This window comes from Ammospiza caudacuta, chromosome Z (genome assembly GCF_027887145.1).
Source record: "Ammospiza caudacuta isolate bAmmCau1 chromosome Z, bAmmCau1.pri, whole genome shotgun sequence".
Classification (NCBI taxonomy): Eukaryota; Metazoa; Chordata; class Aves; order Passeriformes; family Passerellidae; genus Ammospiza; species Ammospiza caudacuta.
Genome location: NC_080632.1, coordinates 31026553 through 31170731, shown reverse-complemented (window position 1 = coordinate 31170731; position 144179 = coordinate 31026553). Strand labels below are relative to the sequence as shown.

The 144179-nt window shown below is 38.5% G+C and overlaps 1 protein-coding gene across 2 annotated transcripts; it reads right to left on the bottom strand.

The window, feature by feature from the left end:
* Nucleotides 1–71021: 71021 nt before the first annotated feature.
* Nucleotides 71022–126558, bottom strand: AGTPBP1 (ATP/GTP binding carboxypeptidase 1). 2 transcript variants are annotated; one of them, XM_058823388.1, is made up of 25 exons: nt 126488–126558; nt 119155–119285; nt 118579–118646; nt 118095–118158; nt 117580–117726; nt 117185–117316; nt 115252–115345; nt 113594–113631; nt 111874–112082; nt 111289–111466; nt 109791–109888; nt 108668–108784; nt 107360–108072; nt 103840–103923; nt 103496–103582; nt 103262–103410; nt 101761–101848; nt 100893–101037; nt 98027–98180; nt 97086–97266; nt 95615–95744; nt 95124–95255; nt 93286–93462; nt 87878–88038; nt 71022–74471 (listed from the first exon to the last, which is right to left on the bottom strand). In XM_058823388.1, exons 1-25 carry the CDS (start codon nt 126517–126519, stop codon nt 74297–74299), a joined length of 3684 nt encoding a protein of 1227 aa, XP_058679371.1. In that variant the 5' UTR covers nt 126520–126558; the 3' UTR covers nt 71022–74296. The 2 variants fall into 2 exon arrangements, with proteins under 2 accessions (XP_058679371.1, XP_058679369.1); XM_058823386.1 differs by having other exon boundaries at nt 119155–119273; nt 126488–126552.
* Nucleotides 126559–144179: the final 17621 nt, after the last annotated feature.

Genomic DNA, 144179 nt, shown 5'->3' with positions numbered 1-144179 from the left:
TGTCAGGCCAGGTGACCTCTGCTGATATTTGAGCACTCTCTGAGTGCGATGGAATGCTGAATGTTGAAACCACACAGGGACTATTTCTCACTATTCCTTTTCCTCCTAGACAACACAATGTACCCTTTTTTGTGTGTTAGCCATGTTATTTACCAGTTCTTTTATAAAGAAAAGAAGTGTCTTGAGCTAGAAACATGGATGTGAGTTTGCAACAGAAGGTGCTATATTCACCCTGATGAGATTCCTTCCTACTTTGTCTGTTATCCCTACATTAATTACTATCAGCCTTCTATGTCCTATGCTGCCTCTTCAAGGCCCTTCACAGTCTTAAAGAAGGCTTGACCCATGTGTTTTGAAGACTGCGTCCCCAACATTTAATTACAGAATTTTCTTTTTCAGAAGAACATAGACCTGGATTGGACATGGATCCCAGATGAAGAAGGATGTGCTGTCCATTACCTTTACTCCCAGTCTGAGAGAGAGATGGCTGTTTATTGGTTTGGAAGATAGGACATGAATTTAGAGATAGACACCAGAACAAACAGTTCAAGGGTCATCTTCCACTCATAGTCTTGCCCAACTCCTATAAGTAGCAGATGAAAATATTTCATTTTTTTCACTCCTAAGGCAAAATGATAGAGGGAAAGCCTTTATGCAAGCCACATATCCTGTTAAAGTTCTTAGGTAATAGAATAAATAAGAAAATTTCACCTATAATTTCAGGGATGTCAACATAATACAGGATTTCTAACTGACAATTTTTCTAATTCATAACTTAATTCATAAATTAATTCATAAATTCCTTGAGTGTCTTAAATGTTTCTCTTTGTAATAGTCACCCTTCCTATCATCCATTCCCCTCAGTTTAAGAATGTTCCTCTCAAATCAAGCTTGTTTTCAAAAGATTTCTTTAACATGAGAAGTGCATTAAAAATTACCATCATTGGGAGCAATACAAATACATTGTGATATATTTCAGCCTTGAAACCACGTGTGGTGGGAGATGTTTTACAGTAAACTGTTTTTTCTCTAGGGTTCCTGTGTGCATTTCAAGTCCACACCTTTCTTCAAGGCAAGTATACGAAATATATCCTACAGAAATAGAAATCTAATTATTTCTAAACAATGCCAGTCTATCCAGAGTAGAGCCAGTATACTGGACCCTGAAAATCTCCAGTTAATACCATTGACATCAAATCTTTTAAAAGAAATAAGTCCTGTGTTTCTTCTAAAATGTGCTTCTTTTGCTGTCTTCCTCTCATGAAAGCAGAAACATTAAAAGAGATTCTTTATTTTACAGTCTTCAAAGCCTTGAAAATAAATGTAATTCCAGATGATTATGGAGCAAACAGGTAATTCCAATAAACTTAGAACACCTCTGACTAATAAAGGCATCTGATTAATAAAGGCAGCCAGGATAACTTCTTGTGAAGCCAGACATTCCTCAAAATTCTACCCGATGCAAACAGAATGCATTAATGCAGAATCTCTTTAATTAATGAGTCACAATTCACAATAAATCTGAGATCTGCCATTAAAGGACCTTGGGAAGAATTTTCTTTTTTTTTGTGTTGTCTGAAAGGCATCGATCCATGGAGATGTGCGAAGAATGAAGATGTTGCAGATAAGTCCATAATGGCTCAGAGTTTGGAGAAATTATAAAAAACAAGAAAGATATTGCTAAAGATACTGCAAATAGCACTGGGAAACAAGTCCACCACCTAAAGACAAATGAAGAATTTATATCTAACAATTAAAAATCCAAGTTTGTATTAATGGCCAAAACCTTTATACTGGGAAATTTGGAATATGTTTTAGATAACCTCACAGCAATGTTTTTTTATCAAGATTTGGTATCTGTTTAAAAGTTTTCATTCTACCTTTACTCATTAGGCATAATTGGGCATAATGAAGGAATGACTGAATGAAATTTTAGGATAATTAGAAAAGGTTTGATCAGGGAACAACTAGTCCCTTCTAACTCCAAAAATTGATGATATTACATAAGTTAAATACTCTGCATAAAAAGCTTCATTGTTTCAAAACAGCGTATTTAGTTAAGAAAGTCTGTTACAGGAGTCACACAGTAATTACATCTTCTCGGAGTGTCCAGCTGTGAGGCAAACAAAATTACTGCAAGGAGATTCTCCTACAAAAACAAACAAACCACCAAACTTAGGTCCAAAACATAGTGAGAGAGGTAATGAAGACAGTTTTACCAAAAAAGCTCTGTAAACATACTTTAAAAAACCATATTGACTACAGACATAATTTTATTCTGCAGAAGCAAAACAACCAAAGATTAGGCCTTATTCTGCAAGCTTGAATCAATTTGATTTCAAATGCCATTTAATCTTTTAGTATTAAATATGTTCAACTTTAACATGAAGAAATCATAATATTTGAAAACTTTTCAAGATTCTACTCTCTCCCAGTTATCTTCAATTGAAAGAATACTACAGAAATACTACAGAAAAAGCGACTGCTTCCCTGCAGTCAAATCAAATTGTGTTTTGTGGAAGCAGAAAATAAACAAGTTGCCATTTTTTTACTCCAGAGCCTATTTGAAATTGATTGGCCAACCAAGTTGTCACTCTTCCTTTAATCAAAAGTAACTCCTTGCATCATCTGGTTTGCCTTAAGGGCAAAGCAGAAGCTTTTAAAGTGGCTAAGTAGAGCTGAAAAGGTGTCATCCATTGCTTGCCATTTGAGACCTTTGATCACCAAGAGACAATGAATTCAAGATGAGGGTCACCTACATGTCCCAAGTGCACTTTCCCAAAACTTTCCCCTTGTCTCCAGCAGGGCTAGAGGCAGCAGAGTCCATTCCTTCAGGCAGTGCAGCCAGCATCCTTGCTTTACACAGAGCATACCATCTCTCCTTGACAAGTCAGTACATTGCAACACACAGGCCCTACAGACTTGTTTCTGAGGGTTCCCAAAAAGTGACTGAGATAATCATAAGGAAGACAAAGCATTACATAGAATTACAAAATACTTTTATCAATGTATTTTTCTAAGAGAATGGTCTATGTTTTGAAAAAAACTATAAACAAATGATTAAAAATGTAACCACAAAAAAACCCCAACAGAGCAGCCAAGCCATCTGCCCGTAAAGCGGTTGGGAAGAGAAAAGGAGTTTGTTTCCATCTTCTTCCATTATACTAGCAATAAGAAAGTTCTTGTTTATCAGATGAAGATTCTTAATTTTACCCTTTCATCAAAGCATTATCTTCCAGCAAGGCTGTAGAAAAAGCAGATATTGTTGCTTCAATTAACCTGAAGTCAGGGAAACCATCATTGCAGCTTGGAGGACGGTAAAGGAGTGGCATTAATTTGCATTGAAATACAGTTTTATAGTTGCTATCAACCACCAGAGTGAATTGAGGTCTTTGATCTTTGTTCCTCTTCTAATTGAGAGAGATGACCAGGAAATCAGTTTTGTTGTGCTCCCTGAAAATCAGAGAGAACATGGCTTGACAATTCAGCCAAAGACATAACGGGCACACTACTCCACTGGACTTTGCTGAATGTGGAGATAGGTTCTGGCAAATACAGCTCCTGATTTAGGCTCCTAATTTGTGCCCAACACCAGCTATAAGTAATTTTGACCTTACATCCTGAATCATGCATATTCTGTACTTAATTTTGTTTAGGGACTCCTATATCTCTCCCAGGATGGACTCAAATAACTCGTGTCTTAGTTTCTAAAGCCATAAAATGTTGTTCTATATTTCTCTAAGTTCAGAAAATACCAGAGAAAAGAGAGTTACAGATGGATATGCTAAATTATTACAGGTAGAGGGCTAAATAAATGTTTTATTTTTAATTAATTGTTGCATTTCTCATTTTGCAAAGTCTGTTTCTGTTTAAATCATACTATTGCTTCTTTTCTTGCACCAAGCTCACTTAAATTAGAAATAGTTTGTTGCCATAGCAATGTTTTTCTCTTTGTAGTTCTGTTACTTCAGGTTCATTGCAAGCTACACTGCATAGCAGGAATTCAGACAAGGAAAAATGTTTCAAATCATCTCCATCCTTTGGACACCATACAGCTGGTGTTTAAACTGTGTATCACAGTTCATAGTTCATTCAAGATGTTATCTAGTGTCATCAGAAGTGATTAGAATTGCAGCCAATTTAATAAAGTGTTAAATAATACAGTTGAATATTTTTGTCACTACCCAAGCTGATTTTCAACTTTCCAGTTTTCCCTTTCAGCACAGATAAACAGTCTGCCCTAAAGAACTCCTACCCCACTTAAGTGTATTTATAGAAAACTAGTATGCTAAAAATGAGCTGTATAACTCTCCATCAGCTTACAGGATTTCTGTGCCTGCTATCAGATATTGTTCTTTGTTATCACCTCTGTTCTGCTTACTTGACTCATGCCACTGGAAGTCTGAGTGAAGATCTGGGCAAAACTTTTACATCTGGTTTAAATAAGTTTTTTTTTCATGTTCGCAGGAGGCAACCAGTATATAAATAAAAAGGCCAGAACAAGCTTAAACCTCCATTATAGAGAACAAAAAGGTGGAAATCAAATTAACTAATATATAAACAATAACAGGTGGGAGTAGCAATGACTGTAGTTATACTGCTTGGAGTCATTGTCCATTCTACAAGGAACAGTAGGAGTTTTTTCTAATTAAATGCATTTTCTCCACTTTTGTATTCCTACTCAAAGACACTTTGGGTTTTATGTAAATAACATGATGTTATTTACTGTGCAGTAAGCTTGAAACATAACATCATTGTCATTGCAGGAGCCAAAATCCACTAAAAGCTTTCTCCTCAGGGAAAGAGGAGAGTGCCTCACACAACAGACAGGCTGATTTGTTTTTCAGTCCTCAGAAGCTCAACTACCCCCTTCTTGTTTCCACTTTCTGTTCAATAAGTACCTTTTGAAACACGGTGTCAAACACACCAGCAAGGCTATTTCTACCAGAACAGGATGTCTGCATCTGAATCATAAATCACAAACAAAAACACAGTCTGGGGGCCTTGCAACATTTACCTCAGTTACTATTTTCCTCCCTTGGCTTCAGAAAGTGAGAAATCTCTAATAATAACCTTACAAACAACTTGGGCTTTAGAATGTCAGGGAGCTTGGCGGGCATAACACCGAGAAGACATTAGCTTTGTGAGTAGTGTGCTACACAGCTCATAGAGGGCACTTAAATCTCCCTGTTCTTTCTGTCACACCACGTTTTGAGCTACTTTGTTTAAAATAACAGTTTACTGTAACTCTCAAATACCATAATTCACATATATCGAAACACTGTTTTCCCTGTCACTTTTGTCTCCATTTTTAACACAAAATCTGTAGGTAGGAAAGGAATTACAGACGTCTGACACAGGCTCAGGCTGCTTAGCATGAAGAGGAGGACACAGTTCGCAGGACTTAACTCTCCAAAGCAAGTCCAAAAGACATCACTGGATAATTTGCAAGAATTCACCTGATGTGGTCAAAATATGGTTTTCTGCTTGTTTAGTGCTCCCATGTTAAAATATTGTCTCTTCTAATAAAGACAAAATCTTTGTATAAAATCTGAAAAATAAGCACAGTGGCAGTGCTCTGGAAGAACATCATTGTCATCACAGCTGAGCAACAGCCTTCAGTTCTGCATCAACACTGAAATCAAAGGATTCCATGCTGGCACAAACATCAAGTACTGTAACATCAGCTGAGGCTTTGCAGGCAATGATTGTAAAAACCTAATTTTCCCTATGAATTTCACCTTGAAGGGGAACTGAGACCCACACTTTAGTGTGGGTGCTTTGTAGGACCTTCATCTCTCCCACTCACGGTTAACTGGTTACTTTGGAGGGTTCATCTCAACCTGCTATTTTCTCCCTGTCACCATCGTGTTCATCATGAAAACACACTCTTTTCTCCTAAAACTTAAGTCTAAAATTCCTTTTTTATGTGAAGAAGATACTGAAAGATGATGACTTCTGAGTGTGAATAAAACAGCTAGTTTTGGAAACCCTTCAAATTCAGGCACATGCTTGAACTGCACCTCCTTTCCTTGTATGCATGCTGCCTGACTACCAGGTACAGGTCCTGGCAGAACCACACTTCCCAAGGGAAAGAAAGACGTTAAAAACCAAATATTCCCACAGACCACGCATCAATATTTAAATTTTGCTTGAAGAGTGATTTTCAGAAAAAGATTAATTGTGCAGATTATTACCATCCTCTTAGCAAAAACATTGAATCACAAAAATCAATGGTGTATGTGTAACATACTCCCACTCTGTTGAGATAAATTTCTTTTGCAACACAAACTCATTTTCCCTCATATTGGCTCATGGTGAAAGATGTTGATTGGTCAAGTTCTACCCTCAGAAATGTATATGCAATACTTACAGAAATCATACACAAGCATGTAAGAATACAATTTGACTTAAAGGTCAAAAATTGTGATTGCCTAAAGCTCTTCTGAACTGTGGCAGGAGGAGGGGCAAAAATGCTTTCTGTTTATTTAAACAAGGAATAAGGAAGCATTACTTTGCAGGTAGTTGAACAATGCAAAACCATCTGATGTTCAAGTATGGTGTATGTGTAGGAAGAGGTGCAGGACCAGGTATAAACTTGCACTTGATTATACCTAGAAAACAAAAGTGGAAAAGTTGATTAAAGATTACATAGTGAACTGGGCTCTTAAATATTTTGTCAGGAGAATAATTACATTCTTTCTAATGCAAAAAAAAAAAATTCTGTGGATCTCCTTTCCTAATTTTCCTGAAGTCCAGGAGAATGAGGGCAGATTGCTGCCATTATGTTTTTTGGGACAGAACTTACAAAAGGGCAGCAAAAAACACAACTGAAAGAATTTTCAAATGCCACTAAGACACATGCGTGGCAAACCTGTACTGACTGGTGTGGCTATTCTTCACAAATCCTGCTGAGCCACATGCTTGCAAGGCAATTCAAGGTGCTCTCACAGCACCTTGGGGCATGCAGCTGCACCTGGCAGCATCTCATTCCACTGTGCATGGAAAAAGGTTTTCTCCAGTGTTGCTCCTGAACAGCACCTTAATATACCTTGGAGGAACCTCAAAATCTCATCTCATAGCTCATCTGGGCTATGGTAGCTAATTGTTGCTCCCTGGTAATGAGATATATGCTCCAAATACTTTTGGGGCCTCAGCTAAAGCAAAAAGGCCTATTACTTCTTTTCTCACTTTGTTTCTCCAATTCCCTGACATATTGTTATAATCTGGCTGTCCTGCAGTGCTGTCCATGGATACTGTCCGGCTAGATATTGTACTACTGCACAACAATGGATTTCCATCCTTCCATACACATCTATTCAGGGCCTGATTTAAGTCATGACACAATAGATAGAAGGTGGATGTAATGAGGAGATGAGAAGAGCAGAACATTCTGGCAAGCCAACACAGATAAGCACAATAAAGCACAGTGCTCACCCCATACTGACCATTTGCATTGTCCTGTCATGTCTTTTATAGGGGTCACAATGGAGAGGAGTCTCAAGGAGGGGCCTAGCAGAATGTAGCATGGAGTGGGGTTGTCTTTGAAGGAGCATTCTCCATGCATGAAGTGCCTGGGGTAAAGCCTAGGGTGGTGTCTGCTGATGGTTATGTTAGTGCTCTGCTACTTGGTTGCTTAGTGTGAATGGCAGTCAAGTGTGTCTTTGCATATTTTTTTTCAATATCTAGAAAATTTCACATGTATGAGTCTTTATTAAGGAGAGTTTATCTTTTGTTTTCCCAGCAGAGAACATCCAGGTAAATAAATGCACACAGACACACACAAATGTGCAGATGTACACCCCCTTCAAACAATTGCAAAGACAACAGTATATGCAGAGTTAAAGCGCAGAAGTCAATATATGCCTCGGTGAAGTGCACATAGACTTGTTCCCTTGAAAACACATACTTAAGTAGCCACAAGCAGCTGTTGAAAAACAAGGATTTCAAAGAAATCAAATTGTCTTCAAGCATGTTGTCCTTTTATTCAAGTAGATAACCTTTTCAAGGCTCTTCAGCCTCGCTAGAAACTTGCTGTTGTGCTCTACTGCACAGGACATACTTGTTTCACTTCTAGTGGGAGATGACTGAGATTTTAAGTGCCTGCTTGTAGGTTGCACAAAAAAAAAATTGCCTGAGGTCTAATGATTTAATATTAAGCAGTAGTTCCAAGATGAATGTTGGAAACTGGAGAAATCCCTCTTCGGTATTTATGTGGTTTAAAGACTAAGTGAACTGCATATTTCTCTTTAGTAAATCTGTGGTCAACTTGATCACTTTAATATGGTAGCTAAGGTGGTTGGAGAGGAAGTGTGTATTGAAAAACCATCAGCCTAAATATGTATCAAACCACAGAAAGTCCCCACAGACTACTTCCAAAGTCCCCACAGACCACTTTTTCTGGCCATGGAGGTATTTTTTGGGGTTGTTGTTTCTTTTTCTTTCTCTTTTTTTTTTGTAACAAGTCTCGCTTAAATGATAAATGTAAGTGATAATAACAGCCAGCTGGTTCCCATAGAAAAGAAAGTGACTGACAGAGCAGCTGCCATCCTGCTTTCTCTCACTGCCCTTGTCAGAGCTTCAAAGCTCCTCTTTTATGTGAGCTACATTAACAGCACTGTTATGACTACAAGGCCCCAAATCCTCACAAGGAACTCTGCTGAGCAGAGATTTGAATGTGCTTTTTCAATGGAGTCATCAGCCAGTTTTCATCAGAACCATAGTGAGTGTTCCCCTGTCAGAAATTCATGATGTGACCTGCAGGGCATGCTTTTCTGCTTCTGATATGCACTTCCCAAAGTCTTAGCTGGTCACAGCTGAGAGTGTTTTCAGACCTCCCTGCACAGCACCCATACACGAGGCATCATGAGAAACCTCTGTGCAATTCAGAAAATCTGGTTCAAGTTTTGCAGAAAAGTTCTTCTGGAAGCTGGAAAAACACAGTATTGGTTGATGTTGCTTTCACTGACATTGCATTTGGGGATTGTTTTCTTAATAAAATCAACTTGAATGTTCAGGATTTGGGCACAGTTTCCACTAGTTTTCCTGGAAATTCTATACTGAAAATCCATGCATTGAAGAAAATCCAGGGATTCCTAATGATTTTGTTCAGGCTGTTCCTGCATGACTGACACCAACAGAATATTTACTCCTAGCTGGGATGAGGTTCTGAAGTAGAAGCTTCCATTTTCTAAGTATAAATTAATGTGATTTTCCCCATACCATGTTCTTACAGACATTGTTTATTTGGGTTTTCCCCCAGCTTTCTTTCTTTCTGACCTCTCCAAGAAGCTTTCTGACTTCTCCAAAAATATCATCATTACACTTTGATCATTGCAGCCTTTTAAGATGCAGAATTCTATGAAGGAAAGAGACCTAGGAGAAGAAGCACAGAAGACTTATGCAATCCCTAAAGCTGTCTCTGCTGGCACTGAGAGTTGGTGCAAGAAGCAAGAAAGCAGTTGCAGAATATGCAAAATTTCCTTATGGAAGCACAAGGAGTGGGAGCATGGCTTCATTTCTGGATTCACTCTGTAAATGTAACTCACAAGTGGGACTGAAGATCAGAAGAGGCTGCAGTGTGGAGGATTAGGATTTCCCCTGAGACTTCCACTGAAAGGAGTACCAAGAGCCTTCCTTACGTAACAATAATAACTTACTTATACTTACCTCCCCAGAGTGTTCTGAGGCTTAATTAGTTAATGTTTGTAAAGTGCTTTGCAGATGCAAAGAGTAATACATGTACCAAGTCTTATTAGCTTGCAGAAGACCTACATGTGTGAAGTCCTTACAGCCTATTAAGACTGAATTATTCAGCAAGTTACCTAAAAGCATGAAACAAGGGACCAAGAGCTCTCCCTCAAAAACACTAGAAGCCCACTTCCACACCTTCCCCATGTTCCACACCCCAGGATCATGGAATAAATATTGCCTTTGTTCCCTTGCCACTACACCCCAGGACAAGGCCCATGAGAGCCCTGGAGCAAAATGACCTGAACAGAGAGTTGCCTCTGCCCCACTGGGTTAAAGACAAAATTTCCATTTGTGACATGGGTTACAATTTGAATTGTAGACAAACACCTTTTGTGACCGTCTTCTCCTGATTGAGATGCATGGGACATCTGCTTCCAAGAGGGCCTGGAGCTGATTTGCCTAGGAATCCCAGAGTTTGCTACCCCAGACAACTGCAATTGCCAAAATGGAGCAATAAACTGCACTATGAATTACAGAATAATTACTGTGCTTTAATACTAATACATAGGAGGGATACTATGTACATGACTGACAAGCTGAAAATCTTCACTCAACAAAGAAAACCAAATAAAGCAACAGAAATGTTCCAGATATGGTTCTCCAAACACAATAGAGACAAGACATCATATGATATATCACTGTTTAGCTTAGCTGTTTAATTTCTGGCACAATGAGAATTGCTTGCGCAATTCTTGGCTACAACTAATTAATTTTTTTTATTCCTGCATTTTCCTGTCTTTCTTTTTTCCACATGCATACCAACTTTCCTGTTCAATTTTCAAGTTGACTATGTTCAGTAGTATTTCGTAATACCTTTACACTGAAACAGAAGTGTATTTTATGGCATCAGAAAAGTACAGTGATATAAAGATAGCTGAGAGTATTTTTCCTATCTTGTAGTCATCACAAACAACATGTGTGTCATTCAATGCTTGTGTTGCAGTTCAGCTCAATCCAGAGGTTATACTCAGAGGTACCCAAACTTTCCTGGTTCTCACTTGTGCCACAGACACACTAGTTGGCTTCACACTCTCTACTTTCTCGCATCCCTTGGGAAGAGCATACATTATTTCTGTCTGTCTCTAGGCATGGAAAACACCAACATAAACCTCACCTGCTGTTGCAAGTCCTTCAGCATGGAAGGTAGAAAAGTGTATACAGCCTGACTGTTGATAGGTAACACCACTGCGTATCGGGCACCTAACTCAGCCAAGTGCCCACAAACTGTACATAAATAAAATAAAGGCAAGTCTTAGGATGTTTCCCTAAAACTATGCTTACTAATTCAATGTTTCTAGTATCACATACATGGAAAAAAGTACTTATCTTGTACTCCTTCAGACTTAATAGCAAAAAATCTGCTTGAATTGTTTGAATAGTTGACTGATGACTGAAGAAACTATGCGATAATCATGCACTGGAACCAAAATCTGAAGGAATTTCAGAGACAAGTGTATTACAAAGTAGATATACAATGATTCAAGATTTTATTTGCCATGGCTGAGAAAAAATAAAAAGAGCAACAGGTTCCAAGAACACAGTATTTTTCTCCTGTCAACAAAGACTACGAGAGAGATGTGATCTTACCACAGGATCTGCATTAGCAATACAGTGAGAAGTACTTACTAGAGACAGAGAAAACAGCATATGTAAGGTATTTATTAGGTGGACTTTCTTCCTCAAACAGCTGTACACACTTCTGTCAAAAACCTATTGTTTGAAAACCACAATCTGAAAAGCTGCCACATTTCCCTTCAAGCACAAAGTCGTTTCTTGTGGCTTTCTCCGTTCCATCTCACCACAGATCAGCTGATGAAGGCTCATCTTGTAACCAAAATAAATACAACGAACATAAACACATTTTCCATGACACACTAAGATCATCTGTTATTACCAGGCCGTGTGGTAACAAACCCTTTTATGATGCATTTATTCAAGGTTTGTCATTCCCAAACTGTGGGGAATACTTAATTTGTTTTCTAAGCCGTACTTTGTGTAACTAAATAATTAATCGCATTGATATTCTATCAATACATCTTTCTTTAATGGTTAAACATATGTTAGTAATTCAAATATCTAGGGGTGACCTCTTTGCACTCCTGTGATTTTCAAAAACCCCAGTGCTCTTTGAAGGCACTCTATCATTATCATATGCAGCACAAGTTAAAAGCCTTTTGCTCTTTCTTTTCTTCTCTTTTTTTTCCTCTTTCACTAGTTGGTATCTTGCCAGGAGGGTCCTTTGGACCTTCAACAAGCTGGGGTTGGTTTTAGGTGAAACAGGAAAGTTCAAGTGTTTGGAACTGCTGATTCAGGTACAATACTTGAACACAGAGTAACTATACTGAGTGGGCAGAAGGGTGTTACACAGCACAGTCCTTTTTATACTCATCTGACAAAGATTTTAAATTGTAATTAAATTCATCAACAGAGTCTGAAAACCCCTGGATGTTTTCCTAATTTACAGGTTATGTAATTATAAGTTATTAGAGTCTAGCAGTCTAATGCTGTCAAATCCCAAAAGAACCTAACTGCCCTAAAATACAGCCTCTCTTAAAAAATTTTAGCATGTGCTGCCTACAGTGACAGCAGTGATGTTTCCAGGCAAAACGGAAATGTATTTAAAGGAGCTCAGAAACGGCAAATACAGAAGTCTCCTCTTATGTCCTGAAAGGCATTTATGGGCAAACAATTCCCTATATTCCAAATATAGGGAAAAGGTGCCTTACTGTTAAGTTTTCTACATTTTAGGGTGAAGAATAAAGCTAACTTCACAAAAGTTACAGTGGAATCTTATAGCAGAGACCATAAACTGCAACAGATAGTCTCTTCATTCCTGTCTACTGTTTTAACATGAAACACAGTTCCTTGTCAAAGATAAGCTGACATGCAGTAAGAATTTCTAATCACCCAGTGAATCTTCATGTGTACTTTTGCAGTCGTTTCCTCTCAAAGGGGATGTCAAAAATCTTGCTGCTTCATTGTACTGGTTTTGGTCCAGATAGCTGTCAGGGAGCAGAGCCTGGAGCTGTCTGGGTGTGGCTATGATGCTAATGATATTCCTTAGCATTTACCTTATTGCTAGGAGCTGGGGAAAGGGACTTTCTTTCGCATCTGAGAACAAAGGGTATTCCTCTTCCAGCAGTGCAAGACTGGCAGATGGAGTGGCAAGGTGACATTAGTCCTGACCAGAGGGATCAGTTTGGATGGTGTGGCTGCTGTTGGCTTGAGCTCTCCACCTTTTTTTCCCTTTCTTATTAATATTATTGCTGTTAGTGTTTGTTTTATCTTATTGCAGTTTCCTGTAAATCATTCTTGTCTCAGGCTGTGGTTTTTGCTTTTGTGTCTCCAGTTCTCCTCTCTGGCCATCTTCAGGTGGAAGTGGGAGAAGGGGAAGCCAGTGAGCAGTAAAGTGGTTTTGGAGTCTCAGTGCAGCAGGACAAGGCACCAAACTGGGGAACAGCATTACTAAGCCATGACACTCAGGGCTTCTGATTCACACAGTATGGAAAATAAAGCAGGTTTCTTAGGTAAATAAAGTTTGGAAACTAATTATGGGAATTACGGGAGGCTTTTCTTGGCCAGCAAAATTGTGAATTGCTCCTACCTTTTTTTCTCTTGCAAACTTGTGTGTAAAAAAAAAAGCAGAGACTGGCTTAGAATGGACACAACATGTGGACCAGATACTGGAACAGACTTAGTTCTCTTTGTGTGTGAGGAATTATTGTAAATAAATAAATACTTATAGAGGTAAGTGGGAAGTATATTTTTAAATAACACCACTTATGATATCAAAATCAGTCCTACTAGACATACCATAAGAACATGGGGTTTTTTTCCTCTGGAATCACCTCTTCTTAAAAGTGGGGAGTGGAATAATCTACAAAGTAACATAGGAACTTTTTGTTAATTTCTTTTGTCTTCAGCTCTGTCTGGAAAAAGAAAAATGCAACTGTTTTTAAAGAGCGCATATCAATTTACCCCATGTAGGCTACTATGTAGCATCCATATATTGGTACACACTGCTGTACCTTCAATTTTACGATAACACTGAGAAATATAGGTAGTTCTTCCAAATCCGAATTAAAACATTCATGTTTAAGAAAGCTATAAAACTGACATTTTACCCTTGTGCTACAGGTACCTGGTCTTATAACCAAGTACTTTCCCCCAGAATGGCTGGGTTTTAAGCCATGCTTGAACACCAAGACTCCTGTTGCAGGACTCTTTGTCCACAGGAAAAAAAACTTCAGAGGCATTCCCAATGAAGAGGTCCAGGCAAGTAGCAAAATGGTTACCTGTTGGAAACATTGTACAGGGGAACCTGTGCAAACCAAGAAAAGGCTTTGAAACAACAGCTCAGTATCAGGATAAGATTTGCTTGATGGCGCCAGATTCATCACAACAGCAATTCAGGACAAGCAAATACACACACACATATGCACACACACACACACAGAGGCAAAGTCCATGTGCTTTCCTGACATTTCCTCAAAGTGGCACACACCAGCAAGTCTGTTAAATCATGACCCTGTGCTCAGATGTCAGTCAGCCCATCACTTCTTTGCAAGAGAAATCATCCCAGGAATTACAGATCTTAGTTCTTCTAAAACAACTGAAGTCTGTGTCAGAGAGAGAGGGAAACCTTTTCTGAGAGCACCGTGTGGGCAAGCATTTCAACAGCATACACTGTGCCATGTGGTCAGATGACTTGTGGAAATCCTCCGGGTTTTCAGTCCCAAGGGAAAGTCCTATATCTCTAAATCCACACATGCTGGAAGAATGTATTCCAAAACAAAGGATAATTCAAAGTTCAGTTTTGAATGTTTATTGTTTTATCTGTGCCTGTTTTTAATATTTATACCTATCTCCATGGCAAAACAAAACCATTTTTCTTTTTTAAGGTAATTTTTACATTGTGGGAAATGTTATACAAGGAAACAAAGCCATATGTAACATCCATGGAGGTCAATGCAAAAACAAAACCAGACCCTTTGCATGCAAAAGTCTGGCCCAAAGGCACAAGCAATCCCAAAGTGTTGTTGAGGTTAGAAAAGATTTATGTCTATGAGGATGGCAGAGGTCCTTCTTGAAGAGCAAGGGATAGTGCTAACAACACTTCAATGAACTTTCACATAGTAATGACCAAGAATAATAACTCTTCAACTGCAGTTTTAAATTGTTTATGGCTTTGTAAAGCCCCTCAGAATAGCTGGCCACAGATTTAGAATTATATCCCCATGGACAGAACAAACTCTACCCTTTTTGTTGCACATTACAGTCAACCTGCTCCTTAAATATCATTTAATACAGGCATCAAATACAAGTAATCTACCATAATCTTCAGCTATACAAATACATACCCCAGTGACTATTACCAACAGCTGTCAACTTGCGACTAATTTAAAACCTTACCTCACAAAGTCACTAGGAGCTGTATTTCCTAACTAGCCAAGATCACAATCCTTTACATAGCTACTCCATCATTAAAATAAGCATTTTTTTCTCCTTTGTGTTTACTCTTTTTCATTGTTAATAATCTACATATTTAGGAACATGGTTTTATTCCCTGATCACTACTTCTATGGGGACACTGCTGTCACTCTGACTTGCTGGTGAACCATCTGAGGCACTGAAACGTGAATTAGCCAGTTGGAAACAGCACAAGGTAGTGAAAGAGCCAAAATTTTAACTAAGCATTTCCAGACATGATGCTCTGAGCTCTTTAGATGCCCCAAGTTCTTTGTGCAGGAATCTTGTTGGAAGAACCTGGTTGGATGAATCAGTTGAGCTAAAATAGGAACAATCTGATCCTTAATTTAATGTGGGGGTGGAGTTTTCTTTGTTTGTGTGTGTGTTTGTTTTGGGTTTGTGGGTTGTTGTGTTGTTTTTTTTTTTCTTACTGTCTGATCTCTGACTTGCCCAGGATCAAAAGTACAATCACACGATGACAACCACAGGAAAACACTTTTCTTCCCAGCCCTAAGCCAGAGTTTGTGGTAGCATCCTTTCTCCAGAGGCTGAGGTGGCTTTCTACATTGGCTCAGAATGTTTTGGGTCCTAACAGTGTCCCTTCCCCTCATATTGTGGCTGCGCTGACAGACGCCATCCAGGACCTGGTTGTCCCTGCCCTGTCTGGCCAATGATGGTGGCTCTCCTGCACAGTTAGCCTCTCTTTCCAATTTGTAGAATATACAGCAAATATTTTCTCATGGCTTGGCAACCTTGTGTAGATGAATGGGAATTTTGCAAAAGAAGATGACCTGGCTAAGAATCTCCATTCCTTGAAGTGCCAAGGAAACTCTCACTGCTTATCAAACAGCCTACAGTGTTGGATTCTGCTATAGAAAACATCAATTAGTTCTGGCTTTGTCCTTTGACAATATAATAAATATTTGATAGTCATAAGCTGCCTAATGGCAGGCAAGTTTCTAGGGAGGAGACACGATCAAATCAGCTGTTCACACACCTCACATCTTTGCAGTGGCATGGAGTCAGCACCAATCACTTGGGCCTGTTTGAGAAAAGAATTTGGCAGTTTGGATGTAGCTCATGGCCAACCAGCAGTCGAACGAAAAAAATCAGTGCTGGGTTGGCACAGATCTGAAACTTCTGTGTGATATATCCATTCCACATGCAAAAGGTCAGGCTTCCCCATTAGTTTGCAGAACCTCAGCAGATTCTGGATGTTTTTCCATTTTCAATTTTCTATGCACACAACAGAAGCAAGAACTGTGGTGTCTCTACCCTGTGATGAAAAAAAAATTACATCATGAAGAAAAATTTCCTCTTCTGGCAACTAATAAAGAATTAAAACCAACAGGAAGGATTTTTTAATGAACTCTGACAGTGGCTAATATTTTCCACTGTAACAGTTTCCTAGTGATAATGGGATCACACAGGCATTTTGTATTTTGGGGTACAGTGCTGGTATTTGCTGAGGTTACTGTTCTGATTTTTGTGATGGTAGATAAAATGTTTAAGAAAAAAATGTGTTGAATCAACATATGGAAGTAAACCTTGTGTTTCAAATTGTTATCTCAGCATTTCAGTATGATAAAATATAAGAATGCCATTACTTCAAAGCATGTCTTTTTGGTGCAATTTCCACATCGGCTTTTCAAAAACATATATTCTGAAACTTCCTGCTCCATAAAAGAGGAGAGAAAACGGCTAAACAAATGCATTTAGACATGTTTTTATTAAAATAACTATTGAAATATAACAGTCTTTGTGGCAAGAAAATCCCTCCTCTAAAGAACTACAAAGCATTATATTTCATAACAAATAACAATCATCAGGGATTTCAGTTCTTGCCCTGCCCATGTTCCAGGAAATTTTTTCTTCACGATGTATAGAAAAAGTAATTTGTTCCATGAAGACTCACTTTCCTGGTCATCATTCAAATAATCTAAGTGACTTATCAAAGAAAAATCTGCTTATATTAGAGCTGGGCATGATATAATTTGGATTGTGGTGTTGCTTTACAGGCCTGCTTTGTGGTTTACTGCTTTGCTCTGTCTGAAGAATATTCATTTGAAGCACAGTTCAAAGTTAGTCAAGCAGTTCTTCCAATAAATATATTTGCAAAATGTGTGGGGTGTTTCTTATTTTTTTTTGAAATGCAAAGTCCTGTTAATATTTAAGAATTTGCAGACATCATACCCTCCTACCAAAGCTGACTTTTATTAATAGTACAAAATCTACAATGCTGCCTATTCATCTTGTGCAAGAAAATGGAATCCACTCCAGATATTGTAGGACATGTTGTGAAGCTCACTCACTAGTCTTGGCCCTCCAGAATTATTCTCTTCTTGGCAGGATTACTCCAGCACCACAAAACAGACAGACCTTCAGTAAACCATGACCCATTAAGGGTTGGGTGGGAAAGCAGAAATTTATTGCTATTGAGGATGTTGTTCAACTTGAAAAGCTAGAGGTCTAATAGGAGGGCTTCTTAAGCATGTCTCACTTACCAGACCAGCAGTATGAATCCCAGATTACCTTTTTTTAAAATGTACATGAATGGGACCAAGGTAGAACTGCAACAATTCTCAAAGTAGATCTAGCACAAACCTGGTCCTGTTTGGAAAGGCTCTGGAAGGTTTCTGCAAATTCATCACTAGTTGCTAACAAACATAAAGAAGTTCTTATGGCACTGAATGCTGCCTTTTATCTTGAGTCTATCATTTGGCAATACAGCACAGCTGAGAATAAAGCAAAAGCCCTGGAACAGAGAAAGCTACTTTTCTTTTGAAAACAATGTCCATCTTGCCATGACAGTTGTGCTTTTTCTTTCTGTCATTTTGCTTTATTGCTTTTACTGTAAACCTGGGACTTGCTGAGAAACAATTGTCAATGTTTGCTTGAAGATCAGGATTCCTGTAGAGCCCAATGCAACAAAAGTTATGGTCCTACCTTCTGGGGAACAGTGTTTGGTTTTCTGGACAATAGAATGTAACATATTTGTTTCACTTCTCAGACCAAGAGATATTAATTGGTATACTTGCACATGGTGTATGTATTTCCCATAGTAAGGTCTGATCCCTGCTCATTGTACAGAGACCTTTCTGAATTACAGCTAAGGGGTGTGTACATTTCTACCAGTAGTTTGGTATGCTTTCATTTATGCTGCCTTGTGCTCAGAAGGCCTTTGAGCAGGAAATCCACAGTGAAAAGTCAGCATCCAAGCAAAGAACAGTTTTGCCTGTTTGTACTTCCCATCAGAATCCTGGAAAGGGCACTTCTGTACAGCCCTCCTTTACCTACCCAGTGAATATCGGGCATGCTGAGGCTTTTCTGCTACTGCTCTTGTCATCCAGTACTTGCTGAATGCCACAGATTGGGTTTTGTTGGCTGTTTTGGAGAAAGGAACAGGTGAGAATGAGAAATACCTAGCTGAAAGCCCTTGCAAAGGAATGAATCCTTTGTCCTTTCTGAAATGCATATGCAGTTCATGCCAGCTGAGCCCTATATAAACAATTTAAATCATGGAGATAGACTGACTTCCACCCGCTGAAGATCCCAGCCTGTATCCTGTTGGTACATTTTGGCATGGCCTTAGCCTTACAACTTTTTTTTGTGCAGATGGAGATATTTCATAGAGAATCTCTAAAGGATCAATTGAAAGAGAAAGACTGAGTTACATAAAGGTATATTCCTACTTGCATTATGCAATGATCTGACCCAAAGACATTAACAGTAAATTCTTGTGACATCTATGAGAAGCTCTTGTAGAAAAATTATTCTGTCATTAGAGTCATTCTGTCATTCTGTCTTTAGAGTCATGGGCCTTCTTCCTTTTTTGTTTTCTTTTCAGAAAATTATCTCAAAAATTAATGTTTTGAGTGGCTAGACTTCTCAGCAGATTCAGATGGGACATGCAGAGGACTTTCAGCTGAAATAAAAAGACACAATAGTTTGTGAATACTTAAGGTACCTCTTTGAGGGAAAAAAAGAATAGACACATTCTCAAATGCATTTTTAGGCACACAAAACATAAAGGAACTGTTCCACTATCACCTGCCAGGACAAAGTTCTCAGTGAAGCCCTGGCTTAAACCCTTCTCTCACCTGTGCTCTTTTGCTTCCAGCACAGCTCTGCTCACCCTTGACTGATTATTATTTTCCCTTTGTCATGGACAAAATCTTTCAACCGAGGAGGAAGAAAACATACCAAGGATTTGTACAAAGACCTCTACACACCCTGGAAGCTGGACATTGCATATCACACTACCCTTCTAACTGAGATGTACTATTAATGCTGATGAGTATTGCTAGAGCAATACCACAACTTCAATACTTCCACAAACTCTCAAACAATAGTGTCATTTCATTAGCTCACTGAACCAGTGGAACTGAAAGGGACCTCATGCAGCTTCCTTCTTCATCGTCTGCCCACATGCTTGTTAATGCCATGATTCTGAAGAATTGTCTGTGCCAAAGTCATGTTGGACAGAAATTGCACTCTGCAGCATCTCAGAGATGGATACTCAACAATCAGAACATCTATGCCTTTGCTGTTCTAACCCTTAGAAAATTTTGTCTCTGACTTTGTTCTTGTTATGGAGTGGGGTTCTTTTCTCTTTCCTGCAAACTTTCATATTTCTAGGGGCTATTACCTTTCACTATGTATGGGACTAACCATTTTCAGTACAGCCTCTCCAGGATTCATAACTATAACATGGTAGTGCGTTGACACTGGGCAAATGCCAGGCACCCAGCAAAGCCACTCTCTTACTCCCCTCCAGAGCTGGCCTGGGGAGTAATTTAAAAATTAACTAAGGGTTCATGGGTGAGGTAAGGACTGGGAGAGATCATGCATCAAATGCCATCATGGGCAAAACATGACCAACTTAGTGATACAAAGTGAATTTATTACTGACAAAATCAGAGCAGGACAATGAAAGTAAAATAAGCTCCTAAAACCACCTTCCTCCTCCACACCCCCACACCCCCTGGCCTCCTTCCCAGCTGTATCTCCTACCCCAGCAGCACAGGGAGACAGGGAATGGGGGTTATGGCCAGTTCATCACCCCAGGCTTCTCCCACTACTCAGGAACAAGAGTCATTCCCCTGCTGCACCATGGAGTCCCTCCCATTGCAGACAGTTCTCCATGAGCTTCTCCAACATGGGTCCATCTCATGAGCAGCAGCTCTCAGTGACCTGCTGCAGTGTGACTCCCTCCCATGGACACACAGGCCTCCCAAAACTGCTGCAGCCTGGGTCACTCTTTTACAGGGTGCAGTCTTGCAAGGACAAGCTGCTCCAGCATGGGAACTGGGCCCCTCTCTCCACAGGTCTTTCACAGGCTCACAACTTTCTCTAGGTATCCATCTGCTCCAGCTGCAGGTGGATCTCTGCATTCCCATGGATTTCCATGGGCTGCAGTGGCACAGCTGCCTCACCATGGGCTGCACCAGGGGCTGCAGGGGAACCTCAGCTCTGGCACTTGGGACACCTCCTGCCCCTCCTTTTCCACTGACCCTGGTGTCTGCAAGGTTGTTTCTCTCACATGTTCTCACCCCATCCTTCTTTGGCCACAATTACATCTGCACAATAACTTTTCTTTTTCTTTCTTCTTAAATCTGTTATCACAGAGGCACTGTTTCTAATTGGCCCAGCCTTGGTCAGCACAACATGTCTTTGGAGCTAGCAGGGATTGGCTCTGCTCCATTGGACATGGAGCTTCTCACAGAAGCCCTGTAGTCCCTCTGCTACCAAAACCAGGCCATGCATACCCAGTTCAAACATTTTGATGGATAAGACACCGTCTTTGGAAATGTGATTTTGATACATAGGTTACATATGTACAGGAGACTTCTAGCCACATGGCTTTAGGCAATTGTGAAGAGAAAGTCTTTTCACAATATGCAGAAGCCCTGTTATGAAATATATGATAACATTTCACTTTTGTGGAAAAATTAATTTAGAAAAATGCAAATTTAAAATTCAATTATATAACACCTGTAACCCATTCCATTCTAAGCACTATTGAAAGAGCTGACCTGTTGTTTCCTGAGATGAAAATCATATGTGCTACTTTGGGAAACCAGATTTTATGGTCAAGCTCAAACAAAATGTTTGTACTCTTGTTTTAGGACACAACCCAGTATCCTGTAATCTCTCTAATCACTGCAGGTTTGGGACATTATTGTTCAGCACCTCAATCAGACAAACACAGGGCCCTTCTCATTATATTCAGACATATTAACATCTCTGAAAACTCTTTAAGTTTTAAAAAGCTCAGGAAAAAGTAATTTCAATTATGAAAGTTAAAATCATTTTAGTCCTTATTTACAAATTCCTAAAATGTTCTTCGAAGAAAAAACTAAACTAAATCTTTTTTTCCAGAGGAACATTCACAATGATGGGCTACATTCTCATTTTATTCTCTGTCATGGCATACTATTCTTAAATTTAGAGGAGAACCACTCTGAATGACTCCTGAAAGAGAGATTGATATATTTTAAACAGGCTTTCTATACACAAGCAACACTGAAACACTATCTTTACCTCCATAAAGATTTGACTTCATTATACCAAATGCTAAAGACTGTCTCACTAGGCAATCTTACACTTTGAGCTCATTTCCTAAAAAGTGTTTTGATTTTCTAGTAGTGTAGCAGGCACCAGAAAAAGATATGCACTGTATTTTTCCTGTGTTTATTATTTTCTCTTCCTACAGGAGCTTTCTTTTTGCCTCGTTACATTTTTCCCATTGCAAGTTTTGGTCAGAGTCCAGGGGATTGCGGTGAGGTTCTGCAGGGAGTTTTTTCCTGGTTCTTTCTCTCCATGCATATTTCATGTGCCCATTACTTTAGGTGCCATAAACACAAATTAAAACCAGCATCATTTCTGCCAGAAAGGGCCATATTTCTCTACTCATTCATTATTTATATTGGTTCCTTAAGTGGTGTTCTTGCTTGTTTGTCCCTAATAGAGGATACAAATTATTTCACAGCCTTTGTTCATTACCAAGACTGGGCCGATCGGGAGGTCTACTGAACTATAAAAGCAAAGAGGCTCATCTCTGCTGATAGATAAATCCACGAACAATGTTTGCTGCTGAACAACCTGCCCCAGGCAGCCACAGAAACCACACTGAGCCTCACCTTTCACTGTGTGTCATGGTAGAGATGATTCCTGTGCTTTGGGCCCATTTGAGCACCGAGTATTTAACCTTTGCACCTAGAACGGTCTATGAACTCACATGGTGCATAACCAACCTCTGAACTGGAGTAAATACAGAGGTCTGCTGTACAGAGGTCACTGTCTGGTCTAGTGAACTTCACCTTCTTCTCAGGGACAAGTTCATTTAAAAATTCATATGATTTCCCTCTCCTGCTGTTTTGATAAGGACATCTCCAGATTCTCTGTAATTTTCTCAAAGCTTCGTATTTCATCCTGTATGGTCAGATTTGGTTCGCCTTTTCTTTTTTTGATGCCAGCAATATTACTTTCTGATTATGCAGTTCTTTCCACCACAGTGCACTACCAACGAATGTACCTTGAGGGAACAGCTGCTGAGTCTCAGACATTTCATTTTGTTATGCAAAAACGGGTCTGTAAAGCTGAAGCACAGACCACTCCACTAATCTTGACTACTGGTCATCTAAGGCTTGCAAAAATCATGACACTAAAGTGCTTTGCATTTTCCTGGGCAAATGGAGGGAGTTTGCTTCCTATAATCAAAGCCTCCAGTCTTCACATTTTTGATCTGTTCCACAAAAAGAGGAAAACCACACATTCCCTTAAAAAGAAGAGAAATGAGCTTCTCTGCATGTCATGTGAATGAAGACTGAAGCACTGAGAAGCACATCTAATCCTATGAAATTCAGAGTAAAATTGTAAGACTTGACCACACCACATTAATTCCACTTTATTTGATCAGAGTGGTCAGTAGGTCTGTGTCATCATGTGCTGCAAGATCATCAGTGAGCCCATCCTAAAGAGGTTCTAGAGGACTCTCATCTATTACCAGCAAAGTCAGACAGGACACTAAATAAATTCCCATTATACAGGCACAGGACATTTGAAAGACATTTTATTTCCCCTTCAACACCTGTGGTGCTATGGATATCTTGTTGAAGGAGAGGCAACAGATCACATCTAGTACAATCCTCATAATTTGGTGAATCCCTTCTGGGATTCAGAGCTTCATTTGAAAGCAATCTGTGGTTTCTATGGTGTCACTGACAGCTAGCCTTGCAATTAACCTGACTTTGAGCACCAGTTCTGCTGTCCTCTTGGAGAGCTGAAGGACAGTGGGTGTCCAAATGCCTTGACCGTGGGTGTTTGCTGTAAGCTAGTCTGTTTCCTTACTTTCAACATGTGCCAGCCGAGAGTGGGGAAGGTACAGCATTTCCCTTACAGCCTGCTTGGGAAGAAGGAAGGAGAAAGGAAAGGGAAGAAGGAAAACAAAAGAGAAAGAAAGGGGAGGAAGAGAGCAAAAAGTAGGGCCAGTCCATGAAAGTCAGTGCTTTCCCAGGCAAGAATTAAATACCAAGTATGTCCCTAAGACCTAACAACTGTTTTCCTTCTGCCCTATCCTTACTCTTAAGGGACTCTTGATAACAGAGATAACTATTCCTACAATATTTACAAACATTTTCACCCATTTCCAGAAACTTCTTTCCTCCCTTTCTCTTTAGGGAGTCCTTTGGACAGCAAAGAAAGCTCTAAAGCAGGAGAGCTCTATCAGAGTAAAGGAATAGTATTTAAAATTAATTAAGAAAACAATATTAGGCAGGTTATGAGCCCTGGGTTGTGGCGAGACATCACTCTCTCTTCATGTCTTCTGCAGGCAGCAGCACAGCATGGGCATCAGGGCTGCTGACAGGGCAGGAGAGCACTGCCACCAAGTGCAAATCCAGGTCCTCCACATCCTCCTGCCAGGAAAATGTTTTTTAAAAGCCCCTGTTCACACCCTATCTTCAGCCCTTCACCTTAATAAAACTGTCACAAGTCCCGCAGCTGGTCATATTGGGTTTTTTTATTTTGCAGGCTGTAATTAGGCCATCATTTAATCATTTTTAGTCTGTGAACTATTATCTTAGCCTGTTCTTTCACACCTTCTTTTTAATCATCAGTTTTTTTAAGTAACTCTGTATCAAAAAAACTGTTAATATCATTGACCTTTTAAAGAGCTTGTTATATTAACTGTGTGATGGCAGGGCTGGGAGCAATCTGGGAAGTACAGAAATAAGAAGTCTCCCAGCTGCACTGAGAAGAGATGGTAGAACTTGGCTTCAAGACTTAAAAGACAAGATTAGGTCTTTCCTACATGGGGAATACAGCTTCAAGACTTAGAAAACAAAATTAGGTCCTGGCAATGTGGGGATGCTGAGGAAAGGTAAGCTGAGATAATTTAAGGTGTAGATGTAAATTGGATCAGGCAAACTGCATTATATTGCAAAGAGAATTAAAAGAAACAGAATTAAGGCCTATTATAATTTTTTTAAGTTACCTGAGTGAGGTAATGCAATTTTACCAACACATTTAAAATAACATTTTATTAATTTTCCTACAAGTCCTGTCCAGGCACAGACTAGCCCCAGATCACAATGCAAGTGTAAAAGACTAGCCCCAGATCACAATGCAAGTGTAAACAGAAGTAGCTGTAAAATTGTTATATTCCCTCCTGTCATGCTCTCTGGCACTGGTTTTCTGAAATGAATTTCATTCTGCTCCCCATCAGTGTCAGAGAAAGCAGCCTGGCTCCTGTTTCCACTGTCTGAATGCAAGGCAAATATGCAATGATTCTGTCTCTGGTTCAGCCACCTGCAGAATGGGGAGGCTACTTTTCTTTAGAAAGGGTAAATTATGAAGAAAACTTTTGTGAAATACTCTTGTCTGTTTGGCACTAAAATATACAAGAATAAACAGAAAAAACCCCCATGCTCAATTGTCTAAGTAAGGACAGATGGGCCAGTTCTTTTACTTTCCTTTCCTCATTATACAATTAATTACAATATAAACGTTTGTGCTTAGCATTTAAATACTTGTACTACCAATGAAATTTAGCAAAATTCCCTATAAATAGAAGCAGTTGAAAATTTGAGCTCCAAAAACTTGTTTTCAGAATCAGTCGATATTTAGGAACTTCAGCTCAACTCTGCTCCACAGTCTTCAAAACCACGCTGTGCCTTGTTCCATCCTCTGGTAAAATTGTTCACAATTGCCATGAACAATACATTTAGCAAGGCTAATAAGCAGCTCCTTCCTGGCTCAGTCTCACATCACAGTTAAAAGTTAAGGAAATGTCCTGGTTTAGGGCAAATTTGGGAGAAAACCTCCAAAAGGGGCCCCTCCAGAAAGCAAACCCACACAGCCCCTCCCTCCAAGTAGTTCAAGTAGTATTCCTCAGAGAATACTCAGAGAGGAGTGGAAAGAACCTGTGTATTTAACAGGCAAAGCACTCCCCAGCACACAAAATGAACAATACCAGATGACAAAACTCTTTCACTGCTCTGAAGAGACTACAAATTCAGCAAGTCTCTCCGGTGAGTGGTCGCTCTGTTATCAGTCCCTCCAGTGCTGGGAAAGGCTGCAGAGTGGGCCCCAGCACGCTGCAAAGTGCAAGCTCGGTGTTTCCCCGGGTCCCAGTCTGGAGCTGGTTCAAAAGGTTCCAAGAAAAGGGAAAGAAAAACAGTCCAGGGAAAGGTTGGACTGCCTCAGGTAGCTAAACTAACAAATTAAAAAGCAAAAGGACCACGGTGTTCTGCCCCGTCTGTGCCCAGACAACAACAGTGTGCCAGCAGACTGTGGGGGAGTGAGCCCCAGTCCCTGATAACAAACTCTGTGCTGCTTCTTCTCCCCGCCTTCGCCCTCAGCCAGTCTTGAAGGTACAGAATATAATATCCAGTTTAAACAGAACACACAACTGGGGAAACAAGCATCATAACGTTACCCTAGGACAAGAAACAAAATTCAGGAAATGTTAAAGGCTGTTACTAAATATTGTATTTTATTCCCAGCTTCATAACAGTACAGTGGACTCTACTATTGATACCTTATCATCTCTTCCTTGATGATTGGCTGTCATACTACTACTTACTTTTAATAACTACATTCCCACTAGCATTCTTCATCATTTACATATCATACATCAATGAAAATAAAAGTTCTGAAAAATCTTTCTCTGCTTCTTCCTTCTATTTTCCTGCCCAACCCTGGGGAAAATTAAATGTAGGCTGGAAAAAACAGTGAAAACACGGAGAGCCATCTGACAAATCCCTTGCTTATTAAGAAACAAGTGACCTGGACAAGTGGTAACACATCAAAATGGGCAAGGCAGGAAGTTTCTCACAGTCTTGCTCTGACATGGCCACACGTTACTGCCATGCTTGAGCTTTGCTGAGCATCTGTGCCTCACTCAGAGCATGTAAATCCTGGCACCAGCCTGTTGTGGAGACCCTGCTAGCATTAATCATAACCAAGTTCTGTCTTGTGTGTTCATGGGAAGAAGCAAGGCCAGGCAGGGACAATGCTGCTGGGGCTGAGGAGGCATGGCAGAGAAAGTTGGTTTGGGTCTTTAGATGCCCTATCCTGGGGAGAGACTGGAAAGGTAAATAGCCTACATGTTCTTTTCAGAGCAAAACACATACACCCAAGGCACATGCTTTCAGGTCAAGTCATCCAAAGGGCTTTCAAATCCAGCCAGGATCTTCAAGCTGCAAATAAGAACAGGAAGAGATGGACAGTGACTGACCTAAAATCACTTTCAGAATAAACCTTGGCTGGATTTTGACACTAAGCCTTTCAGTGCTGTGAAGTGAAGCAGCCCACCCAGGCAGACAAATGAAGACAGGCAGGTGGCAAAAACACAACAATGCAATGGAAAAATGGGGGTAAAGGACCCCTCCCAAGTGTGAGGTCAAATGCTGGGCAGTCCTTCCAGGACAATACTTCCAGACATCAGCTTTTGGGATGGAAAATATAGTGAAGAACATTGTGCAGCTGCAGGGAGTATTTTTTTAAGTACAAAATTAATTAAGTCAGGGAAAAGATCCCAATTAAATATATTTTTTAACATATTCTGAGGATGAAAAATAATGCAGTAGTAAAGCAAAGATAAAGAGAAAGCCAGGTCATACAGGACATTTACATTAGGTGGGATAAGCCCTTGCAAATTTGCAGTAGGGATTAATTACACTATGGCAGAGATGGACTAGATGACTTACTGTAACAGTTCTGGAGGTAGCTAACAGCCAGAATAAGTCATCTTGAAAATGCAGCGAGGAAGCTTAGTGCCACAAAGATTCACAGCAGAAACTGCACAGTTCTTCTGCATGATAATAAGGAAAAGCATAAAGGGGTGAATTAAGGACAGAGGGTTGGTTTTGCATTTTAATTTCATGATTTTTGTCAGGTTATATTATAACTTAAACATTCCTAAGAGGTACGGCAATTTTGTTGACTGCAAAATTTGTATCTGTTTTATTTTTGCTTTTCCTTTTCTCCTTAGTAGGAGGGGGAAATATCTTGTGACAGATTATTAAATCCTAAGTGGCTGATGCAGCTTGGCAATAAGCCCTTTTACGGGGATGAATGCTGGAAATAAGTCTGTTTAGTGTGTGCACTACATGGTTATATCACAATTTTTTTTCAGGTAATCACCTTCTAAACAATACCTCAGCCTTTATATAAGAATGACTTTTTTACCCTAGAGACTCAAAAAGCTCTGAGGGAAATGTATATTTAGACATCTCCAAAAAGTTACTTATTTACCCTGTTCAATACACTAAATCTGGAGATTAGATGATTCACCTGACAGACATCAGGGCCTCCCCAGGAACTGTTTTGTTCTGATAAGCAAATGTGCATTTCATGCCTGCTCAATAGAGAAAAATAACTGTATTTGCACAATATCTTGTAATGACTCTAAAGAGGTATTTAAACATCACTAGCATTTTCAACCCCCTACCCAAAAAGCAAACAAACACAAAGACAGTCAATATTGTCCCTATACAGTGGGATATTCAGCTGTGCTGGGGCTTTGATTCAGGGTTGGTGAACATTTACATCTCTGAGACATCTGCTGTCTTCAGACAGGCAGTCATTTTGTCTTCAGACTGGAGCAGGCAGTGGAGAGTCTACAAAGAAAATGTGCTCCTTAAAAATGTAATTGAGTCCTCTCTCACTTAGGGTATTCTGACTGAGAGCACATGGCTGCTATTCATGTAAAGGAAAGCAATATTTCTACAAAAAAGAGTTGTTTATATAGGAAGAATACTATTCCAGACTGTCTTTTCAAGGTGGCTTGAAAAAATAATGTGAAGTGCAATAACTAAAGAGAAAGGAAAAATCAATGTCTTTGTTTAGCATGGGAGGCTAGATCAATCCTACAGCAAGAGCTTATATTTTTCCCAGATGGTTTTGTTTCCCCACAGGCAAACTCAGAATTGATTTTTTTTTTCCAGTCCTCTAGAATTTAGGAAAAGGGAAAGGGAGAATATAAGAATTCAGACAAGCCACCTAGATTCTCTTTTTTTCTCTTCATGTGCAAAGGGACAGTATCAAGAACAGTTTCCCAGCTGATGACTGTTCAATATCATTTAAATTATTAAGCTCTACTTTAGCCAGCACCAAGTTGACAGTCAATTGTTTTGGCATCTCCAGAAGAAGGATCAGGAGTTCCAGAGAATTTAAGTGGATTAACATAGAGCCTAATTTTAGAGATATATGAGATACTTTGGTGAGTAGCAACAGGGTGGCAATTTGCATCAGAGACTGACAATAATATTGATACTGTCACTTTCTGGAAATGGCAAACCATTTTTAGAATTCTAAGTGAAAACTATTCAATTTTTATTGAGCACATTATGAGATATTCAGTGCAGAGGCTGGAAATTCTAAAAGCTGCAGGAGAATCAAAGGAGTAAAAAAAGACAGGATCAAACCCAAAAAGCTAAGTAAAGATGCAAAGGATACGTTTCTATCAAATTTTCAACTCAACAAGGCTTCTCCTTTGGGACTGCAGAAGGGAGAATTTCACACATTGGGTAAACAGAGGCACTGGTATGAGAAAAGCCAGATTTTCAAACTGCGTTGAAATACAATGAAAAGAGGATAAAATAAAATCTTATGGTTTCCTTGGCTTTATGACTACAATAGTTGCAAGCTTTTCTCCACAAAAGGTACCCTGAATTACTCTGCTCATACAGGCTTAAATGTCCTTCCACTCCAGTGCACCTTCTCTCTTCCTTTTTTTCCTCTGCTTCAATCTCAGTAAAGATCACCAACTCATGACAGTGTCAATGTCCTCTTTCAGGCTTCTCAGTGCTGAGTGTTCCAGTTTTTCCACCATAGTTATAATGGATGTCCAAACACCAAATGTGGAGAAGAAAAGTCCCTACATTGAATTATGTTTTTCAGTCATCCAATCATAGTATTTGCTCTTATAAAATATAATGCTTTTCATTCAAAGACCTCTGAGCTTCTAATTGATTATTTAATTAAATCACAAAATGTTCCTGTGATCTAGGAAAGTATTGAAAGGAGTGAGTAAACTATGAGTAAAGTCATTAGTCAAGATGACTAACAGAGAGAAATGTACTAATAAAGAGTAATTGCGGTAAAAGAAAATTAGCTAGAAACAGGTTAGAAGAGCGATTTTTAGAGAATAGTTCTGAACGCCTACACTCTTTCAAATCCAGCAGAAGCTGTGATAGTTCAGAAGTGTCTAAAAACCAGACTAGGACTGATTTACCTAGGTACATTGACATGGACAGAAGAGACACTTTCGAAACAAAAGTGTGTATGTGGCACAGGAGCACAATGCTGAACATACCTCTTGAACAACAGGCTGAACTGATTCCTCCCTCACCTACATGGACAACCACAGAAAATGGGTTTAGCTTGGGAGCCCCTACAGACCACACACTACTCACCACCCATCTCCAATGTCAGTCATCATTTTAGATGATACTGGCCCAGAAGTCTGCCCTGAGGAGATCTCACTGTTTCTTCCCTCCAATGGTTGATATGTGATCCCCTTCCTGCATAGATATCTTTACCATAACTGCATGACCAAGACAATCAGGGTTTTATTCAGTCATCCTATGTTCAGTTTCTCTGCACTCTGTGGCTCACCAGCACCTTCTCCAGAAGTAACAGGAGAGAGGACCAGGGAGAGACAGTATCATTTATTTCCCTTGTTGAGTAGTGAGGGTATCAAAGGGCTGATGGATGTGGAGTAATGCTTAGGTAAGATTGACAACTATTTCCTCCTGCTTCATACACATAACCAGCACCCACCTGTTTTCCTCCCACCCAGAGATATTTTTGAAAGCTTCTTCTAGCAAATTTCTGCACCAAAATTAAACCCATATAGCAGTCAGCCTTATTGCCGTGTTCCCACGTCAGCTGTGTGTCATGACAACAGATGATAGAAATGCTGCTATTCAGGCTTCAGGGTACATGTTTCTTTTTTTTTTTCTTTTTTTTTTTTTTTTTCTTTTTTTTTCTTTTTTTTTTTTTTTTATTTTAATAGCTTTAAAAAGAGCTCTGAGCAAAAGTGCTTGCTCCGTGATGCAGCGCTGAGCTAAAGCACACAGGGCAGGTATACCTGCCCACATGCCAACAGGCAAAAATAAGTAGAGTGGGTGAGGTTTCCTGTGGCGCTGTGGGGGCTGAGGGAGAAACACTTCTAGGAGAAAAGAAGATGACAAGATAAGGGAAAATGGAGAGGGAGAAGCAGAAGTGCTTTCCTTCCCTGCACCCCTCCCCTGAGGGCCTTCAGCAGTGGGGCAGCTCCGTGCACCGCACATGGATGTCTCCGTACTGCTCCATGTCCTAAAACTAGTCAAACCTCCCTGCTTTGGGGTGCTCCTTGGCAGACTCCAGCCTAACTCACCACAAAGGACCCTGTTTGTCTCATCCTGCTGTGAAGGAAGGGAGTTTTGAATTTCCAGGCAAGAAAATCTTGCTCTGCAAACATCCTCTGAGTTATTTCATGGGAGTAAAGCACTAACAAATAAAAGCCTCCTCACACAAAACATTCCCACAAGACATGACTTCTCCCAGAAATTATGGTCAGACATGCAGACACTCCTTTCTACTCAAGAACTCAAAATTTGTATGTATATATGGCCTTGGTTTTGGTTGTGAGCTTTTTGTTTGGTTTTGGTTTAGTCTTGTTTTTTTTATGTACAGCTAGATCCTGAAGGAAGAAAAAGAAATTAACCTAGTAAAATCACGGTCCCAGTTACTTTAGGATCAGGCTATGCAAGGGCAGTCAGAATCTTGGAGTCAGAGAGGAGGGCTCTTCAGCTGGAACTGCTGTCGTTCACAGCTCACACTTCAGTAATCGTCACACTTGTTTCTGTTTCACAGCAACATAAAAGACAGCAAGCAACCCCTGAGCCAAGCAAGAATTTAAATACATCTTTGAGGCCTTTCCCATTTAGAAAATCACTTGTGTCTGTGTTTGATACTCAGGGCTGCTCCTGAATATAAATGCTTCCCTGAATCAGGGCTACACAAGTATCAGAAGCTTAGATCAAGGAGCTGATCTGTCCAAATCAGACATTAGAGGCATGATGAAATGCTGCAGATCTTCCCTTTAATGAAACTTAGTTTATGAAAACCCTTTAATAAAGCTGCAGTGAGTATATTTACATTCCCAAAAGAGAAGAGCTCTCTCTCAAAACGAAAAAAATTACCACAATTAATAATATACTGATATTCTTCATAATGCCAGTAGATTGCAAGTTTTTGTTGAGCTGTTCATCATTTTGAATTTCCATGCATCTCTTTATTCCACAATCACATCTACACTCTCTGGGGCACTTTAGGGACTAAAATTGATTGCTGCATATTAAAAATAGCAAATGAATCTCATTACTTCTTTTGTACCTCCCCAGTTTATTCAGCATACAAAAGACAAAATCAATAGCATCCTGCCTGAGGAATAGAGTTATTTTTGTATTTTTTAAATACTGCTGCAGATTTTTGCCTTTACTCTTGAAACTGTGATGTGTTGCACAAATTTATTTTCACTCTTTGAGTTTTCAGATCATCTGCATTTTGCTGTGCTAATCCCGGATGTTTAATATCAAGGAAAATAGTATTTATATCCCATTCATTTCTTTCTCCAGCATCTCCTGTGTATCTGCATGTTCATTTTCCATTGCCAACAGTGTGAATACTCAGAAATATTCAGAAATTTGCTTCTCAGTGGTGCAGATCCAAGTAAGCATTTACACCTAAGCTTATGTATAATTTAAGATACATTAGGGCTTGAGGAGCTGAGGTGCACCCTTGAGCTGAGAGATATAATGGGATAAAGAAGAGCGGGGCTGCTCCTATAGGGTCTAACTTTCGGGGAGAGCTGGGACTTGTATATCTGGGCAGAACTCTGGAATTGGTCTGCTTCTTGTTTTAGAAAAGAAACGTGATATTTCTTTTCCATCCATATTTCAGCACTTGCACAGTTGCCCACTGTTTTCAAATAGATGTAAGTGGAAGACAATTATTCAGGAAACAGTATCTTTAACACCTAAGGATGTGTGTAATCCAGGTAATTTTTTTCCATCCACTTTGTATATTTTTTTTTCAGATGAAAAAAAAGGAAGTTCAGTGTTTCAACCATGCTAAGTCCTTTTTAATGTAATCTCCCTCCTGATTTATTAACAGATGGACTCCCTACCAATAGTTGTCTTTTCCCAGCACACTGATAAAAGGCTTTCTATTTGTTCTCATGTATCTGAGAGAGGCAATTCACTTTGCCCTAACTGTCATCTTTTCTCTGAAACATCAGTTGCAGAATTACCCTATACACATGGATTTCCATACTGCCCCAAACCATTCACTGCTTCAGAGTATTTGATTTTATTATTCTTGATCCTGAAATGCTAGACTCAAGACTTTCCATTTCATGACAAAAATTATTTCTAGTGTAACTTTTTGGATATATTTTACTATTCTCTTTAGTTTTAAGGCAGAATGGAAAACACACAAAAAAATACACGTTTTCCTTCTTTCATCATTTCTTCAGGGACTTTTCCCTGAAATGTGAACAGGCTCTTCCAGTAAAGCAAAGCAGATGTTTTGCAACAATTTTCACAACTGTAAGTAAGTCCCTGACAAGCTATATATCATAGATATGTCCTGTGCAGCAACCATCATATGAGTATCTTTACATATAATGAGTCGTAATAAAATTAATATGAATATGTACCCCAGTAAACTAATCTTCTTCCTGTTTGGAAAAAATTAACTTCTCTTTGTATTTTCATATGTATATTTCTCCCCTCGGTAAACTGATTTCAAGGAAATCATATACATACTTACAGTGATGTGAATTTGTGATAGAATTTGCAAATATTTTAGTTTTATTTCTTTGATTTCTGCCTAATTTATGTCTGACTCAGGTGTGACATGATGTGTCTAAACTCTGAGTAAATGCTTACAAATTTGGAAAAAAATTGAGGTCTGACATGAACTTATATTAAATTTATCTTGAGTGCACTTCAGATGCACTGATTGCATTTCAACCAATGTACCCAAAGAGGAGTCATCCTTGAAAGACATCTTGACTTTTTTTCCTTTAGAAAGTACAATCATTATCAGCTTGCTTCTGTTTCCTTTTTTCTTTCACTGAGGCAATGTTTGTTCTCTCTAAAAAATGGAACCAAACAATGCTATTATATGAGTCATCAGAAAAGAGCAGCAGCAGTCGTACATGGTTGTTGATGGTGATCAGTTTGAATTGCATACTGCCCCCCTGCCAGTCTCCTGGAAACTTTGGCATTTGGAGGATAACTGGGATTTACTTTTTTGGGTAACTTGGTGCCTTGCTGCTCATAAGATCATAAGCAAAACCAGTTTTACTTGAGAACTAGGTTTGCATTCCCAAAACATTGCAAGTCTAGTGCTGCAGACTCTCCTTAGCTGACTGCAAAACATCAAACGCTAGTAACGAAAAGTGGAGATGGCTGCCTCCTAAGTAAAATAGAGGATACAGCCCTAGCTAGTCCAGAGTGCACCTAATTTCACAAAATGTCAAGAGATGTCATGCTGCCACATAAAAATGTTTCCTATTGTCCTTAAATTGATCATTCAATCCACTTGCCATCAAACAGTAAAAGTAGCCTTTTTGCTTTCATCTCACTATGAAAGGGAAAAAATAACAGATATGTGGGGCAGTAATTATTACATCCCATGGCTTTTTTTTTATGAAGAATAGCATACTATCAGAGCAGCAGTAGGCAAAGAGAACAAGAAGAGAAAATTCAGTCTATTCAGATTTTACTATACAGAAAATGTCTTGTTTCTCTGCAAAATTTCTAATACTGCCATCTGAGTTAGAACCTCACATCCTTGTGCAGTTGGACGTTTGACAATAGCTGAAGTAAAAAGACTTCACACACATCATCAACATGTACATAAAAAATTACAGGGCCTAAACAATTCCAAAAAATGCAAGAAAATTACTGAAATTAAAAAGGACTGAGAAACATGTTCTCCTTCTTGAATCAAATGTCAGTGCAAAAGAAATTCAGCAGACCTCTACAGCTTACACTACAGAGAAATTGTCATTCACAGATGCGTTTTGCAGATTCCGCTAGTCCGCAATAAAGATTTGTTTGTTCTGTATTAAAGCAGAGAGAAGGGGCAATCACAGTACTGAAGCACCACTTTCAGGTTCCCAAACGGAAATTAAACACAGCAGTAGAGGCAAATTAACAATATTTAAGGCACCTAACAAGTCGTAACAGAGCAATTGGCTGAGCCCGTTACCGGCCGGGCGAAGCCGGCACCGCCGCTGCGGCGGGGCTGCCCGGGAGCGGGACCGGCGGCCGGGGGCGGCGGAGCCCGGGGGCCGCGCCCCGTCACAGGCGGCGGCGGAGCGCCCTCTAACGGCGAGCGGCGGCGCGGCGGGGGCTGCGGCGGGGCTGCGGCACGGGCTGCGGGCCGTACTGCTGAGAGACACTCCTCTGTGCTGAGGGACACTCCTCTGCGCTGAGGGACACTCCTCTGTGCTGAGGGACACTCCTCTGCGCTGAGGGACACTCCTCTGTGCTGAGGGACACTCCTCTGCGCTGAGGGACACTCCTCTGCGCTGAGGGACACTCCTCTGTGCTGAGAGACACTCCTCTGTGCTGAGGGACACTCCCCTGTGCTGAGGGACACTCCTCTGTGCTGAGGGACACTCCTCTGTGCTGAGGGACACTCCTCTGTGCTGAGAGACACTCCCCTGTGCTGAGGGACACTCCTCTGTGCTGAGGGACACTCCTCTGTGCTGAGGGACACTGCCCTGCTCCTCTCTGCCCCCCTCCCTGCCGGCAGGAGACCCCTCAAGGCCTATTCCTGCCCCAGCCTTCTCAAAGCAGTGCTTGTTTATCCTCTCGTACATGCAGGGAGGGTGGGAAAGTGCCACTGAACGGGAAGATTTTGCAGCATGATGTGGTCTCCCAGGGATTTTTGGCAGGTTCTCATTTCCTCAGGGAGCCAAGAACATTTTGTCTCTGCATCTCACATACTTCTTTCTTGCCTTCAATGCTGTGCAGTCTCAGTGGGCAGTGCTGCCTGGAGACATCTCAGAGGGGCTGGCGTCTTCTACAGAGCTTGGGTCACAACCCACAGCGAGTGTAAGGACAAAAGTCCAGGGCATGAGGGTACAGGCAGCAGGGATGGATAAGGGTGACTCCCAATGTTCAAGACTTTGGCCCAGGTCAGCCTCTAGGCCTTGTGAAAGAGACTTAAGACACATACTTGGCAATTCCTCCACAATAAGAGACAAAAGTTTCAGGGCAGAATTATCAAGCATAGGGTAGAAGGCCTGGCCAGATGTTTTAGGAGAAATTTGTAACTCTGGCAGTCAAAACAATACATTCTGGGTCAATAAAGAAACTAAATGACCCTCACTGACTGGCACAGGCCAACACCTCTTACCAATGCAGGCACCTACAGAGGCCAGAGGTTGCCTCCATGGCCAGCCAGGGCTCAGGAATGCTTCACACTATTTGTCAGTTTCTTTCTGCCAGCAGACATAAGCCTTTCATCCATCCTAGTGATGCACCATCATCATTGCTGGAAATCCCAAGCCTGTGGCACTTCTACCACATCAAGCTGTATTTTCAGTCCTTAACACACATCTCCTGGAGACACAGCAAGCACCAAAAGCATCCTCAATGGGTTCACCCACACCAAGAGGAGAGACCGAGGAGGTGAGGTGTGAGACCAGATCTATATCTCACTGTATCAGCTGGATTCAGCATTGTTATCTGCAGCGGCCAGCAAGGGGAAAGGGGAAGAGAGGTTGGTGCCATGCACACCCTCCCATGCTCATCCACAATCCACAGCTCCCACTCTCTAGGAGTGGTCACACTCTGGTGGCCACTAGCAGTCTAGGAAAAACAACTTTCACCCCATTTTATGGGTAAAACTGGAAGAGCCTGGAGAACAAAGGCTATTATTAATTCCCATCTGTTGAAAGGAGGCTGCAGCTGTTTTGAGAGGTTTTCCTGCAAGCTATGCAGATCTGCTCAGAATTTTAATGGTTGTTTACCAACCAAAGCATGCCACTGAAAGAGCAAGATGTTTCCAAGTAAACATGGTGTGAACAGCATTTCAGCCTAGAAATAAATATCTTCTTTCTTGCAAATATTTTTCTAGGTGAGAAAAGATGGTTTTGTATTTGATTCTTTCACTTTTCAGCTATTCTTTTTTTTGACTCATCCTTTGCCATCTAAGAAGCATACAGAAGAGATACCTTGAAATATGCAATGCAATTTTACACACTCAAAAAACCTCGTTGACCCCAAACATTCAGTGTGGTCACTGTAGGTAGCCCCACAAAACACTGGTGTGCAGTTAAAGTAGTATGTGCTAGTAAAACTTGTTATCTGTCCAAAGAACCTAGCAAACCCTGAAGAAAACCACTGCATACAAAAGATGAAAAAAAGGAAAAGGCTTTGTTATATTCTGGTAAGTGAAAATACATGTGAAAGACTTTTTACCTTTATATTTTCTGCCATGATCATATTTTCAAGGGGATTGTTATTGCTGAGAAATTAACATGTCTTTAGCCAGAATCTCTAATGTGTGTTATTTATATCAGAAATTAAATCCCTGCAACCATGCCTGTATTTTATGGCTGTGTATAACTAAAAGGCCTGCTTCTGTGATATTAATACATGCAGTTTCTCTGTGACATGTATCTTGTACATAGCAGAAAGAAGCACTGCAGAAATGCCTCAGATAGATACAAAAAAATACAAAGCTTTTTTGCTATAGTGCACTAGAAATCCAAGCTCTTTTTATTTATTCCAGAAGTCTTTGAACTGCCTGACTTGAAGAAGGTATTTACAGCTGAAATGACAGTCGCTGAACACAGCCTAGCATTCCCAATATCACTGCTGTAATTGGGGGATGGGAAAGATCCACTACCACCCACCATTTAACCAAAAAAGTTATGACCTTCCTGCATTTAAAAAAGACCATGCATGAGAAACTGGAAAGACAAGAGAGTTAAGTGACATAGTAAATGGTCACCAGGAAATGACCAGGAAATTAATATAACAAAGAGGCAGTGCTAAGGGGAGAGTTGGACAGCCTGCTGCTATTTCATCAGGTCATGCAACTGAAAATATTAGTGAGAAAACGAAACTATTTATCTTTCACTAAGACAGAAGTGAAAAGCGATCTGGGCAGTCTGACCTTCTAATCTGAGTTAAGTCAACACATCAACAATAAAAATGGACTAATATTTCAAGGAATTTTGTTTTAATGACTGTGGGGGTTCAAGTTACCGTGGGGTGTTTTCCTGTAATATGATAGAATCCCACTAAATGGTCATTATTTGACTTCTGGTAATGGAGACATGAAAGCTCTGTGTGTGTCCTGTGTTTCTGTTACAGGGGTCCAAAGGCTATTGAGATGGGTTTCACCCATATTGTTTTGAATTTATTTTCTCTTAATAAATGGTAACCCACAGTTTTATATAATGGCAGTCCAAAATGGATTTCTGCTTTGTGATAGCTAATTCATGGCAACTAGCTTCTAAGTCAGTATGTGAAAGTGAACAGCTGTGAACTGATAAATATTAGGAATTATTAAATACACATTTTTACAAATGTAGCACTTGCCCATTCCTTACAAATATTTTTCTGTTTTGAAGTTCAATCTTCAGCATAGCACAAACAATTACTGAAATAAGTGTTATAAAAGAAACACAAACAGATGGGAAAACAGGGAAGTGATAAACACAATAAAATAAATGGCATGACCTAAATTCACCAGAGATATCAACTGAGTAAGCCAAGATTAAGAAATCACCTCTCACTGCCCAGTGCTTTCCTTATTAAGAGTGTTGATGCCTCTGTCTTGGTCAGAAAGAAAGATGCCATTTAAGGAAAGCAAGATGCCATTTAAGGAAAGCAGGAGCCTCCCTTGGAATGGAAAATTTGACCCACTTTCCTCCAAATTATTATAGCTTTGAAATGAAGGGGCTTTCAGGCAAAGATATGGGGAAAGAAATACCAGTTCTTTGCTAGTGTGTGTGCAGTAGTGTGTGTAGCAGTGTGTGTCTGTATAAGCAGGCAAGCGAACAGCGGCGCTGCTGGCACAACCAGCGAGAGCAGAAATCCCAGGCAAGTCTCTTCCCGCTCTTTGAGCGCTTTGGTGCGGTTCCGGTGGCGGCCGGCAGGGGGCGCTGCTGGCTCCCGGCGGGCCGGGCGGGTGCGGTGATTCCCCCCGCGCCTGCAGGGGGCGCTGTGCGCGGCCCGGCCAGGGCTCCCTCACACCGTCATGGCGGCCGGGCTGGCAAAAACGGGGCCCAGCAGGAGCCTCGGAGCAGCGGCTGGAATGCCAGCGTGGGCTCACCTGGGGCAGCGAGCAACAGGCAGCAGACACTCTGCAGCTGTAGCTGGAACCGCGGGTGTCCCGGCAGGCAGGAGATGCAAAGCTAAGGTGTGGCAAAAAGCCGGAGCTGTGGCAGAGGAACGGCGTGGCTGGGCAGTGGCAGCCCGGCTCCAAGACACAGCCAGGACAGACTCCCTTGGAGGGGGAAGGGGCTCAGGGTCCCGGGGCTTTCCCTGAGGCACCTGAAAAGATGATGAAAGTTCTTTTTTTAGTGAGGTGGTATATTAATAAGGTCCCAGTGTACTGGCAGCTCTTACAAGAAGAGCTCCACTCATGGTAGAAGAAAGCAGGAGAAGGAACCCCACAGTGGTGCTGAATTGTCCCCAGAGCAAATGCAGCCTGTCTGCCCTCTGAAGCTGACAGGGAAGAGAGCTAGGAGCTGCACCCAACCCGCTCCTCCAGCCCAAACCTCCAGGTATCTCAGCTGCTCCAAGGGAAACCCCTCAGATGACAGAAGTGCAGCCAGGTGCCCTCCTGTTCTTGGCGGCTTCTTTTGTCTCTCCTAAATACCAGTCGCTATATTTCTTATTCACAAATGGGGCAAAATTCCATGACAGAAAGAAACAAAAGGAAAAATCGTAAACCTCAACATCCCCCCATCTTTTAGAAATGTTAAATAGGATTTGGGGATATAATCCAGCCATCCCCAATCTTTTTTAATGCATGCTGGCATTGATGGATGTGGTCTCAACAAATCTAGGCACTTTAATTTACTATGGCATAATATCAAGAAAGCACATTACCTGAAAGTAACCTGATTTAATATACCCTTGATTTTACCAATGCACTATCTGCATGTATCTATAGGTAGACAGATAAATCACAGAATCATAGTGTTGTTCATGTTGGCATGGACCTCCAGAGAAAACCAAATCCAACACTTCTACAGTTAGCAGGGACATTTTCAACTAGATCAGGTTGGTCAGGGGTCTGACCTTGAATATTGCCAGGCATGGAGTATCTACTAGCTCTCTGGATAACCTGTGCCAGTGTTTTATCATCCTCATTGTAAAAACTTATATCTAACTGTGAGAAACGACCGCTCACTTTTTAAAATTTTAAGGTTTATTACACCTTAACAAAAAATACAACAAAAGTACTGAATAAGGAAAAATTACAGCACTGGGAGCCCCCCACTGCCCCATGGCTGTCAGCCACATGGCTCCTCGTCAAGATGGATGCTTCACCTTTTATATCTGTAGCCCCTCCTAGAGCTTTGTCAGTCAACTCCTTCCTTGCTGTCCAGTGGTGGAGGTCACTTTCTTACATTCTGATTGGAGATCAGGTGTTACCATAGTAACAAGCCAACCTTCCCAAATGCCTGGATTACCAAGACCAGCCCGTGATAACAATACTGGGGGGGAACACATTGCAATAACATAACTATACATTTATAAAACTTCTCTTAACATACAATAAGGTTCACCCCTTAATTGTGAGAGTCAACCATCTCATTACCCATCAATAACATAACGTAAATTGACCCTCTTTCAGTTTAAAATTATCACCCCTTGTCCTATCACAACAGATTCTGCTGAAAGTTTCATCCCCATATTACTTGTAGGCCTCTTTCAGTTATTGACAGGCTGCAACGAGGTCTCCCTGGAGTTGTCTCTTCCCCTGGCTGAACAACCCAAGCTCTCTCAGTTTGTCTTCACAGGAGACGTGCTCCAGCCCTCAATCCTCTTGGTAGCTCTGCTATGGACCAGTTCCAATAGGTTCATGTCTTTCCTGCACTGAGGACCCCAGAGCTGGAAAAGCACTCAGGATGGGTCTCATCACAGTGGATCAGAAGGCTGAACAACTCAACTTGCTGGCCACTCCTCTTTTGATGCAGCCCAGGATATGCTTGGATTTCTAGGCTGAAGGTGCACATTATCGGGTCATGTCCAGCTTTTCACTCACCAGTACTGTACTCGGCACTGGTGAGGCCTCACTTGGAGTACTGTATCCAGTTCTGGGCCCCTCACTTTAAGAGGGACGTTGAGTTACTTGAGCGTGTCCAGAGGAGAGCAACGAAACTAATAAGGGGCTTGGAACACAAGCCATATGAAGAGCGACTGAGGGAGCTTGGGTTGTTCAGCCTGGAGAAAAGGAGACTCAGGGGTGACCTCATCACTCTCTACAACTTCCTGAAGGGTGGCTGTAGTGAGCTGGGGGTCGGCCTCTTTCTCCGGGCAACAACGGATAGAACAAGAGGACACAGTCTCAAGTTGCGTCAAGCTAGATGTAAGTTAGAAGTAAGAAGGAAATACTTCACAGAAAGAGTGGTCAGAAACTGGAATCATTTACCCAGTGAGGTGGTAGAGGCATCATCCCTTGAAGAATTTAAAAAAAGACTGGATGTGGCACTTGCTGCCATGATCTAGCTGAACAGTTAGAACATCGGCTGGACTAGATGATCTTATAGGTCTCTTCCAGTCTTGAAAATTCTGTGATTCTGTGATTCTGTCCTTTTTTGCAGAGCTGCTCTCAAGGACTTCTTCTCCCAGTCTGTATTTATGTCTGATGTTGCTCCAACCCAGGTGTAGCACCTTACACTTGGCCCTGATAAATCTCAAGAGAGTCTTGTGGGCTCACCTTTTGAGGTTGGCCAAGTGCCTCTGGATGGCATCCTGTCCCCAGGAATGTCAACTGCACCACTCTGCTTGATGTCATCTGCAAATTTGCTAAGAGTGCACTTGATCCCTTTGCCTATGTCATTGATGAAGATTTTAAACAACACTATTCCAAGTACAAACCCCTGAGGGACCCCACTTTATCACTGATCTCCATCCATTGAGTCACTGACCTCTAGATGCAACCATCCAACCAATTCTTCATTCATTCACTGAATAGGCTACCCATCAAATCCATACCTCCTCAATTTAGGGAGAAGTGTATTATGAAAACCATGTCAAAGGCCATACAGAAATCCAGATGGATGATGTTCTTGGCTTTTCCCTTGCCCACTGACATAGTCACTCCATGATAGGTTTGTTCTCCACAAGGAAGTTTCCCTTTCAGTTGCCCACAGCCAGTGCACTGCAGCCCAATGCAGAAGTGTTAGATTTCTAGTGCTGTGGGAATGGGCAGGTAGCAAGTGAGCCACTTATCCATGTTATCCCACTGCACGAGGTCCTCTTTCTTACAAAAAACTTGCCCAGAAAAGGATAATTTTCTAAAAGGTGTGAATCACAGGAACAGTAGAAAATGTCCTTATTTCAGGATGTGAGAGCTCATTGTTGGAGTGTTGCGATGCCCTGGGAAATACCTTCTCTCGCACTGTTTCTGCATCTGCTTTCTCTACCTCAAAAAGGTTAGCACTCACTAAATTCCTTCATCCTTATAGTACCTCAAAACCATGCCATCTAATCTGTGCATGCCACGTAAAACACAGCTCATGTACCTTGTCACTGCTGCCACCTGGAACAAAACAATGCACAGTGCTAGTTACAGCTATAGGGCTTAGACACACAGCATGGGTCATGACATGGAGAACCAGAGAGTCCCAGCAAGTGCTCTGGCAGTTTCATGTGGGGAGCAAAGATACAAGCTGAGATGTAGGAGACTAGCATACTTTGGATATGAAGAGAAATTCTCATGTCAACTCAAGAAATTTTATACTCAAGGAGGATTATGGCTCTTCACTGCTACAACCACCACAAACAAAGGAAGAGCCTCTTTACAAAATGAGCTATGCTAAAGTGCTGCCAGGGGTTGGCAGCAGGGAATTCAGGGGTGGTTTCCATGAGGAGAGCTCAGGGTCTGTCCCATGCCCAACATGGATTGTTCCAGTCAATGCTTAAATGGCACCCTCACTGGCCAGAGGTGAGCAGTCCATCAGTCAACTAGTAGGGCCTTTGGAAAAATATATGTAAGAAGGGGTGAAAAGCATCTCATATTAGTTTTGAGAGAGGAGAGTGATAAATATGTGACAGCAACAGCTCAGCAGACACGAAGGTCAGTGCAGAAGGAGAGGGAGGAAGTGGTCCAGATGGTGGAGCAGGATCAAGACCATGGAGAAGCAGATGTCAACCCATCAGAGCAAATATTTACTCTTTGTCTGAACCATCAGAAAAATACTGTTGTTGTTTAGATACAGGGCAGACCTGTTTTCTTTTTTCAGGGATGTCCTCGGACATCTTCCAACTGTCTTTGAGAAATATCTTGCAAAAGTGGCAGCTCGGAAAGATTCTAACTTGGCTAAACCTAAAATGTCTTGTACTAGCCTCTAGATTTTTTTTACAAAGAACCATCTAAAATAATTTCCTACTTTTTCCTATGTAGAGTAATTTCTAACCTAGATTAATTTCCTACTTCTTTTGTCATAGCAGGAATCCAGGACCATATTACATTGAAAGAATGTAGATTTTATGTTATACATTCATGAATGTCAAATGCTTCTGTTTTTCTACTGTTCATCTGAATAACATTAAGATAGACCACTTAAGTGGTCAGCATAAATTTGATTTTAAAGAAAATAGGCCTTTTTTTTCTAAAAACACTAGAAAGTGTACTTAGTGGGAGCAGTTTAGATCCAATTTTTTTAAAGAAAGCTGCACTGAAATTACTACAGCAGTTGTCTCAGTAAGGATACAGCACTACGTAATCAGCATCAGGCAGTGTGACACAATTAGTTCAGACACTAGCCCTCTGTTTCCAGTGTATTCTGCAAGCCTACAGTGTATTCAGTGTACACGTTGCTGTAGAAATGCAGAAGTCCTGCTAATGCCAAGAATATTTACCTCACCCTGTTTTTATTTGGACACTTACTCACACACTCAGACACTTGTGCCGATGTTTATGGGGTAGATGTGTTGTATCATTGACCACATGAGTTTAGCTTACTAGATTCTCCCAGAGGTCCTTATGGGCCAGATTGCATTTCTCATGAAGTCTGCAGTCAGACAGCAGTGGGCTGTTAGCTGAGGGAAGGATAACACTGCATCAGGATAGCTGAACAGAGCAATATTCCCTAGCAGCAGCTTGCCACAGTGGGGGGATTCATCCTAATTTACTTAAAAGGACCAGAAGTATTTGGGGTTGTTTGAACAAAACTTCAAAGCCAATTGGGCTAACCTTATGTGAAGTATTAACGTGTCATATCTGAGACAAATGGCAAACTTTGTGATGCAATGTAATTTTTTAGAAACTACACTTCATATTGTAAAACCATTTAAAAATCCTGACTAGCTTTTTCGGCCAAGAAGAATCTGTCCTTTTCTTGCTCTTGACTATATTTCAAATGCTATAAACATCAACTTTTACTGGAAAGATAACATCACGTTAAAATTCTAATTAAAGCAAACAAGAGCTGAGAGTGCTTAGCATAGGTCTTTTTATTCTAGATTAGCCAAGTCATCAATTTAAAACAGGAACAAGACAAATAAATATGACAAAGTAGAAATGAAAAATTGTCTTTCAGATACACTGTGCCATTTATTCAAAACAGACCAAGCAGAACACCTGGCTCCTTAATATAGAACAGTAGTTGGGTTAGCTCCATTAAGGGAAATTGATTTCAGCAGAGATGATCTTGGAAAAAAAAGTAATTTCCAAAAGAAAGTCATATGGAATCACTTGTCATTCCCTGCTCTTCCTTTTCAAATCTGTTTCAGGGAAAAATTTTCAGGAGCATTCAAACATAGTTTTAAACATAGCTTCTTTGTGTCTTCTTCCAACAGAATTCTTCATGCTCTACTTCTGATTAAAGGATCTGTTCCCATCAGATTTATACAAACACCACGTTTTATGGTATCCAGATTTCAGTTCTTATTCCTTCAGCTACTGTTGGTTTCCTGGTTATTCTTCATCTACTGTAAAAGAAATTACCACTTCACATGAATCACTTATTTAATGCCCAAATTCAGCTAAAACAATTGCAACAGAAGGAATGAAAAATGGAGATCTCAAAGTTATTTGATTTCATTATTAATTAGTTATTTGGTTTTAGTCATTGAGTCTGATTCTGTGAGACAGTTAAGAACCTTTCCCCATTCATTAATGTTCACACCACTGCTGAATTCAGTTTCAGTTTCAGTGGCTGGTAAAGAGTTCAGCATCCTGTGAGCTCAAATATTTTCTTGGTCACATGGGCAGAAAGGAATTTGGGTAGGAAACCAAAACTGCAAGTTGGATGGTAAAACTTCTGCTTTCACAGCAGATAAAATCTCCAGCTCAGGAAATCATAATCAGACTGATCTCTGTCACGACATTTCAAGAAATCCAAGTTCAACATCTTAGAATTTCTTGCATGTTGTGTAGTCACCTTAAATGAGTCATTATTCTGTAAACACAAGAGAAATTAAATTGCTTTCTTCTTGTTTTTTCTGCCTTGCCTTCTTCTCTGTCTTGCTTCTGTGTGTCATATGCTTCTTAGGAAGGACTAATCTAATTCCCTTTCTCAGAAAGTTTCAGAGAATCACAAGATGGTTAAAGTTGGAAAGAATCCAGCCTTGATACTCAAACAGGGCTACCTACAGCAGGTTTCCAGGTCCATATCCAGAGAGCTTCTGAGGGTCTCCAAGGAGGAAGATTCTACCACGTTTCTGGGAAACCTATTACAGTGAGAAGTCAGTGTATATCCAAATTTTAGGAATGTTTTTTAAGCTTCCTAAGTAAGCTTATAGAAGATTTATACATTGCCTAGCAAAAAGAGCCATCTCCTTGTCTGGTGGACAAGTGATGGCTACCTAAAATAAATAACAAGAAGAGCATTAGGGTTTGCAATCATGTCAGTGTTTGGGATCTAGAAACAAGTAACATCAGTATAAGATTATGCATGTAATTTTATTCTCACACGGAGGATTTATTGTGTTTATCTACTTAACGGTATTTGAACCACTTCAGTTGCTCTTCAACAGCTGGTCAGCAGTAGGATGGAGGGTTCGGTGCATACTTAATGAAGAAGGGCTTGAGAAACACTATTTTAACACTGTGCAAGAAAACATATATGTTACTGGTATGAGATGGCACATACTAAGTTTTACTGCTGTAAAACATACAGATTGTGTGTTGTCTCAGACATATCTATTCTATCTTCAAATCTGGCAGAAAATCATGGTGGTTTTTGGCCAGGCTGAGGTCAGCAGGAATATAGCTCTTCTGTTGGAAGTCTAGCAGCTAGGGCTTTGCTCCAATCATCAGTGGAAAAGTCACTTCTCCTTTCTAAGCTTGCTTCCTTCACACAGTTATCTATTTGGATTGCAGCTTGCAATCCAAACATGGAGCTAGGTTTGCATCACAGTTCAGGTGGTAGCTTTCAGTAATAGTTTTGGCTGCAGTCTTTTCTTTCTAATTCAAAGAGGGTTTTTGCATTAAACTGTTCACAAAGAGCAAAGCTTTCCTAAAGCTGACTTTTAGTTTTGGAGAATTACAGAATGGGTAAGGGAAGGGAAGGGACCAGAGCGTGTCATCTGGTCCAACCTCCCTACTAAAGAAAGCCAGGGTCATATGAGACGCGGCACAAAATTGTGAATTTCTCCAGTGAAGGAAACTTCCCAAACTCTCTGGACAATCTATTCCAGTGCTCCATCCCTCGCATAAGTAAAGTTCTTCCTTGTATTCAAGTGGAACTTCCTGTGCATCAGTTTCTGCCTATTGCCTCATGTCCTATTGCTCAGCACCACAAAGAAGAGCCTGGCTTCATCCTCTTGACCCTCCTTCAGATACTTCCAGATAGTCTTCTCTCAGCCATCTCTGCTCAAGGCTGAACAGGCCCAGCTCTCTCAGCCTTTCCTTACAAGAGAGTTATTCCAGTCTCTCAATCATCTTTGTCCACTGGACTCTTTCCAGGAGCTTCATCTCTCTGTTGTCCTGAGGAGCCCAGAACTGAGGAGCCCAGACACAGCTCCAGATGTGCCTCACCAGGGCTGAGTAGAAGGACAGGATCACCCCCCTCACCCTACTGGCACTGCTCTTCCCAATGCACCCCAGGACACCATTGCCCTTCCTGGCCACCAGGACACACTGCTGGCTCATGGACAGCTTGCTGTCCACCAATACCCCTAGGTCCTTCTCCACAGAGCTGCTTTCCAGCCTCAGCCTGTGCTGGTGCCTGGGGTTATTCCTCCCCAGTTCAGGACCCTGCATTTGCCTTTACCAAATTTCAGAAGGTTCCTCACTGCCCATCTGTCCACCCTGTTGAGGCCCTTCTGAAGGGCTGCACGGCACTCTGGGGTATTAGCCACTGCTCCCAGCTTTGCATATGAGTGACCTGCTGGGGAAGCATCTGTCTCTTTGTCCAAATCACTGATGAAAAAGTTAAACAACATGGAGCCCAGTACTGACCCCTGGCGACAACACTAGTGACAGGCCTCCAACCAGACTCTGTGTAACTCATCACAACCTTCTGGGATCTGCTGCTCAGCCCATTCTCAGTCCATCTCTTTGTCCAGTATTTAACTCATACTTCATGAGTTTGTCTATGAGAATGTTGTGAGAGACACCATCTAAAGCACTGCTGAAGTGAAAGTAAATAATATCTACTGGTCTCTCTTCAGCCATACTGGTTTCATTATATAAGACAATCAGGTTGTTCTAGCATATTTTATCTTTATATGAATCCATGCTGGCTCCTCCTTCTTGTGATCTTTTTTGTGTTCTATGTTTTGCTTCAACAAAAATAATCAATGGACAAATAAATATTCTTCAATCTCTATTTTTTGTGTAGTGGGAAGAAAACCTGATATAAATTTAAAGATTGCGTTCATTTAGCTAGTGTGGGGTTAACTTGCTGTGGGCAGCCCCTCTCCAGCTGTCAATAACATCTAAGTATCTGTATCTTTTTCTCTGTGTATGTGCCACTGAACAGCTGCAAAAAACACAAGTGTCATGTTGAATGCCAATAATTTAATCCGTTCATATGCCCATAATGCCTAGAACTAGTATTATTAGAAGCAGTATTGCAGGCAGTGGGAAACTTTTGCTGTGTGGTGAGTTTTTGCCACTAACAAAACTCCTGAAAACTAGTGTTGAAAGAACATTTGTGTGTTGACGTTTTTGGGCCTTGGTTTTTTTGAGATTTTGGGTTGGATTGTTGGTTTTTTTGGGTTTGGTGGCTTTTGCTGGGTTTTTTTCCCTGTGTATTATCTTGATCCTAAGTTGCTGAATATGAAATAAATTCAATAGATCACATAAAACTATGCCCTATAAATACTTGGGAGGTAGGGTATCTACTGGACAAGCACATTGGCAAAAGTGAAGTTTTCAATTCCAGAACTTCCCCCGTGAGTGATGCATTCTGAACCAAAATATGGCCTTCTGACACCATTTACTAAGAAACCCTGTAATTCTGTCCAAATTGTTTCCAAGACAAAAATATTTACCACACTCTGTCAAATAAACATGACTCAAATACACATTCAATACTTAAGAAACTTTCACCTTTTGTTAAACCAGTATAAATCCACTGAAGAATTCAGTGAAGCTACTTACTTACTCATCTTACTCATATATTAGATTATCCATATGCTACCCATTGTTAGTATATATATCCCATGAGTGTTTTTAACTGTATTGTTACAAACCTAAAAGAAAAATTTTGAAAAATGAACCTTTCTCCTACCACTATATATTTTATATATATTGCCTTTCAACTAAGTTGCCAGTGCACATATGCAAAAAAAAAAAAAAAAGAGAAAAAGAAAGTAGACTGAATATTTTATGTCTTTGGAGCTCTATTTTGCAGTCATAGAAAAGCTGTAGAAATCAGAAAATGTTTTAAGAAGGAAACAACACTGGAGTCTACATTTTTATTTCACAAAAATGTTGGCAACATACTCAGCAGAGTTCTCTGGAAATATTTAACTGTTGCCCAGTGTAAGCACCAAAAAGAAAGGTATCTTTTAATATTTTGTTTTGGCTTATTTGTTCTTTATTTGAAAAATGTCCTGACACAAAATGGATAATCATCAAAAGAACTGATGGCAGGTATCAATCCAGATAGATAGGTTCAAATTAAGGAGGCATAATTTATGTTGACATATTGCAGGATGATTGCATAGACAGGGAAAAATCACAAAGACACAGCTTTTAGAGTGTCCAGGCAATATGTTTGTATTAGTACTAATGTAATAATTTTCTCTGTACTTCTCTAACCAGAGAAGCATTTCCTATTAAATATGTTGAAACTAGCACAAGAAGTACCTTCTTTCAAGTTTGATTTACTAAGTCCAAATCTACTGTACTGCTCAGAATACACAGTTTTCCATATAAATTTAGGGTGCAGGGGGTGGGGTTGCTTTCAGCCTTTTAAATCAGTGCTGAGGAAGATGATTATCACTGGTTTAACCTATGAGAGCACCTTAATATGCAGCATAGCAATGCCGAATTTTAACCCAAACTGGGGGCTATATTCTGTTTTAGATACAGACATACTTGTCCATATGACTTCAGGAGTTGTGTTTGCGTGCAAAGGCTGGTTTTGACTTTTAGACATTTTTTTGTTTTCATTTTGAGTCCAAATTAGATTATGTGATTTGAAGGGAGAGAAAGTATTACATCACCTTTATGCCAAAATGAGACATTTCTGTTGTTAATCATAGGTAGCGAGTGAACTATCTGTCATTAAGTAATCAGGAATTAGCTAGTAATTGAATAACCAATTGAAGATCTGAACCTTCCAGTAAACCTACAAACACCTTCTTACCCTTATTCAGGTAATTGTAATATAAGTGACCTTGTCCTTATGTTTTGGTAAAAGTCAGGGACAAAGTTAAAATAGCAGCAAGAGACTTTGTGGAACCATTGGCAGAAGTTTTAGCTTTGTGTAAGGAGACTAATCAGCCTTCCAGATGAGAACAAAGCATATGAACTTCTGCTGGAAAGTTGGCAAATCATGATTAAAGACATTGCTACAGTCAGAACTACTAAAATGATGGCTTTCAAATGTTCATTTTTGCTAAATCTCAACAATCTTTCATTGAAACTATCAGTACTGCTTATTATATTCATTAAGTCCTTTCTTAGACTCAGAAATTCAGCCTTTGGCCTCCTGTGGCTTTGGTACTACCAGATGTTCACATAAAAACCTCAGGACTCATTCCCTCATTTTTGTTTGTTTAAGGTTCTTCCTCCTTCCTCTCATCTCACATTTCAGCGAAGGGTAGCTGTATTTTTTTCTCCTCAACCTCACAAACAATTCAACCTCAGGCAAAACCCATGCACGCAGCTTTGCTTAAGGCTGATAGAAGAAGGACAAAGCTAGGAGTGAGTCATGCCAGAAACATGTGGATGACTGGTGGGAGGGCTCTGAATAGGGTTATAGATCAAGCTTCCCTAGTGCTTTTCCACTGTAGATCTCATAGAAGTTCACAGATGTTAAAAACAATTATTCATGCTGAAGAACTTGACACACATCAAATGTACATTGGATGTCTTTCCCAAGACCTCATAGTAAGCTTTACAAAGAGTTGAAGTCAGGCCATGTGATTTCCAGTGCCAGGCATTTTTCTCCAGTATGTCATAGCCCTTCAAAACACTGTTGGTTATTGTTTTTGAGCAGGATAAATTTTGTGTATCAAGGACCGAGACTTCCAATTCTCCTGAAATCAGGCTCAGAAATCCATGTAATGCCATGCTTAAATAAATAGCAACATTTGTGAATATTCTAGAGCAGGCAAATGTCACCACGGACATCAGTGGAACAGTCTTCCCTCTCTCTCTGCCTGGATCTGTTTTGTTGCCCCTAAGAATTACATGCAGCCAAGGTCTGTGACAGCACTCCACAAAAAGTGCTCTTTGTGTATAGTAAGAGAGACACAGTGAGGATGAGATAGTACAGAGCCCTTTACAGGTGTTCTTCCTATTGGCAGCTCCTTCCACACCAGCAGTTTACCCAGGCATTGCATCCTGCAGATTGTCATTTTCATGACCTTGTTACCCTGAAAAAAAGGGGAAAAAAAAGAAAAATTGTCTTTTCATGTTTTCTTTCTTAGTACTGGGTCCAGGCTCTCCCCTGTGTTAACAGAAAAGTTATAATAATAAGGTCTTGCAGGGCAGACACGGAAGATGCAAACAAAACATGAAGCAGTTTTGTGTTTATAAAGCAGGTTTTCCTGAAGGGCTTGAAAGTCCTTGTTATATACAAAGAAGGAAAATTTATTGGTTAAAACTATTAACATAAAAAAGATTCATTTCCTGTACAGCTTTTCACACTTATCTAAAGCAGATACTACTTTCCGTAGCAACATCTTCTGAAATAAAAGTGAGAAGAACTACTCCTTCCTGTTTTCAACAATATTGTAATATCTTGGTTGCTCTGTAAACATCATTTATTCATGTCAGGAAAAGAAAAAGAGGAAAAGACATCTTTTTGGCAGCCACTAAGGTATCAATCAAAGTGAGAGTATCATATTTGTGTATATATCACTGATAAAAATCAGACATATCTTGCCACATGTTTTATCTAAAGGTTTGGACATAGAGAGGTTAACAGCATTCTACTACTCCAGTAACTTTTACAAGGGAAAAATCTGAAATGCAAGGATACCCATTTCACTCTTCCTTGCAGAAGTCAGAGGAAGTGCCTCAATATGCTGGAAGTGTCATGTTTTTCCATCCTCATGAGACTTGACAAGCTGTATTTTGCATCTTTCTCAGATGTTTTGATCTACTTTTTTGTGTTCATCTTTGAGGAAAAAGACGAAGAAGGTGAGGTAAGTGCCTAGATTAGAAGTGAGGTAAGGCCTAGATTAGTTAGTTCTCTGTGCATAAATATGTCTCAGTAGTAGGAGAAACTTCAGACAGAGAAGGAACAGGGGGAAATGGAGGTATTAACTCAGAAATTAGAGATCTAGTGGATCTTTATTCAATGCAAAAAAAAAAAATTTAAATACTGTAATATAAGAGTAACTGTTCTGTGCTACACAAGTGTTATTTTAGCTTCAGAAGTGCTGAGCAGAGAGCGCTTGTTCCCCTTGGTCAGCTGAAGACACTCATGTTATTAAGAAAGAGTGTCAGGAAACGGGTAAGTGTTATTGTGAGAGGAAACCTGTTTCAACTCCCATGATTGCAGTTTAGCACAGCTGCACCCCAGAGAACAATAGCAAGATTTATTTCTTTTATAAGTCTCAATTTTACAAAGAACAGTCCTGTTAAAGAAAGCTTTGAGCACAAGAACTGTCTGAGAGGATGTAAACACAAACGAGAGAGAGGAAGAGAGAGCACAAGAGAGCAGGGATGTGCATGTACTGACAAAAAGGAAAATAAACATCTTTCTGTCTAATATTTAACTGATTTATTTTGAGTACTTAAAGAAGAATACTAGTGATAAAAATGCCAATATTCTAAGTAAAAAACAAAAATTAGTAAGAAGTAAGGCTTGTTTTACACATTGTTATAAGCACCACTACCTGCACGCAAAGCACAAAAACTAGGCACCCAGGCAGACAGCCCCCCTGTGTTTGGGCATCTCACAGTCCATCTGCAAAACCAGGTCCCAGGGGGTGATTTTCTTGCCTTCCAGTGGCCTGTCACTTCTGCCTTACATCTTATATTTTTGTTTTACTCTTGCCATGGTACAAGCAAATCTGGATTTATAAGCAACACTTATGTTGCACTGTCTGCATGCACGTGAGGCAGGTGCATGTGCATTGGCGCCTCATCTCACCCCACAGGCACAGACATACACTCAGATCTGCAGTCAAGGATGTGAAAGGGGGGATAAGGAATGCTGGGATGTGTCTTGCCAGTCACTGCCTGGGAAAGGACCAGCAATTCTCTTTGTCCCTTCTGTCTTTTGTGGAAAACCTTCTGTATAAAGGCTTTCCAAATAGATGGACTTTCTGTTACTGCAGGTGTCTTCCCAAAATGGGCCTCCTTCCTGTTTGTGACTGCTGCTGCTGCGGGGCTGGTTGTGAAGGCCTGTTGTTCCCTACCACTGACCCAGCACTCAGACCCCTGCCACTCATCAGCATTCTGTCTTTGCAGCCAGCCGGAGAGATTCCCATGTCTGGGGAGAAGATAAGCCAACAGGAAATCACATTCAATGCAGTGACCATGTTAAGTCTGCAAGAAACGTCCTAGCCCCAGTTGGCTGTTTTGCAGTTGAGACAAGCAAGTCTGCTTCTCAGCTGAGAAAACAGAGCAGCTATTCTTATGATTATGAAAAATAAAAGTTGAGGAAACAGACACAATAAAAGAAAAAGCCCAGCCATCAGAAAAAACACTAAGCAGACAGCACATCCTACCAAGAGAGATCATCTCTGCATTTATTTTACTAATGAATAACTAAAGCTGATATATGTATACTTAAATGTGGAATACGGCTCCCATTGATCTGAGAAGTTATTGTTTGGGTGTGGAGGAGACTACAAGCAGGTTATTTTGTGAGAAATACGTAAAAAGAACTGCTCAGATGCATTCCTAAATTCTGCCTTAGAAGCCAAAATTCATTCCAGTTACTTTTATTTGGTGAATCTTTTTTTCAAAAGGTCATGGCCTTCATCACTGACCCTGATTTATTGCAGTGCTCTCTTATGGTGATTTTGACATGTCAGTTCAGAAATATCAGCATTCAAAAATGGGAGAAGTTATACATTTTGATTATAACAGAGTACTTAGTCAGGAAGTATTTTGTTTTCCGATCTGCTGTGGATAGAAATCCCTCTGACAAATCCTTCAGTTCTCCTGTGTTTCTGTTTCCCTGTCGCTGTGTACAGAGAATCAGCTATATTTAAATTGCTGTGAGACATAAGATATACTTTTTTGTGTACAGAGCCATGAATACTGTTTTTGAAATGCCATCACCTATCCCTCTCTGTTGTTAGAGAAAAATATATTGTGATCTGAAAGACATAAATATCTGTATGCTATTGTTTGGATGCAAAGTCAGAAGTATTTTAACTTAATGTTATTTTTTATATGAGGTATCTGAACAAAAATTCATATTTCAGAAGGAAGGTAGAGCATGGGAAAACATGTAGTAGTCATGCCATACCAGCTAAGACTTCCTCCTATTTCTCCTTCTATTCCTACGTGTATATTGAAAATAGAATGAAGGAAAAGGAGCAAAAAAAACCAAGAGGATCACATTAAATAAGTTGGTACACAATTAAAATCAAGAAAGCTTCCAACTGATTTCAACAATTTTTAAGTTTAAATTTTTAAATTTGAATTTAATTTAAATTAAAATAAATTAAATTTTAATTTTAATTTGAAATTTAATAATTTTAAGATAATTGTTTTCTCTACAAGCCAAAAGATAAAATCAAAGTTAAAATTTTCAGAACCAGTTTTATCTTTTTAAGCAAAGTGATTGATCATGCATTTATTACAAAAACTAATTTTACTGTTAAAGCAATTTTGAAAAGAGAATAATCTGACTTATTTTTACCTTATTCTCATTGTCAGCTTTTCCTTTTAGATAGGCAGGTTGTATTCCAATTTATGTCATTACTCACAGACATCCAGCAATGTGTTGAAGCCCATGTTTCCAAATGCATAAAAGAGGTATCATAATTTAAATTTTTTATCTCTATTTGTCTGTCACTGAATTTCAGAGAGTGAAAAGAAGAGATTATCACAGTGTTGATTTTGTTTCTATTAACATCTGTTCTCAGATGCTAGGCCCTCTGATGTTTTAATGTATGCAGTAATAAGGCGCTTGCCCCAAAAAGCAGGAAATTGTTTAAAATCTTTGGCAAAATGGTATGTCTCTAACTTTCCACTAACAATACTATAATAAAATATTACAGAAGAAACTTGTATCTGTCATCATTCAAAGAGATATCAATTTAAGTTAAATTATGAAGGGGTCTGGCTGCAGAATTTCAGCCTTGTCGGTGCTCAGGAATCCTTATAGCAAACACAGTATCCAGATTTTCTTGTTTGGAGCAGATGTTTTCTATTCCTTCACATATAGGGGCACCAATAAATATGAAGAAATTTTTTAGACCATCTCTAATGACAAGATTTACATGAGCTAGGTATGCATTACTAACCCTTGCTATTAAATGTTCACATCTGTTTTAAGACATCATTGTGAGGATCACACACTCACCCAGTGAAAGGGGTCGACTCTGCTATCCCCATAAGAACATGCTTCTCATTTTCCTGGGATATGACTGTCCCCCAGACTTCAAGTGAAAGAAAGAAGGGAGACTTTTCCTCCACTCTAGTCAAGCCACATATAGCCAAGCAAAATTTCCCTTCCATGTGGCTCTTATGAAGCAGTTATCAAGGACATGCACTATCTCTTTCTCCCAAAGAACATGTTAGAGAGGGTGTCAGGAGCAATACCTCTAGCTCCTTCTCAGTCAGAAAGATGACAGCTTTAGATGGAAAAATATGGGGTATTTTCTACAAGGGAACGGTCTCTCTCCTGAGAAAGACACTTCTTCAGCTACCAGGCATTCCTAACTTTTACTAAGTGAGAAACCTTCCACCACTTATTCTGTAGAATTTGCAAAACCAAAATGAAATTCAGACTTTAAACAACCAAAAGGGCCAAAAACTTCTTTAAAATAGCAAAATTCAGAGCAGAAAGCCAGAAGTAGATACAGAACTCTCTTACCAGCAGATGTCAGACCTCTGCTATTTCCAGAGCTCCCAGAGGAACACCTTTTTTCCCCTCATCTCCAGTCTTTCCAATCTAGATACCTTTCTAGATATCTAGGTATTTTCCAATCTAGAAATCACCTTCAAAAGAAAAAGGAAGGAGCAGAGAAGGAAATTTCTTACACTCTACACACACTGCAACCAGAAACCTACTTTTCCTTTCCAGTAGTTCCCAGTTTGCCTCACTCCCCTTAGTTTTTAACTACCACCATAACTTTAAATATTTTGCTAATTTACAAATTTAGAATCTGAAATTGCCCTATCTTCTCCTTCTGTGATTGCTGTTACCATGTCCAAAGGCAGGATTGCTGGTAGTAACCACCACAACTTAGCTACCAGCAGCCAGCCTTTGGAGGGATCAATAAACATCAGGTAGGAAGGACTACTTCAGTTCTCTGCAGTCAGAGGGAAAAACAGACCTGGTACCATATGAGCCATCATCTTCCTACATGCTGGAAGAAATAATCTGAGGGGTTGCCAGCTATTTTTTTTTTTCCAACAGAAATGTTGCCTGATACTGTAATATTTGGTGTCCTTTCTGTATTAAGCATGCATAATCAGTTGTTTTATTAACTAGTTATTAAAAGGTTCAGTGATAGACACCCCTTAGCCACAACACAGAGTAGCAAAGACATTTGGAAAAAGACACTCAGCTTGCCATGGTGCAATTTTCAAAGTGAGGCATGCAGAGGACAAGGATGCTACTTGCAGAGAAGGGCCGAGTACTATACCAGGAGACGCTATGGTAGGAAAAGGAGAAAGTGAAAGATAGATGATGATACAGAAGATGGAGGGAAGGAGGGAAATCACGATCCTTGCTCGGCAGAAAATCCCAGAAGGTCAAACCAATAGAAACTAGTATTTTCTGGGGAGTAATCTGATCTGTCTGTTCTGCTGTCTCTCTGTGGGAATCAACATGGTACAAAAAACATGTCCCCTAAAATGCAGGTTTTCTGCTGATCCCACGCAAGGAACACTATGGTCAGGAGAAACATATTCTGATTTCATCTAGGGAAAATCTCTTAGGAACTATTTCCAGTCAGCTCAGCTGTGTTGCTCCACACATCATAAGTGACTCAGAGTCATAATAGCTTAAACAAATAAGCAAGTAACAGTTGAGAAGAGAAATCAAAGGCACAAAACAGTAATGAAAGTCATGTTTCCAATTGCTTTTCATACAAATCATCAGAAGCTAAATCAATCAGTCTATAAAAAAGGGATGAAACTTTGTTCTCCATGTCTTGGATTCCCTTTTGTGTAATTTGCTAATTTAGCTTCTTTTGTTTTTCTTTGCCTTTTAAGTAGTTTTCTATAAGCAGAAAGCAAAGAAAACATCTTGATTTTGCAAGATATTTTCATTTGAAGGCAAATGAACTAGTGGCATTTTGCAGTAAGTTTTTTAATTATCTTTTCTTTTCAGGGCCTTTCTCTTTAACTCAGCACTGATGCACTCCTTTCTTTCACAAAGGTTCTATTTCTGTCTGTGCGTGGTTTTGAGATTACAGTGGCCTAAGAAACCCTTTCTTCAAGGAATCATTTGGCAAGAAACACAAAAGTATTTTTTTTTCCATGTACTATTTTCCATGTCTTTTTGAATTTGTGGTGCAAGTAAACAAAGAAAACGTCAATTTCTCCTAAAACAGGTCCGGATTATTCATCTGGCCTTGTAGAAACATCAAGATGGCAAATCAACAGGTTAAAAAGCAAGCACAGCTTCCTCACATTCCTTCTTCCCACAGGTAAGGAAAAAACGGGGGTTTTTACTCCAGTATCCCTGCAGAAATACAAAAACCAATCCATTATTGTCATATTTCTCCTAGAAAATTAGCCACACAATTAGCATAGAAAATTAAATAGGACGTTCTCATGCATAGCACTAGAGAAATATAGCTTAGGTATTAGTTTGCAAATAACAACTTTTTCAAAAAACCTAAAAATATACAGGTTGCATTAGGGAATTTGAGTCCAATTATGCCCCATTAATCAATACAAACTACAAGGATATATGGATAAGGATGTAGGATTCACTTTGACAGACAGTTTTCAGTGAAAAGTGGTTTATTGTCAATGTTTCTATTCGTGGCTGGACCAACCTAAATAATGTTTTTATACATATATTATAGTGCATCTTGTTCAGGACAAAAACAAAGGTAATTTTACCTCCATTGTGGGGAAAAGCATTCACAGAATCCACTAAAAACTTCTCACTCACCTCTAGGTTAATAAAGGGTGGAGTAAGTGTTGCAGCCATAGGTTCAGATATATTACAGTTAAGCAGTCCAAGAAGTTTATTGCCTGTTTTGTGAAGGTTAGTTCATTGAGTACACTCAATGCTGCAAGCCTCATTAAAGCTCCAATTTCTGAATAAAATAATTTTGCCTGACAACAAGATCCTTAAAATGCATTTTTTCTTGAATGTCTGTTTTAGATACAGATCCCAGGCTTTTCCCTTAAGGCATCTGAAACCAGGCTGCAACTTGCCTTCCAAACACCTAGCCCACAAACAAGAGGGATCATGCACAGGTTTCTGTGGCAGACACAAGGATCCCATTCTCCTTCTGCCATGTGAAGATAACACCCATACTGCACTCAGAGTGCAGTGGATGATAAACAGGAGGATAAACTAAGTGGTTAAGAACATGCAACTTCCAGCAGAGATGGAGATGAGAACTAATTACCTTGTTTAATTTCCAGTCATAATCCCAGGGATTAATTTGTGGCTGTTTTATGAGAGATACACAGACAACTGTAACACTGTATTGATGATTTCTTCTCCAAGTTGCTCAGGAGTGGGATGGAGTACTAGAAGAGGACCGCATTACTGCTGAACCTCCAAGGACCCCAACATAAAGAATTAAGTTTATTGAACTGTTTTTGTAATAAACCCTTGCTTTCAGTTATATAAGGCATTCTACAGTTTTTACCTTTCAGTCAGAAATTTTCCAAGCTAGCCTTTTGGAGTAGTACTACATACTTAGATAGTTTGTTGGAGAACATGAATTCAAAAAATCCTCCTACATGCTTTTGAACAAAAGGGAAGTAGAAAGCTATGCATTTTCCTCAATGTAATAGTCATAGATTCATTTTGCAGCACTTCTGACTGAGAAGGTTAAAAAAAAAACTAAAACCAAAATAGCTTAAATGGGCAAAAGTCAACATTTAGCAGGGAGGAGGTTAAATAAATTGCACCAAGTCTTGGTGAGCATTAGTTTAGTTTATGGAAAAAACAAACCCTCAATGGAAAAAACAAACCCTCAAACTTCCACTGCAGCCCCATAATTCAGACATGAGATGTTTCTCTGCTTCTGCTATCAATTTTTTGTGAGAGCAAGGCAGAGCAGCTCCCAAACCTTTCAGCTTCCTACACCTTCCAAGCTGACCCCAGGGGTACTTCACTAGCTCTCCCTCAATCTCCTGGGGGTCACAGCACCTTCTTGGAAGACTCATGGACTTTACTCTCCTTTCCTGCAGGCAGCCCTGTTACGGCAGTGCTGCTGTACACTCCCTTAGCTGCAGGTGCCAGGGTATTGCTGTTTGTCTGGTGGATTTTGTTACTGCAGCCCTTCAAACTGGCCTTTGACTTGAGACCACCAGTTTGCTTCCCACAAGGGGATTACGAACAAGTCAATGTGTCATATCAGCTTATTATATTTAATTCCTGGAAAGAGCCAGCTGTCCAAATCAATGAACTATGTAAAAAGGGTTTAGTCCATTAACAAATCCTTGAACTACCCATACAGCTTCCTCTGGTGTGCCAGAGCTTGTGGAAAGGTGACACAGCTCACACAGCAATGTGACATTGTTGATTTATAATGAAGGATGTTGTAATGCTTCCCTGCACTGATACAGCTCACTTGCATAGGAAAAACTGTAACTGTTCTACAACATTGGCAAACAAAACTGTCCTCGGCCTAAAAAGCTGCTCTTTATTACAGTGGAGAAGACTGAGTAGAAAATCAATGCGAATTAATTAGCAATTGAGTAAAATAATTACTAAAATAAAAGCTAGACCAAATCTTCTCTTCAAACCACACCTGAACAAAAATTCTTATTTTAGCTGATGTAGATTTACATTGTACCCCACAAGCTGCTACTCCTCATGTGCAAATCCAACTATTCAGAGAAGATCAGACATTTACCAACTGTGTTTCTCCACCCTGAAGATATCAATTGTTAAAACAACAACATTTTACAGTATGGACAACACAGTCAGTTTTCATGAAGAAAGGGAAAGAATTTCCATTACCGCGTTGAACAAGTTAACGATGGGATCATTTAATTTTAGCCTTACTTTAAATTTTTTTTTCCATATTTTTGGCATCTCATTTTGATTATCACAAAAAATTATCTCTGTTTTCATGAGAGTTATTTTCAGCATTTACTGTTAAATTTGTAACATTTGCTGCCAATTAGAAAATCTGGTTCCTGTACACTGTCACCCAGTCCATTTTCTGCTGTTCAAGTTATCTGTCCTGTGAAGGAGTGAACTGCATTTCAATCCATGGCTGGAAACACATAGATAAAGGAGCATAACTATCCTACAAACACTGTGTTAATATGATAACATGACTGCTTTTATGTGAGATGCAAACACCTGTGATTTTAATTTTTTTCTACTTAATTTATAAAATTCTGCAAAGATGTTGTTTGTGGCCGTATCTTATCAAATCAAATTAGTATGTTAGTATGTTACTCTAGGCCTGTGAGCCATCCCAGTGAGTTAAAATGCTGCTTCTTGTGAATATGAAGAACTGAATAATAGGAGCCTGCAGAGAAACTGGATATCTATAAAACTTGTGAAGTCAAAAAGATGTACTGCTTGACATATCTTAAGATACTTCTCAGCTACTTTTGATTACAGAGTACTTGCACAGAAAGATGGTTTTTGTTCATTGATTTGGTAAAACAGACAAAATAATCTCTAAAGAATATGGTGAAGAAGGTCACACAGCTGCAGTTAAAGAGATGTCAGCTTCTCTTTGCAGTTATGACATAATTTTCTTTCTACCTTCTCTTGTATATACAGTTGTAAGTCTTAAAACTAGATGTATTTGCTTTCCTAAGTAAATACATGCTCCACTACTTGCTTCTATTTATTTAAAATAGGCAGTGATGAATGCATGATATTTACTAAAAAGAGAGAAAAATGGAGGGATATCTAACAGAAATGGTTGTATGACAAGAGCTCTTGATTTTGTGCTGGTGAGTGTGTCAGGTAGATTGATAGCTAGCTGCACCTGGGATATCAAATTTTCAAATTTGTTTTATTGGCCAGATGCTCTTTTTATTGTCTTTCCTCACACCTGTGCATGTCCAAACTCACCTACACAAAAGATGCTGCAGACATTTTTCAAGTTTTCTTGGTTGCCAAGATCAAGAGTCCTGAGGCATAACAAGGTTAATATCGGCATTTGAACCCAAGAATTATCAACACTACTGATTCTTTGGTTTGGGGAACACAGTCAGAATCATATCCATAGCAAAAGATCAAGGCTGCAGACTCCTGACTTGCCTTTGTGAACATGGGGAGAGGGAACAGCTTCTGTTGGTCTCTGAAGAGGTGGTTAATCATCACATATATGTGAGCCATAGGCACTTTTTTCCCAATCATTTGAGAGAATGTATAGCTTTCATTTGCTGTAAAATAAACAAAGTAGTTCAAGAGATAAATTTTGACTCACAGGCTATACCTATCATCACACAAATTTTAACCTGCCCCTCAGTCTTGCAGTTTTTTCAGTTGGATTTGCATAGCTAAGAATCATTGGGTTCAGTTAATGAGCTGACAGAGAAACATCACAAAGGGATAGTGATTTGCCTGAATGTCAGATGGTAATCAACACTGTAATTGCAGAGCCAGTTTTAGTCAGAATGGATTATTTATTGATATGTACTGCACCTATGTACTTAAATCCTGCAAGTGGTTGGGTACAAAAGCCAGTCTCTGCTTCAAAACTACTTTATGAGTGTGTCCTTCCTGGCATCAGATGTAGTTTGTTCTGGAATCCCCTATCCCAAGGCCATATTCAAGTAGTTGCTAAGTGAGGGACAGAGTCTTTTCATCCACTCACATATTGCAGACAATTACAATGTAGTCTGCAAATGAACAAGATTTTTCTCTTTTTCATTTTTCATCAAAATGCATTACAGCTGCAATGTCTCAACCTACATCTGTGACTTTCCTATATTTAGGCACCAGTCAGTCAGAAGGAGAAACATTATTAAAGAGACTATTAAACACATGCTGCCAGAATTATAAGAAAGCAAAGACAGAGAAGTTAATGAAAAGATGCATGACCTCAGTGTTTCAAACTATATGTATGCTTATGGATGTTTGTGAAATAGAGGAAATAAGATTTCACAGACCTACAAAAGCTGTGGGAACCTTGATAATAAGAGGAATAATTTGTATGAATAGTTCAAATCAAAGACAAAATATTTTTCATATGCTTAATCTAATTCCAAGATAAAACTGCTCCAACTCTATAATAGAGTAAATAGATTAAAATTCAAAGTCTTACCAAAGAGTTTGAAATTATATCTATTTTCCTGCCAGCTCTTTAGCACCAAGAGCTCAGCACAACAGACCTTGAAGCAAGCATATTCTCAATCTCTTAGTTCAGCTCATGGTATTGAAACATAAGCACAAAATTTAAATAGAAGGTTGTTCTTTTTTGAGAACAGCAGTGTCTGCTAGACTACTACAGAAACAAATTTAAAAGTTCAGACCTTGCCCCTTCTAGGGGAAATTTCTTGTGGCAAATCAGATTCATCAGTGGGGTTATGCTCCCAAACCACAGCATCATTCTTGACTTCTCTCAGATGAAGTTCAGTTAATTTGTTTAATGAGAATCCTTCAATCTCAAAGAAACAGAAAAAGAAACATAGAGCTAAACATCATGTGAACTTTAAATCTTATCCCTCTTCCCCTATGGTACTAAGCCAAATGAGAACAGCGCAAACAAAGAGAGAATAAAGTTTAAAAATAGTTGTTCCAGGCCTAGAATATGCCTCAATCTGCTTCTCTCTTCTCCCCATACTTCTCTACAATAAGGTCTCAAAGCTCAGTACTTTTGTAAATGTGTGCATGTGTCAGGGAATTGTCTTCTCATATTACACAAGCATAATGGAAAGAGAAGGCATACCGATCCCCCCAGACAGGTAATTTTTATCTCAGAATGCTGAAGCAGGTTGCATGAGAGTGAATATGAATTCTTCCTGAGCCTGAGGAGGATGGTATGAACTTATGAGATCCCCAAAGTGAGGCTGTTCTCATGCACTGGGGAGTCTCCAGAAAGATCCTGTGCTTTGTGAACTCTCCTCCAGCTCCTCTGTGCAGCCCCAGGGTGGTGGTGCCTGGCCTGCCCTCGCAGCTTTCTGCCTGCCCACAGAGACTCGCCCCATTCTGCTCTCCCACGCATTCCAGCTGCACACCTGGGTCCATCTGGGACCATCTCTGGCCTTGGCATGGGAATCTTGCTATCTCCAAAGTTCCTATTCTGTCCCAGCCCCCAGAATATACTTCCCCAATACTTCTCTCTCTCTCCACACATCCATTTGCTGTGCATTGGACCTGTCTGTGTGCAGACAGCATTTGCCTGCCGTGCTGTGCCCCTGCACATCACAGCCACAGCTGGTGTGTCCTCTCCCAGGAGGGATAGCGTGGTACAGAGTGTGTCTTCAAGGTCTGCAGAGGAGAGAAAGGCTCAGTGTGTGACTGCCATCTTTCAACCAAGGCAGTCTCCGTTCTTTCTTTCTTTCTTTCTTAGTTTTTTTTTTTTTTTAATGAAAGGAAAACTTAATGAAATATCTTAAAGGAGGGAACTTGATCAACATCTACTCTCTGAACATCTACTCTCTGAAATACCGGTTGGTAGTTTCGCAAATTCCATTCTTTCAATTCTCACATTGTATATTAGGTTGATGGTATTATCACTGCATGTTTTGAGTAGGAAAAGGCCTTAAAGATGATGTAATTCCAAACCCCCTGCCATGGGGAGGTTCACCTCCCACTAGACCAGCTTGCACAAAGCTGCATCCAGCCTAGTCTTGAACAATTCAAAGGATGGGGATGCTCTCTGAGCATCCTGTTCCAGTGCCTCACCACCATCACAGTAAAGATTTTCTTCCTATCATCTATTCTAAATCTTCCTCTTTTAGTTTAATGTCCATATTAAAATCCATTAGATCTTGGAAGACAGCATAAGTAAAGCAAGAGCAACTTTTTAAAACAGAATTTTTAATGTCTGGCCAGGACCTAAACGTAAAGCAAACAGTTTATTCTGTTTCCACTCAGAACACATTTAACAGGATGTTGAACCCCATGCAAAACTGAGGGAAGTTGAAGACAGCAATTATTGTGACTTTTTCTTATAAAGCTACTAATGAATCCAGTCTTTTTTTTAAGCTTTTTTTTTTTTTTGCTGAATCGCCAAAATTCTGCATTTCATATCATATATATTCTGTAATTCTCTGGCAATTTTTAGCAATTACTATAGGGAAAAACTAAATGGCAGACAGGATTTTTCTTTTGCATGTTTACATTAAAAACATCTCAAAATTAATTCTTTCTTTGGTCCATTTCTAGGCTAATGAGGAGGACATGAATGATATCTCTTTTAATCTCTTTGTGACATTAAAGAGAGTTACTTTCATAATTTCAATTATGATCCCAAACATCACAGACTTCAAATTCGCAATCCTCCTTCTGCTTTTTAGAACTTTGTTTCTCCCAAGGTCTGTAGGACAGAAGAGCAATTATCCCTTTTTGCCTTAACATAAAGAGCAAACAAAAGCATGAATAACAGACCTTTTAAAAAACTTAAAATAAAAGCAATTTTTATTCTGAAGAAATGGAGGGTCTAACAATGAAGCTAAGTCTGTTTTTTTCAAGTTACTATAACTCATTCTGCTAGAAACATGATTTTTTTGCATTCTTTCCTATCAAGATGAAAAAAAAATGAAGATAAAATAGATAAATAAGATTTTAAAAAGAAGTTTGAATTCTTATATGAGGATATCTTATGGAATTTTGAGCTTACTTATTATGCAAATAAATTAATAGTATGACAGTTACCCTGTCAAAATGTCTGTGTGTGCTCTACATATGTTAGTACAGAGATGAAAAAGCTCTTGTCAGATTTTTTTCTTCTTTTTTCACCACATATAACTTGATGAAATCACTTGAAGATAGTGAGACTGAAGCAGTACTTACTGGTTCCTGGAGTGCGTTGAAAGGCCTAACTGTGTGCTCCATAAAAAATTACATTAGTGTAAAGCTGCATTTAACAGCTTGAAAGTTGCCTGTACAGACTCTCTTCAGGCCTCATATTCTTATAAAGTGTGATGCAATCTTTAGGTATAAACTTTTTTTCCCTTTAATCTGTGCCTTGTTCACTGCATGAAAGAGACTCTGTACACTGAATGAGTGTATTTGGTATGCTGTTTTGTACCTATTGTTCAGTGCAGGATCTCCTGCCTTCTTAACTTCACGTTATTCAAGTTATTCTGAAACCAGAATCCTCCAGGACTCCTAGAAACTTCTTTTTTTTTTTTTTTTTTGTTTTAAATGCAGTGACGTTTACCACTGTATTTTTAATTAACAAGGTCAAAGTGATGGAGGGCTTCTGTCCTGCCTTTCCTTTGTTTAGATTGTTAAATGTACCTGTACCTGTTAATGTCGACCTCACAATAACAGTGTCATTAGCAGTCCTAACAGGCATCGTGGGTTTTCACTGGCTTGTGTCTGTAACTCTTTCTGCCTAAAAATACAAGAGGATTGTGGCCCTCTATAATCTCAGACACAGCAAAAAGAGAATATTTAATAGGACAGAAAGACTGTAGCACAGGATTTTCACTGAGATAAAACTGCCACAGCACTTCATTTAACTGAAGATATTAAACAATACTGAAAACAGGAACATCTGCATACACGGAGTAAATATGTCAATTAATGAAGAGAAACAAAACAAGCTTCTTTTGCTGCAGGGTTTTAAACAGTCTGTTTCTGCTAGGGGCAGTAATGTTGTGGCTAGATTAAGTAGCTCCTCATATCTTTCCTAGATCTGTCGACAATTGCTGAGTGAAGTTACAAACTCTTTCCCTGGTTCAATAGCACAGGTCCTATACCTTTTCCAAGCTGTGAGAATAGAAATATATTCACATGGAAATTGTGTCAGTATAAAGACACCCACTGGATATTTTTTGCTATCATATAGATACCTCTGGTATCACCTCATTTATGGGTTAATTGCTGACTGTTCAATACAACAGTAAATTAAAACAAACCAGAGGAAGAAGGTTAAGTATTATTTAATGATTCCTGCTGGCATTTCATGGTCAATACTTGTTGAAAGACACATCCTTCTCCACTCCATTAGGCCAAGGCTTGCCTCATCATTAAAGACACCCTTTCAAAAGGAGAGCCGCCAGGGAAACACAACATAAATATGATCTTTAGTTGCCACTCAGTGCTGCTTGGAAAGTCTACTGTCCACAAAAATGGCTTTCTCCTCCAGCACTTCCACAGCACTGGTGTGCATCCTTCTGCTGTTTATTTTATTATAACATATTTACTGGCAGCCAGGGATATGGCGAAAATAATGATATTTCAGATGCATAAACAGGAACTCTGCATAAAAATAAGACACGGAGGGGATTGTTTTAATAACTGGCATCATGTAGGCATGTGACTATTTTGCATATATAATACTATCAGGCAATGCATTCTAAGTGTACTGCGAGTCATCATAGCTTTTATTATAGCAATCAATACTTTGTATCCTTAAAGGATGTAATATAAATGCTCATCCCATTTTACAAACCTTGGTCTGGAAAGTGCATTGACCTACATTGTGAAAGAAGATTTCAAGGGTGTCACTAAAAAGAAGAAAACAGCAGCTAGATTTCATGCTGTACATGGCTGTAACCTTGAAGCGCTAAATGGTCTTTTGCAGGAAACAGTATTGTACTGCTTCTTCTCCCTGCATACCAGGAAATTTCTTTATTCCAATCAATACAATACCAAAATTTAATTACCTTAAAGATTCTGAGTAACTGAATTTTAGAAACAGAGTTTTAGTGATCGCAGAAATTATACTGAATTTGTTTTACCTGAACTGTGTCATGTCCCCATCTGCCTCCTGGTTTTATGCATTAAAAATAAGTACATATAAGCTTCTGAAACCCCATTTCCATATCTTTGCCATACCATAACTTCTTCTCTTCCTCCTTTGGAATAATTTAAATCCTTAGAACTTAGAGACATATCAAACCTTTCAGCGGTGTGTAAGAAAATGTCTTCTCAAATTACCTGAGAGTTAATCAGTCTCCAGCAGACACATTTGACTTAAATGTCTCTTCCTGCAAACCCCAGAGTTCCATCAACACATAAGGCTTCCCACACATAAAGCTGGGATCTCAGACACATGCTTTCCATCCTCAAACTGGAAAATACTTCTAAAATTTTGTTGTTGGACTCCAATTATATTATTCCATTTGTATGAACACCTGCTAAGGGTGAACATTAAACCTTGGGACATGAATCACTAAATTTCACAAGGATGATGTTGTAGTTAGATCCTGGTTTCAAATACCTGAAGGGAGGTTGCAGCCAGGCGGGGGTCAATGTCTTTTCATAAGTAACAAGTGACAAGACAAGACGAGATGACCTCAAGTTGCACCAGGGAGTTTTTAGATAGGATACTCGGAAAGATTTTTTCACTGAGAGGATTATCGAGTATTGGAACGGTCTGCCCAGGAAGGTGCTTGAGTCACTGTCCTTGGAGCAATTTAAAAAGTGTTCAGATGTGGTGGAGGACATGGTCTAGTGGTGGACTTGGCTCTGTTCGGTTAATGACTAGACTCAAAGATCTTAGATATCTTTTACCAGTGAAACAATTCTATGATTCTGCGTTTTTACTCACTGCCTATCATGGACAAAAGGCAGCTGGGATGTTGTGATCTGCTATTCAAAGTCCAAGTCTGCTGATCACTCCACGGAGGCTCTGGTGGGCATTGGTCCTACATGCAGGGTGGGCTTCCATGCAATGTTCAGCCCGACAGAGCAACACCTCCCACCCACTGGCACACATTGGCACCAATGGCTCAGCCATGACTCCTATCCAGCTGCTCCCTGGTCTTCCCTAAGATTTCTATGCTGGTATTTTTTTCTTGAATCCTTGCTTGGTGAATGATCCCATCTTTGACAACCCTACTCACACCTCCAGCATTACCTTTCATACCATTTGGGGATGTTCCCACAGCTGTGCCAGCAGCCAGGCCCCAGGTCAGCAAGCACTGTCCCATCCTGCTATGGCGTGGTGGGAAGCTCATCCAAAGATTGTGGAAAGGGAGTTTCACAGGTGGCCAAGTCATTACTCAGGACCCATATGCCTTTGCTATTCACATCTACAAACCAAAAGGTACTGTGTTTAGCTGATTACATTTTCTTCCATTGACACGGGTACTTCGCCCCATAGCCACCTTGCCCTGGTGGACAAGTCATGGAGGAGTGTGCATCTTCTTAAGTACTTGTCGATGTGACCCTTAACAATCACTAATTGTAGTTTAGCTTTCTGTCCCTCTCACTCCACCATAGCGCACAGCTTAAAGGCAAATGAAAATGTGTCCACCAATCTCTAGAGCTTGTGAGGCAGACACCGCGAGGTGAACAATGAAGACCTCTTCCTCTGCTGTGACTGACAGCATTTTCTCCTCAATACAGGAAACTGTGTGAGAAGGAACACCAAGTGACTTGGATTCCTGGTAGAATTAGCTGACCATGAGGCCCCCTGCATAAGTACATCAGATCTGATCCATCTCCCTATTAGATTTTGGGGCCAGGTGCTTAGCATGAAGGGATTTTTAGAGTTAATATGCCTCTGAATTCACTCATAGATCTGAAAAATTATTCTTCTGAAATACCGTCTACTTATGTTCTAAACATTTTGTCTTTGGACAAAAGGAACAAGTACCTAACAGACTGACAAATAAGCTAATGTACTTAAACAGATGATTTGGGGAGTCTCCTTTCATTCTGGAACACAATCAGGTGTAAATTTGATAACAGTCGCATTTTCAAGCAATACTGACTGATGGGATTCCTAACAGAAAGCTTTTGTCAACAGTGAGATCAGACCCAAAAGAAGAGGACGACATCACTGGCTCATCACTTAAGCTAAAGGACTGACTTGACTAGACTGGGTGCTTTGGAAGAGGAAAGTAACCTAGAGCAGACATGATTAAACTGAGAGGGTGTAAAAGTGTACACAAGCACAATGTACTTTTAAATTGGACTTGTGTCTTTTGTGATTACACAAAAGCCAGAACAGGAGGCTGATTGTTGCAGAGAATCTGAACATTTTGCAACAATCTTCACAGGATAAAAACCCAAATAATTTATTATTTTGGAATACTGTCTGACCCAGTTTAGGACTTTTCATTTGGCACTCCAAAGCAGTATATTGTGTGAGATGATGATCAAGGCCAAGTAGTAAGGCAGCCTGTTGGCTGAAGGTTTGTGCAGCACATTTCAGTTTGATTTCATAAAATGTACAACCAAACAATTTTAATGAGATGTCAGCTGAACTATCGTTAAGGTTTATATAAATACAGTACCATAAAGCAAATACTACACAAAGTATTAAGGATCATTTGTCTTCCTTAATCTGTGCTTCATGTCTTGTTTGTACTGAAATCTTTTCATGTCCATTTTCTTTTGGGAACAAAATGAGCATGAATGCAATGCTATCAGCTAAGAGCATTTTATGCTATCACAGCAATTCATTATTTTTATATGTCCGGAGGGACAGTGTAAAGAAAAATCCTATTTCAGGTCATTTAAAGTGAATATCCCCTCTCAATGTTAACAGCAGCATTTGATGTATGGAAGTACTATTGTGGAATTTTGTTAGTTAGATTCTTTTATTTGTTAGCATTCAGCCCAGTGAAAATTGACAGTAGTTATGCAATAATGAGGTGCTGCTAGTATATATTCTTCTAATCTACCATGGAAAAGCTGCATGAGAAATAACCCCCATGCCAGAAAGAAGCGCATGCTCTAAGCACAAATATCTTGTGGTAAGAATGTTGCAAGGACAACAAGAGGCAGAATCTGGTTGATATTTCATAACCACATAATTTGGATCAGGCAATCCTATAATGCATCATTTCCTTTGATGATAAACCCATATTTTGTGCCAATGACTCTTTCCGAACTGCTCCAAAAGCTGTACAAAAGCTCTAATAAGAGCTGTAATGAGTGCACTAACACTCTGTATTTTGTTGGGATTTTTTTTGTTTCTTTGTTTTTCAAGGTTTGTTTGTTTGTTTGTTTTTTAAAAAGGCAAAAAGAAATACAGCACCTAGCTTTTTCTAATAACAAGAAATAAGGGAAGGTCTTTCATAGTTATGAAGTATTGTTTGGGGACTAGATGAGTTCTTTATATGCTATTGTTAAAAACAGCCAAGACAATGTATTCTTTACTATGTGTCACAGTTATTTGGCATTTTGTATTTAAAGCCTATCTTTAAAAGCAACCTAGATTTAGTTTACTTAAGCAAACAAGATGTGAGCTCACATCTCATGTGACTTGCACCCTGATGCCCTTAGAAATACTAATAAAAGAGAAATATCCTAAGACTGATTTGACACTGTGACTATTGTAGATCCTTAAAATTATTTAGACAACAAAATTTGTGAAGCTGTTCAATTTAAAGTAACATGACAGGTGTAGTTGAATAAACTGCAAATGTATTTATGAAAGTTACACTGATGACTCCTAGTAATCACTTGCTCTTTTCAGACAGCTGCATGAAACTAATTATCTCATTTTATCTTGAGCTTTCCCTCAAAAAATTGCTGAAATCTAAAAATTGCTGCTACAAAAACATATATAGTAAAAATAACTCTACTGCAGTCTGACTTGAATTGTAAAGGGATGACTTATTGAGGAATAATCTTATGCCTTTCCTAGATCAGATTAATATTCTGTGTGGGAGGGAAAGAGTCTCACCAGAAGGCTCCTCTGTGTGCTCTGCAAAGATCTTCATTGTATTTCATCCAGTCTTCATGAGTTTTACAAACATTACTAAATTCTCAAAAATTTTTAGATAGTTATAATTAAGTCAATTAATATGCAAATGTTACTCTAAGCCTGTAGCACACTGAGTTTAATTTCACAGAAAACAAAATATGTTTTTTAAAATGCTATGCACACTGCTGTCCTTGCAGGTAAGAACATTCCTGCAAGTGCTAAGATGAGGAATCCTTAATTATCACTAACCAATAATAGGAAAGCAAAAGATTGTAAGTAATCCTTTATTACGCATTTTTATTTGTAAGTATTTGTATTTGGGGCATGCACACTAACACTGCAACAATTATATCTATCACAGCATTACAACAGAAATAATGTGAAACCTTGTATTTTTGCATTTTGTGAACAGTGTTTACTGCTTCTGCAGTCTTATTTGAGATTCAAACCAAACTCCCTGGTAAGTCAGGCTGATAAAGATATCTACCTCAAAAAATGACCAGGCAAGATTTTGGCACAAATTGCTTTAAGTTATATTACACCAGGGGATGTCACCAGTGAAGACAAAGTACCAAAATTTGTGATGCAACTTGAATTATTTCTGGAAAGGGAATGGAGTGACTCATCGTCCAGCAATTACTTAGAAGCAAGACAGTAAATAACCCAGGTGTAATTATTTTTTATAGTCTTATTTGTTGTTATTACTGGAGGAAGATCTAGGGATATCTTCTTTGCCTATTCAGAACCAGTCATGCTTATAGCACACAACATCATTTAAAACCAAAGCCACATTGAAATGCCATTGCATAGAATAAAGACAGTCAATTGTGTGGAACAGACCACTCTTGATTTGCATGATTTGTGACAGTCCAAGATGCTGCCATTCTTTGCTATCATTCTGCCCATTTCTTCAGGGCAAATGCCACAGTAACATTTTCAGCCAAACACCACACTTCCCAACAAAACATAAATGGGGCACCAGCATGTCTGTCAACACCACTGCAACAATGGCAACAGGTACTGAAGAAGGAATAAACAGTATGGAGCAGTTCTCACTGCAGCAGTTCTTCCCATGAACTGGCATCCCCGTGAGCACAAATGGAGACTTCACCTTTCAAAAGGCAAGTACTGGAAAATGTTTGAGGTAACTATCCTCATTTTTTGCATTTTCAACAACGTGTAAGATAGGGACAAAGTTTCATCTCTTGCATTAGAATTACACTGGCAGAAGCTCAGACCAACAGCTGCCAGAGTGACATCTAACACCTAAGTGACATCTAATGCATAACTGCATTACAATCTAATGTATAAACATGTTCTCCTGAGACATTATATAATTGATAACTCTTTTTTTGCACAGATTAAAAGTGGTAGGAGTCATGAGAAGAACAAATATACATACATACTCAGGAGAAAAGAACAATTTTGTACTACTAAGCCACAATTCTTTCTAAATGGATGAAGTATATTTCTAGTCTTGCCAGTAGTATAAAAATAGTTTTCCAAGATTAATACAAATTCAAATGAAACCTAAGAAGACATGCACAATGCAGTTAACAAACATGTGGCATCCTGCATTCTCTGAAATTGAAGTGAAATTGTTTATGAATAATTTTATTTATGAAAACTCCTCCCACTGAAGTAGGAACCCTTAAGGATGAAAATCTATTTACGCAGATAACTAGTATAAGACTGACAGGGCAATATGAGCATTTTGAACTGCTGTCATTGGACAGAAAAATAATTCAAATTCTGTGGCAAGGTTAATTCCTCCATCTGACAGGTTCCCAAATTCCTCTAATTTCAATGCAGAGGACTCCTCTTCAACAGGGTAATAAATAAATTTTCTTATTTACAGTATGTAGTTCACAGAACACAAGGAAAGATAACTTCCACAGAGAAAAACTTACAAAGGAACAAGACTCTAAATTTAGTTTCCAACTTTTCCATGTTCTCCATCCCCACCTCTCTCCATATCTTTATTAATATAAATTTAAGTCATTAAACAAAAATACAGTCACATATAACAAGGAATCAAAACCCCTTCCCCAGTTTCAGAATCAGGATAGTATGGACAGGCATTACCAAACAATGCTGAATTTGAAAGAACAGATCCTGGTGCAAATCCAACCCCTGGCTGAAAAACACTGATACAGTTAATTCTCATAAATTTTATTCTTTTTAAATCCCTCTACTGAAGATGCCCTTCCCCTCTGAAATACAGTTTTATTTGGAACAACAAATAGAGGAAATCCTCATCAGTTACAAACCTAGTATAAGTTAGAAATGTTATTCTTCATGTTCTTAAAGCCCTTGCGCATAGAGAAGAAAATGATTGCCACAACTGGGTCACATCAAGTAAAAATAATTTTTGAAAAGTATTTTTCATTGCAAAACATGTCAATTCTGTAAATTACAGACTACAACTCTCCTCATTTCTCTATTAGATCTTATTTTAAGCAGAGGCAAGAGGCAATAAGAATTAGAAGACGACAGTAGAAGATGAAGAAGTGTAAATCCCGTACCTGACAGCTTGACTTTAAACATGAAGAATACAGAACAACAGAATAATTAGTCAGCCTGGAACAGACCTCAGGAAGTTACAGTCCAATCTTCCTATCAGAGCAGACTTAGCACTAGGTTGCAATCAGGCAAAAAGGTTTATACCGAAATGCACTATCCCCCTTAGAGCAGCTGGATTAGGTATAGAGTTAATGTGCCTCCGGTAAAGTGAACAGTTTTTAACTACATGCATATTCAACAAGAAAAATGAAGCAGTCATGTAGCTGAATATACATAGAGTGTACATACCCGACCTCTTCCTGGAGACAAGTACACTTAACAAGAAAACTTCTTCAAATTAAACCACGCCTATCTTATGGGTGAGTTTTATACAAGAGTCTAGTTCTTCTAAGCACAGGCTGCATTGGTCACTGTGCAAAATTCTTGAACTCTGAACAGACACTAGTAAGAATTTTCACCTAATACTGCAGCAAAACCACATAATCATAAGAAGCAAGAAACAAGTGCAAAAATTCATACATCATGTTCTCATTTTTAATTTAATAATTACTGAATTGTTTCAGAGCAGGCACTGCATTGCTTCAAACACAATCAAGTATCATTGAAATAATGTCAAAAAATAACCTCTTCACCTCAGTATACACACGCGCATATACACAGACATACACAAATTAATTTAGAAAATCTGTACATATGTATTTTTCAGGAAGCAACTCAAAGAACTGTACCACAAAAAATTATTTTCTGTACTCTGACGCACTAAAAATTATAATCCATTTCTCTGGATTTTAACCCAATCTTCCCTGGAAGATAGAGTTTAAGGACACAAAATGCCATGCAGTACTATTTAGTAGAAAATGAACTGGTAAATAAATTTATCTATTTAGGGCTTAAAGAATACACAGAACTCCGTAAATAAAACAAATGCAAATTTATCAGAAATATTTACTGTCCTTGAGCTATGCAGGCCCCAGTTATTTGTGTTAACTGAAGCTTATCCCCTTTGTAGAAAACATAAAGGAAGTATATGACTGGAAATTCAGGATACTTTATTTTCTGTTACTGGCAGCAAAGCTGGTTCAAGAAAGGTGTATCCTTGTTGAATCTGGGTCTGAAAGTCCATCATCTTGATTAGTTGCCTCATAATCACCCACATTATCAGCTAATTCAACGTCTTCATCATTGCTCTCTGCGCTGTAATCAACTTCTTCAAGGAAGCGAGGCTCATCTTCATCCAAAACATATGTAGTGGGGCTATAACAACAAGAAGCTCCATGAACCACGTTAAAAGTATTATTTGGATTAACACATTCAGACTATGTGCCCTGTCCCTTTCCCAACATACAGTAATCCAAAAATTACCTCAGGAAAGGGGCAGATTACCTGAAATGGGACTGGCTTTTTAGATGAGTGTAAAAGAACTGAGAGACAAACCCATGTTTGTAATGCCTTGAACTAATTACTTAGTCATATACAACTCATTATCCAAATGTGCCATGACAAATCTGCTCCACTAATGGCCCATAAGAATTTAATGTAAATACAGCAGTATCAGAAATTGCTGAAGAAGAATCCAACTACCTAAGGACACCTAAGCCATTGTGGTAGGGTATAAACAAACCCCTGTATTTTATTGAAACACACACTTTACTGAAAAGCACTGTAACCAATTACTTTATACATATCAGAGATGACAGAACAAGGGATCGTGGTTACACCTACATTTAAGTTCCCACACAAATCACTTAACTCTCATCGGATTCTCACACATTTGTATCCTGGTAAAACTTAAGATTTGTCAAGCATTGCAACTCTAAGGCAATGCACTTAGTGAACTGAAGCTCTGCCTACAGAACAGTCTATGCACTTAACTAACAGCATCGAAGAACTTTAGTGTTAACTGGAAGAAGGTTAAAATACAACTTTCTGATCCTCTCACCTCCCTAGAACAGAGAAAGGGATGATGGGGGAGGCAGAAAAGTGTTTTCCAGATCCACTTTTACTTGGGAGATAAAAAGCTATCTGCTTATAAGCACTACGTACTCCTAAATATTTCATAAGTATTTCTACATTAATTTTAAGCCTGAAAAAGATTTTGTAATGCATTTTATCTAATAATCAAATCACACATAACTCATACAAAACAGTGAGAATGTTCTTATTGAGAAACTTATTATAAAGAACTTGTAGAAATATTTGCATATTAATTTTAATTAATTTTCTCTGAAGACACACAAAACCTAGCCTGTCTGTGGCTTTATAATTAAAGGGACTAATCACTGCTTCTTTCTGAAAACCTTTTAGGAGCTCAGCTGCACCACTTCAAATCTAAAATGTTATCTCTATTCAATATAAATCAATTTCACTATATTCTTCCTCTACCTGTAACCTCAATGACATGTCACACTGTAGCATTTTGTACTGTTGACAGTTAATTCAAATACTGGGAGAAAAACTGTTCCCTAGCTTGGGGGGGGGGGGGGGGCAATATTTGCATTCAAAACTATCTGTATCACTGTTCACTAAACAAGCCTGTCTATTAGCTATACGAAACAGAAAGCTCCACAAATCAAAACACTTTATGAGTTATTTAAGCTGTAATTAGGGCAATAACCCACTGATGGTTAAAGAACTGGGTGTTTATAATTGTTTCCATTTTAGGAGAGACAAAGAGTGAAGAAAATAACCAGGATGTTTGCTAAGAAGTCTCTTTAATTTCACATACGGTGAACCCAACATACAATAAGGATACATGTTTTGCATGAAGCATCTGTGGGAGAAGCAGCAAAGGAATATAAATTTTTTGTTCTTTCATCCTGTGATGCTTTCTGCCCTAGGAAGTCACCACACACCAACAATTCCTTTAAGGAAAGAAGAAGTTGGGGAAAAAAAAAGTTTAAATGTTTAATTTATTTAAAGAAACAAATCAAAGGGACTTCAGATGTATCGCATTCTGACAAGTCCACAGATTTTTTTCAATCTGTGCTTCTTATCACTTAACACAGGTACCGATTAATTAATTTTCATATGCAAGGAACCCACACTTCAGTTAAATCCACACAGAATAGACTGTGTAATTCACAGGAAATGGAGCCATTAAATCTGAATATTGACCCAACATTATGTCAAAATTCTGAACACTGACAGATAACTACAATGAGCTATGTCAAGGACAAGTATTCAACCAGTGACAGTGGGATGTTTAAGGCATTAGAGTCAACACTTATAAAAATTCATCTTAGTGAGGTACATAGAACAGTAAAGCTCTGAAAAATTCTATCCACTTTTTTTAGTTAATGTCATTATTTGGATACTAAACTAACATAGTTCATTAAGAGAAAGCAACCAATAAAGCCCACCTTATGGAAAAAAACCCACAGAACTGGGCACACAAGGAAATCACACAGTTCAGCTCTTCAAAGTGTCTTCTCATTTCATATAATATGTCCTGTGTTATATCGTCTTGAAAAATACACAAGTATACTTATTCAATATACTTTTTTAATAGTTGTATTGATTTATTTTACCTACTCATGTATGTGTAAACATGTAGGCATGCCCCTAACTTGTGAAAATTCAGGTATTGTGAGCAGTCATTAAAAGCCAACCTGTCTGCTCTAACACATTTTAGACATTTGCTCTGGCACATGTACATCCAGAACTGAGGGATACGTCTCACATTTAATAAAGCAAAAATCAACATTATATGTTATTTTCTCTATTCAAGAGAAGTACCATTAGAATAGATCAAAGATTAGAACAGATGTTACTTAGAAAGCTATATAAAACTTTAAAATAAAAACCGTCTCAGAAACCTACTGCACAATAGTCTTTGCTTTCTAATACCATCCAGAGCAGCACAACACCACGACTTCTCAATTCTGTACTACTCAAATAATACTATAATATTTACTAAGGTTATTTTTTCCACTTTCCTTTCTAAGTTTTCATTTCTCATAAAACTGTATTCAAACTGTGTCACATACTGCTTGTATATTTGCTTTCCCACGAGATGTTGTCTTTTGATGTAGCAAATGTTAGCCTTGAATATTTAACTTTTCAGTAATCTCTGTTCTAAAGGTTTGCATGAATCTGAGAAGTGTAATTATTATTCCACTGTTTTACTGAGGCTGGATCAGAAGATATATAGAAATCAAATACCTGAAAAAATGTCTTACTGTTTAATAAAAATCTTTATTTGCCTCCCTGCTGCTCCCCACCCTCAGCGTATCTTTTAGCGATATATTTTTAGCTGCTGTCATGCTGATTCTATGGGTTTTAATTTCCTAACTTTTCCCTTGGGCTCTTTCTAATTAACTTGCTTAATAATCCTTCCTCTACTTCTACACCTCCTGCTTTTTCTTTTAAAGGAAACTATTATTTTGCTCAGGTTAGCAGAGGTTGTTTATCCCACACCTACAGTACTGTAATGCAAAGGATGCCCCGATTTGTGTATTTTCTTTGAAGTCATGGCTGTTGAAAGAGAATACTATATGAAATTCTGAAGTTCTGCATATCGTTTATGGGTAAAAAGATTAATTCCTAAATGCCTGATTAATACACCTGATATAATACTATGGTCTTCAAGTTTATGAAGAACTTTAAGAATATCTCTTTAATTTAAAAGAGTATTTTCTTCATCATCTGCCACTGAATACACTGAATTTAGGAATTAATGCAATATTTTTCTAAAATGTATTTTAATTATTAATTAAATCCTACTTTAATTATTAAGGTTAGCCAGGCGCACACAGCAGTGATATCAGCAACAGCAGTGGCAGCCAGGGCAAGTTCTGGGGGCTGAGCACTAGAACAAGCTGGGCAGGGCCTCCACAGTCAGCGAAACATGAGTAAGAGCTGAGAGACCCACCAGGAGCCATCAGCTCTTATGAGTGAGGCCGACACGGCGTGAGTGCTGCCAGCAGATTTAAATGGCCCGGGAAAGTGCGAGTGACCAGGGCGTGGTGCCATGGCCAGGACGTGGCACAGCACTTCTCCAGGAAGGGCACCCAGAAAAGGCCACTTAATTCTGCCGGGGAGGAAAAGGACGCAGTCTCCTTCTGTAACAAAAATGGCATCCACATATCAAGCTCCCAGGCTAAAACCAAGAGACCACAGCCACCTTGGGTATATGCCTAGACCCAAACAGACTTGTTGAAGACTAAAAGAACCTGGACCTTCAGCTGCAGGAAACTCCATAATCTGAGAGTCCCCCTGGGCCCTGAAGGCAGAGGTAGTTGCCATGGGTGCAACCGTGCCCAGATAGATAACCTGCCTTCTGCAGGTTGCCATGCTGTGTGAGAAGCTCATCAGGCAGCATATGATCTGGGAATCCAAGCAGGAGACTGAGGTATGAGATTATGCACTGACACAGGCAGAGAGGCAGCTGCTGCCTCAGAAGACCTTGGAAACAGAAGGTACATTAGCATCCAACCCTGAGATAGGCTTTATTGATTTGTAAGGCAAGGGAGACTGGACCTCATCTCTGCTTGGAGCAAAAAAAAGTCTCCCCCTTGCTACCAAAGCACCCCTACATAACAAATATGACAGTATGAGGTTTGGAGGAGAAAACTCCACAATATGTAGTCAAGAACAAGAAAAGGATAATGCTACAAAACTGGTACAATCAACCATTCATACAAGAATGAGTGCCACCAAAAGTGCATGAAGCATGGCAATTACTGGAGAATTCTCACTGAGACACAGGGAAGCAGCCATTTACCCTCCAGCCTCTCTAGCAAGATTTCCTGCCTATCAGGGCCACCTTCATCATGTCACAAAGAGGTTACCAAGACTGGTAAAACCAGAGGATTATCAACAGCTCCTATGCTTTCATGCAGGGTTGAATAAGGCTGCAACTATGGGATTGTGAAATATCAAAAGGGATTTCATGTCTCTTGGAAAGACGTTGAAGGGATCAGGAACACAGTGTTCTCTCCACGCCTGGAGACCAAGAGCAAATCATGCCTTACCCATCTGATGGCCTTCTATAATGAGATGACTACAACAGCCAGCACAGGCAGGTCAGCATATGTCACCAAGCTAGACTTCTCTAGAGTCTTCAGTGTCCCATGTGACACGCTTATCTCCAAATTTGAGAGACATGGATTTGACGAGTGGACTGTTTGATAGGCAAGGAATTGCCTGAATGGATGCAGCCAGAGAGTTTTGGTCAAAGGCTCCATGTCCACATGGGGGCTGGTGACAAGTGGGGTTCCTCAGGGTTCTGTCATGGGACCGGGGTCCTGTAAGACCTTCTGCAAGGACACTGACAGTGAAATCAAGTGCTCCTGCAGCAAGTTCGCAGATGACACAAAGGTGAGCAGTGCAGTTGACACAACAGAAGGACAGGATGCCATCCAAATGAACAAGCTTAAGAACTGGGCCCAAGAGAACCTCACGAAGTCCAACAAGTTCAAGTGCAAGGTTCTGTAACTGGATCAGGGCAATTCCAGATAAAGCACAGACTGGGAAAAAAAGTCATTGAGAGCAGCCCTGCAAAGCCTCATGGATGAAAAGCTGGACATGAGCCACTGGTGTGAGCTTGCAGCTCAGAAAACCAACCCTGTCCTGAGCTGCATCCAAAACAGCACGGTCAGCAAGGTGAGCCAGGGGATTCTGCCCCTCTGCTCTCTCTGGGGAGATCCCAACTGGAGTGCTGCATCCAGCTCTGGGGTCCCCAGCACAAGAAAGATATGGACCTCTTGGAGTGAGTTTTGAGGAGGCCACTAAGCTGCTCAGAGGGCTGGAGCACCTCTCCTGAGAAGACAGGCTGAGAGAGCTAGAGTTCTTCAGCCTCAAGAACAGGAGGCTCCAGTGATACCTCACTGTGGTTTTCCACTACCTGAACAGGACTTACGCGACAGAGAAAGGATGACTTTTTACACAGTCAGAAAGGGATATGACAAGAAGTAATGTTATTAAACTAAAAGAGAAGAGATTTAGATCAGATACTAGGAAGAAATTATTTACTGTGAGGGTGGTGAGGCACTGGAACAGATGACCAAAAGACCTGTGGATGCCCCATCCCTGGAAGTGTTCAAGGCCAGGTTGGATGGGGCTGCAAGAAATCTAATCTAGTGGGTTGCATCCTTGTCCATGCTGGAGGGGTTGGAACTAGATGATCTCTGATGTCCCTTCCCATCCAGGCCATGTTATGACTCTATTATTTTTTAAAAGTATATTACCTCACCACGTGTTTTTCATTTACATTAATGCTCAAAACATATTAAAATCTAATAAACCTTTTCACAAACATGGTATATTTTTTTCAAAATAATATTTTTATTGTCCCATAAAAGAGATACTTGGGATTTTTCGTTTTCCACAAGACTCAATTATGGAAAAATTAATCCACAAGGTAGACGTAACCATTACCAATTTGAACCCCATGGAGATCAGCAGTTTTTTGACACTCCAGGGGATGTGTATACATTTTACAACTTCGGAACAAAAAATTAAGAAATATTCCCTGTCAAAGTATGGAGAGTTGCAGCTACCTGGGGAGTTGGGAAAGGAAGGAGAGGGAATTCTGAAGTACTAATGATCTCTTATAAAACTGCTTTGTCATGGGAGGAAAAAAAAAATCTTCAATGAGAAAGACAAGTTATAAAGTATCACAAAGGAATTGTTTCTCCATACTTTCCCTTTTAATTTCTCTTTAGTGTCTATATTCTCTTCTGGAGATTAGCAATCCTGCTGCAGGAGGCAACATCACATAAACAACTACAAGTGCTGTCCAGTTCAGTTGCTCTTAACCTATGTAGTTTTTGTAAGCAATAAGGAAATTTTCTCAAGGGAATTTCCAAGGTTCAACAGGATGCATCCAATGCTTTTCCAAGCCATAAGAAGCTGGACATCCAAATCCTCTTTAATTATTTTTTTTAGGTATCTTCACATTTAGAGTTACAAAATTTTACTCCACAGTTTAATTACAAGTAACATCAACACGTTCTATGTGTTCTCACCCTGAAATATATTTTATGAAATTCAAAACTGAATCAAATCAGCTGGGATTCATCAATCATTTACTGTGGGCCATACTAGTATTTGGGTCATACCATCAAGAGTAGAAGAAAACTTTAAAGAATGGTATGAAGAACATATAAGCAGTTCAGCACACTTACTGGTTTTTTGTTTCTTCAGGGTTTTTTCCCTTGATTACTAGTTTCCTCATTTTGCTTAGAGATGACAAACAGTGCTCTGAATACTACAGTCTATACAGAATTAAAAGCAATCACTTTCACTGAGGCCAGAGCAGGGGCCTGGTGCATGGGCACTGCTAACAAGCCCAAAGTGGAATTCTGAATCTGATTTTTAATAGCTTTTTCTTCCAACATTCAGAATGGGACAGACTGGACAAAAGCTGCAGTATAAGATGCCTTCTTTTCAACACAGCCGTACTCCCAAGGTACTGGAAGAAAGGCCAAGAAAAGCTTCAATGCTGCAGGAGAGTAAGAAGGAAAAAACCTTTAGTCCCAGGTGAAGAAGATCAGGAATATCCAAATGTCTGGGAAAAGTTTAAGACTTATTAGGAGCGGGGGAAAAATAGGGCAAAACCAGATTTTATCTGACAGCCTATACAGAAATCCCTTGTAAGACTTTGTACACACTCCCACTGCATATACCACTCACTCCTTGCCTAAGCAGTCTGATATTTTTTTCTCAAGTGTAAAACTAAGTGCAGGAAATGGATTTTTTCATCAAGTTTCTCCCTTCCCACAGCTCCTTTTGGCTGTCTGCTTTTTCTAACATTTTCTAGACATGCTGGGTCCCAAAGCTCAGTCTGCTTCTCTGCTATAATTAAATCAAAATTAACAAACACAACCACACCATGTTCTAGAACACACCAATAAGCCTCAAAAGAATCATTGAAGTGAACTAGAATTTCCAAAAACTTTTGAGCAGAGCATAAGTCTAGTAAGTCATAACAGTTATGAATGTGGTCATATGTTTTTTTTCATTGCATATAGACCCTATCAAAACTGTCAGCACAACAACTACAATTCTCAATACAAGACCAGTATTACATTTAGTCTAATCTTTTCCATTTGGAACTGGGATGAAAACACTGTCAAATGGGTTGGAAACAATTAAAGAAAAACTAAGTGTTTTATTCATCACATAAAAGATTAAAGTTCATTGCCAGAGGGAAATAAATCTACTTATTGCTTTATTTTTCTTGTTTCAGACATGGTTCAAAATGAACTCATGCAAATTCAGCCTATGTGTAATGAAATACTGGCAATATGTTCTAAAATATTAACATGTACTTGGTCATTATAATTGCAACCTGGAAAAACCAAAAAGAATTTGACAAACCCTCAAAATCATTTGCAAAAAATAAAATCAGGGCTTCTGTGTTTAAACTTGCCTGCTTAGTCTTGAAAGCATTAAAACTATGCTTTGGTAAAAAGTAATACTAATAATATCCAAAAATAAAAGAAGTAACTATTATCTTACTAATCTACTTATAATCTACTGTAACCCTACAGGAATGCTACAGCTGTGTAAAAATATTCTGTTTTATACTTCCTATGGATGAACTTTTAACCTGCTTTTCCTGTAAGTAGCTTCTAATTTGTCTCTAATCACAAGTAAAAAGCAGCAAATCATAACGAAAGTATAAGCAGTTCTTTGTTGTACTAGAAAAGTGAGAATTCAAGTTTGGACATATAAAACAAGAAGCTGTCTGACTGTATTCTGACCCATGACTGTCTCTGAAGACGAAAAGAAAAAAGCTTTATAAACTTTGCTTGACAGAGGTTCTTTGTATATTTCTACCACTGAACTGAACAATAAATGCACACCTTGGCTGAAAAGATTTTTTAAAATATGGCCTAAGGTATATAGCAGAACTCTGCTTCTCAGCCTCTGGCAACAAAAGAATGAGACCACCTCTTAACTTCACCTATGCCAGTATTGATCCCTTTGGCAAAGAATAAAAGAAGATAATGTGCAAACTTGAATAATATATGGCACTTTTATTGCTAATATTGGAGGTTCTGTGAACAAAATTGTAGTTTCTTATTTATCATAGAATGGCTTGGGTTGGAATGGACCTTAACAATCATCTAGTTCCAACTCCCTTGCTGTGGTCAGGGACATCAGATTGCTCACAAACCCAGGTACAAATACACAACACATTTCAGTCTTAATGCCATATTTTAAATTAAATAGTTTGAAGCCGCACATTCAGTTTTTCCATCACAGATTCTGACCGAGTTATACAGTATTGCTAGGTGAACACTAAGAGCAGTTGTACCTATTTTCTCACTTCATGCTGCGCATTTTTCTGGTTTATGTTTTAGTGTTCTTAGATTTACATTTAATGACTTTAAGAAATAAAGCCATCAGGACTTAAACAGTTGTTAACAGACTCCTCCAATAAACTTCAACATTTCTTATGTCAGTGTTCCATATAGATTAACTCTTACATGCACAGAATCTGATTTTTTCCCACTCTCCTAATTTCTTTAGTGCAGAAGCACTTGGTTATCACCTTTCACCATCGTTAGCTGTGTAACACCCAAATGTCATGTTAGGGGAAACCATTTAAAAAAAAATTTTCTAGGTATAAATTCACTTTTGATACACTGAATGAAGTTATTTAACCATCTCTCTCCAATTTAAAATTTCATCTTGCAGTAAAATTATTTTTGTGATTTTCATGATCTAGTCTTTTGGATGGAACTGAACCTGCTGGGTTTTTTTAAGTTCCAGAGTACTGGTTACTTTTTTCACAGATCAGGATTATAAACATTTCCACATAGAGTCTCAGTAATAGGAAGCTTATTATGAGCCTAATGTTACATTTTACCTGTGCTCATATGTAGCCCACAACATTATGCAGAACTAAGTCTTTTATCAGTGCTTTCTGAAAATCCAGGCTAGAACAGTCCCTGCGCCACTCATTTCCCAGCAATGAAATGTAAACCAAGTCAGAGGCAGTTTTCCCCTGTCCCCAGCATCGCTGTACTTCACGTGCAATTAGTTTTCACACAGAATAATTTTTTAGAGATAGCTGGATCAATTAAGTATTTTAGCTGGTAAAGGAAGTTCAGACTATGTGCATCTATTAAAATACCATGACTTGCTGTATTTCATAACATTAAAACGAGCTATGCATTTACTTTTGTTCCTCTTGTCATCTAGCATTACTGAAGTTTGCTATCAAAGAGAAAGCAAACACGCCATCTCACCCCCTTTTATTCTATTCTGATACTAAAGTGGTTTTGATGTGTCTTTAACTTCCTAGCAGATTCTAAGGGGAGGTGACTTGTGTATGATATGACTTTACTCAATTCAACAGATGCTCTCATATGGAAAATCCACGGTAAGTTACATTAACAAACAGAAATCCAGCAGAAAATGGTTAGTTCACAAATAATGGCTAGTTCACAGCAGATAATGGCTAGTTCACAGCAGATAATGGCTAGTTTTTCCAGAAAACTTTTTTCCAGACAAAAGCCATTATCTGTGAACTAGGATGCTCACTTAAACCCAAGATGCAACAGAAAATTACCCATGTCTGAGGCAGCCAATAATATGAAGTTACATGGGAATCTGGAGCTGTTTTTCAATGCCGCTCTCATGGATTAATTGCTCACAACCACATCTTGATCCAAAATGCTGTAACTGAAATTTAGTATTTCAGAGACCTATTTATGGTGCAGCTTTATTTCCAATAAAATTGACAGTTACATAACACGAATGGGAAAAATATCACAGTCTTATTAACATATAATTGTAGCTGCAAATGAAAAAAAAAGTATGATAAATAGGTGTAACATGTAGGCACAATTTCCAAGTTAAACATGCTGCACATGAGGAACTCAAGAAACACATGTACTGGCTGAAAGGCTATCATTTAGATGCCATCCACAATAGCTGTCAAGTGAAACTGCTTAATAGCCAGCCTATATTTATGGAAGAATTACTACTAAAAAAATTATTAAAGCATATGTTGTGGTCTAAGAACAGTATTCTCCAATTCAGTACTTCCGCAAAACCATGTGCCACCTCCCCTCCCTGCCAGCTGGACAGACAAAATACAGAGATCACAAAAGGTTGAGATCAGAACAATTTACTGGAAACAGCAATGGGATAAGAAAGTGAAGGGTAACAGCAACAATATTAATAACAAAAAATATAGGAAAATAAATGATCCACAGAATACCAGACTGCTCCATCTGCCATGTTTTCTCCACTGTGAGGAACCCCTTATTCCCTTCCCCCTGTGCCTGATAGTGATGTGAGGTGGTATAGAATAACATCCCTCCTAGGTACTGCAAAAACTAAACTTGTCCTGGATGGAACCCGGATGACATATATGACAGAAACGCCAGGGGAACAGGATCTTGGCTGCTTAAGTTCTGAGAGAGACAAATGCAACTAATCTGTGATTTTTAGAACCCTGTATTCTAATTACCTACACTAGCACTTAAATTTGAAGTTCCCAAATCACCAGCATTCAGTACCTTTTGAGAAAAGACTTGTAGACTTTTCGCCCTTTTCACAAAGCAGGGTGAAAAGATTTTCTTTTTTGGAAGAAAACTCAGGAGGCCATTTTGTGCAACATCCTTGCTCTAGTGGGCCACCCAGTTTGCTGAGAATCACATCAAGACAGCTTTCAAGTATCGCCTGGGATAAGACTATCCTACACAGGAAGCTTGTTCCACTATTTGAGCATCCTCACAATGACCACATATATATATATATATATACATATATGCTGCTCGCTTTCTCCACCCCTTCCCCTTCTCCTTCCCCTCTCTGAAAATGGCATCAAGAACTGGAGGAGCAAACATAAAAATTAAAAGAAGAGATAACAACAATTTACTAGAAGCATCAATGAGAAAAGGAAGGAAGCAACGACATTAATAACAAAAGGTAAAAAACAATGGAATCACTTATATAGAAAGTGCAATACCAGACTCTTCACCTGCCACAGTTTTTCCCCCCCTAGCCTGACCAGAAACGAGGGAGTCTCTTACTCCAGCCCCTGACAAGTGATGAGATGGTATCAAGTAACAGTAGGGTCTGGCCAGGCCCCCTTCTGTTTATGGTAAAATTTAACCCTGTTCTGGCCAAACCTAGGGCACCTTTCTATGTATTAAATGGTTAATGCAATTTCCTCTATGGTTTGTTCTCTTAGCCTGTCAGCAGATACCACTAGAAAGAGCCTGGCTCTACCCTCTTCACAACCTCCCTTCAGGTATTTGTATACATTGATAATGCAGGCCTTTTGAGCCTCCTCTACTCCAGACTCGCAGCCCTTGCTCTCCCATCATTACCTCCTGTGAGAGGAACATCAGACCCTTCAACATCTTAGGAGCTCCTCACTGGACTCTCTCTGGAAGGTCCATGACACTCCTGTACTGAACAACACAGTCCTCCAGGTGTGCAGGCCTTGCCAGTGCTGAGGAGAGGGGAAAGATCCCATGCTGACTACTCATGAACACTCCCTCTTCAAATAGCCGCAAATACTTCCCAGGATTAGTTGCTTGATCACCTTATCAGGGATCACAGTGAGACTGACCAGCTTGTAATTCCCTGGATCCTCCTCCTTGTTCTTCCTGAAGACAGGCAGGATATTGATTTTCTTTGAATATCAAAGAAATTTGATATTGTCCCAATCACTATGATCCTTCAAAAATTATTGAGTGGCTTCACAGTGACATCAGTGAGCTCCCTTAGTACTTGTGGGTGCATCTTATGAGGACCTCTGGACCTAGGTAAGAATAGCTTGCTTAGGTATTCTCCAACCCATTCCTCTCCCACCACAGGCAGGCCTTCCTTACTCCAAACCTTCCCCAGTGTCTGGGTCCCTAGCACACCAAGACCTGATCTTTCTAGTAAATGCCAAGATTAAGTCAGTGCCTCAGCCTTTCACATGTCCTGTGTCACCAGGGCTCCTGTCCCATTTACCTGTAGGCCCATATTTCCCCTAAAATTTCGTTTACTACTTACACACTTACAGAAGTTCTTTGATTACCCCAAACCCACTGACACTATCTTTTCCAGGAATCACGAACTCAGCTTTAACCCAGCAAGCCTATCTACAGCTTTAAGAACAGGCAACTTAGTAACCTGGTTACTGAGCATACAAATTTCTTCAGTGACCCAAACTATTTCATGAATTTTAAATTCTTCAAGTCTTATTACATGTCTCCACTAGAGGAGAAATAAGAAAAATAAAGTTAGGAAGAAATACTTACAGTTCTTACTTCTTTACCTCACATACTTTAGGTCTGTTTAAAAACATTTTTAATACCACTGCAAATAAAAGAAAAAGAAAAAAAAAAAAAAAAAAAAAAAAACCAAACCCACTTTGAAAGAGACAATTGAGACTTAAGACCTACTACTGAATTTTATGGCCCACAGTAACTACCAAATGACATTAAAATTGCTAGTGTTTATCCCATCTCCAAATGTGGAATATAGTCTAACTCTGTCTGTATTGTTTTCTTTCAAACATTGAAGCAACTGAATTAACACAAGAGATCTCCAACATATTCAAATTATTGTTACAGTAATGTCACAACACATCAGCATTGTTTTTGATAAGTGGAAGAACATTTTTGAAAGAATCTTTACACCACTTGAGAAACAGCATTTTTTTCCCAAAATAAAAAGAGAATATAATAAAAGTGTACTACCTTGTCACTTTACAGCTTGACTCAATTAGCTCATTTTCAATATCCAACAGATTAGAAGGCAGGTTGTATTCCAAAGGTGAGGACATTCTTTTTAAACGCAGCAAGCCAACACAGAACTTTGCTCCCATCTCCTCCAGTTCTCTTGTACCTATCTGCAATCCCTAATTTGAAAACAAGATTTAAAAATACAAAATAGGTACAGGCAGATTGACACACACATACTGTAGACTAGCTCATTAGGTTAATATTTTCTTACTTTATTTAATATATTCTCTTGCTTTTAAAGACAGAACAAATCAAATTTGTAGAATAAACGCTTAGAGTATCAGAGAAGACTCAGGAATACCTACATGATTCCTTCATGGCTGAACAGACCATTTTTGAGAGCTTCCTAGTCTACACTTCTAGCACCCCAAAATTAACAAATTTTTTCCTAGTAGTATTGGAAAAGAGGCAGAGATAATGTCTAGGTTCATAAGTATAAATTATTTTAAAATAAGAATTTGAAATACAAGATTCCTCAATATAAATTTCATCAAACAGAAATTTAAAAAGGAGAGAATTAATATCATAGCTGTGATCAAATTCATTGCTATGTTTTGACACATAGGTAAGACTATCTAAGGCAGCAATTATTCCATGAGACAGATGTCTCTTCCCTGCCTATAAGTTAGAGGCTACATGTGTTAATTCTGAAAGCATTTATTCACGTATTTAGTAATTAAAACTAACAAACAAATTCTCAAAAGCGATAGCTCTTTTCTAGCTTGAATTACATAGCCAGGCATTTTCCTCTGCAAAGACTATTTAGAAGGTAGAACTTATGTAATGCTCTCCAAGTTTACATATCTAATAAATCCTCCCAGCAGGTAATTCTACATTTTTAATTTAGCCAGAAGTGCAGTATATAGGGACATAACATCTGACCTCAACTACTTTATAAAAGGAGTGTAACCTAGACTGAGCCTCAAGAGTTATGTAATTGGCTAGTACTAACTGTATAGACACTAGCAAATTCAGCGGCACAACTACACTCAATTTCCCCCTTTGCAATTTCTGTATCTCTGGAGAATCTAAAAAGACTTTAGCTTGGATCTTCTCAACCCCTTAACATACAGAATAGTTAAAAAGAAGCTTTGACAAGACAAACAGGGAAACAGAGGAGCCAGGAATTGGTGGTAAGCTAAGTCATCAGGTATGAAAGAAGCAAAAAAGAATGAAGCAGGAATAATTTTACCAAAAGCCAGGGAAAAAACACATAAGCTTTGTATGTGTTGCCACACTGACACTGCATTTTAAAAGAAAGTATGTTGCTCCAGATACGGTACAGCCCACACATTCTCCATGTGCTGATTTGAACATACTTAATAGAAGAAAAGTTTGATTTTTCTTCTGAGTTCTTTTTTTGCCTTGATAGTACTCATAAACAAGGTGCTTTTTAGTAACAAGAAAGATAAATCTATATCCATGATTCTGAACAGTGCCATCCTCCGGCCAAATGGTACTGAAACCTGTTAGCAGTGAACAAGAGTTGAATACTTGAGTATTATTCTTAATAGTAATACTACTTACCTCTTTTATAATGCTTTTGTGCTGTAGGTTTCAAAGCACTTATTAATAAAGGAAGAATTATCCTCACTGTACTGATGGAGAAATGGAGGCAGAGAGGGTTGAAGCGATTTGCACAGTGTCTCACAGCATGTCACTGACCCCGCTGGGAACAGAAATCAGCTCTCCTCACTCAGTGCAGTACCTTATCCACAGAGACCAATTTTGTGGCTTTGTTTTGTATTTGTTTGCACATCATTAACTTTCGAAGACCCCAATCATAGCTGGGGCTCCACTACGCTAATCACAGGAAGACACAGTCCCTGCCCCAAAGAGATTAAAATAACATTAAGGTCAAGAGGCAACAAAGTATTTAGAAGAGGAAGGGGAAAGGTAACAGTAATCTCACTGTTACACAGGTTACTAATGTGCACAACTTGATGGTTCAGAAACTTTTCCAGTTATCATCTGCATTTGTTGCTGAAGAATTTATCGTTAGTTGGCAGGTTCCTTATAGACAAGGTATGTCTAACAGAGTGCCTCTAAGTTGAAAAAGGACAAGAGTACAGCATGAAGAAAAGTGCAAAGACAATTGTTATAAAGATAAATAGCGTGTGCATGTTGTGTGGCTGCTATTTTTAGCACAGCAGAAAGAGGATGTAGCTAAAGACAAACCTAAATGGAGCAGATTGGAGGTGGATAACTGGGAAACACCTGAAGGATAAATTTTGAACTTACTACACTGAAGGGTCTACATAATTGTGCTAAAAGCCTGATGCCAAATCTTGCTTTGCTTCCATCATTTCTTTTAATCATAAGGGAGAATGTAGTATTACACAAATGCCAAATATCAAATTTCCTAATTGATTCTTCCATCAGCCAAACCTCTTCACTTCCCTGAAACAAGATCCAAAGTCTGGTTCTGGAAGTCACCATCACCACCATCAATTGTGCCCTCACTAAGGGACCTGAGGTCAACTTCATTTTCACTGAAGCCTTGATTGCACTTTTTTCTTTATCTTCTAATGATCTTCAACTGTTGTTCTAGTACCTTTAACTGAGGCTAAGCTACTTATGTGCTACAGGCATTGCTTTTAAGCTCAAGCCACCTCATCGTAGCTTCTTTTTTTTAAACTAAATTTAATTTCTTTTTTCTCTACATCTTATACAACTATCTTTCTTCTAGACAGTAAAATTTTAGATGGAGGGTTGAAGTCTTCCTTACTAAGCATGCCATGAAGGTACCTTCATATCAAGAGAGTATCTCAGTGATTAAATTTTGCCACTTGAAAGAAAAGACAAAAAACAAAGGCACAGCAGACTGTGACCTCAATGGAGAAGAATATTTCTATAATACCTACTTAGTAACAGGAAAACAAACATATAAAGATTTGTAGAAGTCAATTGGTCAGTAAAATATCATGTAGATCTTCTGATTTCTTATTCAGCAGAGGTTACAAAGACATAATCATTTCTGAGAACTCAAATTCTAAAGACTGAAAAATCTTAGTTACTGAGGGATTTGTTAACCAAATCCTTATTTCCTGAAGTCTTCTCTTTATGAGCGTTGTAAGACTGCCAGATAACAAAACCTTTTCAATTAACTTAAAAGTCAAGCAATACTTTCTAATGTATTAATCTTCAATCAGCAAAGTGGCTTGGATCATTGAAGACATTGTTCTTTTGTCTGGCATCTACATTATGCTCCATAGTAGATCCTGGAGAATTATTTCACCTGAAAGTTTGTTTTTCCATATTCTGAATCACAGATGACTGACCTATATTTGCAGCACTTACTGTCAGCAGACTACAAAGATTCCATATGATCAGCTCAAAAAACTTTGCTTCCAGAGACAACTCTAACACCAGAGATCCTAAATAGTGGTAAGACTCGCTACCTTCCGCTCAACAGCTTCCTGGCCGGAAATAGTCTAGATTCATCATTGTCCAAATAAAATAAATTAGAATAAAAAGAAAAATTATGTTCATCTTGGCAAAGACTCAGTATTTCTTCCACAAAGAACCAAATTGTTAACTAATCTTTTTCATGCTTTGAACAAAATTCAGCAAGGATGCCCAGCCACAATAAGACTAGCAAAGCATTTCAGACCTTTATGTTTCAATCCCTCAGATCTGAACTCTCATGTCCTTTAGGATGGGAAGTAGGAGGGAAGGGAATTTCTATAGTTCAACTTCTCTCTGTTTTGAAATAACATATTTTGACATATGTAATCTAATTTATACTGTAAGTGTATTGACAGACTTACTGGCCCTACTCCTTCCACAAAATAAATCTCAAATAAACCAAATAAATCTAAAAAAAAAAACAAACAACACAACAAAAGCGCTCACAAAAACCTTGGGCTTAAGCCTTTTCATCTTTTTCATCTTCTCACTGCAGAAATGCAGCTCTTTGATAAGTACAGTCACCTTGACTTTTTAGATATATTTTCTTAATAAGTCTGAGCATTATCATAGTGAGAAAAAATTAAGAATCTTCCTGTATATTCAGAGGATGACTAAGTGCTCACAAATTGCTTTACTCCATAAAATGAATGGCAGAAGAGTAATTTAGTCTCATCAGTTAGTTTATATACATAAAAGAATGCTCTTCCCTTGAGTAAATGACTCTTCCACAAAATTCAGCCATTTTTTCTTTCCTTACTGAAGAACAGCTTTGGAGGTTCAAGCATCTTGAAAGTTTGTCCACAAAGCATCTTCAATTCACTTTTCTGAAGTACTTCCTGCAGCAACACTGCTAAAGCTGTGCGGGTCCATGTCTAAGAATACTTTCAAAATTTAAAAATAAGCAAATTGGATGAGCTATCTTTTTTTAAAGCTCCATAATGAGCTTTATCATCTGAGGAATATTCTGACAACAGCAGGAATGCATCTGTTGTTAATTGACAAAATGTAGTGCTTACAGGCCTACTGAAATTCTCCACAAAACATCTGCCTTCCTACTCTATAGGGATATAAGCACAGATGTTGGAGCATATATTAACATACTAAATATATCTTGTTCAACTCCTTTTTTTTTTGTTTCTGTCCCACTCAGCCTTCTGACCCTCTTTCTGTCAAGCACCTTATTTGAGGCTTGTGGTCATTTTCTTGATTAGGATGCCTAAACTCAACTTTCAAACAGAGGCAATCCACTCCTTCCATGCATGGTGTCTTGTAGTGAGACACTACCAACAGAGTCAGTCACCTTTTTTTTTCAGGTATGCAGCCCTGTTAACACTTCTCAAGAAGAGAAAATTAAAATAAATTTTACATCAAGAAGCCACACAGCTATGTGAGTTCAGAGATGATGTGTAATTTGTAGTGCTAGTAAGCCTGTATGAAAGTGTTTTAATTTGTAAGCCTGTTTCCCCAGCTATAATAGGAAATTCTTACAGAATTTTCTTACAGAAAATTCTTACAGAATTTTCCCCAGCTATAATAGGAAAATTCTGTAAGGGACGCCGCTAAATATCTGTTGAAGAACCATGATCTGCCTTGGTGAAGTCTGAAATTGCCGTATGTAAAGGAAATTTTATTATAGTATTGGCATATACTACAACCCAACCCTAATAATCTGTTGGGCAGAATAGTTCGGGTTTTTTTAACTGCATGCAGACACATGTGCTACAAGCAATGATTAATATTAATCTTGTTAAAACAGCCATAAGCATAATTGCTATGCAACCTACAAAGCTGAAAATTGTATCATTTCATCCTAACATTAGCCTACTCAGACCTTGAAAGGTTTCAAAAGCCTAAAGCAAGCAAGAATTGAGCAAGCAGGGTTACAGAAGAAGATACCAATGCAAAGGGAAGAAATTAAAAAGTAAGAAATATTATCTGATGTATCCTCTTACTTTATACTTGCCCTGGTCACATCCACATAATGTGCTTTCCATTGTGTAGCTCCTTTGTACTCCTATCTCTCTCCAGACAACAACTCGTGCTGTAGATTCCTTGGACTTTTCCACTACAAAGCTGCAGCTACCCATGCAGAATGCAGGGGCAGTGTGACTCAAGATCTTGGGGAGTGCCTGCAGGACAGCAATTTGAAAAAAAACAGTCATTCTTTTATTTCCCATATGGATGGAGGTGAAAAGGGACCATGTAATCACAAACCTTTACCAGAAAATTTGGTGCAGTTTGCATTAAAAAAATAAGAAAGAAACAATTCTCCATCTTGAGTTTTCAAAACTCAGTGTGTTCAAGTAATAGTGTCTTCAGGCCTTTTCCTAGTTTTTAAAATCCCTTTTTTCAGGTTCAGTCACTAAAATTGTTAGTCATGTGGATAAGGATCAGGATACATTAAATACAGAATTCTCCAGCTAATCACCATCCCTCCTAACTCACCAAGCTAAGTTTGCTCAAATTAAGTGTACACATACTCCATGTAAGTATTTAATTCAACTACAGATTGTTCCAGAAATCCCATTTACAGACCTAAAAAAAGCAATATTTTGTTAACACATAAAATTCATTTGTATTAGCAAAGCACTAGGTGCATATTCCACTTCAAGCATGTGAATCAAAGTTCAGTTTTGTTTACATGACAGTTTCAGTGAAAAGGTCACACAAATACATATTTGACTATTGCTAAATGACTGTTCTTTCCAGTTTTTATTTGTGTCAGTTAAGATGAAACACATGACTGCTTCAAATTTATTATTTCAGTAGTAATACATAACCCATTAGTGCAGGCTTTCCCAAATATTTTCGTCCACCTTTTTGAAAATGAAATGCTTTTTCCAACAGCCCTTATTGACTAATGTCTTTTGTGCACTACATAGTGCACACTGAAGTGACAAAACCCCACATACATGTGTCAGAGTACCAGACATGATTTGCATCTGGCTCAATATCCAGGAAATCACACAAGAAAATCAAGAAGCCATAGGTTTTGGTTTTTTTTTTGTTTTTTTTTTTTTTTTTTTAGTGAGGGAGATTTAAAGAGAAAAAAATAACCAGAAAGTATCTATACTCAAGGATGTATAACAAGTGTTTCAACATGCATTCACATGCTTTTAAAGTTTAACTCTGAATCTTTAAAAAAACCAGAGCCTGCACACCTATAGGTAACACAGGTCTGCAGTTCCCATGAGGCAGCAATGGAGGGAGACACACAGAAGAAATAGATAACACTCCAAGAACCACATAATTCTCTAAATTTTTTGCCTTTTTGAAAGCTTATACAATGAGGAGGATGTGTTTGTGCAAGTTTATTATATATACCTAATTCGGGGCACATGTCTTAACTACACATCTATATATAAAGGAATAAATAAAAAGGTATCTTGCATATTTCCATATACAAAAATAAGTATCTCTCAGAACAATCCAGTTTTTTTGCCTTGTTGCTAGAATATTGTTTGCCATGCCTCAATGACTTGTTTTTCAAGCTAGCAATTATAAATGCACAGAAGCAAATTTTCCATCTATTTTCTACAAAAGTAATATTAAACACAAAAAAAAGTAAATATTGGTGTAAAGAAACAGAAAAAAATAAAGCACTATGTATAATGTTTAAAGCTTCATGAAGTGTACTTTGAAGTACACTCACAAACTAAACAGAGGTGATTTTAAATAAGTCTGCTTATGCTACAGAGTCATTATTTGCACAGGATAGGATCAGGATACTATTTGAAAAGGATGTTCCAAACCCATGCCAAATAAAAGGTACAAAAAAGGCCAAACTCACCCTGTAAGCAGGGTCTTCCATCAGGTCACAAGAGGCAGCATTAACACTTGTATGCCACATTGTCTCTTTGATGCTGCAGCCATACATAAATACATTCTTTTTACGAGAATGACCATGATAATCACAATAGACCTATAATAAATAATTTGGCAAAATAAACTCAAGGCATATGGAATCAAAATTTTAAGAAAGTAACAGAAAGACAATTTTTTTATTAGTACTGTTGAACGTTCCAAAGAATTAAGCAACACAATCCCTTGTATAATTAACTCTCATTAAGACAAAAAGTGTGTGATTCATCTAAGGAAGGGTTAACCTTCTACCCTAGCCAATGTAACAGATTTACATCTACAGGTTTGCAGAAGACCAGTTCTCCAAGTCAAATTTAAGTGTGACATGGTTTACAAAACCATTTCAAAATGTTTAATTTATAGACTAGCTACATAGACAAAGTTAAAAAAATTCAGAATTGCTTACACACACATACTTACCAAAGGCAAACGTTTTATAGCAGCCAGATATTGCAGTAACCCTTTAGCATGGTAAATAGTGGGATGCAGATCTGGATTTGGATTTTGCCACTGTCTGTTTAAATCTTCTCCACTTAAAGAGCAACGGTGGCTATTGTGGGGGGGTGGAAAAACGCATGATGTAGTCCGTATTATCATACTTTTAAATAAGCCTCCCCCCCACCTCAAGTTTTCCTCATCAACACTGCTTCTTTGGAAGGAGTCTGGCAAGAAATAAACTTCAATTTTCTAACATGCCAAATAATAGAAATGTTTGTGGTGCTTTAAGCTATGTTACAGAAACTCTAAAAATAAATTAGAAGTAGCCTCTTAGGTGAAGCCAAATGTAATATTACTTATTTGCTGTTAAAACTGAAGGCTTACAATTCTACCCAAATTCTAGTTCAAAATCAGTAATTTCATACATATGGTATCTTTACAATTTGGTGTCTTCAGTAATTTAAAGACTCATGTCAACTAGAAATCTAATACTTGAAATGTGAAGTTGTTAGGAGATAAAGAGCTGTGAGAAAAACAAGGACAAAAAAAAACTGAAACAACCCAGGAAACAAAAAGATCATCTCTGTATTCAGTCAGCTATCAGCAAGAACTTTTAAACTTGCAGGATTTCATGATCATGCAGTCATCTTCACTACATTTGCCTTTAGACTGTGTCTGGTGGGGCAGCCTTCTTAATTGTCCCTGTATCCTGAATTATTTAATTACAAGTATTCTAATATATACATTCTTTCACATATATAAAGACAAGGTTCTACTGAAATCTATTACTAGTTATACTTTTATTATTTTGTTCACAAAACCTTTTAAAATAGTACCTATAGTAGATGAATGGAAACTGTAATTTCACCATTGCAAAATTTCCTGCAACCAAGTAAATGTAAACTGCTCAATGTTTACTCATAGCAGTTTCAACAAGTTCTGAAATACCCCTTATATTTATTGAGAAAAGTGTTGAAATAACTACTATTAATAACTTCAATCAAACCAGGATACTCTATTACCCTCTCTCTTGTACACCTATTAACTTCCCAGCTTTTAAAAAAATTATGTAAAAGACTTCCTTAAATATAAGGCACTTCCTTTTTTTATGCACACCATGAACTTGTTTAGCTTTTTCTAAATGCAGGTCTGATCTCACAAAACTCCTAGAGAAATCCAAGACAGAGAGACAATTAAAATTTCATGTCAAATTGCATAGGAATGATTATCATCCATGAACAACTGGAAATATTTTTGTAAAACTGAAATTTGTCAAGGAATGTAACTGCCTTTTAAGAAGCCAAAAATCCTAGCAATATTGCAAGTGTTGCTTTTTTATCACATTACATATTGCATTTGACTTTTGCAGGATCAGTTTAGATTATTTCTTTTTAAATATTGATGTAAAGAATTAGAGTACAGGTTAAATATTTGTGATTAAATATATGCTTACTTTCCATTGATGACACCATCTGGATTGAGCATGGGAATAATTTTAAAAATATAAGATTCCCGTAAAGACTGCGCATTTGGACTATTGCTCATAAGGTATTCCAGTGTTCCCTTCATAACCCAGCTTGCATTAGTCTCTCCAGGATGCACACGAGCAGATAGGAATATATAAGGACGATTCCCTAAAAGAGATATCCACAGAAATTGCAAAATATGATTTAAGCTAAGTAAACAGTTCGTTGATTAGAAAAAGAGCCAATAGCCCGCTGCATTTATAACAACACAAAAAACATTTGTAAGTTGAGTGTTACTGAGTATGGGTATTATTGATAGAGCTTGCCACAACATTTTTGAAAGGACTGCTAATTACAAAACTATCGCAATGGAGCTTTAAATTTGATCCGACAATTACACAACCAATTTGAGGTGGCAGTTATGATTCAACTTTCATTACTTTTTTCCCAATAGCCAAGAAAAATACTGAGGTGGACAAACAAATCAGGAAATGGCAAAAGCTCAATTCAAATCACAATAGCTAGATATTAGCTTTATGAAAGACTTTCTTGATAACCTAAAAACCTCATCATTTTAAGAAAAAAGTTACTTGTCCAGTATTGTTTTCCAAGAAGTGCTGTCTGCAAAATGGAATGTACAAACCTAGCAGCAAAAATTTAAAATACATTAATATATTCTCTTACATATATATACACTATATATACTCTTACTCTTACAGATATTTATATCTTTATTTCACTACCACAATTAAGTATTATTAAATACAAAACAAATCCTGAATTCTGATGCCTCTCAGCTTCACGAAATTTATTAACCTTATTTTACATTGCTATTTTTACACTGCATAGTAGTTAAGACTAATTTTTTTTCTACAAATACCTAGTTTTACATTATTTTCAGTTGATAAGAAAGAAGAGTTATACTTACTGAACTGATAGATATGTTCATAGTAATTGGACTCTGGCATGGCTGTAATAGTGACTAATGGACAGCTGTTGCCAGCCAGGGTCTTACAGAGAACATCATGACGAAAATATATCTGTTGAGGGTTGTGCATAGATTCCAGCTTCCTAAGATGCATCTTCATACCAAAAATAATGAAAAAATACTTCAAATTCTTTGCAGTCACATATGACAGCATATTTCAAAGGTACTATTTAACAGATCTTTCTTTTAGATGTTCTAAACAATATACAAGTTTCCAGGATAATTTTGACCATGAAATACCATTTTCTACATCTCTGATTGACTGAATACTTCTCTTTACAGAGTCTGGTTTTCCAACTGCTTTGAGAAAGAGGAAGGAAAAGAGGGTAAATTATTGTACACAGATGGTAATATAAAGGTATATGGAAGGTAAGAACCTCTGCTTCATTAAGGTTATCTGATCAGGGACCTTTTTGCTGCAAAAAGAGGTAGTAAGTAAAGGAAGAATCAATACATGCGAACAGAGAGCTGAGATGTAATGGAAACCATAGCAAAGACCAAAGTCACCAGTCTCTCTTTGAACAGGTCATTAAGAACCTACAGACAATGAGTTGGAGAGAGTCGCCTGATAAACAAGCAGAATGGGGTAATTTGGGGCATTCAAGAGGGGGGTGTGGTACCATACAAAACTCAAGCACCTGATTCCTACAGTGCGCCCTTAGCCATCTCTGCGCAGCCTTACTCTCTACCCTGTGCATCCAAGCACTATGTGGACTAGTGCAACTAAAAGGACAGGTGTAAGTCAATTTGGGGTCAACAGCTGGAATGCACAAGGGTCTCAGCAGCAGAAGCTGGAGAAGCCAACCTCTTGGGAGCATCTCTGTGGGTACCACAGGCTATGTGTCCCAGGTCCCAGCTACTGCTGGAATCAAAGCAGACTCCAGCAGCTGGAGCTGTAAGCACTCTTCACTCAGTGGTGTCAGCAAAGAAGCAAGGGGATGTCTCACTGCCAGTAACTGCAATGGGTAAAGGTGTTGGTATCCAACCACTGAGGCAAGGACAGTGTGTCCATCAAAACACATCTGATGGGACAATTAGTGTTGAGTTTCTCAGTGGCAACACCTGAAGCAGGAAAATGGGTTACACGACCATGCGCCTGGTAACAGCTGTTAGGGATTGGGTGGGGGGGAAGCATACACATTTTCCCTGTAGCCAGCGTATGTGGCGGCACATGAGAAACTTGCTAGTAAACTTCAAGGTAAACTACCCAGAGAGTATGGGCCCCAGTCAAGGGAGGGGCATCTAGCAGGCAGACAGTCCACGCTGGCATCTGGGCAGGGACACAAGTGCAGAATGTCTCTGAGATGAGTCTGCAAGTGCAAGCATCTGTTTGCTAGTGAGCATCAGGCTGGACTAGTCTGCAAACTGGAGGCCTGCACAGCAGGTAAGAGAGACCTGGGACTGAGGCAGAGCTATGGCACAGACGGGCCATGCCAGTGCTCCACAAACATATTTCTAATTCTACAGAGCAGGCCAGCTTGTACTTTTTCTAGTGAACAGCAATCCACACCAACTGCAGAGGAGGATGGGGTGTCTGTACCTGCTGTGCAAATCACTGTAGTGTTCCACAGGGGTGTGCCTTGTCTGTGCCAGTCCGTGCAGCCAGCCCTGCCCAGCAGGAGTAGGCATGCACAAGTATGTGTGCATAAGTCTCTTTCTCTCCCTGGGATACATACTCAGACTTGCTAGTGAATATATAAGCAAACAGGAAAGCAGGAGCCATGTCCATCAGCCTGGGACAGAGACCCCAGGTACCTTGGCTGGCCTCCACCAGTTGGGCAGGAGGAACCTCCAGGACCAGGAGCTGCTGGAAGCAGCAGTTGCTTATGACAGCTCTTAACAGGTACCTCTTTCAAAAGCTGGCATAGTTTAAAAGTGAAAAGTGAAAAGCTGCATTTAAAGCTGCATTTAAAGACTGCCCACTGAATCCTCTGCTTTGCTTTTATTGCTGTAACAGAGGAAAACAAGAGACATTCTAGCCAAATGAATTTTGCTTAGCATTAAAAGGCTCAGAAGACTTATTTAGGCAATTCATACATCTAAAAAGATCTCTAATTATCTTAGTTACAGCAGCTTTAGTTATCAAAAAGTATACGTAGAACAACAGGATATAAGTCATTTAACACAAGTATTCCATCAAATTAGCATGGTTTCCAGTCAATTATTACTGAATCAAAGAAAGCATAAGGTTGAAAGGGATCAGAGTGGGCCATCTGGTCCAACCTCCCTGTTTTAAGCAGGGCCAAGGCCATCTTATAGCACATTGCACAGGATTGTGTCCAGACAATCCCTTGAATTCCCCAGGGATGGAGATTCCCCAAACTCTCCTTGCAATCTGTTCCAGGGCTTGGTCACCTGCACAGTAGTGAAATTCCTTCCCATGTCCAGGTGGAACTTCCTGTGCATCAGTGTGCGCCAGTTCCCTCTGGTCCCAGTCCTTAGCACCACCAAGGAGAGCCTGGCTCCATCCTCTTGACAACCCCGCTTCAGATACTTCCAGAGGTTCCCTCTCAGTCATCTCTGCTCAAGGTCTTGCTTCATAAGAGAGATGCTCCAGTCACATAATCATCTTTTGATACCCAGGAAACCCACTAAGCCTGTAAGCATCAATTTTATTTTTCCTGGGACTGTTCATTAGAACAACCTATACATTTTGTCAATCTAAATACTAATATTATGAAAATTCTCCCTTGAAAGGAGCATTTTGAACTTCAAAAAAAAAGAAACTAAATTAATTCAGTCACTAATGCAATATATTACACTAATATTATAAGTATTCATTTATGTAATAGATACAGCTTCTCACCTTTAAAGTTGAGTATGTATATGGATAATGGTAAGCAAAGTAGCACACATCTTCTTTGTGTTGAAAAGTCACAGTGAATGTAATTGTGTAATAGGATTTTCCTTTCTGGCCTCCAGCAGCAATTGAACTTCTTGAAAAGTGATTCCTAAATCAAAAAATGAAGGTAATACACACATTAGAGTAATTATTTTTCATACTATTTATTCTTCTGAACACACATTCTAAGAGACAGAAGGACTTTCAGTGACTGTATTTCTCTCCTATGCACATACAGGTTAAATACAGGTTCCCACCAGCTTTAAAGATACTTTAAACAGTATCTTTTAACAGTGATACACACATTCATTTACATTGATAAAAGGTGAGCAAACAAAAACAAGCAACAAAATAAAACACAAAAATCAGAAAAAGTAAGCAAGCAAAGAGCTACCAACCAAGAAGGATTACATATTGATATGCTGCACCATCTGATCCTGGGTTTTAGAACTCCTCTACAATAATTCCACCACAGATTACAGAAGGCTCATCACAAGGACTATGAGACCAGCATTACTGGAAGTTACTTATAAAATTTCAAGTAAGCATACATCTATACATTCCCTTAAAAGCTTCCCAGAAACAGTGTCCAATTTCTAAGAAAAGTATAAAATATTAACAGCTTAAATATAAGTGGTGTGCTTACAAAATGAGACCTTGTATATTTCTATCACACATATTACTCTCTGTAGTGACTCAGAAAAAAACCCCTTTTCACAACAGAGTAACAGAACTATTAAATGCAGAAAAAAGAACTTCTGCTCAAAAACTGTACCTCATGTTAATCTTCAGTGGAAGATTTGCTGTATGTTTGGTCTGTGTGTGTACTTACTTGTAGTAACAAATATCTGTCCCAACACGAGTCCAACACGGTCGACAACGCAGTGCTTCCTGAACAGAATACATGAGGGGCTGCATACCTGAAAGAAGAAATGCATCTCACTTTAATCCTTACCATTAAACAGAAACTTATTAGCAGAAACTTATTAACATCACCACTTACACACAAGTCCACAAATTACTTATTCACTCACTATATAAGTGTATTTTCATTAATATCTGGGTATTGTACTGTGTGCTTTTTAAACCAGATGACAAAATATTGCTGATCTTCAGAAAATAACAACTAAAGAAAAGAGCAAGACTTGTGGAAGACCAAAACTGAATGTTTAAATGAAAGCTGAGGTTTGCATGAAAGGTAGATTACAAGCAGTGTTCAGTTCCACTCCATCCAACTCACACTATGAAAAGGCATCACAAAGTACACAAAAAATTGATGCTATCAATTATTCATGTAAATAACTGAAAAATAACTGATATTTCAGGACAATTTTTTTAACAAGTAACTCTTTAAAGTCTATTTTTTGATAGTATACTTACATTGAATACTTAATATGAAGTTAGAGGAGAAAAAATACATACTAGTTGAGTATAATTTATTTATAATCTAATTATTAGCCAACCATACTGACTGATTCAATCAGTGTATTAAAAAATCAAAAGAAATTATTAAGTATGCACAACATAAAAAAAAACTAACCTGACTGATAAGGATTAGTAAGTAACGTAATACCATCTTATTACTGGTCAAACTACCTAGTGTTCTGAGACTTTATCAGTGTGGAGGAAAATCTATAACAAAGGAGAATACAGTATTATTTGGTAACATAATTTTGAAGCTCGAGGTGGGAGGAGGAATTTCTTCCTTCTTAAAGGACAAATTTCAGAATATATATCAGGAAAAAACAGTTTTAAGCTGAGTGACATACACACTCCCAGACAAGAGGAAGAAAGGTGTTTTCAGCCATTTGTAAACGTTTGAATGAGGCACACACTGCAAATACTACTTAATAGAGACAGTGATGTTCATTTAAGAACCCAGTATTTCAAAGCAGATTTACTTTTCCTTACCATCAATAAGACAAGTTTTGGAAATTCCACTTACGTTCACATCTACCCCTATGCAGAAATGGATTAAGGATGACAACTGTTCTTACTGATGTGAGTGAATCAACAGGCTTTGTTGCTGACCTCCCCTGCACAATGGTCCTAAGACAATTGTAGTTGCAGCTCCCAGTAAATTTCTTCTGCTTCTGCCTCACTTACAACAAAACTTTATTTAAAAAACTGACAGCCCTTGGTTTAAGATGCATTTCTTCTTTTTAACCACAGCTATCAAAACATTTTCTAGCAATACTATTAAAATAAAGAATTTAAACTAACAACATGAATACTGCTAATCCTGAGGAGGAGGGAAGGAAACAGCAGAGGTAACTCAGCCACAGGTATTTTTTTTAGATATTTCTTCTCAAAGAATGGGAAACATATCTTACCATAGTTGAACTGACTGTTTGACTTTTCACAGTTGATGATGTTAAACCGGTAACCAATGCCAGTTTTCATTCCACTGACTTCAAAGTAGAACCACTGATGATAATGATTGCTGTTTATATCTGAGTTCAGAATTAGATCATATTCATTTCTGAAAATTAGCAAAAAAGATCAATGACCATAAAAAGCAGAAATAAAAGGTCTAAACCATGAAAAGTAGAGTTGAAAGACCTTACTTTCTGATCTGAATAACTTTGCGCAGGTTTCCAGATTCAAACTTGGAATTAAACTTCAGAACATCTGCCTCCTCTGGTACAGAAAAGCTATGAGTAGAAAAAGGACCAAAATGAATAAAACAAACTTAGCTAAACCAAATAGCTTTATTTTAGTCCTCACTTGTCAATTCAGAAACTATTTTGATCCTTCCTCCAAATACAGCCCAGATAGCAAAAGCACTGTTATGTCAGATCAAACTTTGTACAAAATCTGCTGTAAATATTATGAGTCACATCACAGAGAAAGTAGAACTGGAGTATTAGAGTATTACTTGAATATTGTTTACAGAAAGGTAGAAACTTACCTCGAATTATCGAGGTCATACACAACTTTATCTATAATGTCATTTTGATGAATCAGCCTTTCAATATCTTGACAGATTTTTGTCCTAAAAAAGAAAAGCAGAGTTCTCACTTAAATTGTCATTTACCGTTTCCAATCACAAAAGAGGAATTGCCTCATACAGGAAAACTAATGGAATTGACATGAAGACAGGGTACAGTTCAGACAGACCTCAGCTTCACTGCCACTTATACGCGCATAGTCAAGGTGTACTAAAGTTTAAACACCTGCATTCAGAGCTGCTTGAATCCAGTATTTGTATCTGAGGGACCCGAGTTTTCATTCACACAACTCACTAGGTTTTATCTGAAGGAAAAATTGCAGTTTCATACTTTATAATAGAAGCAGAAATTACTCTAACATTACTTATGTTAATGCTTTTACCACATGACAACACTTGATAACATTAGTAACTTAAATGAATCTTAGTATAACCAAAATTAAAGAGTTTTAGGGAGTAGCTTGTACAGTGAGTGTGTTAGTGAACTAGCTTTTCACCTCTAGAGATCTAAGTTCATTTATCGACTACGTAACAAACAAGAAAGAATTTGGTGATGCCAGCCAAATATGAGGTGTGTGCTTATCCAGATCATAAAACCATTGCATGATTGGCAGTATCTAGGTCCTGGCTTGGAAAAGTAAGAATGTGCTGCAGTTCAAGCATGAAAAATAGTGGCAGAGCTGTGTGGAAAAGCTTGCACAGCACCTGCAATAAGAAGAAAAGGAGGTAGATTAACAATGAAGAATACAGAAACAGAATGGTAAAGTACATTCAGGCTGGAAATTCTCAATTGAATTAAAATAAATTCTCTTAACAAATGAGAAACAGAAGGTAAATGCACAACTCTAGCACATTGTATTAAATTGAAATTAACTGAAAAAGAAAAGAAGTCACAAGTTCAAGTTCATCTGACAATACTGTGACAAGGCTGACTCACCAGAATCCACCTGAATAGGTTCAGCTCAGGACAGATTCACAGATTTTTGACCTTACACTTGATCTTAGAAAACTCATTTGATCTTGGCATGCCTCAGCTCTAAAATGCCCTAACACCTCCTAAAATCACAGGAGTTTTGCCAAGACAAAATCCATCAATGAAAATCCATTGTAAGTATTTTATAAATAATAACATCATTTAAATACCATTATAATTACCAGTGTAGATGAAAGCAAAGAAGATGCTCATGAGAATGTATTCAAGATGCTCATGAGAATGAGAAGTAGTAGCAGACATTTTCACGTTCCAAAAAATGAAGATAAACTATTTAAAGAAAATTCAAGGAAAAAGAAATCTAGAACCAACACTGTTGATGTGAGCCCTGTGCTTAGAGACTACTCCTTTGAGGATCCTGCTGATTAGAAAACACTAAAATGTATGGAAAAAAACCCCAACCCAACTATACTTTTAAGGAACAGAAATGCCCAAATTTGTAGGGTATTTTACTATATAATAATTTTCTTCCTAAAAAGACAGAGTAGTATAAAACACTTCAACTATAATCAATAGAATTTATCCTAACAGTAATACATTGGTGAGACATTTGGTGATAATTACATGCTACTAAATTTAAAAGAGAAAGAAAAAGCACTCCAAAGCACAAATTCAAAAACATTTAATCTCCTGGCACATTACAATAGTAAAAAAAAGCCCTAAATCTTACATTGTTCTAATAAAAATAAGAAGAAAATCCATTAGGTCACACCTTAGACCCCACACAACATTTTCTCAAATTACTTGGATACTTTAAAACAACTATTTATTTTCTAAGTAAGACATACCCAATGAGCAGTGACTAAGTGCTTACAGGACACAGAACATAAATCACACTGACTATCAAGAGTTAGGACACAGCTTTGTAAGACTTAAAAGCTTTTCCATATCCCTTACCAAACAATTTTTACAATCTGCTATAAACTATGAAAGCATGAAAAGATTATGCCCTTTTTAAACAAGTTATCAGAAGATTTTTATGTTGCAGTAACAAGATTGAGTTGTTTGTAGAAAATGGAATTCTTAAAACAGTTTTCCTTAAAAAAGTGTTGCATGATTTTTGATTCAAATTTAGCCATATTACCTGGTATTTCATTCTTATTCCCACAAGAACTCAAAAAGTTACTTTCAACATAAAAAATACAACAAAAATAGAACATTTCAAGTCAAAATATACCTTAAAATTATCTTCATGATCTAGAAATCACCCTTGTGTACAATCGTACAAGGTTTATTTTTCCAGTGTTATATATCTAACAATGAGACAAATTGTATCTGACTTCACTCAATTTTTTATTCAGGGAAATTCAGAATTATTAATTACTACAAAAACATACATAAGGATTTGCAAGATTTGCTTAAATGCAGTACTTAGGTGATTCCTGACTCAAGACTATCTCCCTTCTAAATCAGCTGAATCTAGCCAATAAATAATCTGCTAGGGAAGATTCTCCTCCTTCAACACTGAATAATATGTTCATTTTGCCATTAGTGTTCCAGAACTTGTCATTTCACTACAAAGATCACTTTTTTGTTACTTGTGTAAAACAGCTGAAGGATTTTCATTCAACCAGCTAAAGACACTTAATCTGTTAATCATTTTAATATCTAAATATAAATACAAAGAAACTCATTAAGTTGGTTATAGTTATGAGTATAAAGGTGAAGGCACTCAGTCCCATAATTTTTTAGGCAAGTGGCAAGGTCTCATAGCTCTACATGTTCTGCTAGCGTACTCACATGTCTTTACAGTAACTCACTATGTAATATTACCTAGCTTTTCATAGCACTTTTGCAAATCATTCTGAAAAATATCATCACTCTTCATCATCTTCTATTATCTCTCAGTGAAGAAATAAAAGGGTGTGTTGATATGTTTTTGTTGTATGTCATTCTGCAGGACCTAACTCAAAGTGGATCTTCTGCATTTGTTAAGTCTAAATTCCCTTATACTATGAACACTAAAGCAAAAAACTTTAATGTATTAATTTTTTAACTATTTCCACTATGTTTACCTGAAAGACAGATTTTTAGTTCAGCAGAGAAAAGAGGTGAAGAATCTTTTTAGTTATTAACTGCCTTATCTTTGCTAAGACCTGAAAGGAGCACTCAGGTGAGGATTTTTTAGTTTGGTTCTGGTGGGTTTTTTAGGTTGGCTTGTTATTTTGCAAACTGCAAGATTCACATGGGAAATGAGGGGAAGCCAGAAAGGGAAAATATAAACTGAATTTCATATTTAGAAATTGAATTCCAGAATTAGCAATTACAGAACCAGACTGTGTTCCTCTTTATGGCTCTGCGCTGATCAATGCATACTCACCTACCTTCAAACTGCTTTTCACTGGAAACAATTTTAGATGCCCAAGTAAACAGTGCAACATTGATTGTTAATCACGGCCATAGCTAGGGCTGGGTGGGACCTCTGGAGATCATCCGGTTAATCTCATCCTAAACACTGTTTCTAAGTGTTTGGTAACTCTAGTAACTCACCTCTGCACTCCATATCGCCGTTCCAGAATAGGTTCCTTAAATGGGGGTGGAATATGTCCAAAATAATCTGGATAGGCCACTTCTGAGTATTCCGGAATAGATTTTGTGTTCTTCACCATTTCAAGATAAAGATCACAGTCATGAACTGGTGATACATCAGAAACTTGAAGCGTGGCATGTTCTCCTGATGAACTAGATCTGGAATCCTCCTCCTCCTCTGAATCCACTCCAGTGCAGCAGAGTTTTCCCAGCTGGACAGATGATCCTTCAAAGAGACTACCTCCACAGGGTGAAACGTGCTCACAAGGTTTACTAGAAGCAAGTGTGGTAATGCCAGCTTTGTTTTCCTTCTCTATTACACACCCTGTACCAGAATATTGATCATTTTTTGCACTGTTCTGGAGACTGATTCTGTCCAAGCCTTTCACAATTTCTTGGCTTAGACACTGGGATGATGGAAGCATGTTTCTTTGATCATTTTGCTGATGTAAACTACCGCCTTTCGCGCTATCTTTCTTTGGTAGTTCCAGAAACACTGGCCTTCTATTGCATTCCTCTGTCAATAAAGGACTGCACTCCTTTAAAGCAACTCCTTTTGTTGATGGGTTTGCTACAGCAGAGTGCTCCTCACTGGCTGTAGGAACAACAATAGGTCCACTCAAATTTGCATCAGGTACAAAAGGCTTTGGTTCCTTGGAAACTAAGTCCCATTCCTTAAAAAACAAAGGTGAAAAAAATAATTTAAAAATTATTAACAAAAAAAGTAAACAGTTCTCAAGTTTCATGTACATTAGGAACACTTGTCTTTTCTTGTTTTAAATGTAATTAAGAGGTGACAGCTGTTATAAGGCATAGGAGCAATGAAGTTTGTCTTTTACAAAAAGGCTTTAAAGCAATAACAAGTAGCTCATTAAAAACAAAGTATAAAGTCAATGCAATTGCCTGGATATTTTAACTACTTATTTTAAGTAGGTGTACAGCATTTGAGGAGATGTCTAATACAATTAAGCACTCTCAGAAATCTCACATCCTTCTTCTCTATTTTCCTTTCTGCTGTATACAATAATCAGTCATCAGAAAGAAAACAGTTTTCTTTACGGCTACTCAAAGTTCCCCCTTCTCAGTAAGACTGAAGCAACCAAAACACCTAACTAAATAACCTACGATAAAGTACTCCCATATGTAGGTCCAGAACTGCAGACCCCTGATTCTTGCCTAGAAGAACTATCCACCCAAAAAAGAACATCAAAGTATATTCCAGAGTCAACCTGACATGGCCAGAAATGTCCTGGGAAAAATATACTTTACCTGAAAGTTTTCTGAAAGTTCTGGGAAAAATTGCTCATACATTTTCAGTTCTTCTATAGATCTTCCCAGTTCCTGTCTAGGTTTCAGTTTATTAATATCAGTCTCAATATCATCATTCTGAAAGATCACCAGAACAAATTAATCTTGCATCCAAAAATAATGATGTTCTACAACATTAATCTGAAACATTCACCTTTACTCTTGACAGCCATGCCTTAAAAGATAAAATACCACTCTTTTAAAAGCAGCTGAACCGCAGCCTTCACCATGAAGATTTAGACTGCTCAGTATTATTAGTATGCCTAAGCCTCCATTTCAACAGCAATATTGCAAACATCTCAATTTTCTTGCTTTCATCCAAACTTACTATACACAGATATCAAATTTTACATGAAATCTCCTGTATATTCCCAGTACAGAACTTGGAATGTGAAGATTTCATCCGATTGCAGTGACAAAGCAATACTGCTTCTATGGAAGACACTCCCTCCATCAGGGCTCACGAGATCCTTGAATATAATATGTTTTTCCAGTTCATGGACTGACAATTCTATTAACTCCTAACTACCATAACATAAAAATACAGAGTAAGGCAGTTCTGACCAAATACTCATCCATGTCCCAGATGGCAGCTAGAGAACACGAGAATATCTTCCCTAAGTGGTACAACAGTTAGATGTATGATGTCTACCTCTACAGCTGGCTGAACTTCAGCTACCTTGCTGAAACACTGATCCAGTCAATCCCAGTCCAGAATTCTGGAAAAGGTTAGAGCAGCTCCTACATGTGGACCAGCTTATGTGACAAAAGCAGGCTGAGAGAAGTTTAAGTTGGGAAGACAACACTGCTAAAGGAGTCTGTGGTATCTGCATTCCAGATACATCAAGTGTCAAGCAGACAAATTTGACAAAAATCCTGAAGCAACCTGAACAAGAACGGTTGATATTTTTAAGCAGCACCCACCATTTTTAAGTTTCTGAAGCATTTTTAATTTTAGAAATTGCCCTGAAAACCTCCTCAAACTGCTTCTAACATTTAAAATGCACTTATTCATCAGATTCAAGCAATTTAAATAAAAAATCGCTATACCTGACTTTTGCCCATTAATTTTGTCTCTACCAACCTTAAAATGTTGGTCCTTGTCATCATCAATTTCAGTTTCAATTTCTGATTCTGTTTCAGCATCATCGTTATCATCACTTTCATCTACTACATCATCCACTACAATACAAAAAGGTTTTGAAAGACAGATTATACATTTAATCCAACTATACATGCTCAAAGGAGATTTTTGATGTTCTGGGTTTACTTTCTTTTTCATGTACTCCTTGAAAAAAATGTGAAAACCAACTAGTAAACTAGTGCTGGGGCAGCTAAGTTTTCACATAGTGTTTTCCATGCAGAAAATTTGCTGGTTGTCTTTAAAAGGCTCATTCAGAGGTTTACAAATTATGCTGATTTTTTTAGTGTACTCAGAATGTACATGTACTGCTTTTACAATACTGACTATAAAAGATTATACTTTTAACAAACCCAGACCTCTACCCACCCCGCAACATTCCACATGCCTTTTAATACAGAACTTCTTCCTTTTAAAGCACTATGTATCCTATTTCCTTTAGGCTCTTCGCTTCTTTTTATAACAGGTAAAAAACCTATTAAAAATCATATCATTACCTCACTTTATAGTAAACTAGGACATTTCTAAACAATCTACTGTATTAAGCAGAGATTTAATTTCTGTGGGTTTTGAAACACACCTCTAAATCTATTTTCTACTTTGAAGACAAAACATAAACAATCTTTGAACTTCTGGAGTCTGACCCACATGAACCCAATAGGATAGCTTACTTTCAGACTATGACTACTTTTTGTTTCAGGAGATATCATGAATAAAAGATATTAATAAGCTGACTTTGACCCTTCATTTCAGATTAACTTTCTGACAACAACTTCATTTGTTGCTTACTGGGTCGGATACTATCGCTTATTAGAATATGTATTAATTACCTGAAAATAATGAAAGGTGTTCACGATGGGATGAATCAATTTTCTACAAAGAACCATATAAATGCTTTGCAGTACAATGTTTTCCAAGAGACTGCAACAGTCCAAGAAAGCAGCTCTACTTTCTTATGCAATTGAAGGAATAACCACAATAACACACAAAAGGCAGTGCTTCAAATGGCGAAAGTTAATCTAAATTCGTCACATTCTAACTTATCAAAGTAACAAAAAGAAAGGAAGGTATACAAGCTCCTGTAACACAGGATGTACACTACAACACATTCCATATGGAGAATGTATATGCTACATGAGTTGAAAGAAAAGACCATTTAAGTTTGAATACAGCCTGTTCTTTACACTTCAGAGTTTGGTGAACACCTTTTAGTCCTTGTTTCCTCTTTTATTTTATAACCACATATGTCTGGACAAAATTTCTATCACTTTAAACTTAACATTAGAAATTGGTACTCCACACCAATAGTCACAGACCCTTTGCTCGTTGAGAAGTGTCTCAAAGTCCTTTTAGCAGAGAACACAAATAAGTGCAATTGATTCCACTTTCCATAAAGCAAATTAGACATACTCAAAGACAAAGTACTACAAAATCACCATACCATCAGGAGGCAAATTGTATAGCTGAGCCACAGGACCACTGGCAGGAATAACTGGGAGTTGGAAATGGAAAGTACTTTTAATAGTTGGTAATGGAAGACGATTTTTGGGAAAACATTTTCTCATTATTAGGCTGGATGTATTAACGAGAGGATCAAGAGTTCTTACGGCAAGGCACTCCTGTTAACAGGAAAATAAAGAAAAGTATTTCTCAAACTGAAAGTCAAACTGCATTAATATATTATTTACAAAAAAATTGGTTCATGTCTTCTTCAAAGGACAGAAAAACTTCTACCAACTCAAATTCACCTTCTTTAAAAATCCAAACTTTGCCACAGAAAGGCATTTTTACCCCTGCTTTTTTAAAACTAAGTTCTACCGCCCCTCGCAGAGATGGCCACAGCAAAATGACAGCAAACACAAATTTAATTCTATACTCTTTCAATGTTTCAGTGGGGTACAGAATATAGTCCTTATTCCCATAATCAGGAATGACCATCAATCTCATAAAAGAGATATGACAAACTTGAGGTCACAGCCAAAAAGGCAAAAACAACAACAAAGAAACCCTATCAGGATAAACTTACCTGTGAAGTGTTGTAAAGAATTTTCATCCCATTGGCATCAATAAATGCTTTTCTTCCCAGTTTGATGTTTGTAATACTTTTAATGCACTGTAACACTCCTTTACGTATCAGCATGTATCTGTGTCGACTGTCGTGACGGTGCCAATCAACATAAATGGTTAGAAGGGCCTGCACATATCCTCTGTCTACTGCTCTCCTGGCATTTGTTTCTTTGCAAAAAAAGTTAGGAAAGAAAATTAAAATTGCCCAGTGACTTTGATATTACTTTCAAATTTTACTTTCAATGTTTAAATTATTCTTTTTATCCAAGTAAATGGATGTTTCAGTTTGAGTAGTATTTTAGCCACCCTTAGCAGAGTTCTACATCAACCTAAACAGAAATGACTGGAAAATTAAGACCAGTAGCCTAAAACTCATTCTTGGAACATTTCACATAATTTTCATGGTTCACTAGAAGAATGGCATGCATTACACTTAAAAGACAATTGTAAGATGCCGCCACCCAGTAAATTAAAAATCAAAAATATTTCTACCAAGCATACCTATCACTATCTACACACACTGTCCAGATATAAGACCTGAAACAAACTTTTTTTTGCTTGCAATCCATATAGTTTTACATCTATCACTCAAATTTCATAAGCTGAAAATAATTCTACTCCAAATACTGGCTAATCAGTATGACAGCTGGAATATATACATTTAGTAGACTAATGTTGTTATGAAAATATTTAATCATATAAAGTATATGAAGTTACAAGTTACAACCACTAAGGAGAAGATATCCCTAAATAAATTAACAAGACCTCCTGTTTTAAAACACACGTTTTGAACACCTCATTTTCCTCCTCAATATTAAAGTTTAATTGCCAATTTACAGAATGGAATACTGACAACAATTTGGAAATATATCTTTTTCTTAGCTTCCCAAGGAGAAATTGCAAAATTCATAAATACACAAAGTGTAAGATAAAGGTATCACATTGAATAAACATTAATAAACTCTGTGATAGTCAGTACAGAAATTTCTCACCATTTGTGTGAAATGGTTTTCTGCAAATCTCATCACGTCTCAATTCTTATTCAACTCCACTAAAACTACTACGAATGCTGTCACTTTAACACAACTATTTGGAGAAAATGAGTTTTTAACTCCTTGCTAGTTACAATGCTGGTTCAAAATCTGCAGAGATGACATTGTGAGGATCGATTGCTGCTGGTTGAGACAGTCCATGTCTGGAAACACACCATTGGTTTTGTTACCTTTAATTCCACTTCATGTGTCACTGACAGATTTGTTATTGGGACCCAAGTCCTAATTATTCAGGCAGGTACTAAAGAATACCTGTATTCTCCCTAGGCATCCAACAGATATTTCCAGATGTATACACATACAGGAGTTAAGCTACAGGTATCTATCACTGAATGGCTGAGGTGAGTGAATGTAAAAAGATATCTGTCCACCTTGGACCTAGATCAGTTCTGCAGAAGCAGTGCAGCCTTTCTGCTGCATAACTGACAAAACACTAACCAAGTATTAAACATTCATGTACATACAACATAAATAAAGCATCAGAAACTGTAGATGAAACTTATTTACAGGTTTCCTAGCCTTATTTTTGTTTTGGCTATCAACTTAATGCTTAGTTTTACTGTGTCCATATATACACACACACACATTATAGCTCAAGTAGACATTTTCTTGTAGTCAAACACTTACTTGATTTTAGCAATGCAGCAAGTGTGTCTAAAGCAACCCTGTCAACATAACAAGAAAAGTCAAAACAGCAACCAACCAGTAAGCTTAATCTATAACACTGTAAAACTATATAAAATATTTACTGCTTGCAGACTTATAAAGAGTCTAACTTCATGTTTTCCTGGTTGCACTGTAGCACAGACTTCACTTTTATATTACTTCAAGATCATGTATTTGAAGTCTGATGACAAAACTTAAAACTATCAATGCAACAGCTATACAAGCTTCCAGCTTTTGCAAAAACACTGAAAACGTAATGTTTATGACCAACACGCACTGGCTGTGATACTCTTAAATTCATGTCTTTGTTAGCAGCAGAACAAGTGCTTCCACAAAGTATTGGACATTATTTTGGAAAAGCGTAGGTCAATACCCACAGGCAGTATATGAAAATACTGAGAAGCAACGCCCATCAATCTGTACTACAACACAAGACGGTCAGCATGAGATTTTTCTTGTACCCAAAAATGTTCCCTCAATTCAACCATGGAACAACAAAACATATATACTTATTTTTCATCTTTCTGAGAAGATAGATTTGATGCATCTGATGTTAGACCACAAACAAGGATATCATGATTAGTCACATCATAAAATAGTATGTTCGTATATAGAATTTTAGCTGAGCCTTAAAGGAACAGGACTTGTTTTTTGAACCCTACTCCTGTGATCACCAACACCAGATTTTGATCACATAATACTATTTCTTTTTGTAACAAAATTAGAATATGCACAATATGAGATTAATACTTTGCTAATCAGATGAAAAATTTAATTTTCCACTGGTATGTACTTTGAAAAGGTGGAGGTATATAAAGAAAGGATTATCTTCAGTTACATGCACTTGGCTACTTTTTAACCCTTAGTTCACCCAAAGAACCCAATCCAAATTTAAAAAACCCAACAAAGCAAAAAAGCTCAAAATCTACAACCATCACCTGAGTGAGAATCTAAAGTCACCACTTTCACCTACGCAGTGAATTTCAATTTTTTAACATAATAGCCCACAAGACAGTAATTGCTGGGGCTTCCTAATCTATGTTTTATGTGCTTGCTCCAGATGTCTATTTGCTTTGCAGAAAAATGGCAAAAAATTCCATTATCAAACAAAAGGGACAGTGACACACTAAAATCACAAAGCAGGTGATAGAATAAGCTGTATTGAAAGAGAGACAGAAGGATCATCAAGTCCAACTCCTGGCCCTGCACAGCACCACTCCCATGAGTCACATCCTGTGCCTGAGAGCATTGTCTTATGCTCTTGAACTCTGTCAGGCTTAGTGCTGTAGAAACAAACTGAAAAATTATGGGATTGTCTTGATCTACTTGTTATGATTTAGGGTTAACCACTGTACAGTTTCCATGCAGGAATATTAGAGATAAAAAATAATGTATATTATTGTACCAGTACTGCAACTAGACATTCAAGTATTTTGTGTTACTCTACTGGGAAAAAATAAAATTTCTCATATTTGTGATACTCCTTCCCATCATACTTCACTTTAATCTTCAAATATTAATTGCATTTGATTTCTCCAATATTGTTTTCCATTTACAAGTAAGTTTTGAAAAAACATACAAGGTTTTATCATAGAGTATATTAAAGAAATCTTACTTACTTCATAAGGCTAGTGTTCCTTTTACTAAAAGGGCCAATAATCTTAAACATCAGTTCTACTACTCCATTCTTTCCCAGAGATACTGCATTTACAGCTGGAAGTTAAAAGTAATCCATTTTAACATAATGTAATAAGAAAGGCAAAAGAAAAAGATCCATATACTCAAAGCTAAAATTCACACAAGCTAATTTTGAAGTACAAAAAATGCTAGACATTTTAGTTCTTTAAGACATACAGTGACAAGCAGATGGTACTCTACACATAATTAGCATGATGACCCAGTCCTGATAAAACTTGGAAAAGAAGAAAGCTTAATTATTACTTTACAAATAAAGCCACAAACTACTTCCAATGCAGGCTTCTGCTTTCTTTGTTACTAATATACAACACAAAAGCAATTTTCTTTATAGAAATTCACAGTTTACTGAAACAGCAGGTATTCTAAAATTTCAGGTTCTATGATTTGTCATAAAACATGACTATGACCCTTCAGTATTTGGACAAACAGGTATATTCATCAGGATTTGAAATTCAAGAATCTGCTACAAAATTTTAAAATGCCAATTGGTATAGCTTTCCTGAACTACAGGCTCTGAATACATGTTCTCAGGAAAAAAAAAAAAACAGTAATCTATTTGAATGGGAGCAAATGAAAAGAAATAATGCTAAGACCCATGTTAGAGAAATATGTGCTTAAAGTATATGTCTGAAGTACAACAGCCAACTGAAAATACAAACTGCTGACACAGACACAGAAATTCCATTCTTGACTGAGTTTAGCAATATGTTCTCCTAACAAACTAGGAAGAGAGCAGCTAAGAATTTACTTCAATATAATAAACACTGTTATCACTGTAGAACTTACTACGTGAACCCAAGTGGCAATTTTATCATTATAAGCAGCAACATCATACCAGAACCTAAATCAAGTTAGGACTTACTCTGAAAGTAACTGTACAGAAACTTGAAGAATTACTACTCATCAGAAAATTACAAATTACAAAAAATTACAGTAGTTTTTATTTTCATAAAGAGTGAGAAATACAGAAAAACAGAACGGAACTTAGAATTCAAATTAGAGACTCAGTCCCATTTTCAGGATAAGCAATGCAACTAACATAACTATCTGCATTAGACTTTTCATTTTAGGAGTGTTTCACCTCATAATCAGACAGCTCAACAGAAATAAAGCTTCCATGTTTTGAAAATATTAAGGCTTTATGAATTATTGCTGTTCATGTGAATGACCTGATTTGATAATCTTACAGATTACCAAATCAGTTCTCGGCGGGGGAACACAGCCATGTTTTAAATTTCTTGCACATAAATAAGAAGATTAACAACCATTTCAAGCTTAAATGAAAAAAATTAGGAGCATCTAACTGACAGTAGAGATACAGAAAGAACCTCACTATTTTCATCAATTTCCTACTGCCTGCCAAAACAACTAGGCTTTTGTGAAAGAATATTAGTCCAATAGTGGAGAGTGGAGCTCTTGAACAAAAGGAGTAAGGAAAAGGTTAAATTAAGAAATAATTAGGTTAAATTGAAATATTTTGTGTGTTAACCAAGTTTTAAATTGGTAAGAAAGAAATAAATATAACATCAGAAATAAAAAACATGAGAATGAATAATAGAATAATTATGTACCTCTAAGTGCTTCTGCCAACAAATCGCTAGCATTTCTGGTTTAGAGCTTTAAACATCAGCATTTATGCAAATTAGATGGCTCAAAATTCCACACACCCAATAGCACTGATCAAAAAAATATTTCTTTCTAGAATTTAAGCATTTTGAGGATATAAGGAGAAAATTCTCAGAAAAAAGTTTAAATGACAAACATCAAACAAGCACTCCAAGTTGCTATTTTAACCTTATCTAGATAAAAAGCTTTATTTACATAGGAAAGAAAATAACTTTCTGCAATACTTACAGTTGGTTGAATAAACTCTTAATACTTGAAGACATGGCAATACTAGTCTGTGGTTCTGCAAATTATGCTTCACTAAATTCAATGATATGTTTAGGACCCCATTTATTCTTGCTTTCACGCCAATCTTCCTGTCTGACATCAGAGAAATACAAGACCAATCACACTGATTTTAAAATTGTTTAAAAAAATAGAAGTTAAATTACTGAACTCTTTCTACCAATGTCAAGTCTGCTTATCTACTTTCCACCATTCTTTCCTCCCCTCTAATTTACTTCACTTTAATTTTTTTCTTCTCTACCAGTTCTGAGTATGTGGATGCTTACACAATTACAGAAAAAAATTATTAAGTATTAAGTTTCAATTATAAAACTGTAATTATTAAGCCATAATATCACCTTTTGGACCAATTTTTGCAAGCAGAGTATGAAGAAGCACCATTAGTTCTTCATTCGGTGGAGAGTCTTTGCTGGCACTCAAAAGCAGCTGTAACAAGATCTGTGTCCCTCCTTTGGTAACTAAGACACTTGCTCTCCGACCACCACCTAGAAATTAAAACTGAACTGATACATCTAAAGCAAAAGAACAATTAAATATCTAAGATATAGATATAATGAAGTTAATCTTTAGAACATCGGCATTTTCTTTATATATGACTGCACTATGCAAGAACATGCTAGACTTAGAGTAAACTATTGTGTAGGATTATTAGAAAAGTAACTTCAGTCTTTACATTCTTTTAATTCTGAAGCATATGCTTCAGCAATCAACAACAAAAACCAAAATAATGATACTTTATGAAAAAACCCAACAACAGTAACAATAATAAAAAGTAACCAGAGAAAAAAACCAAAAGATATCTGCAAAAGCAAGCATAAATATAATCATATATTACTCCTTAATGAAAACTTACCAATTGAGACTATCTCAATGAGAATATTCAATATATTTACAATAGTTTGAGGATCTCTTGTATTCTGCAATAATAAAAAGATCTGAGTTTAGCATGCAGTCTAATAATGGTTTGGATACTTAAAGACAGGAGGAATTACCAGCACAAAATTAAATAGAGCTTTGGATATACCCACATAGCAATCATCCCACTATGCAACCCAAATTAACCACAAAATCAATTAGAACACACTTTGTAGTATGATACATCAATTAGAACTGATAGGTGACAAGCAATTTCTTAAAATATCTAAATATAAGGGAGAGAAACTCACAAGTAGATTCCTTAAAGGTAGTATCTATTTATAACAAACCAACACAAGTTTTGAAGATTCCATAGGATAACATATTTCATAACACAAATATAATAAGAAATATATACATTTCATTATGATAAAATGCAAAACTGCTATGAACCCACAACCAAAAAAATTTAAACATTTTACCTCTAGGGTTGACAGCATAATTTCTATTCCAGTGGAGCCCTTAGAAGTCATCTCCTTCCTGGTTTTTTCTGTTAGAGAAAAAGATCAATACTGGCTTGTAGTAAAAAATATATCTTATCATCCACAAATTGACAAGAAAATTTACACTGCAAATAATAAAACTTATTTAAAAATGCATATATGTATATACTAAGAACTAAGTAAAAGACTTAATTTTAAAACTAATTTTTGTTTTCAATTGTTCAACAATCTTGTGATGACCTAGAAAAAGAAGTGAAGAAAAATATTAGTAAGAAAGCTGCCTTCCAGATACTTCTACTCTTTACACATATATAACACACAGACATATATACATATGAAGAAAATTATTACTTAAATTACAGCTTTTTGACAACACAAAATGGACTCAGCACTACCAATACTATAGGAGATATTTTAAACATGCTCTTAAACAGACGTTTTCAACAATCAGTGACAAAAGCACATGTATCATCAAGTTCACTAAGTCAAAACTTAAGTCCAACAAGAGAGATACAAGAAGCAAGGGTCAAAAAACCACAAAGTTTAGATAATTACCTTGACTCTGGACCAGATGAAGGATCTTTGAGGTAACATGTCTGGCACTGTCTGATTCTCCTAACACAGGGTCCAAATTTATCTTCTCCAGCTGTGACAGCAGGGATATAGTCCGAGAACTGGCAGAAACACTACAAAAAAGATATGATTTTTCCATCTAAATCAGAGAAAAAAGCTCCTAACAACAGAAACCTGATGCTAGAGTAAAGGTTGTGGCTGATTTACTTCCATATTTTATCTGGATTGGAAAACAGTCTTGATTCTCAGTTCTGGCAAATTTACAGATTTTGCAAAGCCTGTACTGTAACAGACTAATTGTATGCAACAGCATCTCCATAAGCAACTGTGAACAGGGAAATCAATTGCAGCAAGTAAAATGCAGCTATAGGTACAAATGTTCTTCATCTATGCCCTCTAGAGTGACTTATATTTAATAATTTTTGTTAAGTGACAGGATACCTTATCAAACCTGCCATTCAAGGAAAAACTGGCTACAAACAGACCAAAAGACAGCTTGTCTCACAAGATGGCATTACAGAACAGGAAGAAAATAATCTCATTTGTGAAGTGAGCAAACTAGCATACACCGGCTGAATAACAAGAACACCATTTTGAAGAAAAAAACTTAGGAAGGTTTCTAAAAGTATTATCCAAGTTTGGATTCATTTTGACTACAAGGGCATTTTGGCCAGCTGTTGTGGGTTTATGCTGGCCACAAGCCAGGCATCCACCAAAGCTACTCACTCCCCTCTGCAGCTGAACAGAGGAGAGAAAATTTAATGAAGGGTCATGGGTTGAGATAAGGACTGAGAGGGATCACTCACCACATATCATCATGGGAAAAACAGGCTCAACTTAGACATATGAAGGGAATTTATTATTGACAAAATCAGAGCAGGACAATGAGAAAGGACCCTTAAAAACAGCTTCCTGCTACCTCTCCTTCTTTCCAGCTCTGCTCCTACCCCAGCAGCAGGGGTAGACAGGGAGACAGGGAATGGGGTTATGGCCAGTTCATCACCCCAGGCTTCTCCCACTGCTCAGGAACAAGAGTCATTCCCCTGCTGCACCATGGAGTCCCTCCCATTGCAGACAGTTCTCCATGAGCTTCTCCAACATGGGTCCATCTCATGAGCAGCAGCTCTCAGTGACCTGCTGCAGTGTGACTCCCTCCCATGGACACACAGGCCTCCCAAAACTGCTGCAGCCTGGGTCACTCTTTTACAGGGTGCAGTCCTTCAAACACAAGCTGCTCCAGCCTGGGGCCTCCCTTGGGTTCACAGACTCCTTTGTGCATCACCGGCTCCAGTGTGGGTCTCCCCACCAGCTGCAGGTGGATCTCTGCATCCCCATGGACCTCCATGGGCCGCAGGGCACAGCTGCCTCACCATGGGCTGCACCAGGGGCTGCAGCAGAACCTCAGCTCTGGTGCCTGGAGCACCTCCTCCTCCTCTGACCCTGGTGTCTGCAGAGTTGTTCCTCTCACGTGTTCTCACCCTACTCTTCTCTGACTGCAACTACATATGTGCAATATCTTTTTTCCTTTCATCTGAAATCTGTTATCACAGCAGTGTTATCACCATTTCTGACTGGCCCAGCCTAGGCCAGTGACACATCTGTATTGGAGCCACCAGGGATTGGCTCTGCTGGACATGGAGGAAACTTCCAGCAGCTTCTCACAGAAACCAGCCCTGTAGCCTCCCCCTTGCTATCAAAACCAGCAAACCCAACAGTCCTGCCAACAAAGAATTGCCTTGAAAATGTATTTTAGTATAAGACACCACTTCAGTCCAGGCATTTATATAGGTAAGTAGAAAGAAAGAACTGGTCTAACTGTTTATTCTAAACAGAGTCAGTTTTATAGAATCTGTTTTATTTGGTCTATACTTTTAGATCATAAAAATTATTCAGAATAGTTTTGAGATTCACATTTCTACACAACAGTAATTTTTAAACAGATGTTTAACATTTCAATTGCAATCATGCAATTAACTACAGGAAACTATGACTTCCTTGCATTAACTAACTTGGCTTTTCATTCACAACATTAGAGTCCCCAAATAATGAACAATCATTCATTTTACAAACACATAGCTTTATCTACAATAAAATTAAAGTCTACGATACTAGCTTTATGAATAGCCAGTCAGTTTTGTTTATACAGTGAGGAATTATTACTTCTTGATTTATATCTTACATCTGTGTAAAGGTTTCATGCTTACAGTTCACTCTGCTAAAATGTTAAAATTATGGGAAAAAGTTAGTTGAGAGCAAAAGTTATACTGCCATGAAGGCAAACTGGTGTGAGAGCTGCACAGGAAACTGCTTCCACCACTCTCACTTTTCCACACAGACATCTAAATGAGAAGCATAGCCAAAAATCGATTTCAGATTACAGATGATACTTGCAAGCTACTAAGAACAAGAATAAGAAATGGTTATATTAATTATAGCTCTTAAATAGGAGTCATTTTATATTGTGAAGTAAGCCTATCAACTTCTCAGGTATTTGATAGACTTTTTTTAATATAATTATTAAAAAATTTAATTATCAAAATTTAATTATTTTTTAATCTAAATTAAATCTGTCTTGGGTGCTGAAACATTAATTCCCTTGTGTAAGTGAAGCATAATCACTCCAATCCTTTCTCACCATCAAACACCATGCTGAATAGCATAAAGCCATTATTATTTGCATAAGCTTTGTTTTCCTTATCTCTGCTTCTCCGTTTATCTGCTGAACTTGAAATGCTCCAAAATTGACCCAAGATTGTAATGCAATCCACAAGCTCTGTTGCTCCAATACACAAACTGGTCAAATTATATAGGATGTTATCTTCACCAGCTCTACAAGCAAAAGAAGTAAGAGTCCAGCCAATCCACATGTAAGCTGATATGTAAGAGAATTGCTGCTTCAATTGGTGTGCATGCACATCACTTCCATTGTGGTACACCATTGGTCCCACAACGAAATTAATGTCATTTGAAAGATTAAAAAAGTCCAAGAAAGCAAAGCTGGCGCTCAGGAATAATAAGTAATAATAATAACAACAAAAATTTTTCAAGACAGTCTTTGCAAAGATAGAATTCACCTATAGGCTTTAAAATGTCAGAGAAAACCTGATTTTTGACTGCTACAGCCTGCAAAATTCAAGCAACATATGGAAGCAATTTACCATGTACAAGAAGCTGCCATCTAACACAATTCCTCCATAGTTAATAAAAGCTTTAAAAGGTTTAGGTAGGGTAAATAATTCTCAGTACTGGGCAGTATAACAACTTAAGTTCTAAGATTTAGAGTTATAATCTCCTCCTGGGGACAGAGTTTCTACCAACAGCAATAACTGCTTATTACAGCAGAGATAGCTTTAAAATGGCTTTAGGCTATTTATCTTATATAAAGTCTGCCAACATAAATACAGCTATCTGCATTTCATGTCTTCAGCATACACAATAAAGCATCCCTAAAAGTTAACACCAGCCAACACTGAAATGCAAATAAAGTCTTGATTTCCTCTTAGTTATGGCTGAGTTTTCTTCTTAAAACAAGAATTATACTCTTATTTACCAATATTCTACACTAATCTACATAGTGGTTATAAAACTATTTGACAGTTTTCAATGCCTGCACAGTACATCAAAAAGACCACAGGACAGGAACTACAGCAGCCAGACACACATGTAACAGCAGAGTTGGTAATATTGCTGGGACCACCCATTTGACCTCAGAACAAAATGAAAGCACAAGCTATAATGAGACTATCTCCTATTTGTAATGCAAATGTTTTGTATTACATATGTATGATGAGACTATCACCTATTTGTAATACGTATGTTTTGACCAGTAAACCCTTCAGCAGCCAAATCTAGAAGACAGTTCTCCAAAATGGTGAGGAACCATGGAATTCAGTATTTTCAATCCCACAACAAGAAACATTCAGAATGGACTCTGTCCTGTACGATGTATGTTTCCTCTCAAGCTGCCAACATTGCAGAACCTCAAATGAATACCCTGAAAACTGTGCCCAGACCCTTGTGGTGACCAGACAGAGACACAGCAGGAGCTAAAGACTCAGGGAGAAGAGCTGAGACTTTCCTGTTCTTGGACTGTGAAGGCACAAAGGCCCAGGGCTTCCTTTCTTGGCAGTCGCTCCTAGGAGACACTAGGTATGTTACTGCACCATGAGTATATTGGTTTGCAGAATGAGACATTGCTAAGGGAAATCTGCGGTCAAACTGGTACAAATGCAATGCAGACCAGTCTCAAGAATTCTGACTGGAGTATCCAACATGAATTTGAATCATCACCCATCAAACTAGAAGACTAACTATGGTTTCTACTCAGTCAAAAGCCATTGTCAGAAAGAATGGGATGACTCAGACTGACCTGACACACCAATATGCACCTCTCCAGAGCTCAGCACCTGAGCTTCTCACTGATGCTGGAGGGGCACAGAAACAATGCGAGACTAGTTTTCCCACAAGGTGAAGAACCCTTCTTGTTATTAAGTGTGACATTTTTCACCCTGTCCATTCTAAAGCCTGCTCATAAGAGCACTACGTCACTGAGGGTTACATAGAGTCTCAGTTATCTTTAATTCCTAAAAAGCATGACTAAAGAGCACCAAAAGAAACTTCATAGCACCATAAAAACTATTCTCTTCAGATCTGGATAAACACCAGAGCTGCTCTTCATGACACATATATGCCAGACCAGTCCCTGATGACCTGCAAAAATGATTCAATAACCAAAGACAATCTCATTCTTTGTATCCCTTCATTTGAATGGCTTTCTCCCTGAAGTTTAATATTGTCACTTTAGGCACTTCTTACTATAAATGTAACTGTCCTTTATCTGTTCCAGTGACATACCTCTCTAAGCATAGTATCTTGCACATATTTCCATTTCCAAGTATTCTTAACCATTTTCTGCATTTTACAAGAGTATTTTGAAATAATTTGGTCCTCCAGTAGTTTTGCAGATCTTTTGAGCTTCAAGTTGTCCATAATTTCAACAACTTCCCTCTCTTATTAGATCATTAGTAAAAAAAACAGAATATTTGCTACCATTAACTGTAACCAGAAAGAGAGCACATCCAGAAGTAAATAGTGCAACATTTCCTTCTGACAGTCATCAACTACGACTGATCTTGTATCCAGTCAATGCTCTACCCTGTCCAAAGACAACCAATAATTATTATTCTCTGATAGATTTACACTTTCTTTAAGCACCTTGAGGTGAAGTTTACCAGGCTTAGTTGATCTCATACAGCTCATATCTCCACAGGCAGGAAACTCTTTCTTCATTCCACATTCAAATGTTACAGTTCAAAATGCCCCTCAAACCATCACTTTGCCTGGAAGGAAGCACCCCTGTCCTTATGTCAACTGTTACCAAAACTTAGAACAAGACATGACTCTAGCTAACCAGGGAGCTTTGCGGACTTCCCCTTTCTCTGGTCAGGAAAGCCACAAGAAGATAATAAGGAAGCATGCCCAAAACCAAGGACTTCAGGGCTTCACACTTGAAAGAGAGCAACATCAACAAGGGGTTCACATTTGAAAGAGAACTTCCTCAAGAAGAAAACACCTTCTCAAAGAGAGATTCCTCATTACAGGGATACTTCTTTCACTCCCAAAAGATTTAAGCATTTGAACTCTGATAATGAAGAAGTGGTAAGATTCACAATCCTCCATTACTCACTGTATGCTACTTCCACTACACAAATGCTAAAACACATCATTGCAGTTTTCTACACGTCTACCCACAAAAAAAATGAGAAAGGTAACTCTAAGCCATAGCTGCTCATAAAAATTCAATTGTCTTAGAATGCTTTTTAGTTACTGACCTTGCAAGAAGCCTTACAAAATGTAATAGTCAAATAAGGATGTCATAGGTTTCTCAATTACACCTACTTCCCCTGAAACTGCTGTTTGCAGTCAGCCAGCACACAGATGTATAAGGGAGTTCCTTCTTCCCCCACAGTAAACAGATCTGCATTTTAGCACGTTACCATGAGCCTTTAAAACAGGCAGGCTTCTCATGAGTTTGTTCGGATTTTGTTCTAACACAAATAATTTCAAACTATGGTTTAGGTTTTTTTTCCTCAACAACTTCCACAGTTATCAAGTAATGGTTAGAGAGCTGACACTTCTGATTAGAGTTCATAGCTATCTCTGTACACAGAGGCACCATAATTAATTCATGATTTAGGGAACAACTGTTTTGAACTGCAGGGATGGAAACTTTCATTTTGTCTCTAAGTAAATAAGAATAAATGACACTTAAGTAGCAACCCTGCAAATACCTAATATTCTTTGTGATAATATATTTTATGCATTATAATTTTCAAGAATACTCATTGCTGACAGAGAGCTTGCTTTGCTTATCATAATGCCTAAGGGGCTAGTCTACCACAAGAACAAAACATAAGAGGTTTTCTACCATTTCTTTTGATCTACCCCTCACAAAAACAGGAAAAACCAGCCTGATATAAACCCTAACCCTGTTCCACCCAAAGTCAGCAAAAGTAAGGATGATTCTACATACAAGAATTTGAAGTCAAATTTTAAATAGATAAACATAATTCACAGTAGAGCATGTTCTTAATGAAAATTCACCTCCTCACACAGAAAATAACTAGTACTTCAAAAAACTAAAACTGAAGCCAGAATTCCCAATTTTGCTGACTTCACTTTTTTTTTCAATCTGATTAGATTATTTGATTTAACAACGTGGTTCAATCTGTGCTACCTTAAGCACAGAAAGCCTCTAAATAGTTTCCTGATGCTTAACAGCCTTCCAGAGAATCTCACACATTTCTCAAATGCTAGCTAAGACAAGTTCACATGAAAATAACAAACACTACTTTCCAACCTGGCATCTTCTGCATCCCACTAAGGTTCATCCTATTTGTGTGTTGGATTGCAAGATTGTTGCAGGATGACATACATCTTATGACAAATTCAGGCCTTCTCATACAGTATTATAGCCTTCTTTAACTCCCTCAGTAGAAAAAACTTTTTGTTTTACCAATATGTGCATAAAATTATGAAATTAATTAAATTTTCAATTAAATTTAGTATGTATCATTAACTGAAAATTTATATTTAAGAAGTTATTTCTTAATGTGAAGATACTTTGTGTTCATCAGTATTGACTCCCTCAGTGTTTCAGGGCAACAACGTGCATATCCCAACTAGAGACTTACAATGTGTATTTTATTTATCTTCTTAGTAAGAAGATAAAAGATATTCTTACTAAGATAAAGATTGTTTTTTCACAAATCTCAAATAGCTTGATGTTAAGAGGTGACTGTAGTTTTAAATTTACCTTTTTTCAGATGATGCTTTTGCTTTGTTCATATTGGAAGTATGATTCTTCAAATCACCATCTCTGACAACCTGTAAGATATTAAAAAACTACATATTATTGACATCTTTTGCTCTTTAGAGAAGAAATGCTGACACCATACTGGATGTCCCTTCACTAGAAATGCTGAATTAATTCACAGTGATTGCATTTCTCCACACTGTCATGAGCTCTTCTCCGTTCACACTATTTGATCCAGCTTTTTTAAATAAACTATTGCTTTTTAAGTATGGAGTATGATTCTGCATTATAATTCAGGCCTACCAAGGTTCAGAAAGTCTGATGACAATAAAATAGAGACTTTTAGGTATCAGTCATTTACTAGACATTATTTTCCTGCCAATGACAGAATTTTATCATGTAAAGTTTTTGCTGAAGCCAGTAAATACATTTCTCAAACTTACTTGACAATATTATGAGATGCCACAACATGCTGATTTCTGACTCAGATTTTATGTATCTATAGAATAACTAAGGCTAGAGGCACAGTGAGAAACATGGAGTATTTGGTGTTCTTATTTAAGCAAGTCCTCAATACATTCCTTGGACAGAAACCATATCATGCCAAGGACTCAATTTTCCTATCCATCTAAGGACATAGTGTCCTCAGGGCACACCGCTTCCTCAAATGGTGCCTCCAAGCAATTATGGTTGCAGCCTACAGGACCATTAGCTGAGCACCAGCACTTCCATCTGAGACATAGCATGAATGACAGACAAATACTCCCACTGTGAAAAAAAAATTGTTCTCCAAGAGCTCAGTGGTTAATTTGAAGGTAGAAGACAGAAAGGGGGAAAATGGATGTTCCAAGATATGGGTGCTGTGAATGAGTAAGATAAAGCACTCTTCTCTTGGAAAATGCAGGCAAGAAATTCAGCCAACTACACACTACAGCTGCCCACCATCCCCTCTCCCCCATCCCCTTCTCCACAAATAAATTTGTAAAACCTCTCAAAAATCCTAATTGTTCAGCACATAAAAATAAACAGGCTTTTATTACTGGTAAATACCATTCCACTGCTAAAAGCCTAAAGCAGATGAAGTATGAAACAGGCTTATTTCCAGACTTACTGAAAGCAGAATCTTCTCCCAGCAGCCGGGAAGAAAATGCTTAACTTTTCACAAGAATTCCAGCTTGACTCAAGTTAACAGGTGTCTTAGCTTTTTCCAAGCACTCTTCAGGTGTACACTATCTTGAAATCCTTTAAACAAAACAAAAAGTTACAAGAGAAGAGCTGTGTCCACCCCATTACTGACAATTTAATGAATTACAAAGTCCGGATTATTCCAACCAGGTTGCAGGTCCTACTAGGTGGAAATCAGACCCTTGGATTCAAGTAACCAAGAGCTGTTTTGCTTCCAGCAAAAGTAGGACGTGCTGTCATACAGATGATGAACAGTCTGCCAGTGAGTGCCAAGAGTGTCTATATATTATTGTGTACTGAACTGCTGTACAAGTGGAGCCAGCTACTGAGCTGAACCATCTTGAACTGCAAGGTCTTAGTTTGTTTGTCTAAATTCACCACAAAGCATGCCAGTAAGCATTAAAGTGCTTACTGATGCTCCAGGTCAAGTAAAAAAGAAAAAGCACAAGAAAAAACCAAAAAAACCCAACAAAACTAACAGCTGTGAGGAAGCAAGGAAAAAATTAAGAGAGAAATGCACACAGCAGCAATCCAGAGAGATGTGGTGGGACATCTATGCATACTAAAGAAAAAAAAGAATTCTCTTTAACATTTGACTAGGTAATGCAAAAAAACCCCTTCCAAATTAATTTAAAACTTTTAATACTCTCCTTATTTTAAATAAACACTTAATAGAAAGCTAAAGGCAGAAGGTGAATGAATTTAACATATTTTAAACAATGCCACTTGCCTTTCAATGGTAGCCAAGCAGACGAAAAATTAGCATTAGTTCTGCTTGCAAAGGACCAACAACAACTGAATGAAAGCACTTCAATATGGAGGGAAGCATGGGAGGGCAAGAAGTGATGACTAAGTAGAACTCCAACCTGATAAATGTTGGATTCTCTGCACTCTCCCTCGCCTTTCCACCTTGCCTGTGAAATGTTATCTCATTCATCCTCCTATCTAGACAGGGGAAACAGGCAGTCTTCTCAAGATCAGAAAGCTGCACTGTAATAATTGCTGTAATAATGCTATCAACAGCACAAAAAATTAAATGGCCTGCATGAAGTCACATGTAATTTTCACACTTTCCTTTCTCCTCAGAAAAGCACATATTTGCCTCACACCTAGGTGAATTCCTTGTCACTGAGTCACCTTCTCTGCTAATCCAGATTTTCAATACCCTGAATATTTGATACTCACTGACAAAGTTCATGCAAAAGCAAAGAGGATACCCCCTCCACTATTTACCTTTCATACGAAATTCTGGCATTTGCCAAAATCTAAAATTGAGAATAACATAGAATCCATGGAACTCCTAGTTCTTGGATAAATACTCTAACCACAAAACTAAATGGCAAGGACCATTACAAAGCAGTTTTCTTTTTCTCAAAACCATGGCTAAAGAAATGAACTTGCACTGATCATTCAGACCTCATGCTCAGATGTGTCTATTAGGCATTACTGGGAGTGCCTACAGAGGACTTCTATGAACTCCATCCTCCTGAATACCAAGTTGATACACATATATATATATATTTATGAGAATAACGGCAAGATGCTCAGCCACTCTAAGGCAGCAATAATTCTGGTCAGATGTCGTAATGGGATTCAGAGGAGATTTTACTGACGCAAGTGCTGGGGGTCCCAATGTAGCAAGGATGTGAACTTGCTGAAGCGAGTCCAGAAGGGAGCAATAAAAATGACTGGAGTGATGGTACAATTCTCCTATACAAAGAAAGGCTGAAAGATTTGGGACTCTTCACCCTGGAGATGAGAGAGCTCTGGGGAGAACTTAGAGCAGCCTTCCAGCACCAAGAAAGAGCCTACCAGGAAGCTGGACAGGGACTTTTTTCAAGGGCGTGGAGTGATATGTCAAGAGGCAATACAATTGCTTTTAACTGAAAGGAGGAAGGTTTAGGTTAGACACTAGGAAGAAAAAACACATAGTCACCATTACAACAGTTTAGTGCCGAGCATATCTGTTATTTTAATAACATCATATTTTAATATCATTGATTTTATTTTAATAACATCATCACCCAAATAATTAAAAAAAAACAACCCAACTACAAAATCCCAACAACAACAATAAAAAACTCCACAACCAGAAAATAAACTACTTCAAAGAGCCAGAGATGTCTGAAATTTTCCATGGCTAATACTAGGATCTTCCTGTAAAGTGCTTTGTAATGACATTCCAAAAAATCCAGTTCTCTTCTCAAGGGAAACCTGAAAAATCAACACCAAGTATGGATATACAAAGTTTATCAATACTACTGAATCTGTTCTACTTGCACTATATTCTATTAAGTTTTTATTTTCCAGAAACGTCTGTTCCTAATAAATATTAAATAGAAACGTATATTTTTTGAGTCTGTTAAGCATATAGTAAAACATGATATCTTATTATCATAAACCCAGGAGTTGCTAAAACCACATATCAAGAGAAAAACCAAAATTTAAGTTTTTTATGTCTGTCTACCACAATAGCTCTGCAAAACCTGTAAGACTGTTCATCTATACATATATATATATTTCCATGTTTTTCTTTCTATCCAAAGCTTGGTGCAAACCAAAATATTTTCAAAGCTAAAGCTCAGACGTCACTTTTGATCATCATGGAGCTATTGATTTGAAAGGTGAAAAAAAGTAACAAGTCTCCAGCAACTAAGTCATTACTTTGATATGTACTTACTTATCATATAGTGCAAGTAAGTAGCTGAACAAAATCTTTGGTAAATGCTACAGTACAAAAAAACCCAAAAAACTAGTACACAAAAAAGGAAGGAGTACAAAATCTTAGGTGACAGAATAGTGTCAAAATGCAATGCATTAAAAATTAAATAGAAAAACTATAGATATGAACTGAGAAAACATGTAGTTATTTAAAAGGTCACAAATGCTAGGCAGAAGAGAACCTATATTGAAACCCTGAAGCTGGTTATAGTCTGGGGTTCCAAAAGCACTTCTACCTCTCATAGAAGTACATGTGAGTTCCCCCAGTCCAGGGCAGATTAAATCACAAGCAAACGCACTTTTCATATTATCTCATTTCATGTACACCAAAGTCTCAGAAGCTATTCATGGGTCAAAATATTCTTTTTCAAAGTACTTATAAGTCTGTTTAAACAGAACCATATAAAAAGATTTCTGCATTCTTTGTGCTCTAGGCAATCTTAATTCCAAAATACCACTTGTGTTTACATTTTTAAACACTGAAGTAAATTGCTTGCAAGAACAGACTATTTACCTAAGTGAATTCACACTTGTAGGAATACAGTCTGAGTTAAAAATTTAGGATAACCAGCAATACATGGCAGCAAGAGTCATGGTCTCTGTAGCAAGAGCAACCTACCCAAAAAGCTTGTAAAGAGCAGGTAAACACCATGATAACCAGCATTCTAAATATGGCAAAACCACACAAATATCACACCATATAGAAATGAGCAGTATGTTACCTAGCATTACACTAAAGAATTATTCACTAGGACAGTAGTGTAGTCTTCCTTTGAGGCAGTAAGAAATGGCCACTGCTATTAACACAGTGGTGCTGTCTCCCCCATCTCATCCTCTTGCACCATAAGGAGGACTGAGCATTTGCAAAAGTCCCAGCGATTGTACCTTAAGTAGCTCCTTCCTCTATTTAATCCTTTACTCTTTCATACCCAACACATTGTTTTCAAGTTCAGTGTCTCAAATGGCAACTTAGACAACTACCTTTTTGAAAAAATGGTTAGTTGTGGGTTGTTTTTTGGTTTTTTTTTTCCAAGAATGCAGGGGTTTTTTTTAATGTCATACAAGCTAGCAAAGGTGCTGCATGTGAATCATTTCCTTAATAAAAATGTAATATTTAATGTTAGGTAAAAAATCTCACAAGCAATTTGGAGATGGCAGAGTTATTTGTACAAACTGCTTTATATTCTAAAAGCTCAATACACAGAACAATCCATAAAAGCTGTGGTTACCTATAAACCATACTAAAAATCTGGGGAAATCCTTCAAGCTTCACAGTAAAGTTTCATGTAGGCAAACACTACATTGCACTCAATCACAATCCAGCAAACAGAATCATATACACAAAGAATGATAACTAATGTGGTACTGAGAATCTGTTTCCTGAAGTTGACTATTCCTAGCCCAGTTCCTGAACCTTTACAAGCACTGGAAAACAAAAACCCCTGCATGCCAAACCTTACACTGTGTTTCTGTGTTTCGTAGGAATTGAAGTCCTAGTCAATAGCCCAGAGAGAGTCAATTATCAGGACCAACTGTTTTTTTTAACTGAACTGTAAAACAGGATGGAATGGCACTGAGAACACACTGAACAGCTATCTCTTCCTAAGATTTAACATACAGCAGTACAAAAGTCTTATTGCCATCAAAGTATTATAATATACCTAAAAGTACCTTAGAAGTGTTTCTTCCATGTGAAAAGGTTTGTTCAAGATAGTAGAAAAACTATTTCCTCCAGATATAATTTTAAGACTTTATGTGGAAATGGCAGAAAATAAAACTTTACCTAATGGCTACCCAAGTCCTCTAAGCAGAAAAAGAAATTAAGTTTTTGGTGGAAGAGAGCCTAACTTGCAAATCTAAAACAAAATGAAAAGGCTAACAACCTTTACTCATCAAAGAAAAAAATACTTCTGAAAATCAGTTACTGTCTTTCCCTTATGCCATTTACTATAAATATTTATAGGAGGGAACAAAAAAAATCAGCTGATTAGCTTACCCACTGCTGCATTATAGCAAAGTGCCGACTTTTTGACGTGATAGATAAACTGCAGCACATAATCAGACATTCAAAATGACATACATAAAACTTCACAGACGACCAAAGCACCAAAATCCTTTACAGCAAGCTGCCAACTATGTCATGCAGCAATTAGCACCAGTCCACTTGACTGCAAAAACAAAGCCTGACAAAAGTAGCCAAAAGAGCTAAGCAAGCAAGCAAGAAAAGCATTTGCTGGATAAGAAGAATAAAACACCAGTACTTTATTTCTTGCCTGGAAAGAAGCTCCTAGAAAGTTACTAGCACTCCAGGCATAGGGTTACTTCAAGATATGACAAACTTGCTGTCATCAGAGTCACATAGTATCACATTCAAAGCTTACGTGATTTAAGTTGACAGAAATACTGCAAAAGTCAGCTACTTCTTGCCCAGCTGGCATAACCCTTTCATCAGGTAGAGGTGAATGGCACAGGGAGGGAGGAGGAAGCAATAAAAATAGCCAGAGGGAAAAGGACAACAACAGCAGAAACTAGGTATTTACCTACACCGAGAACTGAACTAGAACTGGAAACCCAGGAACTTTTGTCAGCTCTTGGAAAAGCTTAACACAGTGGTACATGTCAGAGGTGTTTTCTAGCACCTAACCCAATGATTGCTCCTTTGGGTTACACTGCCTTGATGGTTAGGGTCAGTCTGTAAAAAAATCAGTTCAAAGTTCTAAACTGCCTAGTTCACTACTTAATAAAGCAAACCTTCAATCGTGGTTTTAATCTATATTAAAAAAAATCCATGGCTCCCTGTTGCAGATTTATCTATTCAAACACTTTTGATTTATCTACCTCAAACCCTTCAAACCTCACTGGTAAACAGAAACACAATCATAACAACCCATAATACTCCCAGCAACTGTTCTCCCTTTCAAAATCTTGATTTGTACCATTTAGCTTATGAATTATGAAACCTGGAACAATTAAAACAGTATTACCTATCTCCAGTGTGCAACCCCTGGGCACGCTGTTTCTCAGTAATTTTAAGTTTTATAAAGGATGTAGTGGAAGTTTTTATGTGCCTTGTAATATACTAAATGTTTTAGGGTGACACTTGCAGGACTGTTGCCTCTGCAGCTGTTGCAAAACAAAGGAAGGACGTTTGGGTGCTCCCTCCACTCTGCTACTTCCAGTCTTTCTATGGTTACTGCATTTCCAAATGGAAACCATGCTGAATCATCCATGTATCCAGGACACACACTGGATAGTTCATAATCTTGATGCTTAGCACAGGATATTGGGCAGCTAAGCTGTGGATAGTGGCAGGGTCTGAAAACATATCCAGAGATACACTGCTGTTATAAATCTCTGCTAAGCACTCACACAAGCAGCTGCCTTGTTCAGCACTCTCACACTCACTCCAAGAAACCTTCCCCTCTAAGTTCTTTAAGGAGTTTCAACACTTCAAATACCGAAGTTACACTCCAGAGCCAGGGCAACTTGATTAGCACTCAGTGCTTTTGAACATTTGCAATTTGTATCACGGGAGCAATCTCCTAAGAGCAAGCAGCTCACAGATACTGGAATTCAAGGAGAGGTTTCAAATAACATACCCAGAGCCAAAAAACAGGTGATCCCCAACAGTGTCTAGCTAGCAGAGTATCACCATGAATTTTAAAGACTGCGAAGTTTCTAATCATGTGACACACTGCTGACAAGCTGTTGAGTGAAAAGCTGAATGTCTTTCCTAAACTAAAACCTAAATGCAAGGTGAAATAGCAAACCCCTTCTGTAAGCTAAAGGGACTTTAGAGAGCCCTTCATCTTTTTCTCTTTACATGTAGCTTCTTACATGTAATTTCAGGGAAGTTGCTCCTAGCAGCAGTAAGATAGCTAATACAAATCTTCTGCCAAGACAACTGAATATTTTTCAAGCTCAAATTCTTAATTTTGGAAAATAATCTGTGAAGTTCTTCAACATGAAAACCAAAATATGAGTGCTGCCACCTCCAACACCTGAACTGAAAGTTAAGCCTGAGATCAAGTATCGCTTCACACAAACATATATCAGGTGTCACTTTGCACACCACGACTACACCTTGGTTTAAGATCATTTCCACCCTTTTTGAAAAAAAATAAGGACAGAATCTTTTTTTAAAATTAAACTTATTTTTAAAAAAAGGTATTTTGCTTAATTTATACTAGCATTAAAAAAAAAAAATCACAGTAATGAACTGTAACATCAGAGACTACCTGTTAAAATTGTCTTGACATTAGTCTTCAGGAAGTTCTTCAGGAAGGGAGATAATTTTTTCACTCCCCAGTCCAAGACATTAAAAGACATTCCAACACAGACTTGCACTCACAACACACAGCATGAGCTATAATTTCCAGAAAAACTCTTTGGTCAAAAGTATAATTTCAATGAAGGATTAACCAAAAGGTGGGGCTATTCCATCAGCAACATCCAGTCACTCAGGGTTACACAAAATACACACTGAAAGCTACCTGCAAAACAGAGATGCCTTTTCATGAAATGTAACCTATAAAAGCAGTGCAGACACATATTTTTTTTAAGAAACATCATTCATGGGAATACACTCATTGGATAACTAATTTCTTAATGCTGGAAAAATTAATACACAAACAACAACATTCACACCACAAGGCTATACAGAAGTTTCACGGTGATTTTATACCATACAGGTAAAAAGGAATTCACTTTCCACTATACACACTATTGACAGATTATTGCTCTAAATAACCATAACAGTTCGTCCAGCTGAGGATTTCTAAACATCTCACACAAAGCTTGGGGCCTGAGAGCAGTTTACACTGAAGAAAAACACCACCCCACCCTGATGTGCAACCTATTTCTCAAACCTCTGTCGAGCATTTTAACCGGTACCTACAAACAAACACTTGCTGTGCTAGATTTCCACCACTGCAAAAAGAAAACAAAAAAAAACAAAAAAAAAAAAAAAGGAAAAAAAGAAAAAAAAGGCAGGAAAAAGAAAAAAAGAAGAAGACAGAAAAGGAAAAACCAAACCCCAAAGGTTAACAAACTCCAAACTCCTACCCACGGAGCGTTAAGTCAGACAGACGTTGGGCAGGCCAAGTGGCACGGCACATGAGGCAAATGTTGTTATCCCAACCGCCGTATTTTCCACCCCCTGCCCATGCTGCGTTGCTCCTCTGGCGGGGCAGCGGGGGCACAGCCGCAGCAGCGCTCGGGGGCCGGCAGGGCCAGGCTCACGGCAGCCCCGGCTGCTGCAGGGCCGCCCAGCGGAGCGGGAGGCGCGCACGGACGGCTGTGCACCGCACGGAGCGCGGGGACAAGAGCGTCCCGCGCCCGGCGCGGGGCTCCGTGCCACCGGCGGCTCCACCCCGTGCCGCGGGCAGACCCGACCGCCAGGCCCGGAAACCAGCACCGCTCCTACCGTAGGGCCTGCGACCATCTCCGCGGGCGAGAGCGCGCAGGGCGCGGCTCCCGCAGAGACCCGCCGTGCCCGAGCGGCACCGCACGCATCCACCGGCGCCCGCAGGGACGCGCCCGGCCGCCCCGCAGAGCGCGGCACAGAGGAGCCCCGCCTCGCCCCGCCCCAGTCCCGATCCCAATCCCGGTCTCGGCTGCGGCCCTGCCCCCGCCGCGGCCCGCTCCGCCCTGCCCAAGGCGATGCCCGCTCCCCGGGCTTCACCTTCGCGCCGGCGGCCACTCACCCCGCGGCGCTCAGGCGGGGGCGCCGGGCGATGGTGGCGGCTCCGCGCTGCGCTCCCGCCGTGCTCATGCGGCGGCGGCGGCAGGACCTGCCCGCACCGCAGCGCGTCACCGGCCCCGCCGCGCCCCGCCCGCGCGCAAGCGCCGCCGCCGCCCGGGCAGCGCCGTGCCCGGCCCGGCCCGACCGCACGGGTGGAGCGGCATCGCTCGGGTGTGCCATGTGAATCTCCCTGGCCGGCCGCTCCCGCACCAGCTACCCGCGCCTGAACTGTCCGTACTTCTGTGAGATACACGAGCATCTAATGGGAGACGGGGGTAGCAAGAGCACAGAAGCAGGCTTTTCTCGGTGGTTCGGGAGCAGTACGAAAAGAGGCAATGGGCACAAACTGATGCGCAGGAAGTTCCACCTTGAACACGAGGAAGAACTTCTTTGCTGTGCGAGTGACGAAGCAGTAGCACAGATTGTCCAGAGAGGTTGTGGAGTCTCCCTCACTGGAGGTACTTAAGAACCCTCTGGACCCCCTGTGCCGTGTGGTCTAGGATGACCCTGCTCGAGCAGGGAGGTTGGACCAGTAACCCACTGTTATCGGTCCAACCCGACCGATTCTGAGATTCTGCAATACCTGCATGGGGCGGTCCCCCCAGCCCAACCTTTATACACAGTTTGTTGTGGCAGGTAAGTATCTGAACCCAAAGAATGCCACTGCCCAGGGCACTGAGGTGCCACAGAAGTAAGAAAATCCATAGTGATTCATTAGTCAAAGACTTTGTATGCCACTTCACACACGCCCCCCACCCCTTTCCCCTGAAACTCTTTGTAAAAGTAATACACCTCATATGCTTCACAAAACATTTTATGGCAAATTAACCTCCATGTGCCTAGCACCTGGTTTTGAACCGTGCGTTAGTATCGCTGATGACTTCTAGAAGGGGGTAGTTTAATCTCTCTGACACTTGTTAAACTGGAACAACCAGGTATTTCTTTCTCATTAAGTTCCTCAAATGAACTGAGGATCTGTTCACTAAGAATCTGTGGCCAAATCCTTTATACTGTGTTTACAGATCTGATATGGAAAAAGAAACCCTTTAATAAAAGGCTGGCAAACTGAAATCAAGTTCAAATCCCACTTACACCCATTATAAAGGCACAATCCCTACTAGAACGATGCAAAGTTAATTTCCCAATAACACTGTGTAACCACGGAGTTACCCATTCTAATTCTTGTTCAGTAAAAAGCAGATTCTGGATCCTTTAAATCTATACTTTTATTCATCTTCCATTTCAAAGTACAGATACCTGGCTACAGCTCTTGCAACTCCCATCCTACACACATCATTCAATCTACTCACAAAGGCAAAAGTAAAGATAGCCGCGACTTTTCTGCTGTCTAGGAGGTAGCTGTGCATTTGTGTGACAGTTTGCAACTCTTCCATAGGGCTGATTCATCTGAAGAGTGGTTAATAGTTACTATTTGTTAGTCCTTTAACTTGTGTTACAGTGTTAGAAAAGTGAATTCTGCTTATCATCCATGCAATGGTACACAGATGATCTGCACAGCACACATACACATCAATACCTTATGGACACAGAACAAAGCTGCTTTATTGGCAAGGCAGCAGACACCAATGCAAGTGACGAGGAATGAACTAATTTTGTTGAAGTATGACAGATGGGAGATCCTGGGCCTCCTACCTCCTATTTATGCATAACTGCTTATATACATTTTAAGTCCTCATCCAACCATATTAACAAAAATGGATATCAGATGTCCATTTATTCAGTTATTCACATGGTCTTTCTCCAGCAAATAATTCAACATTAATTACGCTTCTAGGACTTGTAAACCCATGGGCTATAATCACAAAACATACATGTATTGGAAAGGACCTTTCTCCTTCTCTTACAAGCTTCTCCGGGTATCTACCATGAACGAAAAGAGGAGGTTATCAGAATGCAGAACTTTGCCAGTTGACTGGCAAGGGGTAGGAACAGAGTCACTTGTTCCCTAACACTGGTCACACTGGAAAATGGGTAAGAGAATACGTAATGCAGAATTCAGTACAGCTACAAGTTATCTGTGAATTCTATTAATGGAATAATTTTAAATGCATAGCTCTGTCTAAAGCAAAGCAGAAGACATGGAAGTACTTGAGTATGACTCAGGCACAGACAAAAATAGTACCGGGCAGGCTCTGGCAAGTAAGGAACAAATAAAGGGGGTGCAGATAAAAACCTCTCAAATGTTTTGAAGTCAGAGTCAGCTTATTTAAGTTAGTTATGAAAATAATGTTTTAAAACAGCTCTGTATGTGTCCTGGCACATGACAAAAATAAATCAGTTAAAAATATGAGAATTTTCTACTGAAAAGAGAGCACCCAGCAGTAGCTCCATTAATTTAAGGCTGGCAAAAAGTGTGATCTTGTTTAAGAAAAAATAAATTATAGTAATGGGCCTAATTAAGATACTCCAATCAGTTACTGAAATCTATTAACTTTTTTCACTCAATGTAAACAAAAAATGTAGAACATAATTGAATGTAAGTGCTACATTTATCTTATTTCCCCCAAAAGACTGTTCTATGCAGAACTCCTATTTTTACTAGCTAAACATTTGTTTATGGAAATTAAAGGTCACTGAACGATTGAATCTAAAATTGTTTTTTTTTGGCAGGTAAACTGGTTCCAAGTTTAGAATTTATTTCTAAGGACAACAACTTGACTTTGAGAAAACCTGACTCTGGTGTACAAATGGAGTAGCTGATCTTATTTACATAACAAGTCTCATCAATTCAGATGCATTTTACTTATATGAGACAGCAGAAATATGCCCTAGCTTTATTTGTTTTCAAACACAATACTGTGTGCAAAAGTGAATTGTTTATCCATTGAATTTTTTATAGAAAGTTAATATAATGATTCTTCTTTTGGTTTCACAAAAGTTTTAACACTTCAAGTAGAATCTTTAACAAACATACAAAACTATTCCAAACGATCTACATTTAATTTAACCAGAGCAAATAATAAATTTGAAAATAAGGTTATGGCAAATTATAGAGCCTTCAAGTAAAAGCTTGATGGGGAGCCAGGCATGCAACTCTGAAAATTGCAGCAACAGTAATACTAGATTGTGGAGCAGAATGGATTCCACCAAAATTAAGTCTCTAGGTTTGACCATGTGACCCACCTAGCAGATTAGAGAAAGGCTGTGGATGTTGTCTACCTAAACTTCAGTAAAGCCTTTGATACTCTCTCTCCCACAGCTTCTTTCTGGAAAAAATTGGCTGCTTGTGACTTAGACAGGTGCAGTTTGCTGGGTTAAAAACTGGATAGATGGCTGGGCTGAGGGTGTTGGTGAATGGAGTTATCTGGCTGACAGTCAGTCACCACTGCAGTTTGCTAGGGCTCACTGCTGGGGCTGATCCTGTTTAATGACAATTAATCAATTATTAATGTTAATTAATTATATAAATTATTAATGTTAATTAATAAATTATTTTGAGTACCACCTCAATTTGCAGACGACACTAAGTTGGGTGGGAGTGTTGATCTGCTGGAGGGCAGCAAGGCTCTGCAGAGGGACCTGGACAGGCTGAATCGACGAGCTGAGGCCAGTGGTATGAGGTCCAATAAGGTCAGGCACTGAGTCCTGCCCTTGGGTCACAACAACGCCATTCCCTGCTACAGGCTTGGGGCAGAACAACTGGAAAGCCACTCAGCCAAAAAGGACCTAGGGGTCAACAGCAGATCCTGATCTGGGACATTGAGGGGTGTCGAGTCTGTCCAGAGAAGGGCAATGGAGCTGATGAAGGGTCTGGAGCACAGGTCCTGTGAGGACAGCTAAAGGAGCTGGAAGTGTTTAGCCTGGAGAAAAAGGAGAAAAGGCTGTTCAGGAGTGACCTTATCCTTCTCTTTAAACTACCTGAGAGTGTAGCAGGTCAGCGGTTTCTCCCAGGCAATGAGCAACTGGAGAACAACACATAGCCTCAAGATGGGCTAGGGAAGGTGCAGGTTAGACATGAGAAAGAATTTTGTCACTGAAAGACTGGTTAAGCATTGAAACAAGCTAACCAGGGAGGTGGTGGTGTCACCATCCCAGGAAATGTTCAATAAAAGACTAGACATGCAATCTGGGACTATGGTTTAGTTGACATGGTGGTGATTAGTCAGAGGTTGGACTTACAGGTTTTTTTCAATTTTAATAATTTTATTATTTGTAGGAAATTCAGTCTTAGGAATATACCTTTTAATGGGGCAATCCATGGACTTAGAGAAGGTAACAAGTATATACCAATCTACACACTGTGTGGAAAGGGAAGGACATCAGAAGTGTCGTGAGCTAAAAAAGTAAGTTTCTAAGTTTACATAAACCATGTTGTGTTCATTTAGTATTGTTGGCAAGGCAATACAAGCAACAAACTGAGTCACAGATTACTGACATTTATGCAGAGACACAGGTTTTCAGACAAAGATAAGCTCCTCAGTCCTGCATTTTTACAGGCTACTAAAAAAGTATCTACTACTAACTACATTGTACAACATGACTTCCAGGATCGGACCATACAACTAAAATAATCACAAAAAAATTTAAAATATAATGCTTAGCCCCTCTGGAAGCAGGAAAGGGTTGTAAAGCATTAAACAAACTGCCCAAGCAAGTGGTGGAGTCTCCCCCTCTGGAAATGTTCAAAAAAGTGTGTGGATATGGCACTGGAGGAGGTGGTGTGGTGCTGAGTGGTGGTGCTGAGTTGGTGGCTGGACTCAAAGGACTTTTCCAAACTTAAAAATTCTCTGATTTGATGGTAAGAGCAAGGAGAATAAGGAAAAGCTCTTCAAAATAACTTAGCGGGTAGCAACATATAAGCATCTCTGGATCGCATCCTGTTCCCTGTAATTATCAACTAGATAATTATTATTTCCTATTAAAACTTAACCTCTACTAGTTAAATCTGCCTTGCCTGTTGCTATATGTCTTTTACTGAACAGATCCAGTCAGTTCCAGATAATGAAGCTATCAACTCTCCATCACTCTTAAAAACTATCACTCCTTCATTTGGAAGCCAACACTTGCCTACATGCGCACTGGAGAATTTGGTTTTGACTCTTTATCTCTAAGGTATCATATCAGAATACTTATTTTGAGATGATCTTTTGTGCTCTGTTATGCATGTTTTCAGAGCATAAAAAAGCATTTTAGTTCAACTTCACATCTGTGCTTCATTCAGCTTCTTTAGCCTTTGTAATACTACAAATGCAATAGCACATCAATACTCTTCACAGAGAATTCAGAATGTATAGATTTAGTGGATATTTTCATCTAAGTTTCTGGGGACTGGGGATGGGAAGGAGTGGGCACTTTTTCAGAGCATGAAGAGGACAAGTTTCTAAAGTGATGCACTGTTTCACAGGTTCATACCAAGTCAGCCACTTTTTTCCATATGCCTACTGACAATCACATTTAATTTATACATGCAGAATGTTAACATAATCCCCCCCTCCATGACCCAACCAACACCAAGAGTGAATCTCATCTGTTTCAGTCTATCAGGAACCTCCATACTCGCAGTGTAAAAAAAAAAAAAAAACTAAATGTGTATAATTTTCAGCCTACCTGAAGATCACCTTCTTTCTATTTATGAAGGTATTTGCATACTTTGAGATTTCTCACTTTCCCTTTTCTCCCTGCACCAATTGCTTCCATTAAGAAGGACATCTAAAGCAATGGTAAGTTCCTGAAAAATCAGCAGTACTTTAAGCAAGGTAAAAGGTAAAGAATAATCTTCAGAAACAAGTATGAGACACCTCCTTCTTGGGACAAGGCTATAAAGATATCCTGCAGCAGATGACCATTTCCACAATGGACTAAAGACACCTGTTGAGGGAGAGGACAGATCTCTGCTATTTAGAAAATTATAAACAATTGTAATTTTGTACAAACAGGTCAATAAGTAATTCTACACACTTCAAATTATTTAGAGCAAACAAAACAGATTTATCTCTTAAATCTGATTTTCATTTCACACAGTACTTGAAAGACTGGAAACACCTTTTTGGTTATGCCAGTCAAAATTTCTTTTACAGGATTTTTTTTAAAGCCAAATAGTAGAGGACAAGTTTGCTCACTTCTTCTCTTAAGCATCCCTAAAAAATTCATAATGCTTTAGTATTAGTTTTTGCTGTGTAAAAATAGACACCCTGAGTTACGAACTCATACAAAATACATCAGTACTTTCAAAATTAATGTAACATCATTTCGGAAAGACAAAAATAGCAGTCAGTCAAATGACTGCACCCTAAACTGTCACATGGTTAGCTGAAGTTTTCTTAAACAAAGCAGCCTATTTAAGTCAAGTATATGATATGTTCTAACTCTATTACAGGAACAAAGGTACTCCATAATTAATACTGAAGCAAGTTCCTCACAATACTTGATCTACTCCCACTTCACCAAGACAGAAGCACAAAACATGCATTGCACATAACCAGCAAGTATTATATGAAGGTTGCTTTTTTCTTCTGTCTTGCTTAACATTGTGGACTACTTTGTGGTGTAGGAAACAAGGGATACTTTTGTAATAAACTTCAGGGCATTTTAAATACTAGGGATTTTGGTAAACTATCCCCATAAAAAATAATAATTGTGTGCGTAATCTAAAAATAAACAAAATAAATAAAAACTGATTTTACTTCTCTAGATTTTCCCATGTGCTTATCACATGTACAAAAGTTAGATCAGCCCTTCACAGCATTTTGTCAAGGCACTTTATTGCATAATTTCAGGTTGAAGTGCTTTGATCTCACCTTGGAGGTTATTGCAGTGAACATGTATTACCTTTTTTAACTGCTATGGTCATTTCACACACACATAACCAACCTGCTGTTCATTTTTGATGCTTGGTATTTTTGTCAAGGGAAGTGATAATTGCTTATATTTATTTAGGCTGAATCCATTGCCATATTACTTCACAATAGTCAGTTTATCATTTCAACCATAAAGTCTGCACAGAAACACAAACAGGTATTTGCTAATGGAATACTCTGACAAACTTCAAACCTCTTCAGATAGTAATTTTTGTTAAAAATTGTGGTTTTAAAAAAATATACTTTCATAGTGAAATTATTATTAGGGACTACAGCCCTTCTGTCCTGAAACTAAAAATAGAATTCCCCTGAAAATCAACTACAGAAGAGAGTGGTGGTCAAGCCATCACTATATTCTGTATTAAAGACAGGTAATTTTCACAGACAGATGTTTTAACCAACATCAGGTTCAATAATAATGATCTGTTCTTTCTACCATAACATTGGGATCATTAGAAGATGGCTGCTATATTGTTTTATATCACCCCTGGAATTCCATAGAAGTACAGCGCAGCTGTGAGCCATCAGACATTTCAACAACCATTAAACTAAAGATAATTTATTCTTTCAGATAAAGTAGGTTGCTGTCATTGGTTTAGCAGGAGCTCTCACTGAAATTTCTCTTCTTGCTTCCCACCAAGCACAAATGCTCTGTATTTTGCATGTTGAATAGAACGGATGATAGATAAAGTTAGTGCTTTTATTTTAATCTGGAACTTTCTTCCCAAAACCTTGGACATAAAATCTACTTAAGATACCCTCTACTAGGTCATTAAAGCATATTATCCACTGTCTTTTACGTTGGTGATCTTGGCCTGAAACTGCAAGCATTCAGTCATACTAAAACCCCTAGGACATCCTCTCACGTCACCTGGCTTTCCTCTCAAGAGAGATAATCAGCACATCTCCGTAGACCCTGTACGGAACATAGAGTTACGTACTCTCTAGCACATGACGTTCATTAAAACGCAGTGCGAAGGGAAGGGGAGAGAACGTCTGACAGAGGACAAAAGAAACCTGCTTGGAGTGTGCTTTCAGTTCAGCCGCCGCCCGCTCGGCGCACGGCGCCAGCGCCGCACCCGGGCCCGGGCGGGCAGCGGCAGCGCCGGCCTGCGGGCTCGGCCGGGAACGCAGGGGCCGCGCCGGCAGCGATTCAGAGTCACACAAAGGGTCAGGCTACAAGAGACGAGGCCATTTGTCCAACCTGTCCACTCAAGCAGAATCA

Coding starts and splice junctions, on each gene's coding strand:
- AGTPBP1 (XM_058823388.1), bottom strand. CDS start 126,519: ATGAACAAAGCAAAAGCATCATCTGAAAAAAG. Junction 115,346..117,184: donor AAGAGTTTATTCAACCAACT/GTAAGTATTGCA, acceptor TTTAACTTCCAG/CTGTAAATGCAGTATCTCTG. Junction 113,632..115,251: donor AGGAACACTAGCCTTATGAA/GTAAGTAAGATT, acceptor TTATGTTGACAG/GGTTGCTTTAGACACACTTG.